At 34.9% G+C, this 142,647-nt stretch overlaps 8 protein-coding genes and 2 pseudogenes across 9 annotated transcripts; 5 read left to right on the top strand and 5 right to left on the bottom strand.

Annotated features, from left to right (window-relative positions):
* The first annotated feature begins 20,520 nt into the window (after positions 1–20,520).
* LOC125578068 lies at positions 20,521–22,891 on the top strand. The gene is made up of 8 exons (XM_048740355.1): positions 20,521–20,580; positions 20,645–20,932; positions 21,023–21,262; positions 21,398–21,709; positions 21,807–22,291; positions 22,378–22,471; positions 22,547–22,562; positions 22,617–22,891. The coding sequence occupies exons 1-8, from the start codon at positions 20,521–20,523 to the stop codon at positions 22,889–22,891; spliced, it is 1,770 nt and encodes a 589-aa protein (XP_048596312.1).
* Positions 22,892–33,193: 10,302 nt separating this feature from the next.
* Positions 33,194–34,197, bottom strand: LOC125578264 (BOI-related E3 ubiquitin-protein ligase 1-like). Its single transcript, XM_048740634.1, has one exon. The coding sequence runs from the start codon at positions 34,122–34,124 to the stop codon at positions 33,282–33,284; it is 843 nt and encodes a 280-aa protein (XP_048596591.1). The 5' UTR covers positions 34,125–34,197; the 3' UTR covers positions 33,194–33,281.
* Positions 34,198–39,810: 5,613 nt separating this feature from the next.
* LOC125578067 lies at positions 39,811–41,331 on the top strand. The gene has a single exon (XM_048740354.1). It carries the CDS (start codon positions 39,811–39,813, stop codon positions 41,329–41,331), a length of 1,521 nt encoding a protein of 506 aa, XP_048596311.1.
* Positions 41,332–81,012: 39,681 nt separating this feature from the next.
* On the top strand, positions 81,013–82,967 carry LOC125578263 (protein PHLOEM PROTEIN 2-LIKE A6-like). Its single transcript, XM_048740633.1, has 3 exons — positions 81,013–81,746; positions 82,194–82,505; positions 82,577–82,967. The coding sequence occupies exons 1-3, from the start codon at positions 81,271–81,273 to the stop codon at positions 82,965–82,967; spliced, it is 1,179 nt and encodes a 392-aa protein (XP_048596590.1). The 5' UTR covers positions 81,013–81,270.
* A 7,466-nt stretch (positions 82,968–90,433) lies between these two features.
* Positions 90,434–94,152, top strand: LOC125578066. Its single transcript, XM_048740353.1, has 7 exons — positions 90,434–90,465; positions 90,556–92,218; positions 92,311–92,936; positions 93,012–93,296; positions 93,390–93,441; positions 93,553–93,623; positions 93,729–94,152. Exons 1-7 carry the CDS (start codon positions 90,434–90,436, stop codon positions 94,150–94,152), a joined length of 3,153 nt encoding a protein of 1,050 aa, XP_048596310.1.
* Positions 94,153–108,449: 14,297 nt separating this feature from the next.
* On the bottom strand, positions 108,450–112,400 carry LOC125578262 (annotated as a pseudogene).
* Positions 112,401–112,665: 265 nt separating this feature from the next.
* On the bottom strand, positions 112,666–125,004 carry LOC106425181 (annotated as a pseudogene).
* Positions 125,005–125,060: 56 nt separating this feature from the next.
* Positions 125,061–129,594, top strand: LOC106366683 (2-oxoglutarate dehydrogenase, mitochondrial). Its single transcript, XM_013806344.3, has 8 exons — positions 125,061–125,292; positions 125,441–127,261; positions 127,339–127,671; positions 127,758–128,004; positions 128,507–128,635; positions 128,701–128,916; positions 128,985–129,108; positions 129,183–129,594. Exons 2-8 carry the CDS (start codon positions 125,481–125,483, stop codon positions 129,410–129,412), a joined length of 3,060 nt encoding a protein of 1,019 aa, XP_013661798.2. The 5' UTR covers positions 125,061–125,292; positions 125,441–125,480; the 3' UTR covers positions 129,413–129,594.
* Positions 129,595–132,418: 2,824 nt separating this feature from the next.
* LOC125578261 (cysteine-rich receptor-like protein kinase 41) lies at positions 132,419–135,333 on the bottom strand. Of its 2 annotated transcripts, none has more exons than XM_048740631.1 (7): positions 134,433–135,333; positions 134,152–134,289; positions 133,924–134,057; positions 133,632–133,842; positions 133,317–133,560; positions 133,087–133,237; positions 132,419–132,981 (listed from the first exon to the last, which is right to left on the bottom strand). In XM_048740631.1, exons 1-7 carry the CDS (start codon positions 135,253–135,255, stop codon positions 132,682–132,684), a joined length of 2,001 nt encoding a protein of 666 aa, XP_048596588.1. In that variant the 5' UTR covers positions 135,256–135,333; the 3' UTR covers positions 132,419–132,681. The 2 variants fall into 2 exon arrangements, with proteins under 2 accessions (XP_048596588.1, XP_048596587.1); XM_048740630.1 differs by having other exon boundaries at positions 134,152–134,298; positions 134,433–135,332.
* A 700-nt stretch (positions 135,334–136,033) lies between these two features.
* LOC106364361 (F-box/FBD/LRR-repeat protein At2g26030) lies at positions 136,034–138,453 on the bottom strand. The gene is made up of 3 exons (XM_013803952.3): positions 137,205–138,453; positions 136,922–137,059; positions 136,034–136,844 (listed from the first exon to the last, which is right to left on the bottom strand). The coding sequence occupies exons 1-3, from the start codon at positions 138,099–138,101 to the stop codon at positions 136,455–136,457; spliced, it is 1,425 nt and encodes a 474-aa protein (XP_013659406.2). The 5' UTR covers positions 138,102–138,453; the 3' UTR covers positions 136,034–136,454.
* Between the last annotated feature and the right edge of the window lie 4,194 nt (positions 138,454–142,647).

Raw genomic sequence — 142,647 nt, 5'->3', positions numbered from 1 at the left:
GATGCTCACACCATCTCTCCAAGCCCGACCTTTACGTCAGCACTCAAAGCATAACGCAAGCTCACGAACCTTCCCCCCCCCCCCTCCCCCTCCCCCCACTGGAGTACATCTTGTATCTATGTTCCCTTGGATTGTTTGGACGATTTGGTTAACTAAGAATCAAAGAATTTTCGAGAAAAGGAAATTTGATGAAAAAGAGACACTAAAAAGAAAATTTACGACGCTTAGGAATGGCAAGAGGCACAACAGGAGATCCCACAACCATCAGTGCAACAGACGACACCAAAGCAGCGGATGACGGCAACTATCCTCATTAACACAGATGCAGCGTGGAAGGAGGATACAAAAACTGCAGGATTAGCATGGATCTTCTACGACAACACCGGGAAGCAGCTTCAACAAGGAAGTACTACAGAGGAGTGGGTGAATTCACCACTTACTTCAGAGGCGCTAGCTATCAGGGAGGCTCTCTCTCAAGCAAAAGCGCAAGGCTACAACAAAATCGAACTCAGATCAGATGCCCAGGTTCTAATCTGGGCTATCAATGCACGAGATCATCTCAATGGACTTTTTAGAATTCTTCAGGACATCCACAACTTAACTTGTCATCTCTCCACCTTTTTTCGCATATCTCTCGCAAAGACAATGTTGCAGCCGACAATCTCGCTAAGAGGACACTGTCAGATTTCTTTATCGCCATGAAATTTATGTTGGTTTTAATTAATTTTTCTTTATTGGTTTGGGTATGTACAACTCATTATTTATTCCAATCCAAACCCTTTTAACTCAGTTCACTAAATTCATTCACCCACTAATCCATTTGCATATTCATTTTTCTATCCATTAAAACTTATGATTTCTTTTTAGCAAAAAAAGTCATATGATTTCGATTGTGCTGGATTAGCCCAATAGTTTTTGTCCATTTTAATACCTCAAGATCCAACTTATTTTAGAAATAAAATCTATATCTGTTGATGATTAGTCTTAATTAACCTTATTTGAAAGAATAAATAAATACTACTTACATTTTGATCAATATTATCTTTTACTTTCATTATTTTTTTTTAGTTGAACTAATCAAACTCCAGTCAAGTGTTATATTTAGCTGTCCTATAAAAATAAATTGTGTATATGTATGAATACCATTTATGAATATGTTCTTATTTGTACTAAAACTAAATCATGAAAGATTTGATTGGTATAATATATTTTGGTGATATTCTTTTACCTCCATGAGAAATATATTTTTGTTTACCCATACAATTTTTTTTGTAAATCAAAAACCTCTTAAAATAGTTTTTTTTTATTAACAAACATCGATGGGGTAGATTGGTTAGGCAGAAGATAACTTTGTATCTTTAGTTTTTATCTAAAGCCTTTAAAAGTACCAATCATTCTTTCAGTCAATTTACAGCTACAAAATAAAAAGTGATTGTAGAATTCTTATTTACTAAAACAATATTGGAAAAATTGCCAAAAGAGAACAAAAAAACAAAGTTATTGTCCCTTTGGTATAAAACCAATTTTTTTTATTTTTTCTCTTTTTTACCCGTTGTATTTCTGAAAACTAATGAAATAATAATTTTGTGAATCAAAAAAACTATTGAAAATATAAACAATTAATAAAACATCCATATACACAAGCTGATAATTTTCTTTTGTTCAAAAACTTGGTAAATAAGATTTTTAAAATACTTTCTACTAAAAGTAGAATGTGTCTTCTACGAAAAATGGTATAGTAGAAAATAATTTCTAAGATAAACACGTTCATCTACTTCTTTTAGAACGTCAATTTTACTACTTACTAAATTTCTAAAAAAGAAGAATGTGCATTCTACTAATCGTAAAGGTATCCACTTTCCTCCTGAATGCATCTTCTACTTTTATAAAGTATTCTAAATTTCGGGGAATATGTTTTCTATAATGTACTCTTACGTCTACTCAAAGTAGAAAGTGTATTCAGAATTTTTATCATTCTTTTAAACTTTTAGAAGTCGCCTTCTACGGATAAGAATACCTAATTTTTTGCGAAAATTAATGAAATTTCAGTTAAGAAAATATTCTAAAAATCTCCTAAAAATATTCTAACTTCCTACAACGTGTTATGGTCGATTTTACTTGAAATTTTTTTAAAAAAAATGATTCTCCCTTTTCTTCTTCATCAACCTATGGTTTTTCCATAGTTTTTCTTTTGATTCTTCTCACAAACTCTTGTTCTCTATGATGCATATCTATACCCTTTTTTCTTTTTTGTTTTCAATTGCTTTGTTTTTTTTCGTTTTTTCCATTAACTTTTTTTTAAAATTCAAATTAAGTTTTAAATTGTGTTTAATTAGATTAAATATAAGGTTAGTTTTGGAATTATGAGAAAAATTATACTATTGAAACAACTTCACGTTGGTTTTATACCAAAGGGATAACAACCTTGTTTTTTTGTTTTTTTTAGCAATTTTCCCAACAATATTTTATGTGTTGTACGAAAATATACAGTTACATCAGATACATCTACAGCAAAAATAATATAAATTTTTTTTTTAAATTACATCCCAACCAATCACTTCCGATTAAGCCATCCTCAATGGAAATATTTCAAGTAACTTTTAATATTAAAAAAACGTAGTAAAAATGTGCATTATTTCTCAAAGACTCTGAACACAACTGGTCATTTGCTATTGGTTCTGGTTTATTATAAATTAAATTTATATTTAAAATTAACTTATCTTTAAAATATTGATACCATCTGTTTCAACTTGTTTGATACTTAAACATGTTTTATTAAAAATTAAGTGATATTCTCTTTATTCTAGATAAAAATTAATATAGTTTAACATTTGTAATCAATTACATAATATTGTATTCATTGATTTATTTAGTTTCATTCAATATTAATATGTAATAAAGATAAAATTTTATGAAATTGGTATTTTTGATCTTTATGCATTGAACTTACACCAATAAAATAAAGCAAAGGGAGTATTATGTTTGTGAGAAACTATGAATAGTCTCTTAACCGATTAAGATGCCCCAACATATTTTTGTCACTGGAAAAAAAACTTTAACAAATTGTCAACGTGTAACATTTCTTTAATAGTTTTTTTTTTTGGTAGGATGCAGGAGACAATGTCTCCTACTATTTATTCAAAATAGAAAACCCAATCACAGGCAGACTTGCCTAGTTCTCGACACTTCTTTAAATAGTTATAACATTCATCATAACATCTATTAATAATTCGTATTAATTATTATGTAAGAAACGTCACAAAATTATCTAACTTGTGTGCCGGCCCGGTTATTATCACGACCAGAAGCTCAAACCAAACTTATGGGGGCCGTTTACAGATATATATATATATATATATTATAATAATATGCAAAGCAAAAAAGTCGAATATATGACATGTAAACAAAATTTTCGGTGACCATTACCACAAAGCTACAAAGGGATAATGAAATTCAAGGCGGGAAGCTCAGGCTTCTAAAGCTTGGTATCAGGACCTGTACTGACTATCCTTGCCTCCCACCTACCCCCTTTCAAATAATTCAACATATAACTGTGACCGCACGCGTTAAACGACTTGGGTAAAGGCAAGATCCGTATAACTCCATATTACGTACGTGAGAAAGAATATTGCAATTACACCAAATCCAAAACATAAACAATCGTTTTTTCACCTTCGTGTCATTCTTCTTCCGTAATAAGATGAAACCTATTCAACGTCACCGAAACTCAGGTATGGGAATAGCATGCTAATTTTTCCTATATAAGCTTAAGTCGTAAGAAAGCAAAATAGAACTCAAGAGTGCAAAACATCTGAAGAAGACAAAAACAAATAGAAGTTTCTAAAACAAATATAATTGCGGTTCCGGCAACAACACTCATCAAGCTCTTTTTATTTGCACTATTCACCGTATCTCCGGCGATGTCAACGCGTCTGATGAATCTGAAGCCGAGTCAACAAACCCATGCGTCAACAAGGCTAAAGCATTACCTCTAAAAATCATATCGATCATCGCCATCCTTTTGACAAGCATGATAGGCGTCTCAGCTCCTCTCTTCAGCCGAGATGTTCCTTTTCTCCATCCAGACGAAAACATTTTCACGAGTGTTAAGGCTTTTGCGTCAGGAATCATCTTGGGAACAAGCAGGGGCGAAGCCAGAAGTTTAATATTATGGGTGCATTTTAATAAAAAGAAGCATTAAGGGGAATCGAACATGAAAAACTATGGGTGCATGCCTTAATTTTTACCACATAAGCTAACAAATTTCAGTTGTTTTAGGCTTAACTGTTTAAATCTTATAATTTATGTGGGGGCACGTGCACCCGTTATGATCAACGTGTCTTCGCCCCTGGGAACAAGCAGCTCCGGATCTGGGACAGCCGGATGAAACACTGGCCTCCGCCTCCAAAATTTTTGGAGAGATTTTACATAGTTAAGGCCTCCAAATTATGAAATATTTTTTTAATAAAGTTTTTTACAAAATGTTTCAGACCTCTGAAATCTCAGATCCGTCCATGGGAACAAGTTTCATGCATTTTTTACCTGACTCCTTCCAGATGTTGTCGTCAGAATGTTTAGAGGATGACCCGTGGCAAAAGTTCCCATTCACGGGATTTGTCACCAGGCCCGGCCCTGAAATATTTTAGGCCGGAAGCCCAAAATCTATAAAAATAAAAAAATGTGGATGATAGCACTTACGCTTATCGAACCCGTCACCTCTCCTTGTATTTGATAGCCATTAACCAACTACGCTACAAGAGATTTTGTGCAAAAAAATGGCCGATAATTTACTTATTGTGAAAAAGGCCGGAAGCACATGCTTCCATGGCTTCCCCTCAAGGCCGCTACTGTTTGTCGCTATCTTGTCGGCACTAGTCACTCTGCCATAATGGCTACTAGCTTCTACAGTAGCAAGACCGGTAGTGAAATTGTGCCTGCTGCTGGTAACGGTGATCAGGAGAGAGCGAATCCGATAATAGCTCATGGTCATAGCCACGGTCACGGAGTTACATTAACTACTAAAGATGATAGTGACTCACAGTTATTGGGGTACTGAGAAATGGTTAGTACACCACTTAAACGTACCTTTTTAAAATGCTCTAAGTTATAAATAATTAAATTAAGCATTTCATTTCCATATGTTTGTGCAAACACATATCGACAGGTTTTGGAGCTTGGAACTATAGTTCACTCTGTGGTCATTGCACTATCTCTAGGTGCAACAAATGACACATGCACCATTAAAGGTTTAGACCTCTTTTGTTGCAAATCTTTTTTTTTTTGGTCTAAATGTTAAGTGTTGCAAATCTTTGTTTTCACCAAATGTTTGAAGGCATTGGTCTTGGTGGCTGCATCCTCCAGGTAATCTGGAAGCTACATATTTATTGAGTTTTGATACAATACATATTTATAGAAGTACAAATGGAATTGAGATAATGGTTTAATTACTCATGTAAATCCATTATGTCTTTTAGATATAGCACATGTTTATACTGACAAAATATTGTATATTGTGACTAGGCGGGATATACAACTGTGAAAATGTGACAACCCGTCCCGTGGAAACTACCTGCCCCGTGGGCCCCAGGCTCACAGCGCTACAGCGCACCGACCTCAACCCCACTATTATGAGTTTTTACTAACTCCATAATTAGGTTGTTGGTGAGCTTCGAACCCAAAACTTCATCCTTTAACAGCATTCCCAAAGGACAAGCCAAACCAAGTTTTTGTTTCCAAACTAGTACTCAAAACTCAAAGTCACAAAAATAGGTTTCATTAAAGAGGTAAATATACACGTATATCCCTTGAGTTAATTAATCCAAACCTTAGAGTTTAGAATTAAAGAGTGGGGTTTTGGAATTAGGGTTTAAAATTTTTTAAAAAAAAAAAGAAATACTAAAAAATTTAAAATAAAAATTTAAAAACAGTTTCAAAAAGTATTTTTGAATTATAAAAAAAAATTTCAAAAAAAATAAAAAAACAATTTCGAAAAAAAAAATTTCAAAAAAAAGTTATAAAAAATTCTAATCTGAAAACATATAATCTGAAACTATATAAAAAAAAATTTTCATTTTTTTATTTTTATTTTATTTATTTTTGTTTGTTTATTTAATTTTAAACTAAGGGTATTAGGGATATTTTACCCTTCAATGAATGTCATTTTTGTGACTTTCTCCTTCTAGTGTCATTTTTGAGACAAAAACTCAAAATGTGCTATTATTGACAATTGCCCATAAAACAAGCTTGAAAGATTATCCCCCACACATTATTTGAAAAGTGATTTGCCATATAATAACTTTCACAAAAAAATTCGACATGACTATTAAAATTGATGATATGGCTTATGACTAAATATGACATGAAAAATTATATCTAATATTAATGTATATATTTGATAAAAAAAATTAAGAATATGGTAGTAAAACATACAATACCATTAAAATAAATATATTCAAATATGACACTACAAATTTGAAATATTATTTAATAATACTCTTTATAATTATACAATTTTTATTATGTAAATTTTATACAATTGTTTAAAAACTTATTAACTTTTAATCGTAAAATTATTAGTTTCTTTTATATCTACATATTTTATAAATAATGTCTAATCTTTTTTGATAATTATATAATTTTATATCAATTTTATTAATCTTATATAAGTTGATATAATATATTTAACCAAAAGGAATAGATGTAAAAATGTATAAGATTATAATTTTAAATATATGCCTATATTAATAAATATAATTTTACATAAACAAAATTATTTTTATCTTAATTTTATGTTTAACTAAATAAAATTTTATATTAAAATATTAGTAAGAAAATAATAAAATATACAATATTAATAAAATTAATTTTAAATTTAGTTTAAATTAAAAAAAATTATACTACACTGACGCAGGAAAATACCCAGTTACCTATGGAAACATCTCCTATATATTAAAGGAGAAACACTTTTAGAATTTACCTTAAAACTTTATTGGCAGGAATATAACGTGGTGATATGGTTTCACGAGAAACTTTTATTTAGTAAAATGCTTAGGTGTCATGCAGAAAACGTTTCTCACCAAAACTGTGGATTTAATGCATTCACACTAACATTCCTTTAAAAGAATTTCATACCATCTATATTTTTCTCGGCGAACATTTTTACGTGATAAACCTTCAACTTCAAGTTCGATTACTTAATTTATCAATCCTCTCAATATAATCATAGCATCAATAAAGCTTTCTTATTCCTCTATACGTTTATGTTAAAAACGGTAATCCATCTGATCTATCGCCATTAAGTCGATAGATCCGTAGAGACGACAAAGCGATAAAACTTTAGTACGATGCCAAGTGTTAATGAAAGAATCCTTTTCTCCATACCTTCTTTCATGAATTTAGCAGAGCACTCACATTATTGAGAACCGCCTCTCTTTACTGAAAGATGACGTTGAAAATCAATTTCTAGATAAATGTGTCGTATTCGGTTTTGTTACTGCTCGATGAAGTGATCTCTGTTTCGAGGAGACTGAATCACTATAAATCGTCTCGGCTTGGTGTATTAGTCTTCTCGAGCAAGCAATATAAACATCCGAGTGTCACTACTTTCGCCGCCATGAGAGCTCTGTATTAGACAACCTTGAAGCTGAGAAGAAACTTCCAGGAACGAACCACCACCAAGTCTCACGTGCTGGTCGCATCTGGAACAACCTTTACAATTTAGAAGGTCAAATAACTTTCAATTTTTTTTATTATGCAACAATGTCTTCTAAATTTAAAGTACATATACCTTTTTATTTCACACAATTATTGTTTTGTTTATAATATGTTATTGATCTATATTTTTTTCGATTTTATGTGTTAAACCCCTAAGTCCATAACTACTACAACGTGATAGGCAAAATATAAAAAAAAAGTTATTTTCTAAAGTTTATTCTCAAACTTGCAAACATCATACATTAAATTTTATATTGTGAACCCATTATAAAAAGTCTTTGGCTTCACATGATAACAATAATACATTTAGGGTTTGAATGAAACACAGTACAAATGCAGAATAATTGCAGTACCTTTTTGATGCAGATTGGACTGTATTTTATTTGCCATTCATCTTTTTATAGGCAGGTAAAAAATATATATTAAAATAATACATATTGGACAATTGATCTGTATAACTAATGGTCTGTATATATTCGGGTCCATTATATACGAGGGTCGCGTATAGTTTTTAATTATGAAAATGAGTCGGCCTAAGTTTTTATTGGGCATTTGCTTACCTATAGGAGAGATAAATAATTTATGACCTTTTTAGCCTTTCGACCCAATAACTTATACTTTGCAACCCACATAACTTAACCCACACCGACATCTCCACGCAACCCAAAAACTTTCCCGCACGTGCGAAACTCGGCGATCAGACTCGGTGGTTTAATTTTTTTTTTTCATCCCGTCGGCAAAGGTGAAATGCTTTTGTACCTAGGTAAATCCGTGTATTTTTACCGCTCAACCGACAAGATACGGTTGAGGTGTACGACCATAAACGGTGTACACCTTATACTTGTACATATATAATCAGGACGATAAAATTGTAGCTTAAATAATATTAAACAACAGTTTAACAAAACACAGATGCATATAATTACCAGTAAATAAAATATGATCAGTTATTGCTGAGGTAATACTTCAAACATAATAATCTAGATTTTGTGATAAACAAGTTTCATGTAAACTGTCTGTCCTACTCCGTCCGCCATACTATGTTGTGAAGCAGGAGTAAAGGTGTTTGCCAGTGAGGTTGATAATTGAAACAGTGTGATTTTAATTATGAAGTAAATGTTCCACCAATACTTTTAACCTAACAACCTTGTACAGATATTTTAAATCTCGCGCTCTGAAAAAGGTTTCAAAGGTTGGTGAAAAATTAATTTTAACATTTAACTCATTGCCTTCTTAGTGGAATTCCTCTATTTAATAGAATCAGTCTTATATCAACTCAATACACCAAAAAAACCTTCCCATTCTCTATAATAGTATAGCAAATTGATGCATCACTCGGAATGGTTATCAAGAAGGCTATGTCTTCTCAAACTCCTGATTTGTCAAGACGGCTATGTCTTGACAAATCTAATTGATACTTCTGATGATATATACACGGCTATGTCTTCTGAAACTCCTGATTTGTCAACTGTCACTTCTTTAACTGATCATGTAAGAGAGCACTAGAGCATCAACTTACATCTCAATCTCTAAACATGAATATACATGTTTGTTGTGACATGTATCTAATTGTTTACTGATGTTTTAGATATCTCAAGCAAGCTGACAGAGACTGTAAATCATTCTTCGATGAAAGCTCCAAGAAAGGAGATCAACCAAGTCCGGTTTCAGTTCTAGAAGCTTCTTATGATGATAATGTGTCATCGAGTTTTGAATGCTTTGAGAATGTTAGCGCTGATCTAAAAGATAGTCAATCAATGCTTGTCAGTTTACTGATTTCGTTTGTTCTTTTAAAATTAAAAATTTTTGCGATCTTCTTCCCCTAGGAACTATAATACATACACACGGCTAGTTGCTAAAGGAGGTTTATGAGGGTTTGTAAATCTAGTAGTTATTTATATTGGTTATATTATTTGTAAGTTTTTATAAATTATCTACTAATTGCATCTAAAATGAAAATCTTTCAATTATAAAAACAGTAACAGCATGACACTAACAAACATGACACTAACAAACATGACAATAACAACATAAGACACTTACAACATAAACACTAACAACATGATGAACTTGCAATCTTAAATAAGTCTGACTAGTTATCCGATGAGGATGCACCATCATCACCACCCAGTGGTGTACGTTTTCCAAACTCAGTTTTGTAGACCCTCAACATACACTCATAATGTGGTTTGAAATGTGGAGGCAACAACATAAGACACTAACAACATGATGAACTTGCAATCTTGAATAAGTCTGACTAGTTACTCGATGAGGATGCACCATCATCACCACCCAGTGGTGTACGTTTTCTAAACTCAGTTTTGTAGACCCTCAACATACACTCATAATGTGGTTTGAAATGTGGAGGTAACAACACAAGACACTAACAACATAAGACACTAACAATATGATGAACTTGCAATCTTAAATAAGTCTGACTAGTTACCCGATGAGGATGCACCATCATCACCACCCAGTGGTGAACATTTTCCATGCTCAGTTTTGTAGACCCTCAACATACATTCATAATGTGGTTTGAAATGTGGAGGTAAACAAATGATGTGCTCCGTGAGGTGATCTACTCTTGCCGATAAATATCTTCTTTGCTCGAGATATACCCGATGTTGACATTGACCGATAGATTTGAGTTTTTCCTGCAATTCTGATACAATAGCATTCGCTGCGAAGGAGTATGAAAACGTTTTTTTCTTGATAGCAGCGATTTCTTGAATCGTCAAGGTTGATGAGTTTTTAATTAGGCAAGTAGAAGCAGTTGAAGCATCTTTTGGATTGAACTCACAGACGGCTAAAAGGGTCCAAGGTTTGAAGGATAAAGATAGTGGAGCGGCTGTAGATGGGGTTAATCCGGCTTCGGGTAATATGCTACAACAAGAGAAGCAAAAGAGTTGTGCACTAGGAACATTAGTGGAGAATGAAAATAAAAAGCAGGCTCACGTTGAAGCAGCTGAAGATGCCGTTTGTGGGGTTAATCCGGATAATATCCATCAATAAAACTATACGCTATAAGAGAAGGAAAAGAGGGCTAACGTTGAAGCAGTGTCGGAAGAAAACAAAAGAGATCACGTTGAAGATGAAGATAAAGATAAAGATGAAGATGAAGATGACGAGGACTATGTTGATAATGAAGATGAATATGAAGATGAAGACAATAATGATCCTGAAGATGAAGCTGAAAATGAAGGTGACGGTGACGGTGAAAATGAAGAAAGATGACGTTGGAAATGAAGATGAAGATGAAGATGACTAGGACTATGATTATAATGGCCGGCATGAGTTTGTTGGAAGGGATTGTGAGAGAGACGAAGATGATGATTTTGATGGATGTCCACCAAAAGGAGGGCGTGGTGGACGGTCTGGTCGTAGCGGTTATGAGCGTTCTATGGTCACCAAAGTTAGAGGTCATGGGTCTGGAAGAGGCCAACAGTCAAGGGCTACAGGTGGATCTTTGTCAGGTAAACAGTGTTGCAATATGAGACATTACGAAGACAACACAGACAACCTAAGGGATTTCGTATGTACCTCATGAATCGTTGACTTTTCGTACACCGAAGATTCTGATATCTGCGGAAGCGTCGATGTTGTTAATGTAACTCCACCTAAAGATAGAAACCAACAAAACCACGTCGATGATTCTGTTGATCGTCGTTTCACCTAATCGTCTTCTGAAACTGTAAGGTGTGCACTGACCTTTGCAACCGGGATCGATGATGTTGGCAATGTTGTTTTGGTTACACCACCACAACAAAACGAGACGCGCAGCCACATGATCGAAGATGATGATGAGTATATAATCAGGACGATAAAATTGTAGCTTAAATAATATTAAACAACAGTTTAACAAAACACAGATGCATATAATTACCAGTAAATAAAATATGATCAGTTATTGCTGAGGTAATACTTCAAACATAATAATCTAGATTTTGTGATAAACAAGTTTCATGTAAACTGTCTGTCCTACTCCGTCCGCCATACTATGTTGTGAAGCAGGAGTAAAGGTGTTTGCCAGTGAGGTTGATAATTGAAACAGTGTGATTTTAATTATGAAGTAAATGTTCCACCAATACTTTTAACCTAACAACCTTGTATAGATATTTTAAATCTCGCGCTCTGAAAAAGGTTTCAAAGGTTGGTGAAAAATTAATTTTAACATTTAACTTATTGTCTTCTTAGTGGAATTCCTCTATTTAATAGAATCAGTCTTATATCAACTCAATACACCAAAAAAACCTTCCCATTCTCTATAATAGTATAGCAAATTGATGCATCACTCGGAATGGTTATCAAGAAGGCTATGTCTTCTCAAACTCCTGATTTGTCAAGACGGCTATGTCTTGACAAATCTAATTGATACTTCTGATGATATATACACGGCTATGTCTTCTGAAACTTCTGATTTGTCAACTGTCACTTCTTTAACTCATCATGTAAGAGAGCACTAGAGCATCAACTTACATCTCAATCTCTAAACATGAATATACATGTTTGTTGTGACATGTATCTAATTGTTTACTGATGTTTTAGATATCTCAAGCAAGCCGACAGAGACTGTAAATCATTCTTCGATGAAAGCTCCAAGAAAGGAGATCAACCAAGTACGGTTTCAGTTCTAGAAGCTTCTTATGATGATAATGTGTCATCGAGTTTTGAATGCTTTGAGAATGTTAGCGCTGATCTAAAAGATAGTCAATCAATGCTTGTCAGTTTACTGATTTCGTTTGTTCATTTTAAAATTAAAAATTTTTGCGATCTTCTTCCCCTAGGAACTATACTACATACACACGGCTAGATGCTAAAGGAGGTTTATGAGGGTTTGTAAATCTAGTAGTTATTTATATTGGTTATATTATTTGTAAGTTTTTATAAATTATCTACTAATTGCATCTAAAATGAAAATCTTTCAATTATAAAAACAGTAACAGCATGACACTAACAAACATGACACTAACAAACATGACAATAACAACATAAGACACTAACAACATAAACACTAACAACATGATGAACTTGCAATCTTAAATAAGTTTGACTAGTTATCCGATGAGGATGCACCATCATCACCACCCAGTGGTGTACGTTTTCCAAACTCAGTTTTGTAGACCCTCAACATACACTCATAATGTGGTTTGAAATGTGGAGGCAACAACATAAGACACTAACAACATAAGACACTAACAACATGATGAACTTGCAATCTTGAATAAGTCTGACTAGTTACTCGATGAGGATGCACCATCATCACCACCCAGTGGTGTACGTTTTCTAAACTCAGTTTTGTAGACCCTCAACATACACTCATAATGTGGTTTGAAATGTGGAGGTAACAACACAAGACACTAACAACATAAGACACTAACAATATGATGAACTTGCAATCTTAAATAAGTCTGACTAGTTACCCGATGAGGATGCACCATCATCACCACCCAGTGGTGAACATTTTCCATGCTCAGTTTTGTAGACCCTCAACATACATTCATAATGTGGTTTGAAATGTGGAGGTAAACAAATGATGTGCTCCGTGAGGTGATCTACTCTTGCCGATAAATATCTTCTTTGCTCGAGATATACCCGATGTTGACATTGACCGATAGATTTGAGTTTTTCCTGCAATTCTGATACAATAGCATTCGCTGCGAAGGAGTATGAAAACGTCTTTTTCTTGATAGCAGCGATTTCTTGAATCGTCAAGGTTGATGAGTTTTTAATTAGGCAAGTAGAAGCAGTTGAAGCATCTTTTGGATTGAACTCACAGACGGCTGAAGGGGTGCAAGATTCGAAGGATAAAGATAGTGGAGCGGCTGTAGATGGAGTTAATCCAGGTTCGGGTAATATGCTATAACAAGAGAAGCAAAAGGGTTGTGCACTAGGAACAGTAGTGGAGAATGAAAGTAAAAAACGGGCTCACGTTGAAGCAGCTGAAGATGTTGTTTGTGGGGGTAATCTGGATAATATGCTTCAACAAAACTATACGCTACAAGAAAATGAAAAGAGGGCTAATGTTGAAGCAGTTTCGGAAGAAAACAAAAGAGATCACGTTGAAGATGAGATGAAGATGAAGATGACGAGGACTATGTTAATAATGAAGATGAATATGAAGATGAAGATGATGATGATGTTGGAGAGGAAGATGAAAATGACGGTGACGGTGGCGGTGGAAATGAAGATAAAGATGAAGGCTATGTCTTGACAAATCTAATTGATCCTTCTGATGATATCATGACGGCTATGTCTTCTGAAACTCCTGATTTGTCAATTGTCACTTCTTTAACTGATCTTGTAAATGAGCACTGGAGCATCAACTTACATCTCAATCTCTAAACATGAATATGAATGTTTGTTGTGACATGTATCTAATTGTTTACTGATGTTCTAGATATCTCAAGCATGCCGACTGAGACTGTAAATCATTCTTCAATGAAAGCTCCAAGGAAGGAGATAAACCAAGTCCAGTTTTAGTTCTAGAAGCTTCTTATGATGATAAAGTGTCATCGAATTCTAAATGCTTCAAGAATGTTAGCGCTGATCTAAAAGATAGTCAATCAATGCTTGTCAGTTTACTTATTTCGTTTGTTCATTTTAAAATTAGAAATTTATGAGATTTTCTTCCCCCATGAACTATACTACACTCACACGGCTAGTTGCTAAAGGAGGTTTATAATGGTTTATATATCTAGTAGTTATTTATATTTGTTTTGTAATTTGTAAGTTTTTATAAATTATCTACTAATTGCATCTAAAATGAAAGTCATTCAATTATAAAAACAGTAACAGCATGACACTAACAAACATGACACTAATAAACATGACAATAACAACATACGACACTAACAACAAAAGACACTAACAACATGATAAACTTGCAATCTTAAATAAGTCTGACTAGTTACCCGATGAGGATGCACCATCATCACCATCCAGTGGTGTACGTTTTCCAAGCTCAGTTTTGTAGACCCTCAACATACACTCATAATGTAGTTTAAAATGTGGAGGTAACAACATAAGACACTAACAACATGATGAACTTGTAATCTTGAATAAGTCTGACTAGTTACCCGATGAGGATACACCATCATCACCACCCAGCGGTGTATGTTTTCCAAACTCAGTTTTGTAGACCCTCAACATACACTCATAATGTGATTTGAAATGTGGAGGTAACAACATAAGACACTAACAACATAAGACACTAACAACATGATGAACTTGCAATCTTAAATAAGTCTGACTATTTACCCGATGAGGATGCACCATCATCACCACCCAGTGGTGTACGTTTTCCAAGTTTAGTTTTGTAGACCCTCAACATACACTCATAATGTGGTTTGAAATGTGGAGGTAAACAAATGATGTGCTCCGTGAGGTGGTCTACTCTTGTCGATAAATATCTTCTTTGCTCGAGATATACCCGACATTGAACTTCACCGATAGATTTGAGCTTTTCCTGCAATTCTGATACCCTATCATTCGCTGCAAAGGAGTATGGAAACGTCTTTTTCTTGATAGCAGCGATTTCTTGTCGTCAAGGTTGATGAGTTTTTAATTAGGCAAGTAGAAGCAGTTGAAGCATCTTTTGGATTGAACTCACAGACGGCTAAAAGGGTCCAAGGTTTGAAGGATAAAGATAGTGGAGCGGCTGTAGATGGGGTTAATCCGGCTTCGGGTAATATGCTACAACAAGAGAAGCAAAAGAGTTGTGCACTAGGAACATTAGTGGAGAATGAAAATAAAAAGCAGGCTCACGTTGAAGCAGCTGAAGATGCCGTTTGTGGGGTTAATCCGGATAATATGCATCAATAAAACTATACGCTATAAGAGAAGGAAAAGAGGGCTAACGTTGAAGCAGTGTCGGAAGAAAACAAAAGAGATCACGTTGAAGATGAAGATAAAGATAAAGATGAAGATGAAGATGACGAGGACTATGTTGATAATGAAGATGAATATAAAGATGAAGACAATAATGATCCTGAAGATGAAGCTGAAAATGAAGGTGACGGTGACGGTGAAAATGAAGAAAGATGACGTTGGAAATGAAGATGAAGATGAAGATGACTAGGACTATGATTATAATGGCTGGCATGAGTTTGTTGGAAGGGATTGTGAGAGAGACGAAGATGATGATTTTGATGGATGTCCACCAAAAGGAGGGCGTGGTGGACGGTCTGGTCGTAGCGGTTATGAGCGTTCTATGGTCACCAAAGTTAGAGGTCATGGGTCTGGAAGAGGCCAACAGTCAAGGGCTACAGGTGGATCTTTGTCAGGTAAACAGTGTTGCAATATGAGACATTACGAAGACAACACAGACAACCTAAGGGATTTCGTATGTACCTCATGAATCGTTGACTTTTCGTACACCGAAGATTCTGATATCTGCGGAAGCGTCGATGTTGTTAATGTAACTCCACCTAAAGATAGAAACCAACAAAACCACGTCGATGATTCTGTTGATCGTCGTTTCACCTAATCGTCTTCTGAAACTGTAAGGTGTGCACTGACCTTTGCAACCGGGATCGATGATGTTGGCAATGTTGTTTTGGTTACACCACCACAACAAAACGAGAAACGCAGCCACATGATCGAAGATGATGATGAGTATTTTGATCCTACTCTTACCAACGCTACACAAGTTCATGGTAGAGAAGCAACGAAGACAGGAACCCTTTCATGTGCTCACAATGATGAAACACCTTCTGGTGAAAGTGATCATATTGTTCTTGTTACACCCCAGAAACAATATAACAAACACAACCGAGTAATCGAAGCTGATGATGAGTTTGTTAGTCATCTTTTTACCCAAACTATAGATTTTGAGGGTGGCGAAGTATGCATCCCAAGAAAACATTTTCCATCCACCTCTGTAACTGTTAGTTGTACACAGTCGGATGAAACATATACATGTGCAAGTGTTGATCTTGGTCAAGCTAATACACCAGAAAAGCACAACACACACAGCCGTGTGATCGAAGATGAGGACCTGTTTGTGGATCCTCCTGTAAGAATAAGTTCACAAGTTCAAAGTGGAGAGGCTTTCATGAAAGGGATACAAGTTTCAGAAATGTATGGATATAATGATGTAGTTCATGTGTTTAATGATATGGAAGGAAACGGGTTCCAGCCGCAGGATATCGACTTCAGCAAGGAGGACTCGGATATATTTGTTGGAAGGCAGTTTAAGGACAAAGCGCAGTTTAAGTTGACGATGTCGATCTATGCAATCGCGGAGGTGTGCAGGTTCAAGTTCAGGCATTGCAAACGCTACGTCACGGCTAAATGCGTTGATAATATGTGCTAAGCAAATGGGTGATTCTCCTACGTATTTTGTGAAGAAGGCAAGTTTGGGACATCAATGCACATCTGATATGCGAGGGCCATACAAAAAACATGGAACATCTAGAGTTCTTGCTGCTCTTCTGCGCTCGAAATACGAAAGACTTCACTGTGGACCTCATGCTATGGAACAGCCGAAAGTACTGAGAATGGAATTCAACTATACATGCACGTACTGGAAAGCTTGGAAAGCTAAGGAATTAGCAATTGCGCCTGCCCAAAGAATAGAGGAAATGTCTTATAAGATGCTACCATAGTACTTGCACGTACTGAAATTAGCAAATCCTGGAAAAATCACAGATATTAAAACCAAACTTGATTTAGAAGGAAAATCGAGGTTCATTTATGCATTCATGTCACTGAATGATTGTATCGATGGGTAGAAGCATTTGCGTAAGGTCCTTGTGGTGGATGGCACCCACATGTTTTGAAAATACAAAGGGGTATTGCTTAGTGCTAGCGGGCAAGACGCAAACTGCCGCGTATTCCTATTGCTTTCGCAGTAATGGATAGCGAGAACTCAGATTCTTGGAAGTGGTTCTTCGAAAGGTTGTCAACAATTGTAGAAGATAGTTTGTGAATTAACAATAATTTCCGACAGATGTGCCGCTATATTTGCAGCTAAAGATAAATGGTATCCATCTACACACCATGGTATTTGTCTTGAACACCTTAAGCGTAACGTGGGCGATAAGTATAAAGGAATGGATCATAAGCAAATGGTGCCCAGGGCAGCATAAGCTTTCAAAGTTTCTGAATTTCAAAAGATCTATGACCTTATAAAGCTCACGGATTGGAGATGTTAGGATTACTTGGAGAAAATCGACAAAAAGTTATGGACACGTTCACATTTCGAAGAAATTAGGTTTAACTTGATGACTTCAAATATAGCTGGATCGTTGAATAAGGCGCTGCTGCGAGCGCGTGATAGCTCTATAATGGCACTGCTGTAGTTTATACGACGGATGTTGACTAGATGGTTGAAGTGCAGGCGCTACGATATTAGTAAAAGGCAGGAAAATATTCCAAAGAAAATTAATGAAATAGTGGTCGAACAGCTAGTGTTGTCAACTGGCCTTCTTGTTTTGCCCTGTTCTACTAGGCAGTTTGAAGTTACACACAAGCCAACCAAATACAAATTTGTTGTTGATTTAGAGAAACAAACTTGCTCCTGCCTTGAATTCCAGATTCTTGGGTTGCCATGCCGACACGCTATCGCCACTGCTTCTTTTCGGAAGATGGAGTACGCCTTGTTTGTTTCACAATACCATGTCAAAGATACTTGGTCTGAAATAGTTAAGGGTATCATACTACCGGTTCCAAATCCATAAGATATCAATATTCCCGCAGATATACTAAAGGTCGACATTTATCCACCAAAGACGAAAAGAACGAAGGAAATGTCAGACACTAAAAGAAAACTTGGAACTTCCGATTATGCAGTAAAACCTTTGTTTATACCTTGCCTATTGAAATGCATTGAACGCTTTCATTTCTAACTACTTTTTTCATTTATAGGAGGGCTCGAGGAAAAGAAGAAACCGGCTTTAGAGTAAATGTTCAGCCGCAATTTCGTGGGGTAAAATCCCGGAGCAAACAGCCTTCTAGGGAATTTTGTGGATGAGCCGCCATCAACGGCATCAACCGGTGGAGATGTCAGTGCCGTGGAATCCATGAAGGAGGGCGTTTTATCGTCGTCGGAGTCAGAAACTACAGAACGAGATGATTTCGTATTTAGTAAAAAGGAACCCAATATCAAGGACAGTTTAACGGAGTCGCAAACTAATGTTCAGAAAAAGCAACTGCATTCCAGTGATGACATGCATAATTTAAGGCGAGGACAGAGTGAGTCGCAAACTAATGTCTGAATAGCATTTTAAAAATAAACTGTAAAGTAATAACATCAAAAGGAACCTGGGTACCGCTTCGTCTTCTTAGATCGGGAGACGGGTTTAGCTTTCGGTGTGTTTGCTCGATGGCGCCGGAAGATCCTGCGGCGTTCGATTGTGATACCATCAGAGCTGAAAGCTGCTCTCACTCGTCACGAGAGCTAAGAAGAGGGCCTGCTACACATAAATCGGAGCTGTAAGCTGTTCTTACTCGTCACGAGAGCTAAGAACAAAAAAACTTTTCATTTCTACTTTCAGGTGAGACGGATAATTTGATGGAGAGAGAAAGAGTGAGAGGAGAAGAAAGCTGTTTAATTACCGCGGTGGTTTGCGGATGAGAATTAACTGCAGAGAAGTTTTGGGATTCGCGCTGGTCTGTCTCACGTGTAAAGAAGAGAGTGGCAATGTCGTTATTTATCAGCTAGAGAATGGGTTGAGAATTCTTTGCAACATAACTTGTATAGGGTCGCAAAGGGTCGCGACCCAAATGCCCAATAAAAACTATCTCAGACCCAAAATCCAAATTCATAACTTCTACGCGACCTACTTTTCTAATAAATCCGTATATATTCTGCATGATCTGCTATTAATATTTCATCTGCATTTTTTCTATCAGCATCTCATTTGAAGCCTAATTAGTTCTATCTAACTATTCCTTAAAATATATCTTATGTTATACATAATCATAATATATAATTTTAATATGAATATAAATACTTTATTCCGGATAAAATGCGGATTACTATCCAGTAAACATTAAAACTGATTAAAAAAAGTGTATGGAATAAGAATTTATAACGTCTTTTGGACGCAAACATAAAAAAAAAAAAGGGAAATTACTTAGAATAACACACATTTTATGAGTAATGACTAGAATAACATACCAAAACAAAGAAAGAAGAAAAAAGTGAGTTAATGTCCAAAATACCCAATCAAGAAATATATTTAAACATAATATAACTTTTTAATACAGAAAATGAAAGACTCTAGATAAAGTAGAAGCTTTGGTTGAACAAAAAAGGTAAAAAAAAAAAACATTTTCTTCCCCACGACACTTTCTCTTTCCCGTGACCCTCCTCCCCAAGAACCCTAAATCCCCAAATTGTGTAATCCTCAAAATTTCGATTCACTTTCTTATTAAGATGATTCCTCATCGATTGGGTCATGTCGACACTCTACTCTACCACTAAAAGCCTTCGATTCCTCATCCACTCGGCCGACGAACCCTAAATCCCCTTTCTAAAGTTCAAAGTTTCGTCGAAGGTCGTAGCTTTATTTACGTTTTCTCAGTTGTTTCTTTAGATACAACCTCATCTCCTCTTGGAGCTATTCAATTGACCAAGAAATCGTGGCATCAAGGTTTAGTCTCTTTCTTAGTTTTTTGGGTTTTTTTTAATTGGATTTCTGGAAATATAAAACTTGTGTGTCCCTTACTTCATTGTTCATTATTTACAGAGATATGACTACATCAAGCACCCACAAAAAATATCCAGAAAGACTTTATGAAGAGGGAAAATGTCCACTGCAATATCGATCAATGAATCATAACTGTCACTTTGCTGGTTTGCAGATGGTGGAGGAATCTGTTGGTTTGGATGCGTGGGAATCCATTAAGGCATCTTCTGTTGGAGTTATTATAAGGTTGAAAGAGATGGATTATACATGGTCAGCCCAAGTCGTTCACCATTTGAAAGAGAGTCCTAGACGCAGAAGCTTTTGAAAGATATCCTTGGGGGCGTGTCGGATTTTCCAGCCTCGTTAATTCAGTTAAGCTTGTTTCATATGAAGGAAAGAAGAAATATACACTTCGTGGATGTGTTCATGCTCTTCTCATCTGGGTGTATGAATCAATACCTGGCATTGGGCATGAATATGGGAACCATATTGAGGGTAACCAAGTTCCTCTTCTCTCTTGGTCTGCATCCCGTCCCCGTATACAGTGGGATTTGTTTTATAAAAAAGAGAAAAAAGCTCACCAGAAGGTAGTTTCTTACATTATTGTTAACTCTTATTAAAAGATATCACTTGTAAATGTATTCATACTAATGTTTTTTACATGACTTGATTGGTAGGTGCGTGTCAGACATCTCATTGTTAAGGCAGAATCGGACATATATCCTCAATGGGATGATGACAAGGTTGATGATGATCTTCATAACTTGATTTTAGAGATTCTACATGACCAGCTTGATGATAAGTACTGGAGCTTGAAGGCAACTAATGAACCAGTAGCAATCAAAAAGCAAAGGAATTTAGTGACTGAAGAAGATCATTGCATGAAGAAAAAAAATCCAGCAAAGAGGAAAATCACAGTGAGTATGCTTGATTGTTTACTTGTAAGATTGTTTACTTGTATGTATTGATTAGTCTAGTTTGTGAAGCCGTGCTGAAAGTACTTTATTTTTTACTTGAGTTTATTGTTGAGTTCGTTTACTGTTTTATGGCAGGACTGTGGATCCAGCCTTAACTCAGGTGGAGATGATGGATTCAGGCATGATCTAATGGAAGCAGTGAAGACATTGACTGCAACGGTTCAAAATGTGGACACAGTTGTTGCTGAGAAGGTGTTGACTACATTAGACACAAAGATTGAAGCAAAAGTAAATGCAAGAGTTGCTCAAGCCGAGCAGGTACTTGGCTGTCAAATCTTAGCATTACAAGAACAAGTTGCTAAAATTACAGAGCAGATGCAAGAAACTGCCCCCAAAAATGATGGACACATTGTAAACCAAGAAGATGAAGTCAACAGCAATGACCCGGTTAGTCTTTTGCTTCACTTATGAGTATGTCTATTTTAGGTTAAAGTAACTTTAGATTCGAAATTAACTTGAAATTGGTTTTGACATACTCAAATAGTCATGGATGGTCCAAGACAAGACACCATTTGATGTAGATGCGGCAGTGCAGTGTGTGGTTAGAAAGAAAGCCAAGAAATCCGAGGTCAAGCTAACGTCTCCTATTCTACTTGACACTGTTGGAGGGAAGGTTACTAAAAAAAATCAAGTAAAAGAACCTGCTGGAGGTTTGATAAACGTTAAGAAGGAGAAGAATGCAGTTCCACAGCTTAGAGATTCTGCTGAAACATGGTCTGATTTAGAAGATAAGCAAAAATATGACATCCTAGGTACCACGTTAGACCAGTTAGCGGCATCACTTTTAGAAGGACCTTTGCATAAACGCAAGCCACAACTGACTAAGACTCAAGTGTATCCATATGTTGGTAACTCAACTGTGAAGAGGATCATAACAGGCGATTCTGAGAGTATAGCCGACTGTGATCCCTTAACTAAAGTTGAGGAGGCAAAATTTCAGAAGCTAATGGATTATCTACGAAGTATTGCGTAAGTGTAATGAGTAACATGTCTTATTTTTTTTTTCATAATTCAAACTGTTAGACTAACTTGAGCTTGTTTTTCATTCATTTCAGTGGTGATAACGATGTAGACACTCACTTCTACATGAAGCTAATAACGCCAAGAAAACTCTGGAAAACAGATGAGTGTGGGTGGCTAACAGATTCTGTAAGTTTTTCATTTTTTTCTTGTATCAACATGATTCCGAGTAGCTAACATACACTCTATTTTTTTGGTTGACAGCATATGGCATCTACTTGTATGTATTGATTAGTCTAGTTTGTGAAGCCGTGCTGAAAGTACTTTATCACAGATCTTCTAGAAGAGTGTCGTCCTTTCACGAAGATGATTCCGTTATTGCTGAATGAAATGGTTCCAGAAAGAAAGAAGAGTTCACAACAGTTCAGGATTTCAAGACATAAAAGTGTGCCTAAGAATGAAGCCCCTGGGGATTGTGGTGTTTACGCTCTGAAGTATATAGAGTGTAAGGCAGTTGGCTGTGGTTTTGAAGGACTTTCTGACCAGTGCATTCCGGCAATGCGTATTAAGTTAGCTGCTGAGATCTATGATGAGGTCTCGGGTCTGTAGTATTTTCATGTTTTCGGATTAGTTATCTACTTACTGCCTTGAAGTTGTGTAATTTCATTATGAATTTTAGTAGAAATCGTTGGAATCAAGCGGACTCATATCTGCAGACATCGTTGCCCATCTTGCCTTTGCTTATTATGAGTACAACAGGACAAAGGACACACTGTATAACCAGAAAAAAAATTGTGTAACTAGAAACAAGAAACAAGCATGTCAAATTGTCACCAGAAACAAGAAACAAGTCCAAATCGAAACAAAAAAAAAACAAAAGATTCAAACTGTCTAACCAGAAACAAGTACAAATCGAAACAAGAAACAAAAAAAAAACATAAGACTCAAACTGTCTAAAGAACAGGACATGTTTTGCAATTGTGACCAACATGATTACAAATAGAACATTTATGCTCTTTTCTTGGGCGTTTCTTATTAACATGAAAGAATCTATTGTCAAAAACAAGACATCGTTACTTGGAGAAGAAAGAACTAACTACGGCTAAACCTAGGTTTTCATAACTGTTCCGGTTAGTGGTCGAATTTTTTGGTTTAATTAGTAACCCAGAATTGATCTAAATCTAATTAGTAAACCGATTTTCGCGAATAAGTCTGCTATAACATATAACTCCTTCAAAGTCTGCCATAACGTATGTTAAAGTCTGCCATCACATAAAAGTTACTTTTGTTAGTTTATAAGTCTGCAGCTTAGCATACATAAAATATAAGTCTGCGATCCCATGAACACAAAAATCTGCCAAATTATAAAAAATATGTGAGAAAAATATGTGTGCGATTATGAAAGTCTTTGAAATATTATAAAGCTGCCATCAAAAGACAAAAATCTGCTATAAAAACCTGCCATTTAAAAACAAATTTGCTATTGAAATTAAATCTACCATAATGTGTGGTAGACTTTTTCAGAAAGTCTTTAACGATATAAAATCTGCCACAATAAGTTTGTTGAAAAATATTAATCTGTCAAGTACTAATAAAACTGCCATTACATGTCGCAGAGTTTTAATAGTAGACTTATTTATATATTTCGAAAATATTTATTTTCTGTAAATTTTTTTTTTGTAAATTTTTTTTTTGTTAACAAAGAAAACAAAGACATTCTGGACATAAAAATAGTCTAGTAATTAAAAAAAAAGTATGTTATTCTAGTCATTACTCATAAAATGTGTGTTATTTTAGTAATCTTCCCAAAAAAAAAAGGTGAATTTACACAGAATGGCGTTCTGATATGCAATTTAAATGTAGTACATATATTTGAATTCACTTATTTTATTATCTGATCCAGTCGTATCAATAATGATTAGGTCTTTTGTCTATATGCATTGCACAAGATACGACTCCAATTTTAAAAGTTTACATGACAAATAATAATGATTTCGAATTGTAAATGTCGTTGAAGGTATCAAATTCAGACTACTGCTTTTATTAGTTGGGGATAGCGAGATTTGATTCGTGTTAGAAAATGAATATATTTACGTTTTTGTATGTTAAACATCACTGGACAATTTCATTATTGGTGATTGGGACATATATACACATTACATTTTAGAAAGTAGCAATTTAAAGGATTAACATCATAAGTTTCTCATTATAAAAACAGTGTTCAAATTGGTATCATCAGGAGGAGAAATTAAATTCGCTGTGCATAACTCGATTTATATTAACAATAGAAGCCGGAGATTATATCATATGGGTTCCTCGACATTTTAATCAAGCAGCTGGTGGATTAGCAAAAGTATTTTCAGTTTATCCATCTTTTATATAGTTTTATGTTCCTTTTTCTTGTATCAGTTTTACATGACGACCATACAGTCTTGATTTAATGGACGTTGGATGATGTTAAACATAAAACAAAAGAAATATTAAAAACGTTATAGTTTTGAAAGATTCTGGCAATTTATAAGAAACGTTAGTCCAGGGGTGGATCTAGAATAACTTTTAGTCGGGGGCACTTTCATAAATTTTAAATTAATTGGGGGCACATGTGTAAAATTTGAACTCATTTCTTACAGAAAATTAAGATTCTGAGCTATTACCTATGAAAAATTAAGTTTTAGTAGGGGGCACGTGACCCCGTTGGTCGTCACCTCCGTCCACCCCTGAACGTTACATACACTTGTTATGTTATAGATTTTAATGTCAAATTTATGAAATTTTAAAACAAGTATTTTAATACTTTTAAGTATAAAAATATATTATCAAAAATGGAAAATAATCTCTAACCAAATATGATGCTCATATTCTTATTTAGAACTAGGGTCGGCCCGCCCTACGGGCGGAATATTAGTTAATTTGATATTCACTAAATGCTCGAGTTGAAATTTGTTTTAAGATTCAAGAATTTGGTTATCTGTTATGTCTTACTTATTAGTATGCGGTGGTATAGTTGTTTTTCGATTATTATTGCTTTGGTATTGTATCAAATTAACTAACTGTCCAACTCATAATTATAGATGTACAAATGTGGACTTGTGATAAAGTTTGATGACAATACTGTTTTTTTTTTAATTCTTATTCATAGTGGAGTGTGCATGTGTCAGAAAGAGGTCTATAACAACTTTTATGTTTTTTTGTATGGATTTTAAATATATATTGTTTTGTATAATGCTCTACAACATTTGCTTGTAGACTAAAAAAATTATTTTCTATATTTTTAAAAGAGAAAATATTTAGTCTAGAATATAACATGGACATATGTATTTGACTATATATAGAAGTTGGGTGTTATTTTAAAATGACATATGTATAGAGATTTTTCAACCATTACTTCACTGGCACAAAATATTTATAACTGTAAATACCTTCTTTTAAAAGCAAAACTAATAAAAGCGTGTACAACAAATGTATTTTGATATATATTATATGCATCAAGTTATAAAGGTTGGAACATTGCAAAACTGTTTGGAGCAAAGTTTTTAACTTCACGATCTTCATCTTGACGTCAGTTCAGTGTCGGCCATGGCCACAAGCAGAAGAAGCATGGGCTTTCAGCTGACACGATAATAAGTATTTTCGCGGACACATATTTATAAAAAGTGACTTTAGCCTAGTGGTTCTAAGAGAAATTACCAGTGCTAGAAGTGCTGGGTTCAATTACCCTTAACTTCATTCATTTATTTTGGCCCTAAATATAAAATGGGACACGTGTCACTCATAGAACGCACGAATTGATGACATGGCTTCACGGAAGAGAGGCGAACATTTCTTTATATATATATACTAGGATTTCTTTATATATATATACTAGGTTAAGACCCGTGCCTTGCACGGAATGAACATTATATATATAAATTATTTTATATATTATATGTTTATAACATATTATAAAATAATAAATATATATTAAATAATTAAAAAGTTATTATCTACTACTTATATAATTAAATTGGTGCGAACATATAAATAAATTTTATAAATCTAAAAAATATTTTTTTTATTTGATAAGATATATAATTAAATTTAAATGATAGTAACATATATATGGTATATTTTAATATTAATATTTATTAAATGATGCTTTTTGCTCATTTTTTTGTCGTTTGTATCTGTTATAGCAATGTCTAAATTAGTGATAACAAAATTTTCACTGTGGGATTAATGGTTTAAGTAATTTATAATATTTTAAAAAATTAAGTTGTCAATATTTTTTCAAAATTTTTAACAAAAAATGTTCAAAGTAAATTTCAAAATTAAGATATTTATGTATTTTTATATTGCATATAGTTTAATTTAAAATGATACATATATTTATATATATTTTATTTTTGATACTTATTAAATGAGACTTTCAACTTATATTATTTTTTAATTATTTGTATCATGTCATAACAAAAAATTTTAACAGTTTTAGTAATTTATACTCGTTTTTAAAAATTCAAAATATAATATATATAATTTTTTTTTAATTTTTATTATATGGTTACTATGATTGTTTAATTTATTTTAATAGCTTAAAATTAAACAAATATATATATTATAATACACACTTATTTTTATGAAATCTTTATTATTCAAAATCATTAATTGTCATATATACTTTAGCCACATTAGGCAATTCCGTAATCTTATTTAAGAAAATAATGAAGCACATTAATAATGTATTTATTATGGTTTAATAAAAAATTTATTATATATTTAGATGGACCAACCTATTTTTCTAAGGATTCTAAGAATCATTCTAGTAATAACACATGGCTACAAAAAATGTTGCAATGTTTCTCAAATAATATATAGGAGATATATAGATTCATCAATGAAATATATGAAAAATCAAATACAAAATACTGAAAAATCAATATTATTAGGGTGTTTCTGTATAGGTACCAATATTTTTTTTTTGGTAAAAATGTTATAATAAATAATCAAATTTTGTTAAGAACAACATTAATAGTTAGGTAAATTTGTATAGGTACCAATATACATACACTAACTAGAAAAATCCTTAATGCCATTTTGAGTGAAAGTTAAATCCCAAAGCTTTTAAATGTAAACAATCCGTAACCAGAAGTGAATCAAACAAAGATATTTCAGGAATACTATTCAACTAAATTCGATTTAAATTACTTAATAACTTCCTGAAACTAAGAGCAATATATGTTTTTTTCCTATTTTTGTTATATGTAAATGCAATTGATTGGCCAGAGAATAAGTAAAGGGCCAAGGACCACCGGTCCACCGCACATGTTTTGGAAAGACTTCAAAATTTCGTTTCCCAATTCAATTATTGTGTCGTCTTTTGCAACTTTCATCTTTGGCTTCCATTGAAGTTTCCAGGAAAATAAGCATAGATATTTTCTAATATCAATAATAATGACGATAATAATATCAACAAATATCCCTATAGCACACGATGGGACGTGCTTTCAAGTTCAAAACCAAACCGATAAAGACGATTTCAGAAACGAATTCTGTTTAGAATAAACCAAACCAGCAAGGGCATCTCTAATAAAATACTATTTGATCCGCGCAACTGTGTTCAGTGTTTTTTCAAATTGAATTGGTGAAGTTGTAAACTATGTTGGATGCGTAATTCGGTATTGCATGATGAAACAATTAAATTGATATATTAGATAAGTAACTTGTAACTTGATAATTTTATACAAAGCAAAAAATTTTCTAATGTTTTTGTTTATATAATATATTCAGTTTGTTTTTAATATATGACGTTTTAGAGTTTTTTCACTGCAAATCAGATGATATTTTCAATTTTTAAGGCAAGTTTATTAATTTTTCTTTTTATATCTTTTATATTCTCCAGTTAGTATTTTTATTTGTTGAATTATGATTAAGTGAATAGTTAATGATTTTTTTGGTTACATAAAATAGAAAATTATATTTTTTCTTTAATTTCTCTGAACAAATCAAATTTAAAAGTAAAAAAATGGAAATAGTGTCATTTAGTTGATTATATATATATATATATATATATATATATATATATATATATATATATATATATATATATATATATATATATATATATATTAGTACATTTATATTTTTGTATACATTTCTTTAACAGATAAAATATGCTATATTTTCTCTATTATATAGATTAAATTTATTTTATATTTTAAATTATTTTTTAATTTAGATTTATCGTTTGAACAGCATTCTAGAGAATAGTATTAAATATATTATTAAATATATTTAAATTTAGTTATATAATTATAAATGAATTATAATATATGTTTTAGAATGATATAAATTTGATAAAAAAATGTTAATAATATTAAAGAACAGTCACTTGTTGTGATACTTTTTTGATATCATCAAAATAATAACATTAATCATATGTTATGGTTGCGTAACATAATACTAAAAATAATATACACAATCATATGTATCTATAATCATATGTTATGACTGCATAACATATGAATTTGTTTTGTTAATGACCTGACCTACAAAATAGTTAATGACTTACAAAATAATTATATATGTTATTAATAATTATTAGATTAATAGGTTAAAATATTTTTTATAAATCAGTTGGTATAATTAATTATATTTAATTTATTGGTCTTGAATACATATTTTTGAATTTAGCATATTGTTGATTTTATTAAGATATTAATAAGATATATTTGTGATTATATTTAAGTGTGACGATTTTTTAAGAGATTGTCCAAAATGAAATCTCATACATGAAAGAAGTCATGATTTTTATTTTAATAAATAAGATTTTTAAATTTAGCGTGTATTAACAGTAAACAAATTTGAGTTTCTCTATAAAAATAGTATATTGTTGATGTTATTAAGATATTAATAAGATATATTTGTGGTTATATTTACATGTGATGATTTTAAAAAAATATTATCTAAAATGAAATATCACACATGAAATAAGTTATGATTTCCGTTTTAATAGAAAATCCAATTTTTATTATTTGAGGAGTATTGATAAAAAAATAACTTTGGCTTCATGTGTTTATTACATGTGTGTCATTTCCTAAGTGTCATGACCATATGCTTTCTCACCTCATTTTTTTAAAAGTCCTTTCTCAACTAGACTAATTACAAACAAATACCAATGGTCATTACATTATAATATAAGATTTTTGATCAACATTACATTACATTCGGATTAAAAAAAACCGAATATTTAAATAAGGCAACATTTAATTACCATTCAAAGAGAGACTTTATTGTTTGTTCGAAAACTTGGAATTGATTTATTTAAATAAGCCAATAAAATATACGCGTGTCTATAATCCTTTACGGTTGAGTAAATAATTGGTTCTTTAAACTTCTTTATAATCTGTTCTTTACGGTTTGAATTGGTTCTTTTAGCTTGATACGCGATTTGTAAGAAAATATCATAACCAGTATTGCAGTTCATATCTAATCCTGCAACAAGTTAACCATGTTTTCATAATGTTTTGAAAAACTAATATGAGCTTCAAATCGTTTTATGATCTTTTAGATTCAACTCAACGAAAATAATGGATTATTCCCAAAACTTAATGCTTCAAATTTTAAATGAAACACAATTGATTTGATCACGGGATCAAATATATTATACAAAAAATAAATGAGAATGTTAGCGTACTCAAGGAAACAAAATTCTTAGAATTGAAATACTTTCTATATCACGGATTTAACGAATTCCAAATTGTCCATCTTTCATTTACACTTACCTTAATCGACCGGAGAATATTTGTGAAATTAAGTTTGCGTGACCAGAACTTCATTTTGTTACCTATTTGATCATATGTATATTTTGCTAATATTTTTCATCTTCCATTTTTCATTTTCTTTTGTTTTCTGATACATTGTTTCTTTTATATTTTATTATACTATTGCTTATGTTTCATTTAATCTTATATTTATAATTTATCTTTATGCAAACAAATATATAATTTAATTTTAAAGTCCATCGCATATAAATTTATATTGACATACTAAAATTCTTAGCTATAACATGTACTTTCTTACATATATTTTTCTTATTATGACTTTAATTTTTATTATGTCTACATATTAAAAGTTATAATACTTTTAAATCTACTCGTTCTGCGCAGGGCGCAGGTTATCACCTAGTATATATTGTTAATGTTGTTTCAAGAAATCCACTCGTTTTTTTAAACAAGCTTTCTTTTTTTACTGTGATTCCACTATTCAATTCTACACATTTCTTTATTTTCACGTGCATACAACGTTAAGAATTACAAAACATGATACACATTCTAGATTTCAAATTTTTATTTACAACTTATGGCGAATCACTCCGTTGTGTAACCTTGCATGCAGTGTTAAACTGTTAATTTGCTAAGCGTGTCATTATCCGGTTGGTAAGTTCGACTATAAAATTACGAGAATTGCATCATTCTGCGATTTGAACAAGATATCCGGTGGCGGTAACTTAAAATATTATTAATTTTAAAATACACTTTACTAAAAATAAGATCCCACTGATTAAAAAAGTATATTACTTCCATTTTTTCTGGAGTATATAATAATTTTTGTTAGTTTTTTATTTGTGGAGTACATAACCCCAACCGGCTATTCTGTGGATTCTAAAAGTGCAATGTTAAATTATCTGGTGGTCAATAGGAATCAAATTGTGAATTCACTGTATTGGGGTTATCCCTCAAGTGCTACTATCAAAGCATGTTGGTTAAATTTTTTAAAGATTTTTAATAAACATACTATTAGTTAATAGTAACACGATAGGAGAATGGGGAATGATAGATTCTCTCTCTTCTCTCTCTTAAAACCTTGAGAGTGAGAGAGAGTCGTGGTGGTTCCCTAGTCGGCGATATCCTTTCGACGATGTAGTTTCCTGGCAAGAAGACTTTGTCTCTGGTATACGGTGGTCCCCTTGATACTGTGTAGCAGGCTTTGGACTCTGGTGGTTTGCGCTCTCCTTGATAGAACCATCCGGCGTGGATGATTTTGATCTCGGTTGGAGATTGATGTTGTGATGTGAAGATCATGGGGTATGGGGTTTGGTTCGGCGTGTTCTGTTTTTCAGGTTCTTTTTGGTTAGCCGCTTGATGCTAACTAATTGATTACGTTTGGTGGTCTGAGTTTGGATGAGATCTCGGTTCCAATCGATTGATGCTCTTTGAAACTCAGGCTATGTGGTTTGCTGCTGAATCTCCTAAACCTCCAATACAGTAGTTGGAGGTGGTTTTTTAGTGGTTGTGGTTGAGGTCCCGGTGGATTCCGGTGGTCAAGTGCATTGTTTGGTCTGGTGGTGACTATTAAGTCGGAGAAGATGGTGGAGGATGGTGTGACGCGGGGGTGACGCTGGTGTGGTACGGTGTTTCGGTGCATCGTCGATTCGGTCTCCGGCGTAGAATCTCGAAGTGGCGAAAGCGGTGGAAGAGAAATGACGCGTGTTCTGAGGTACATACACGTGTTCCACCTGTGCTGATCTCTTTACGCGTGTGTTTGTTTGGTTTGATATGTGTTAGACTGCCCTATTGTTTTTGGGGTTTGTGTTTGTTTTTTGTTTTTTGTATGGTTTTTGTTTGGGCTTTAACCTTTTAGACTTTGGTCTATTAATATAATCGGATGGCAAAAAAAAAAAAGTTAATAGTGACAGATTTCGAATATCAAACAAAATTCACTTCTATTGGTTAGAATCATAAGATATGATTTAACTGAAGTTGTATTCATTTATAATTGATTAAACGTTATATTTTTTTTAGATACGGTTGTATGGATGATTTTTCTCTGAACAAAAAAAGTCTTTGGAAACGGATAAAGAGTAATATACTTAGAGCACCATTATCCCTGTTGCTTATGGGTGTTGCTTAGGTTAATTGTGATTAAAAATAAATGGAAATTACATATTAATAGCGGCAACGTTGCTTAATTAGGGGAAGAAAGCGACGACGCTTATGGGACACGCGTCCACCTTTCACGGTTTCTTCTCTCTCTCTTCTCTCTTTCTGTCTCGGCTTGAAAAAAAAATCAGAGAGTTGCTATTGATCTCTCCGGCTTCGTTCTTCACCTCTCTTCGCGATGAATCAGTCGGCGACGTGTATCGACTCTGCGCCTTTCTTTCGCCTCTCCGCCTCCGCCTCCTTTTCGCCTTTCCGCTTCTCCGCCTCTCTTGCGCCTCTCCTCTCCGTCTGTCTTTCACGAGATAACGTCGACGATGAAGCACTGGGCGTCTCTCTCGGTTGATCTTCTCGACGGACCTCGCTCGGTGTGTCTCTCCTCAAATCGAAAGGTAAACATCACGGACCTCTCTCGGTGTAGTTCAATCATGTATGCCTTTGATTTTGATTATTCTTGTTCTGTAGCTAAAACTCATTTCTGAGTTAATGTCTAATTAGTATAAGTAAGTGTTCTGTTTTACTTGCTGTCTTTGTTGGAGTTAATGTGTTTCTTAATTTTCATGTAGTTAATGTACTTGTCTCAGCTTGTTCTATGATTGTGGAAGGCTCTGCTTCACGTGGAATTTTTTATACATGTATGATAATGTTTTCTATGATTGTGCAGGTGGAGCTTCACGTGAAGTTAACAGAGACGAGGAGTGGTTGTCTTCTATCACGGCAGGGTCAGTAGTCAGGAGGAGTAGTATGTTGTTGTTTTCAGTTAAAAAATTTTTAAATTTTTTTTAAGATTCCTAATATAAGCAACTTGCAATGGAGGAGGAAAATTATCAAGTTGCTTAGTTAAGTTGCTTACTAAAAAAAATTCTTAAAAACCAATATTATATAATTAAGCAACCCATAATCAGTTGTTGGGATAATGGTGCTCTTACGTACAAATGAAGAAATTACTAACGGTTGTACAAAGCTTTAAGCAAATAAATCAATTCCATAATTAAATATCCCAAAAAATTATAATAGTATTACTTTTACTATGCTATTAAATCCTTCACTAAAAAGAAAATTAAAAAATTAAAAATGGGTCATGAGTCTCATGACATGTTAACATGAACACTAGCATTCATGACCGTATCGCATACAGGGCACGCCTGTAACAGAGCCGATCCACAAACTGTACACAAACACAAGTGACGGCAAGGCAGCACCAACACACTAGCCGTCCTTTCACCGCACCGTTTACATCCTCCTGTCCCCGCCGTGAAATCATTACCATCAGCACCGTCGCAGCTTCCGCAGCTCGATACAGCATCCTCTTCTACCGGAGGATGAAAAACATCTCCGCCGGTTGCTGCGGTCGCCGGTAACTCGTCGACCTGAGCGAGAACATGTTCAAGATTTGACCGGAGAGTTTTAGCTGTAGCTTCATTGGTCTGAGCAAGGTCACGCAAGATCTGATTCTCGACGTAGAGACTCTTCACTCGCTCTTGCAAAACATAGTTTAGTTTCCCCATTCGGACAATCTCGTCGTCTCTCTGTTTAAGCTTTTTGACAATCACGGACTGAACCGCTGACACTAAGGACAACGTTTGCGTTCTCTGCCTCTCTTCTAACTCCAATCTGAGCGTTTGCGTTTGCTGAGCGACGAACAGATCGATATCTGTTTGTTGCTGCTGGATTTGAGAAACGAGTTGTGCCTCAATTAGAGACTGCGGCGGGACAAACGCAACGGACCTACGTTTCCGAGCTGTCATTAGAGCTTCGGAGTCAAACGCATAATCTCTCTGTCGTTTTAACATCACTGGAGATTGGTTGAAATGATATTTATTGAAGCTTGGTGCGGTTTGAATCAGATCTATGGCGCGAGACTGCATGTATTGTAACTGCCGGTCTCCCAGTGTCACCGGAAAATCGTCGGCGATGATTTGGTTGTTCATGTTAAGAGATGTAGTTGAGAGAGGGTTGTGGCTACGATAACAAAGGAAGATGGTTTTATATAATGAGGAGAGAGACATTAAAAGGTCAAAATATTTAAATAAAGAAATTTGTTCATATTATTTTGTTTTAGAAACAGAATAATTTATGGTTTACAACTTTACATTATTAAATTATCCCTTATATATTAATTGAGAAACACTACAATATTATTTTGTATACACGTGTCACCATGAGAATGAAATTCAGAATTCTTAGAAAAATTGGTTGGTTCATATTCACTTATAATATATTTTTATTAAACTAATTATTAAATTGATAAATAGTATACAAAATAATATTCTTGCACTCTCTTTAAATAAAAGCTACAGAATTGCCTAATATGATGAACGTATATATGACAATCAATGATTATGAATAATAAATATTTGATAATAATTTTGTATCTTAGCTTTTTTTTGTTTAATTTTATATCATTAAAAGATATTAAACAACACATTAATCATATAATTAAAAAAAAAATTTCTTATATGTTATATTTTGAATTTTAAAACGACTATAAATGACTAAAAACGTTAAATATGTCATAGTAAAATTTTGTGTCACATTAAAATTTTGTGATCAATGGTTTAATTTGTTTTGGTAATAACAAGATACAAATGACCATAAATCGTATGAATATGAAGTCTCATTTACTAGACATTCATATTATATATTAATATAGTTTAAAATTAACTATATAACATATGAAAATACTTAAATATAACAATTTCTAAATTTGTATTGAAAAAGTATTGAAACCTTAATATTTTTAATTTTGAAATTTGCATTAAAAAATCGTATATTAGAAGTTTTGTGTTATCATATGAGTATGAATTCTCAATAATAAATATTTATATTAAAATATACTATATATCTATATCTATGTCATTGAAATTTAGTTAAAAATCATATAAAATAAATAAAATGATTATTTTAATTAATTTACCAAAAAAAGTATCGTAAATAAACAAAATATATTGTTTTGATTTATATTTTTACTTTAATTTAATTATATACATAATACATAAATAAATACAAATAAATAATAATAGATGAACATTAGTTTTATATATAGCCATCATTCCGCGCAGATCTTAAAGTAGTTTATTAGTATAATCAGAACAAGCACCAGCACACATATGACCATATATATCTTTTTTGATTGACTTGACTTGTAGTGTTATGGACTTATCGTGTGTCCATAGAATATATATGTATATTTTCTTTGTCAATAATGTTCCAACAAAAAAAGTGTTACCGTAGTTACGAGAAGAGAAATTGCACACAATAACTCAACAAAAAACCAAAATTAACAAACTAACCAAAATCACACTCTCTTTCTTCTTTTTTCTTCCTATATCTCTCTAACAACCTCTCTTTAAAAAGCTAATTTTAATTTTTGTTTTGGTTATTTCACAAATAACCCCTTATGAGAAGACTTTTTTTTTTCTTTACTCAAATTTGAAATATGATATGTTCCCGTGTGTAGTATCTTATGCAGAAATGTAAATGTAATTTTCAATCTTGTTATTTTCTAGGGCATAACATAAGGAAAATAAATCTGCCTAATTTAAAGATTTTGTTTCAGTTTTGATTTGACTAGACGAAAATTAGGAATCATTAAGCAAAAATAGTTAAGAAAAAAATTAAAACGCATCTTGCAGAAAATAAAAGAATGATTTATTTTACTAACCAAATATTTGAACAATGATATGATTGGTTAGTGTCCATCATTTCAGAATCTTAAGGGGTACTTCCGTAAATTTCCTGTGTTTCCTTTTTAATTAACTCTGTGAATGAAACAGTAGACAACAAATAATAAGGTCAGAGGCTGGCACGTTGCAAATGCTACACGTGTTAGTTCCTCTCACGCTTGTCACGTCATGCATTACTGAACTGTATATAATATAAATTTTGTTCTTTACTTTTATTTTCTTTCTTCTCAGTCACTCAATTGTAGTTTTTCTTTCTATATACAAGACGCAATACATAAGTTTTTTTTTTTGCCATCTACGATTTTATTAAGGGACTAAGCCTAAAAAAAACCAACATACGTTCATAAACTCCAAAACAAAAAAGTCAAACTAAAGAAAACATTGGGCCTAACCCAACCTGTTAACCGATCGGCGCCACCTCACTCGACGCGTCACGAAAACGCGCATAGACGTCCACGTGTTGAAACACACCCCTTCCAGAGACACGCGTCATCCGGTCACTACACCGTGGCCGAAACCGAGAAGACCTCACCGGAGAAAACGAAACCACCAGTAGTTTCGCCGGAATTCGCCGGAGTTTGAAATCACCTCACCCATATTTTTCGCATGGACTCTTTCCAACGGAGAGTATCATCAAGACTATCCCGAGATCTCATCTAGAGCCATCGAAACTTCCACTAAACGGATTTAAGAACCGCATCCAACTCTTCCTCCTTCACTGCTTGACCCTTCGATGGTGAGCTTTCATTAATCCATAACCAAACCAAACGAGAAACTGCTCAGACCGAACGGCCTTCCATCAGTTCAAGTTATGAAACCGAAACGATAAGATCAAAAATCACTAGAAAGATAGTCAATCGACATCAATCGAATCAAAACTGAGAGATCCGAGAGTCAATTGAACAAAGAAGCACAAGAGGCCTTGATCGGACGAAACCGGGAAAAGGACCCGAAGTATGCCGGAGAAAGCGAAGCTATCGCTTTCCGGAAACAAAAGCCGGCGAAGAAGAACTGAAGAAACTTCTTTTTCCCAGAGTCAACAGCCCGATAAACGGGAAAAGTAAACCATAGAGGATCCGACAAACCAAAACAGAGCTTTCTTTCTCCTCTGTGTAAGATTTTAGAGAGGGAACAGAGCTGAGAGAGAAACTCAAATATTATTGCTGTAGACGCAATACATAGGTTTGAATTCATTAATACTTTTGAACGATATCTAAAACATTAATTAAAAGTAGAAACATCGAACGATATACACATGGTTTGTTCGATAATTCAATAAAATAGTTTTTTTTTTAAACTCATGGTTTTTCGGATTTATACTTTTTAAACTAGTATTTATACTTTTAAATAGTGGATAGTTTTAAATAGCCTTACTCCGAGAAAACGGATAATGGTTCAAAACTTCAAATCTAGAACACAAAGGCAAATCTTCTAAATAACTCTTTTTTTAATCCCCAAATAGTATTTAATTTTTAAAGTAATTAAAATAGATTTTATTAATAAATGAAAATTTTATCTTCATTAATAATTAATTAACTAATTATTATAAATATATAAATAAATATTAAAAATTAGAAAATAAAAAACGATTTTCTTTACAAATTTTTTTTCAAAATATTTTTGTTTCAAAAATAAAATTAAGACATTTTTATAAAAGCATTTTATCCTAACAAAAGTTTAGGAAAACTTTTTTGAGTATGTATAATATTATTTCCTAAATTTGAGTTCAGGAAAATTTTCATGAACATGAACATGTAGGATATTTTTCTGAATTTATAAAATAAACTCCCAATTTAAGAATGCTTTAATAAATGTATAAATAGATTTCTTAAATTTAACTTGTAGGTCAATTTAAGAAGTTCTTCCTAAATATGTGTTATTTTCTTAAATTTAATTTATATGAATATTTAGAAAACATTACTCAATATATAATTGAAAATATAGAAAGATTTTTTTAACTATGTATAATATTTTTTTTAATAAAATTTAGATATCAAATTTATGAAGTTCTTCCAACAATGTTAGGAAGATATTATCAATATATAAGAATATCTTATTAAATAGGCATACAATTAAAATTTAATAAGATATTCATAAGTATATATTCACAATTATCTTATTAAATCCAAATTTAAGAATGTATTTAAATACACATTTGTTATAAAAAAAATATGAAGATGTTATACATATTTCTAATATCTTTCTAAATTTTACGAAGATATTATATTTAACATGAAGATATACATATTTAAGAAGGTCTATCTAAACTCAAATTTAAAAATATATAAATGTAATGCTCTGATTATCCACGGATAATAGACCTCTCATGCCTGCTTATTTGGCATTTGTATTCTATTCTGTGCGACGTATGATGCATTAGTTGTTATGAGCTTCAAAAATTTTGTTTATTGACCATACAATAACCATATGAATTTTCTCCGCATGTGGCATTACTCACACGATATCACGAATTATTTTCTGATAAGTAACACCTCCTTCCATTACTCTAGCTCAAGTATGTTTAACTATGAAGTTCTTTTTTTGATGTATCAAGTGCACTTTAATGACTTAAATATTCAAATCAATTATCTTTTTTTTTTAACATATACCACAAACCAAGATGTTATAATTCACTCTCTTTCAAAGAATACAACGTTTCCGTTGCGTTCCATGATCATAATCCGTGTTAGTATGAGTCCTCATAGGACCCCACACTCGTCTGGATTCGCTTAAGGTGCCACTTATAACTCTCTGTCCATCCATGGCTAATGGATCTTCCACATCCATTCACTCGGGATGTGGTTACATTCCGTGCAATGAACGGTGCGTTAATTTTTTGGAGATTCGATTGTCTTGTTTACTAACCCTTTAATCACCACATGATATTTCTCAGTGTTTTGGTTTCACTCGCACGATATCACCAATCATTGCTCGATAGATCACTCATCCTTCTATTACTTCTGCTCTGACATGTTTAATTTTGTTTTTCTTAAATGTGTGTCTAAAAAAGAAAGTACACTTTGGTGACATAAATAATCAAATCAATTTCCTTAAATCATTTAACATATACCACAAACCGAAATGTTATAATAACATACATAATCATGAAGGTCTTACTTTATTTTATTTAAAGAAAAACTGTTTACAACTTTTTTTTGGAAAATTTCATTTTAAAAAAGAATTATTCAATTTTTTTATTTTTTTGAAGTATAACTATAAAATAAGAATATAATTATTATTTACATCTGTAATGAAACTTATCAAGAGAGAAATGCCATTTATAAGATTTAAAATAAGAGTAAAACGTCATACAAATTTTATGCTATTTGGAAATTCAACAGAAAAGTAATTTTTATCAAGATAATTTTTTTTATTTTTCACATATTAAGAAATATATTCAAATGTAACTAAATTTAGCTTTTTTTTTGGTAGGAAACTGGGAGAAAAGGACTCCCAGTATTTATTTAATAAAAAACTTCAGACTACAAACGAACTTGTCGAGGCCGTAGAGGTCCATCCACATCTTCTCTCAAAAGACTAAAAACATCCAAAGGTGCAGTATCTAATCTATGAAACCCAAACGGAAAAGAAAAAGCAAGGTGAGTCAAACCATCAGCCAAGTGATTTGCTTCCCTATACACGTGAAGAATTCGGACTAACCAGTCCCTTGTTAAAAAGCCATGGCACAGCCGTACCAGAAAAGACAGCGGGTGAGTCTCACCAATTCCCATTGTAAGGAACTCCACCACCATCTTAGAATCCACCTCCACCAGGAAAGACAGCGGGTGAGTGGAAACCTTGACGATTTCAACATTTTATTGTCTTCTGTACTTGGGTGAAGGACTAGAACGTGCAGTTCTCTGGAGAGATGACGGCTAGGGTTTTGGGAGGCGATTTTCGTACGTTGAGTGAGGGAGGACAGGACGCAACTATGGAGGATATCGGTGGGAAGGAGAGGCCGCCGGGGGATCCACCGGATGTTCCTGGATCATGGGTGAGGAAAGTAGTAGGAAGCAGTGAAGGAGGGATGCCCGTACCAGAGGAAGTTGTTGATGAGAGATTTGTGGAGTCGAGATTGAGTTTGGAGTTCCCGAACGGGGAAGATGGAGAACCGGTGATAACAATAGGAGAGGAAGTGTTGACAGCAATGAATAGCTTGTGGAAGAGGTGCATGATTGTTAGGGTTTTGGGAAGAAATGTTCCAATTCTGAGCCTGAGACGTAAACTTATAGAATTATGGAAGCCTAAAGGGTCGATGTTTGTGATGGATCTCCCAAGACACTATTTTATGGTACGTTTTGAGTTAGAGGAAGAGTACATGGCTGCATTATCAGGAGGTCCATGGAGGGCGTTTGGTAGTTACCTTATGGTGCAAGCATGGTCTCCTGAGTTTGATCCGTTGAAGGATGAGATCGTTACGACGCCAGTTTGGGTTCGATTATCTCATATTCCAGTGAACTTCTACCATAAGACGATATTGATGGGCATAGCTAAGGGGCTAGGACGACCAATCAAAGTGGACTTGACAACCTTGAAATTCGAGAGAGCTCGTTATGCGAGAATCTGTGTAGAGGTGAATTTGAATAAGCCTTTAAAGGGGTCAGTGATGGTAAATGGTGAGAGGTACTACGTCTCATATGAGGGAATCTCTGCTATTTGCTCAATGTGTGGTATGTTTGGACATCTTGTCCACGCATGTCCAAAGAATGTTACGGAGCGAGCTCTTGCCCCGGTGCCTAGTCCTACTATGACGCATGCTGGGCCGGAATTCATGGGAAGGGAGACAGAGTTTACGCAGGTGAGACAGGCGAGGAGGAAGCCTGAGCAATCAAGAACTGTAGGGGGCTCGATGCGACGTCAGGAGGAGCGGAGTGTGGGGGGAAGGAGAACACGGGAAGTACGTAAGGAGGGAGTGTTGGAGGAAATTAGCGTGTCAAATCGGTTTGGAGGTTTGGAGGATGAGGGGGAGAAGGAGGAGCTTGCGGAGGTTGGTGTGAGAAAGGAAGGAAATAAAGAAAATGAGAACACCGGGAACCTTAACTGGGAAGGTCCGAGTAGGGTGCATGAGAAGACTATGACGTTTGTAGCAAATGAGAAGGAAGAGAACCAGGCCTCAATTCGATTGGGACCTAAAGTAAAGAAAGCAAGTAATATGAGAAGTACACAGTCCCAAAAGCCCAAATCAAAACTGATTGGGCCTACACGTGGACTGGTATACGGTCCAACTACAGAAGGGATCGACATGTCTGCTAGTGGAAAGAGACTGAGAGTAGAGAAAGAGAGTATCGGCCGACCGGGTGGAGTCTTCACCGGAGTTAGTGACGTAGAAGGGAAGGAGAGGAATCCCGACCAGGCTGAGGAGCAGAGGAGTATGCAGGTGCAAAATGCACAGATGGAGACCCCCCGATTGCTACATCAGATTCCTGTGTGGAGCAAGTGGGAGAGGCGTTGACGGGTACGGGGGCATAACGATTTGCCCCGGTGATTCTAGGTGTAGATTATAGAAATCTGATGAAGTGCATTTTTTGGAATTGCCGGGGAGCAAATAAACCCCAATTCCGTCGATCGATCCGATATATGGTGAAGAAATTTAATACTGATATACTTGCAGTATTTGAAACGCACGCTAGTGGAGCAGCTGCGCGTAGAATTTGTCAGAGATTGGGGTTTGAGAACTCTTTTAGAGTGGATGCGTGTGGCCAGAGCGGTGGTATGTGGCTTTTATGGAGATCGGAAGTAGGAGAGCTGGAGATTGTTAAGTCTTCTGATCAGTTTATCTATGCTCGAGTAGGAACTGGGACAGAGGTGATCAATTTGATTGTCGTGTATGCTGCTCCTACGCCGAGTCGTCGAAGTGGTCTATGGACTGCCTTGGGAGAGGTGATTCAAAATGTTGATGGGCCGGTGTTCGTTGGGGGTGATTTCAATACTATTGTGAGATTGGATGAGAGAAGCGGTGGGAATGGGAGACTATCTGAAGATTCACTAATATTTGGAGATTGGATAAATGAGATGTCGCTCATTGATATGGGTTTTAGTGGAAACCAGTATACATGGAAGAGGGGGAAGACAGAAAGTACCTTCGTCGCCAAGAGATTGGATAGAGTTTTATGTTGTGCTCAGTCGAGGCTGAAGTGGCAAGAGGCAAAAGTATCACATCTACCGTTCTTGGCCTCGGATCATGCCCCGTTGTATCTACAACTCACGCCAGAGACCAAAGGGAATGCATGTCGACGCCCTTTCCGGTTTGAGGCAGCATGGCTACAGCATAGTGAGTTCAAAGAGTTGTTGCTAGCCTCGTGGAATCGGGAGATCGACACCAGAGAGGCGCTAGAGCGGCTGGGAGTAAAACTGAAACAATGGAATAAGGAGGTTTTTGGGAATGTTCAAAAGAAGAAGGAGTCCTTGGTTTCGCAGATTACGAAAGTTCAACAACAAATTGATCTGCAACAAACAGAAGAGCTATTGGTAAAAGAAGGTGAGCTTCTGAAGGAGTTTGAAATAGTTCTGGAACAGGAAGAACTTATTTGGTTTCAGAAATCACGGGAGAAATGGGTTGCTCACGGGGATAGAAATACCAAATTTTTCCATATGTCAACGATCATTAGGAGAAGGAGGAATAAAGTGGAGATGCTAAAGAATGATGAGAACAAGTGGATTTCGGAGGCTCGAGAGCTTGAGGAGCTTGCGGTTAGCTATTTTAAAAAGCTATACTCGTTGGAAGACGTGGAGACTGAGCCCCATGACCTACCTATGAGGGGATTTGTGCGTATTACTAGCCAAGAACATACGGTTTTGAATAAGAGATTCTCTGCAGAGGAAGTGGAGAAGGCGATTAGAGATATGGGAAGTTTCAAGGCGCCAGGACCAGATGGTTTCCAACCAGTCTTCTATCAAAGATGTTGGGAAACAGTAGGTGACTCTGTGGTTAGGTTTGTTCTTAATTTCTTTGAGACTGGGACATTACCGGAAGGAACAAATGATGCTATAGTTGTCTTGATTCCGAAAATACTCAAACCAGAGAGCATTACTCAGTTTCGCCCGATCAGTCTCTGTAATGTGCTGTTTAAAGTGATAACAAAAGCTATGGTCGGGAGGTTGAAGGGTATCATGAATAAGTTGATTGGTCCTGCTCAGTCTAGTTTCATCCCGGGCAGGCTTAGTGCTGATAACATTGTCATAGTCCAAGAAGCTGTTCACTCTATGAGAAGAAAGAAAGGGCGAAAGGGTTGGATGATCCTTAAACTGGATCTGGAGAAAGCGTATGATAGACTGCGCTGGGATTTCCTAGAGAACACACTAAGGGCAGCTGGTCTATCAGCAGACTGGGTTGGGAGAATAATGGAATGCGTTGCTGGTCCAGAAATGAGTATTCTGTGGAATGGTGAGAAATCAGAATCATTTAAGCCATCGAGAGGGCTTCGACAAGGAGATCCCCTGTCACCGTATCTCTTCGTACTATGTATGGAGAGGCTCTGCCATCTGATAGATGAAGCAGTAGTGGAGAAGAAGTGGAAGCCTATTAGCCTGTCGAGAGGAGGGCCGAAACTCTCACATATTTGTTTTGCAGATGATTTAATTCTGTTTGCGGAAGCATCTGTGGTGCAAGTACGAGTGATAAGAAGAGTGTTGGAAACGTTTTGTAGAGCTTCTGGGCAGAAAGTGAGTCTCCCAAAGTCCAAAATATTTTTCTCTAGCAATGTCTCGAGAGAAAGAGGAGAACACATTAGTCGGGAGAGTGGCATTGCGTCGACAAGGGAGCTGGGGAAGTATTTGGGAATGCCGATCTTACAAAAGAGAATAAATAAGGATACTTTTGAGGAGGTCCTGGAGAAAGTGGCTTCAAGACTATCAGGCTGGAAAAAACAAACTTTAAGCCTCGCAGGAAGGGTTACTCTAACTAAGGCGGTCTTATCATCAATACCGGTACATCAGATGAGCACAATCTGTCTGCCAGCCAGTACTCTTGATAAGCTAGATAGTCTGTCAAGAAGTTTTGTGTGGGGAAGTGGTCAGCATCTGGTCTCCTGGGATAAAATTTGCAAGCCTAAAGCTGATGGGGGGCTTGGGATCAGAGTGTCGAGAGACATGAACAAGGCATTGATTGCCAAAGTAGGATGGCGCCTGTTACATGATGACAAGAGTCTATGGGCCAAAGTTTTGAGAGGCAAGTACGTAGTAGGTGACATTCAGGATCCAACGTGGAGAGTGGTGGGGAAGACTGCCTCGTCTACTTGGAGAAGCGTGGTACTGGGGATCAGGGAAGTAGTGGTGAAGGGGCATGTTTGGGTTATTGGTAATGGAAGGAGAATCAAATTTTGGACTGACAGGTGGTTGTCGGGTCAAGTACTTTCAGAGGCCGCGATCATCGATCTTCCAGAAGGTTTTGAGAATATAACTGTGAGAGAGTTATGGGTGGATGGTGGGGGATGGGACCTTACCAGAATTGCCCCCTTTATCAGCGAGGAGACAAGGCAGGAGCTCGCGGCAGTGGTGGTTGACACTATTACAGGAGCGCAGGACCGGTTGGGTTGGAGAGAGACACCGAATGGAGAATTCTCAGTGAGAACTGCGTACAATTTGATCACACGAGATGATGCTCCACGGCCACAAATGGGAAGCTTCTTTAAAAGAATGTGGCGTGTGGTGGCGCCTGAGAGAGTAAAAATGTTCCTCTGGCTTGTTGGAAAACAGGCAATAATGACGAACGCAGAGCGATTTCGACGTCATCTAAGTGGAACGGATGTTTGCCAGATTTGCAAAGGAGGAATCGAAACCATCTTGCACGTGCTTAGAGACTGTCCTGCGATGTCAGGAATTTGGGACCGTCTCGTCCCGACTAGGAAGAGACAAGCTTTCTTTTCAATGTCATTGTTTGAGTGGTTTTATCTGAATCTAAGTGATACGCAAGAGGGTAGCGGAGTTCCCTGGTCTACGACGTTTTCTTTAGCTGTTTGGTGGGGGTGGAAATGGAGATGTGGAAATGTGTTTGGTGATAACCGACTTTGGAAAGATAGAGTTAAGTTCTTACGGAACTTGGCGACAGAAGTGATGGCAGCAAAGGATGCGGAGAGCAGGAAGTGGGACAGAGGTGATCGAACTGAAATCATGATAGGTTGGACGACACCCCGTGTGGGATGGATGAAGCTGAATACGGATGGGGCCTCTCATGGTAACCCGGGACTGGCAACTGCAGGGGGTGTTTTGAGAAATGGTGATGGTGAGTGGTGTGGTGGATTCGTACTTAACATAGGGAGGTGCTCTGCTCCTTTGGCAGAGCTGTGGGGCGTTTATTATGTAACTAAATTTAGCTTGGCTTGAAGTGTCGTCAACTAGAATATAACTGTATGACACAAATAGAGAAATATTTTAGCGAGAAACCTATTCTTCTTCCTTCAGCTGTTAAAGTTACCAATCAGGTGAAAAAGTTTTGATATTTTAAATTGGTTTTATTTAAAAAGTGTTATATTTTTTTTCCTCATGGCTTTTGAAGAGAATAATGCTTAAGCCAGATCTATTTTTTTCTTTTTTGAAAATAATTTGTTTACTCTACTACTTTACTCTCAGTTACACCACTTTTGTTATTCTCAATTATGTTAGCAGGTGACAATCACACCCTATGTATATATTAAACTATTTTATTCTTCAATTAAACACTATTTAAACAGTATAAAATAATTTAATTTCGGACAAACATTAAAAAAAGAAAAGTCACAGTAAACGATGAAATTTAGAAGATAAAATGTTATTAATTTATTTTAATGTACACTTATACGTTTGATAGATAAGCTGTTTTTAGTATTTATAATCGGTATTCAATTATTTATTTTATTTATAACTAAGCTAAGATAAACCTATATTTATATTTATTATATTTTGTATTGATATAAAACAATTTCGTAAACTAAAAAAATATTACATATTCATTTTGTTTCCAGTTGACAAAAAAGTTCATATTGTTTCATAACAATTATGGAACTTTTGGTTAAAAAAAAGTCGATGCCACGTTTTGGTGTGAACCTCTGTTTTGTTTTACTATTTTGGTGAAACGAAAAAGAACTTTCTTTTCATGCTTTGCTGGAAAAGATTTGTCGTTCTCTCTTTTTCTTTTTTTCAAATAACCATAAATAAATCAAAGTAATCGTGTAATAAAATACTGAGAATTATCCGATAATGTTTCAACAGTACGAAAAATAGATTTAAAATTAAATGTTGGTGTTTCAAAAAAAAAAAAAATTAGATGTTGGGATAAATAGGTGGACGACGGGAGAAAGGTCTATCTTATGTCCGTGTCCCTGTCTACTAATGTCTTTTAGTCCCTGTTAGATATACATAAGCTGAATCTATGTATCAAAGGCTCTTCTTTCTATATATATATATATATATATATATATACTAGGTGATTTTTCTGTGCTTATGCACGATATAAATATTTTTAAAGTAAATATATAATAAAAATTGATTGTTATTTAGTTTTAATTTTAAATTAATTATAATTTATATACATTATTTATATTAATAATATTGTATTACTTTAATTATACATATATTTTATATATATTATATCTAATCGGTTTTGTTGTTTTTACACTTCGATCTAGTTATTATTTGCACTACAAGAAAACACAAGTTTTACGAGGGCAGCTTTCCTCGTGACTTCGTCGTAAAAGCAGTGTTACGAGAATTAGCGAGGAAACCCGTTTCGTCGTTATACGTTTGTCGTAACGCATATATCCTCGCTAATTCGTCGTAACATAGCGAGGAAATAATTTCGTCGTAAAAGCAAAGAGGAATATTTCGTCGTAAAGACCACGTAAAGCTTCCACGTAAGGACGTCGCTAAATTTCCTCGTAAATACCACGAAAGACGTTCCTCGTAAAACCCACGTAAATAACTCGAAAGTAAATACTCGTAAAGTAAACGTAAATACCTTGATAGCTTTCCTCGTAAAGACCACGTGAACTTTCCACGTCATTTCCTTGTAAACAATTCCTCGTAAAAACCTCGTTAAGCTTCCACGTAAAGAAGTCGCAAAATTAGCTACGAATTTACTTCGTTTCGTTATTTTACAGAAATATAAAAAATTATAATTAAAAAATAATTTAAATAATTTAAATTATTAATAAAATTAAAATTCTAAAAAAATCAAAACCAAAATATTTTATATATAAATAAGTTTTGAATTCATAATACAAGAACCGAAATTAAAAAGAACTAAGGGTCGTGAATCGCCCGATAGAATTCATCACTCCTCGCCGTTACATCCGCCTCGGTATGTGTGTCGGATGTTGACTCGCCTGGAATAGGATTTCGTTGTCGCATGGTCATCGGGGGAGGAGGAACCGATGGTCCTCTAGAAGAAGGAGACCCAAAGACTCTCTGAGTGTACTGAGTCTCGGGGACAGTCTCTTGTCCCGAAGAACCGGGAGCTGATGAAGACGACGGGTCTAAACGATTACCCGGCTCACCGAACATCTCTCTGTAATGGGCAGTAAGTCTACCTTTTCGTACCTGAGAAAAAAATTTAATTTTTTAAATTTTCGTCAACAGTAAATTTTCCAACATTATCCACCTAATCAACACTAAATAACATAAGATCCGTAAACTTATCTAAATTCCCTATACTAACCACCTAATCTACCTAAACTAACCAAATTAGAGAGGAATTAGAGAGGCTTACCATTGCAACGAAACATGGAGGAAGTGGAGAGGAAGTAGAGAGGAAAGAAAGAGTGAGCGCTCGGGGTGTATATATAAGATTACATTCCATCGCAAATTCCTCGTAATTTTACGACGAATTACAGAGGCCCGTGTTTTTTTTACGACGAAACAGCGAGAGATTACAAAGGCCTGCGTTTTATTATACGAGGAAGTTACGAGGAATTACAAAGGCCCGTGTTTTTTAGGTACGAGGACGTTACGACGATTTGGCTTACGTGGAATTACCGAGGAAAGCTTCCCTATAAATATACCCGTAACTCTCCATCTCAACCCACACCCAAACTCCCAAATCACACCCTATCTCACATCATACTCTCAAATCCAATCCTATTCAAATTATAAAAATTTGAGAAAAAAGGAAGAGAAGATGATATTAGAATTTATGTTGGTGAGACTTAAGTAATATAATTGCTGGAAGTCTTGCCACATGTAAATCCAGTATATTTCTTCTTTTTCTTTTTTTTTTCTAGTTTTTACAGTACGAGGTGTTTACGACGATTTTGGTTACGTGGTATTTACGACGAATTTGTCCTACGTGGTATTTACGACGAATCTCTCCTACGTGGAATAAACGAGGAATTTGTCCTACGTGGTATTTACGACGAATTTGTCCTACGTGGTATTTACGACGAATCTCTCCTACGTGGAATAAACGAGGAATTCGTCGTAAGTTCGACGTCAACATACGAGGAATTAACGAGTATTCCGTTTAAATCCCTAAAATCCGAAACCCCAAACCCCATATTCCTTATCTTCTACTTCATATATTCCAAACCCTATCTTTATTTTCATTCCAAACCACAATTCCCTATCTTCTAATTCATATATTCCAAACCACAATTCTCGCTTTTACTTATTCATAAAACAAACTCCCACATTTTCTTATTCACAAAACAAACTCCCACATTACCTTATTCATAAAACAAACTCTCACATTACCTTATTCATAAAACAAACTACACAAAATCGAGTATATTTCTTCTTTTTCTTTTTTTTTCTAGTTTTTACAGTACGAGGTGTTTACGACGATTTTGGTTACGTGGTTTTTACGACGATTCCGTCCTACGTGGAATTAAAGTGGGCCGCGTTCATCATTTATTTTACGTGGTATTTACGACGAATCTTTCCTACGTGGTATTTACGACGAATTTGTCCTACGTGGTATTTACGACGAATCTCTCCTACGTGGAATAAACGAGGAATTCGTCGTAAGTTCGACGTCAACATACGAGGAATTAACGAGTATTCCGTTTAAATCCCTAAAATCCGAAACCTCAAACCCCATATTCCTTATCTTCTACTTCATATATTTCAAACCCTATCTTTATTTTCATTCCAAACCACAATTCCTTATCTTCTAATTCATATATTCCAAACCACTATTCCCACTTTTACTTATTCATAAAACAAACTCCCACATTTTCTTATTCACAAAACAAACTCCCACATTACCTTATTCATAAAACAAACTCTCACATTACCTTATTCATAAAACAAACTACACAAAATCGAAAATACATCAATCGGATTCATCGACATTCTCGTCATCACTAGAAATGTCTTCATTTTCATTAAACTCGTCTTCAACAGCTTCGTCTGTGGCATCATCGGTAAGATCTTCGTACTCGTGATTATGCGGATCAATGAGAAGGATGTCATCAATTTCTTGTTCAGGTTCCTCGACTTCATTTATCTGTTCTTCTTGCAATGGTGGTTCTTCTCCACTGATGATTCGTCCTCGAGGTGTTACTTTGATCACTACTAACCAATTTATACTCGAATCTCTCATCCGAGAGTATGGAAGGAAGCTAACTTGGTCTGCTTGTGAAGCTAAGATGAAAGGCTCGAATTTGTTGTACCGTCGTCCACCGTTGACATCAACTACACCGAATTTGTTAGACCGAACACCTCTGTTGACGATGGGGTCGAACCATTCACATTTGAGGAGGACGCATTTCAGCTTCAGTATCCCTGGAAATTCGACTTCAATAATCTCCGTGTGTCACTTACAAAGTTGGTGGATTCAAAATTAATTAGGTGCAAAAAAAAACGTGTGTCACTTACAAAGTTGGTGGATTTAAAATTTCCTCGCTAAATCCAAGTAAATAGTTTCCTCGTAAATAAGACGCGAAGTTTACGTCCACTTTACGAGGAACGTACGTGAAACATGATATCATCGTTATTTCCTCGTAAATGACACGTCACATTACATCGACTTTACGACGAACGGTTTTTGTCGTTAGTTTACGAGGAAATAACGATGATACCGTTATTCACGTAAAATCCTCGTAAAGTTGACGTAAACTTACGAGGGTTTTTTTTCCTCGTTAATATTCCTCGTTAAGCTTGAGTTTTCTTGTAGTGTTGGGTAAATTGGATTTTACAATTGAAATTATGTGGTTGTTTTCTTGGACATGTATATATATTATGAAGATTTTGTATAACTTATGATATATTGTGCTTACAATGAAATAAAAAATAAACTAAAGTATCTTATTTCAAATTACATAAATTAATATAAAGATAATATTCTGAAGTCTCATGTATATATATATATATATATAATTATATTGTGACAATTAGTTAATATTTTATTTTTAATTATTAATGTGTTTTGAGTCATCATGTAATTTATATGTATAAAATAAATAGATTCTTATTATAAAACTACTATTTTTTTATTGTAGTTAGATCTTTGATTTTGATTATAAGTTGGATGAGTCGAGTCATTCATGTTGTGAGTATATTGAGTTACATATATTGTTTCAAATTCAAAATTAAGTATAATTACTTTTTATTATAATTAAGTCAAATGAAATCAATTTTATTTATCATTTAAATGTGCATTTATTTTCATAATATTTATCAAACTATATGTTGATGTTTTTAAAAAATATATATTAAAATAAAGCGATGATCAATAAGAAGTACATGCATAAGTAGTTGATACATTTTTGGAAGTTCATGAAGACATATCAATATTTTCAATAATTAATCTTTTTTTTATAAATTCTAAATAACTTTATGCCTCTGATTTATTGAATGTAAACTGAAATTTGTTTTACATAATTTTAAAATGATAATTCAGATTTGCTTTGGTATTTTGGTTATGTATTAAGTTTCACAAACATAAAAACATAAAATTCTAAAGCAAATTTAATATTAAGAAAACAAATAACTTTAATAATGATAAAATATAGTATATCTATCTCATTAAACTATTTTGTAACTATTTGATCAAATGATGTTTATTTTAAAAATTTATTTTTAGGTTTTAATATCTCTTATAAGTAAGCAGTAAACAAAATTATGATTGTATTTAAAAAATAATATTATATAAGTAAAATATACTTTATCGTTATTTTTTGTGTAACTGAAAGATTTTAAAGTCAACTAAATATATGAAAAATAAATAAAATATTTCAATAATACTAATTATAATATTTCTATTACTTTGAATTTTTTTGTATTGTTTAAAATTATGTTCTAAAAGAAATAATATATCTTTTTCTAATATCGAGATTATCAGTGTAAATTGTTTTTAGAAATCACATTATATACAAATTTAAAATTTTCATCTAAGAAAATATAAATATAAAGAAAGTATATTTTATGTTAATTAAAAATACTTTTAAATGTAATATTACTATTTTGTGAATTTTCTCTTTTTATGAAATCATATTTATATATACATATATTTTCGTTTTTCAATTCGTTTTTTTTAACTTTAGAAATGTTTTCCTTTTTTTATTATATGTATATGTTGTTTTGGAAAATTTTAAAAAGGAAACTAAATAAAATAAATAGATAATAGTATATTAAGTGTAAGATTTTTAGTCCATTAAAAATAACAGTGTTATCAATCATCGTGAGAGTTAACGTGAGAGCGACACATAGAAAACGGACTTTTCAAATAATATTACAGATATATATATATATATATATATATATATATATAGACGAATACATATAATCATGTGTCAGCAAGAAAAAAATATAATTAAATTTTTGAAAAAATCTTGCAGCCGTCGGTGTGTAAAAGTAAGGAAAAGATTTAAATTTCGAGCCTTATAAATAGATACTACCATTTTAGGTAAAGGTAAGCTGATATATTTAGGGGTTTACGGTTTGGGGATTCTAAATTCGCTTTTAGAAGTAAGATATAGTTTCAAGGTCCGGGACTAGAGTTTAGGATTTACTTACACAAACTATATTCTTTATATACTAGAGTTTAGGATTTACTTACAAACTGTATATTCTTTATATATTAATATATAAACTATTATTCAATTTTGATACAAGATTAATAATATTTCATCTATGAGAGCATATCTGAAATTAGAAATGACGCTCAAATTTCAGAATCGTAAGACAAGAAAACATTGTATAATAGAATTTCTCGCGGAAGACTAAAAACAAATTTTAGCTTAAGATCTCAAACCCTAACGCTTAGTTGTTCTACATATGAGATAAATGTAATGACACAGTCAGTGTTTCTACAGAATATATATATATATATACATGGGGGGACCCAGGTGCAGAGAGGGTGTGGCATGTGTTACATGCTACATATATAATATAAGTCTCTAGTCACGTGAACAAACACATTATCGTGTATCTCTTATGGTTCTAACGATTAAATGGTGCCAAACCCTCTTTCAGTTCGAACCTACCAAGAGTTTTTTCAAAATTTGTTTCTACACTTTTAATCACCTTTCTCTTTTTCTTTCATTTTGCTACTGACAATTATTTTATTTTCTTTCACAATTGTTTTCTTTTCTTTCCTTTCTCTAATGTAACTTTTTACAAAATAAAAATATAATTTATTTAAATTTTAGTCTAAAAGTTATTTTACTAATATTTTCAGTACTTAGAATAAAATAAATAAAGAAACTAAAATGAGTAAATAATTTTTTTGTAATAAAATATTATGCTCTATTTATAATTTTATAATATTACTTAAAATGGAATATTAAAATTATAAAATTATTTATTTCTTTTAATATGATCTATTTTCTGAAATTTATAAATGTAATCTTTTAGTGATTAATGTATTTAAAAATATATTTTATGAAATAAATTATATTTGATATTTTAATAAATACACACACACACATATATGTATATATATATATATATATATAAATTATGCCACATGTTAAACTAACTTCTGGTTCCGCCCCTATATATATATATATATATATATATACCAATTTTGGTTCATGTTCGATTTCAGAGTAACAAATAACAAAATCATCTTTGCAACCAACTTCATTCTGAATAAATGTAGTGGGGAGAAGAGAAGTTGAAGAGAGGAGGTTGAAGCACTGTAATGAAGTTGTGGGAGAATATGAAAAAAGAGAGTGGTTAGGAGTGTCATACACTATGTATGATCATTAATTATAACCATCAGCAAAAATAAAACTAAACTCGTTATTCATGCTATTAGACTAAGTTTTATATTTGATAAATTTGAAATATACTTGATTTTTCTAGTACTTATCAAAATCTGTTATATAATCCTGAATTCATACACATATTAACTTTTCTGTCTATACAAAACAAAACCGACTGTTTGTATTTTGCAATATACAACCTACTCAAAAAGTTCAATACAATCTAGATATGATTTAATGCGTATTTTGATTTACATTTACATATAAATTCTACTAGTAATCGACATATATAGTTACAGATTAGGGGGATGATTGGTAAGTGCTGTATTTTTTGCTGTAGACTTTAATCTGTAGATTTATTTGCTGTAGCTTTCTTTGCTGTAGATTTCTAAAGCATTAATTTTTTGCTCTGAAAATAAAGCTCTCTACAGCCATATTTTGATTTTGTAGAGATTTTTTTTGTTGTGAGTTTTTTAAGAAAAGCAGAGCTCGATTGGTTGACATATATAGTTGTAGACTAAATTTTGGCAGTCCAGAGCATCTACAGCCCCAACCAATCATCCTCTAAGATTATTAGGGGAACTAGTAAGTTTTTAAGTGCTTTCTACAGCTCTTTTAATATTTACATTAATTTACTAATCATGATTTAGTAAAATAATTTAAATGTAGAGCCCAAAAGTTCAAATAAATAGCATATTGGCTTTAGAAATCAACTTTTCATATATCTATGATGTAAATCTACAGAAACAATATCGACAGTTAAAACAAAATCTTTTTACAGCTTACAACTCTAAAGAAATAAAACTAAAACCACACTCTACCAACCAAGTCTTATATATAGGTTAGTCCTTGTGTCAATATCCGAGCTAATGGCATACCCACTACATTTATGAGCGCATTTCCGTGTCTAAGTTGTAGTTTCATCTATATACTGATAATTGGTAAGTTGATTATTGAATAAAAGTGTAGACAAGAACAAGACAACGAGTACTAGAGCCGTTTCCAAGATCATTCTTTCACCCTTTGTATTTGCGAAAACGCGCCCACAAGATAATAATTATGATGACAGTGAATTGTCTTTAACAAATTGTTGTTCTTTTTATTATGAATTATAATGTCAGTATTTTAAAATTTAGGTTCCTTCACATCGTGGATGAGTTGCTCATCACATTTCTCAGCTCGTTGTCTTTTTCAATATTTAATGTTTTTCTTTTCTTTTGTGATTTTGCAAAAAAAAAATAATAGAAAAAATATTCACGGGACACTTTCACGCCCCTTAAACACATGTATATGTTTAGGTACCATTTTTCTGTCCTTTTTCACTATTTAATGTTTTTGGATATTACAAATTTTCATGTATATAGAAAAGACAGAGATTGATGGAACAAATCTGAATTGTTGAAATAATCAAATTGGTCCCCGTCGCCATCCACTTCTGCACAAACTTTTTAGGTCATTGATCCTAAAGCACAGTAAAAGGAAATAATAAAGAATTCAAAATGATTAAAGAAATTCAAAATAAAGAAAGTTATGGGAACAGTGATCCCCACTAAGATAATGTGTCCGAGACTTGCTAGCATTGTCTAAATTCCCTAAAGCACTGGCAAAATAAAGATACTCACCTGTATATATACATAGTAATCTGTATAATACTCCTTTTGTTTTCTAATTTTCATTGTAAATTTTCTGTTTCAAATACAGCTTTTGAAGATTTTTTTGTTTCAAATTACATGACATTTTATATTTTCACATTGTAAAATCTTTACATTTTTTTAATTTTTAATAAAGCTAACAATAACGTTTTGAAGATTTTTTTGTTTAAAATTACATGACATTTTTTATTTTAATGTAAAATTTATTAATTTTTATGCTATATGACTTTATATTCTGGAGTTTAACTTTTATTGGTTAAAATGTAGTTAGAATTAATGATACTTTTGTTTAGAAGATGTCTAAAAATAAATATTTTTAATCTGTACATAAAATTTTGAAGTGTGAAGAAAAAAACGGATGAAGTATATAATAAGAAAACCAAAATTGGTGGAAAATCATAAATGGAGATGCCATCAGAAAAGGTGGCATATATGAAGATTGATGGATTCTCCGTATTCCACCACCGTCTGTCTTTTATATACTAGTACAGTATATAATAAGTTTTACTCAATTGGCTAGGCATTTCGCCTTGGGTAAGTTTTTTTTTTTTTAATGCTTTCAAAAAACCATTTTCTGGAGTTTATACCACTAGACTAAAGTAGTTTTTTTTTGCTATATAGTTTTATTATATGCCAGATTACACTAATCTACACATGACTGATTAAAAAGTTGCTATATATATATATTCATTTTAGATATTTTTTCATTTTATATCCAATAGGTGTTTCAAACAAAATAATAGAAAACAACTTTTCATCCACCAAAAGAAAAAAAGCTTTAGACTACAACAGGTTAATATTAGATATACTATTTTTTTTCTTCAAAAAAACTTGATATTAGATGCTATGCGATATGGGATTGTGGAATGGGCTGATTTGTAGAATAACCATAAAAATGGGGAAAATTAGATTTATAGTAAGAAGGTAAAGAGAGATAGAAAGAGAAAAGAAAGAGAGAGCGGGGGTTGTGGTTATTTAGTGAATTGTAATTTTTTGTTTATATTTGGCCTAATTTTCCTTGTGGAATATGACTAAAAATAGTTGATATCAACTCGTTCTTGCAGTTTTTTTGTTGTTTTATAGTGTGAAGAAGGGTTGATAGATAGATGCTGTAGTTTTAGATTTTTTGTTTTAAGATTTAAGCTGTAGATTTGCGGTTTTAGCTTTAAATTTTATTGATGTAGGTTTATTTCAAAGTTTTAAAAGCACTAAATCTAAAGGTGTAAAAAAATTGATTTCTAAAGCCATTATATTTTCTTTTAAAGATTTTGGACTCTAGCTTTAGTTTTTATTAATAAAGCTTGATTGCTTTGATTTTATTGCTCTAGAAAGAATTATGGATGTGTAGAGCACTCACAGCCAACACCAATCACCGTGCTAGAGCATATATCACCTCCATTGTGTATGATTGCCATAAAATAAATATATGCTCTAGCACGGTGATTGGTGTTAGCTGTGAGTGTTCTATAAAGCCATAATTCTTTCTAAAACAATAAAATCAAAGAAATCAAATTTTATTAATAAAAACTAAAGTTAGAGTCCAAAATCTTTAAAAAGAAATATAATGGCTTTAGACATCAATTTTTTTTCAGCTTTAGGTTTAGTGCTTTTAAAACTTTGAAATAAACCTATAGCAATAAAATTTAAAGTTAAAGACATAAAATCTACGGTTTAAATTTTAAAGGAAAAAATCAAAAGCTATATATATATTGTGTATGATTGCCATAAAACAATGTCGGAAGACAGAATAATGGGATATAATTATGTATAATATAATCACCAAATAATCAAAGCATCTTCTTAAATTAATCAAGATATTACAATCTAGGTAGTAATCTAGAGTTTCCACTCACTGTGTAATATACGATAAAATGTATATAAAATTAGTGTCTTAGTTGGAGAACGGAGAGCATATTAGGTATGATTTTGTGCTCTTTTAGAAACACATGCAAAACAATAAAAATAATATAATTAGTGGAGACTGATCAGAACTTAAGGGTAGTTTGTCTGTATGATTGTGTCAGCATAATGTTTAATTAGTTACTTATTCAAAGGACCTGTAAAACTTAATCATATGACCAAATTGTCATTAATTTCTGTAGGTTATTATATTTTATTAGGAGAAAGGGAAGGATATGGATAGCTTAGATATAAATATAATTAATCATCACATTTACTTTTTTTTTTTTTGTCGACAATTAATCATCACATTCACATGCCACCATTAACGAATGACAACGAAAACACGAAGACAGAGGAACTTGATCACCACACGCACGCATTGTTAGAGTTGTACACTTGTACTTACTAATAAATTATAAGAGTTTGCTCGTTCATATGCATCAAATTAGGATCTCCAAAAAAAATCGTGTTTAAGTATCTTATAATTTCTTGCTTTTCTTGAGATTGAAGATAGACTCGTTTTCAGAACCTGATACCTTAATTTATATTTTATATAATTTAAAAACTTTTAAAGTGTTGAACAATAAAAGCTAACCAAATTGAAAACTAATTGAGGTTGCATCAACATTATTATTGAACAAGTGTAGAGCTTTTAGTCTAAAATGTGTAAAGCATATATTCTGCTTCCAAAATCGATATCTCGTAAGAGCGTAATATGGGATAGAGACAGGGGCAAATGTAGAAAGTTTTTTTAGTGGGTGCATAATTAATGTAAAATAAAATATATGATATAGAAGATCAAACTTGAGTCATCAAGGGGGTGCACAAAGAGGACATTAACCATCTTTTCTAGCTGAATCTTTGTGTTTTCACATACAAATTTTTTTATTGTCATAAAACTATGGGTGCATGTGCCCCCATTGTTATTGCCCTGGCTTCGCCACTGGATAGAGACATAATTGGTGGTAAACTCTTAAAACAGTTCATTTACAAAAAAGAAAAAAACACTTAAACAGTTTAGTACATATGTATATAGCTAAGAAGATATGCAAATTTAAAAAACAAATATAAATGAAAAAGTTTCTCATTCTAGATGACTACTAGAAATGGGTTGACAAAAAAAAAAGATGCCTACTATGAATCAAATATAGTTAATACTTAATAGTCCCAAATACAAAAACGTACTTCTGATTTGTATATTATTCCTCTTTTAACTCTTTTATACTAGTGCTTTCTTTTTTCTCAAAACCCATGATAGATCATCTCAGGCTAGGGGCTACGCATAGATCAAATCAAAGACAACCTTAGATCAACTATTACTAAGGCTTCGAATAGTACGCAGAACGAAATAACGCAGATCAAACATAAAAATCATGCAGAACAAATGCATATCAAACAGCAAATACAAAACAAATACAGATCTAACTATTTAAATTAATTATTGAATCATCATTATATTTAATATTAATAAGTAAAAAATGTTAACTAAATATCTAAAATTAAAATTTCTTATATATAATATATATATATATATTATTTGTTATATGTTAATTATTATCAAATAAAAATAAAGCTAACTATATAAATATATAAGTATTAAATATTTTAATTATGAAGTTATAAATTTTAAAAGATACAAAATAACATGCATATGTAAGTAAATATATGTAAACAAAATATAAATATATTTCTATAATAATTGTGAAGGTATAAAATCTTAGAAGATACAAAATAACATGCATATGTAAGTAGAATATATAAACTAACTATAAATATATTTCTGTATATATAAAATTATTATATGTTTTTGTTGTGAAGCTATAAAATTTAGAAGCTACATTAAAATTAGATATCTAAATTATAAATTCTTAAGTATAAATAGTAAAATATAAATTACCTAATAATATATTTAAATTCATTTAACTAAGCTATATAAAATAAAAATTTATAACCAACTATTAATTAATTTTAAATATTATTTTGTTAGCAAGAAAAAAAATTAAATAAACTATAATATATTTTTTTTCTATCAATGGAAATGTAATATATGATTTATTGTCAACATTTGATTTATTATATAGCCACGTGTTAGTGGTTTAGTGGCAAGCGGAAGGGCCACACTTTAGTGTCTTACCCGACAGGTGTATGGTTTGAAGCGCGGCTGCTGGTGGATTTGTGGTGATTATTTTGAGGGACCTTTGGACCCAATACAGAAAAGCCCATGTCCAAGCTGCATGCGGCCACTAGTGGATTAACATGGGGTGATTACAAGCCCCCATGGATGCCTTCCCCGGCAAGCTATGCCAAGATTTTTGGTGGATGGTCATTAGGCGCTAGTCGGATCTCTCTCGGAGCATCCGGATACCATGGTCATAAAAAAAAAGATTTATTGTAACATGTATGACTATTTATTGTAAACATTTTTTTGATATACTATTTATTGTCAACATAATATATAAAATTATGAATATGTTAAATATATAATTTATGTAAATGTATCTATAAATGTATTTATAATTTTATAAGCTAAATTCCTTTTAAAAAAAATTATATCATAAAATGAAAATATTAATCTTATTTTCAAAGATTTGATGGTTTGAAAATTAATAGCATGAATTAATAAAGTAAATTCTTATCAATATCCAATAAAAAAAAATCATTAGTCATCTGCATAATTTCCAGCTCTTTTTTTTACCTTAATGCAGATCAAAAGTTTAATGGATAAAATCAATCTGCATGCAGATATTTACTTTTATATAAATTTATTTTTGTCCTGCAATAAAGTAGCTGAATGGTAAAAATATGCAGTACAATCTGCAATGTAATTGTTCTGCAATTATTCTACATCTGATATGTATGTCCATTCAAAGGCTAAGTCCATAGACAAAAGTCATCTGCATACAGTTTCACAAGAACCAAGCTCATATACCAAGCATTGGTAGAGATGAAACACACATCGTTCAAGTAACAACTAAACAAGAGTATAATCTAATAGCTCATTTGATTTTTTTTGTAGACCATGATTCTTATAAACAAGGAAAGGTGAAGACGAAGCTGGAGCAAGATGACATGAATTTTAAGGCTCTCGGATCTAAAACTCATTCTCAAAAACTCATATGAAACACAAAAAAACAAAGACAGTTACTTCAAAAATAGAGAACAACGACAAGAAAAAAGAAAAAGAAGAGATGGGTTTGGTCGAAGAGCTCCAGCACGAAGAGATGAAAGAGCTCGAGGTCGAAACCAGTGCTCGAGGATGAAACTTGGGTGACGAAGCTCAAAGAGAGAGCGGCTGTGTCTAATTAGGGTTAGGTTTTTCTGTAAATAGTGAAATTGTTGAAAGGTAACTATGTAATTTATGTTTCTGACCGCATAACTTTGACCATGCTAATTTTATCAGCGTTCAAAATTGATTGATGCTAGATGCAGCGTTATGCCGAAACGTTCGGATGCAAGTAGATGCGTCTACCAAACAAACAAAAATATAGCTGTAGCCATAGGTAGCTGCGTCGGCCAAACAAACAGCCCTATTACCTCTTAATTTATTTTTATTTTTAGTTATTGTAATTCTTTTAATTTAAAAATTTTTTATTGTAAGAATTAGAAAAAAAAAGAATCAATGATAATTGTACGTCCCCCTATGGCTACTGAAGGCATGATTAACCCCGGTTTTTTAGCCGGTGTTCTTAACTCATGATTTGACATTTTTTTGTTTTTTGTTTTTTTTTTATATATTTCGGATAAGAGATGGCTCTTATATCTCTTATTTAAGAGATAATTTTTAGTTTTTCTTAGTTAAAATCTAAAAAAATTTAAGAACCCAGTTAAGAGACGGGGTTAAGCATGGTCCATCTCATCTTTTAGTTTCTCCACCTGTATAAATTTTCTTTTTCGCCCTCTGTCTGTGCCAAGTCCTCGAGACAAAAGTCTAAAGATTGAACTTAAAACCCACCGTTATAAAGACTATAAAAATAAGAAATCAAGCCCATTATAGTAGATAGAAGGACCCACCGTTTAATGAAAGTATCTTAATGTTCACATCTGTCAACCTTTTTTTATACTAGGATTTTCTTCTGACTTGTTTCAGGTTTCTGTCAGTTTTTTTTTTAACGAAAAACTATTTTATTACTCAAACTTGAAACAGTCTGGATAACCAAACCGAAATATAACAACTAACAAAATGAAGATCTCTATAGAACGATTTTGCCGTCCTAGCTAAAAAATCAAAAGTTCGATTTTACTCTCGTAAGATATGAGTAATCTTGAAATATGGGAATCATTCTGTCAGTTTATTTTGAATCTTTGTACATAGTTGTTTTAATTTCTTTTTTACAAATATACCATCTATGCATTAACTCTTTTTTTTTATTTGCTTAAATCTATACATTAACTCGGTTTTGGTTTCAAGTCGTAGTCTGTTTAATTGTTAAATTTATTACTCTGAAGCCTTAAGCTTTCGAAAAGAAGTGTCTAGTTTAATGTTTATACTTTTTAGGTTTAGAATTTGGAGTTTAGATTATTTTTCTAACTGAAAACAGACTACAGCACCAAGTGAATGATTTTCAATAGTTTAATTTTTAAAATATAGTTTAATCCGTTAGGTTAAAGTTTAGTAATTACCTCCCCACCAATCTGAGTAGAATGATTTATAGCACACCATAAGTGTTTAACGACCGGATTCAGATCCAGTTCCCAATAGTATAAAGTATACTATTATTCATAAAGTTGAAACACTATCATGATTTACTTAATTGTTTGCATATATACCTTGTCATGATTCGGACGGAAAAATACCAGTGTGCTAATCTTGAATATAATCTGCTTTAAATAATGCTCAAATGAGCACTGTTAACAATCACTATTAGTCATGAGAGACAATCGGGAAGCTTCTCCACGTACTTAGACTAATCACTAATACCAATCAACACCACTTTATGAATTTGTGGAGACTATACATATGTTACCTGTCTGTTTGCTTAATTTCCAAATTCAGATAATGTTGGCAAACATTGTATTATACCGAACAAGTCAACTTTTATATTAATTTGCATATGCGATATTAGTTACTAATTTATAAGAAATTAAGCAAAAAGATAATTATAAACCACCAAATAATCACATATGTTGTTGCCATTTTTTTTTTTGAATGTTTCAGTCGCAAAATAATATCAATAGTTTTTTAGAGTTTTTCTTTAAAAAATAAAGATACCATTTCCAATTAAGCCTCGAGTAAAGATTTTTTTTCTTAGAGTTGATCAAAACAAAACATTGAATATGTTCAAGCAGCCCAAATCAAATGGCAATCTTAGGCGGCTATTATAAGTTATTTAATCCAGTTAAGAATTCTAAGATAATTAGCTAGATGTCAAAATCAATATGAGCCAGCAAAATGCTAATCTGTAGACACGTACAGTTTAATATGATCCGTCAAGATGCATGCACGCATATAAAATAGATAACAAAGGGGTTTACCAATAATATAATCTTAAACAAATACAGGGGATAATGATCTATTCGATATAAGTGTAAACGTCTTGTCATTTACCCCGACAAGTGTAGAAGTAATTTTGTGTGTTTTGGGGGTTTTACTTTGTTTTTTTTTTTTGATATCCGTAAGAGATTCCAAACGGTAAATCCAGACTAATCCCCACGAAGTCTTCCATTCGGGCACGTACGGTTATAAGCGGAAAAATGGCCAAGGCAACTCGAACCCAGGACAAGCACTTCAGCTGGAGTTCCATCACTTTGTTTTGTTTAGTGGATTTTGAAAATAAAAATAATTCTGTTTAAGTGTTAGTGAGTGAAAAAATTAAGTTTATGGGCAGACCCGTGCCTGCTAAAGGAAAATTTAAACTTTGGTTTAAAGCATACTTTCATATTTAAAATTTAAAGGACCTACTTATAAAATAAAAATATGATTGTATATTGTTTGTTGGTATTTTTTTTAATAGCTTTTCTACTTGATCTAGCTACTAATATTTTAGGACTTCTTGTTTTACAACTATAACTTAATTTTAAAATTAATTTACCAAATATATCTATAAAATTATTTATTAATTTGTTTTTATTTACTGTTTCTTTGTATGTTATTATTTATCTCGTATAAAGTAATGATTTTGATAGAAAATATATTATTAAACCTATATCACTATTAATATCATTAGATTTATGTTGTCTTTGTCTATTATTCTTTATCGAGTCAGATTAGTTAAGGGTTATTTGAGGAAGTCATCCAAAGAAAATACTCGGTTTGTGGAAAGAAAAGAAGAAGACAATACTCGGTTTTGACCGGAGATAATAATAAGAGATAAATTCAAATTTCGGAGACAAATTGTGATCTGTTTTAGCAAACCATGTTGACAACTTATAGAACTAGGCAAAGTTTAGCAGCTGAAGTCTTCTTTGTGTTACTCAAAACCGAACATCACTATTTCATTAACTTAAAAAACGGAGGTATGATCATAATATACCACTAGAATTTTATTGACGAATGAATGAAACATGTTTCCAAAACAGAGTTGTTAGTCGATAAATCTAGATTTCCAAATGAGGAAGCAAAGACTTACAGCTACAACAAAAAGAAATGTAGTCTACACCCTAGCCACACCGTTCTCTCTCATGGTGATTTTTGGAAAGATTTCCGGTGAACTCTAGCCGCGCTGTTTTCGCCGCTTAAACTAGTCGACGTCTGCTCCCTCGCCCTGGTAAGTTAAATGTCTTCAGCTTCTTCCGCTCCGTCGCTAAAAAATAACCACTTTTACATATTTTTTTTCAGATCTGAGCCGGCAACTTCTGAAGAACGGTGCTTCTCGTCCAAATCTTTGCTTCCTGTCAGTCTCACGGCTTCTACTCTAGCCGGCAAAGGAACAGTACTTCATCTCTCTATGTCTTCTCTTATTTAACTGATAACCTAACTAGTTGACTTATCTCAATATGCATGTAACCTCTCTCTTAGTTTGTTATCTAACCTATTAGTTTTTCTCGAATCCATTTTCTGCTTCCGGTCAGTCTACTTTAAGGTAGACATCATTGTTGATATGTAGACATTTGTTTTTGAATTGTTGTCTACTGTTGGCTTCATTTTTGAATTATAGACTTTTTTTGTGTAGACTTCATTTTGAATTGTAGACTTCTCTTGTAAATTTCATTTTGAATTGTAGGCTTCTCATGTAGACTTTGTTATTCGTTTGCAGACTTCTTTTGTATAATTCTTTGTTTGTGCTTTTTTGCTGCAGGTTTCAAAATGGATAAGCTTGATTTATCACAGAGGCTGTATATTCTAGGGAAGGAATCTTTTCTGAGTAAAAGCATTGCCTACTACAGCGATGAAAGCAAGGTCTTCCCTGATCTTAAAGAAGCACTCGAGGCAGATGGATGGGAGGAGCTTAAGAACTCGAGATTAGGAGTGTTCTTAAAGTTCCACAAAATGAAGTTTGGTTGGGCTTCAAGGCTGGTGCACTATATACTGTAGTTTCAGCTTGAGTGCAAGAAGAAGTATGAGTTGTGGAGTCTTGTAGGTGTTCAACCGGTAAGGTTTTCTCTGCATGAACTTAACGAGATAACTGGCCTAAACTGCGAGTATCTGAATAATCTCGAGAATCTGTTGGTTGAGGTAACAGATGACATGAAAGCATTTTGGGGGCAGAGGGGAGTGAATTTCGACCGGAGGCCATGTATTGATGAATTAAAGTAAACACATGAATATTATTCCAAATGAAAGAAGGATGAGCCATCCACATATACCTTTATTAACCACATATATATATATATATATACTGAGTATTTTATTCTATATCACCGAAATAGTATAGGATGATAACCTCACCTACAACCCTTAAATACTAAACATATCCCAACCCCAATTTTTAATCCCACGCCAATCCATAAATACTAAACCCTACACTTAAATCAGTAAATCTAGACCCAAATATAAACCATAAAACCAAATATAAACCAAAAATCCAAATAGAATTGAACAAAATAAATAACATAGTACATATTATTGAAACTATGAAATGTCTATGATTGCATTGAGAGAAGTTAATGATGACTTCAACCATACCTCTTTTCCTTCTAAATATTAAACCCTAAACTTTAATCACTAAACCCTTACCCAAATAAAATGGAACAAAATAAATAACATAATACATATTGGTGAAAATATGAAATGTCTATGATTGCATGGAAGGTGGTAATGATTTCCCCAATGTCAACCTCGATCGTACATAAACTAAACCCTATCAATTAATCACTAAACCCTACACGGAAATATAAACCCTAATCCAATGTCAATTTCAATCTTCCATAAACTAAACCCTAGCCACTAATCTTTAAACCCTACATGAAAATATAAACTCTAATCCAATGTCAACTCCAATCTTTCATAAACTAAACTCAAATTTTGAAATGTCAGTAAGATGCATTTCCATTTTACATGAGAATATAAAATAGAAAAGGTGACAAACGATATAGTACAGTACATATTGTTCAAAATTTGAAGTGTCCATGATTGCAGGAAATGAAGTAATGCTTACACCAAATTCATATTAACTATAGCGAAAGAAATGAAGATTGACAACATTAGAGAAAAGAGGGAAGAAACAACATCATATGAATATCACTCCATTCAACATCACTTTGTATTTTGTTTTATTTGATGTCATAATAAATTCTAGAAAAATTTCTAAGATAGCCATTTTTAAGTTTTTGTCACAAAAATAGCTCACAAAGAAGAAAATGACTAAAATAGAACATGAAACAAACAATGAACAAGATTGAACTCTCTTTTTCAAGCATCGAAAAAATTATAAGATAGTAAATAGTACATTATATATTGGAGTAATAAACATGGTAAATAAGAGAAGAGCCAAATTTAAAGGAAAGACAATATGTTCCATTTCATATAGTACACAAATACACTCCTTGTTCATCTCATACCTTGTCTTTGAACCCGAGATCGGAACTTACAGGTTTTCATGTTTCGTCTTCACTCAATGACAAATATCAGATTGAGAAGGATGCACGGAGCTGTAACGCCGTCGGCCGGGGTGATGCTCCTAGCCCGTGTGATGTGGAGGCGAATCGGCCCGGGTGATGCTCCTCGCCACCTCGGCTGTAACTGCAGTGGCAAGCTTGTGGTTTCAGAAGAAGAGAAGGTTAGGATTTTGGGAGAAGTTTTTTTATCACAAAATACTCCCAAAACTCAGACAGTGGTGACGATGTCGATCTTATCTGTGAATGGAAGCTCCAACTCATCCATGAAAAATCTGACGAACAAAAGCAGAAGGCCAAATTAATGGTAAGTAGTGTATGCTTATAAAACAAAATATGCAGTGAACAAAATAGCAGTGTTACAGAGCAAAAGATAATATGTAATATTTTACACAATTTAGTTGTTTTCGGTAGTATAGTAAAGAAACGTACACGAAATGGAAAAGAAATTATGTATACTTATACTACGATACTTAATGACGACTAGCTGCATGGAATCGAACGATGGGACAACTACAAGATAATATGGCCACCTTTACCGTAACGAATTATTTTTAGGTGCATGATCTTGGGACAAGGTAGAGAAAAAAAACAAACTCCGGATTCTTAGGCGGTACTACCCGTTGGAGTTTCAAGGATACCAGTGTCTTGCTTTGATAAATATTCACAGGCAAGAAACAAATGTAACTTGTTGCATTCTGGTCCCCAACATCTAGATGCTGAATCCCGCGATGATCAACAGCTGTGACGATCCACTCCGTTATCTGAGAGAGATTTACAAAAGAGTTTTATAGTTATCATAGTTGATCTTTGATGTAGCGTACATCTCCTATTCGTGTTTGGTTTTCTTTATGGTTTTCCTTTTCTTTCAAAGTTCCTTTTCTTAGTTAGTTTTGTTTTCCTATCTTGTTTAGTATTATAAGTCTCATATACGAGCTTATAAATAGGGAGCTTTACTTATTGTTTTAGACACGACTTTTACATTGATTATAAATAAAACTAGAGCTTTGTGTTAAAACAACTCTTAAACCTTACTTCTGGGCATTCTCTGAGAATTCAACAGACTTAAGAAGGCATAGTTAACGGGCATTCTCAGAATTCAACGTTATCTTTGCATTATCGGCTACTAACGGATACTTCCGCTCCGTCATTTGGTATCAGAGACCTTTTATTACGATTCTATTCGTGATTATCGATCTTCGGCTTCAATGGCACCTCGTCCAAACGAATGGACACAGATGCAACAGTTCCTGGAAGACTTTCAGGAAAATTTTCAAGATAATATGAGAAGAACAATGGCTGAAGCAATTCAGACCGGAGTCCAGGCAGGAGTACAAGCAGCTTTCGCCGCCAATGCGGCAAACGCAGCTCAAGCAGCTCCACGCCAACGTCAAAACCGCCACCATAATCCTATTTTCGAAGAACACCACGACGATTCTGATGATGATAATCCGTTCGAAAACAACGACAACGACGACAACCCTAATCACGATCGTGCGCAACGACGTAGGAATGAAAACGGAAATCGATGGACGTCGGGTATCAAGATGGAAATTCCAGAGTTTCATGGAGGTTCTCAACCAGAAGATCTACTTGATTGGTTTGTTGCGGTCGATGAGTTCCTCGAATTCAAAGATGTACCAACCAACAAACAAGTACCTTATGTGACAACTCGATTCCGCGGTCACGCCGCATCTTGGTGGAATCAATTAAAAATATCACGCACTAGCCGTGGTAAAGAGAAGATTGTCTCATGGGATAAACTTAAGAAACACTTACGCAAAACGTTCATTCCATATAACTTTGAGCGTCTGCTGTTTCAAAAGTTCCACAACATTCGCCAAGGCACGCGTTCTGTGGACGACTACGCGAACGAGTTTTATCAGATGCTGACTCGTGTGGACATTCAAGACTCAGAAGATCAGCTTGTAGCTCGCTTTATCGCAGGTCTACGGCAACAATTGCAGACCATGTTACACCAGTTTGATCCTTCGTCCGTGGCAGAAGCTAGACAACGAGCATTGTTGGTAGAGCAACAAACAAAATTCACGACAAATTCATGGACCGGAAACAATCGGCAGCGCAACAATACGACCACCGATGACAACAAAACAACCGCAGGGACGGAATCAGGAACACGCGGAAATAATCGTACAACAGAAGCCGCTACAAACGCCCCTGATACACGCCCTCCAGCACGCACTAGCGCGTTACGATGTTTCACATGTGGGGAAAACGGCCATCGACAAACCGCTTGTCCCAATAACGGTCGTAGAGGTTTATTAGCGAATGACAGAGAAATCATCGGTGAGCCTATTTACGATACGGACGATGATCAAAACAATGATGTTGAAGAAGAACAGGTTCAGGGAGATACGGGCACTTTCCTCATGATTCGGCGAAATTGTTTCGCTCCTAAGACTGACGAAGCCGTACAACGAACCGCACTGTTTAGCTCGACCTGTACAGTCAAAGGGAAGATATGTCGCTTTGTTATTGATTCGGGATGTTCGGCTAATGTAGTGTCCGAGGAAGCAGTACGCAAGCTTTCTCTAACAAGGGAAGCACACCCACATCCTTATCGACTTTTATGGATGCAAACAGGCTCCGAGGTCTACGTCTCTCATCGCACATTGATTTCACTGTCCATTGGTACTTTCTACAAAGATACCATGTACTGCGATATTGCTCCAATGGATGTCTCTCACATCATTCTCGGGAGACCCTGGCAGTACGACAGGGAAGTAGTTCACAATGGCAAGTTAAACACACACTCCTTTATGTTCCAAGGACGAAAGATCACCTTACTTCCGTCCCCGGAGACAGATCCAGCGATCGTCAAACCCACACAGCAAAACTCAGGACAGCAAAACTTACTGATCATCTCCAAAGCCCAGTTTGAGCAAGAATTACGAGCAACATCTCCTTTCTATGCTCTGGTCATCCGCGCTCCGTCAACACCACAACAACTATCTTGGCCGCCGGCCTTTGGTCCACTTTTAGATGAGTTCTTGGATCTTTTCCCGGATGAGCTTCCATCAGGACTTCCACCACTCCGTGATATTCAACATCACATAGACCTCCAACCAAATTCGACATTACCAAATCGTGCGCATTACCGAATGAGCCCCGAGGAACACGAGGAACTCCGCAGACAGGTGGAAGAACTATTAGTTAAAGGCTACGTCCGCGAAAGCTTAAGTCCGTGTGCCGTACCAGCACTCCTTATACCAAAAAAAGACCGTTCATGGCGTATGTGCGTTGATAGCCGGGCGATAAACAAAATTACTACTCGCTATAGGTTCCCAATTCCTCGTCTGGATGATCTCCTTGATCAAATCGGAAAAGCCTCAATTTTTTCGAAACTTGATCTCAAAAGCGGGTATCATCAAATTCGTATTCGTCCTGGGGATGAGTGGAAAACTGCCTTCAAAACTAGGGAAGGCCTTTTTGAATGGCTTGTCATGCCGTTCGGATTATCTAATGCTCCTAGCACGTTCATGAGAGTTATGAACCAAGCCCTCCGACCCTTTATTGGACGATTTGTCGTCGTATACTTCGACGATATATTGATATTCAGTACATGCTTGGAGGATCACTTAGTTCACCTACGCAATGTTCTCCTTGCGTTACGAAAAGAAAAGCTTTATATAGCCAAACAAAAATGTGAGTTTGGGACGTCTAGCGTGCTCTTCTTGGGCTATGTCGTCTCCGCTGCAGGTCTGCAAGTCGACCCGGACAAAGTTGCGGCTGTTGCTACCTGGCCGACACCTACAACGATCACAGAAGTCCGTAGTTTCCATGGTCTAGCCTCCTTCTATCGACGCTTCATACATAACTTTAGTACCATCATGTCGCCCATTACAGACTGTATGAAGGGTACTTCGTTCTCTTGGACGGACGACGCAGCCACAGCGTTTTCCCTTATCAAGTCCAAACTCACAACAGCACCGATTCTTGTTTTACCGGACTTTGAGGCGCCTTTCGAGCTACACTGCGATGCTTCTAAGTTAGGGGTAGGGGCCGTTTTAAGCCAGAATGGTCGGCCTGTGGCATTCTATAGTGAGAAGTTAGCGGGGGCGCGCAGCCGCTACAGTACTTACGATGTCGAGTTCTATGCAATTGTTCAGGCCATTAAGCATTGGCGGCATTATCTGGCTCATAAAGAATTTGTTCTTTTTACAGACCATGTTGCTCTGAAGTATTTGGACACGCAAGACAAAGTCTCGTCCCGCCATGCGTCCTGGATAGCTTATCTCCAACAATTTACCTTCGTTATTAAGCATCAATCCGGCAAACTTAATAAGGTAGCCGATGCTCTTAGTCGAAGACACAGTTTAGTCGCTACTCTTCGCGTCTCGGTTCCAGGGTTCGAATGCCTCGCCGAGCTATATCCGACCGATGTTTTTTTCTCTTCAATATGGCGTGACCTTGCAGCTGAGGTTCCGTGTGAGTATTTTCTGCTCGATGGATTCATCTTCAAAGATAATCGGCTTTGTGTACCGGCTAGCAGCTTGCGCCTACAGATTATTAAAGAACTTCACGGAGAAGGACATGTTGGCCGCGACCGCACGTTGAAATTGGTCACAGATTCTTACTTCTGGCCGACACTGAGGCGTGACGTCGAAAGGTTTATCGCACGTTGTACTACGTGCCAAAAAGGGAAGGGTCATGCGACCAACGCTGGCCTTTATTTGCCCTTGCCAATTCCGACGCAGCCATGGAGTGATATTAGCATGGATTTTGTCCTTGGGCTTCCTCGAACTCAACGAGGGAATGATTCGATCTTTGTTGTTGTTGATCGTTTTTCGAAAATGGCACACTTCATCCCTTGTAAGAAGACAACGGATGCAGTTCAAGTGGCACAATTGTTCTTTCGCGAGATATTTCGACTTCATGGGCTTCCGATATCAATCGTTTCTGATAGAGATTCGCGGTTCATAAGTCACTTTTGGAGATCTCTGTGGAAGCTTCTCAAGACTAGTCTAAATATGAGTTCAGCTTACCATCCCCAATCGGACGGTCAAACGGAGGTTGTCAACAGGTCCTTGGGTAATATGTTGCGCTGTCTGGTTGGCGAGAATATACGTTCGTGGGACACTATCTTGTGTCAAGCGGAGTTCGCTCATAATCATGCACATAACCGCACTCTTGGGTTTTGTCCTTTTAAAGTGGTCTATGGCTTAGTACCTCGCGGTCCCTTGGCCTTGACGAACCTTCCAACGGCGGGTGAATTTCATGGCCGTGCTGTTGACCTGGTGGACGAACTGACCCATCTGCATACTCTCGCACACGATAACCTGGTGGTAAGTTCAGCAAAGTATAAAGCAGCTGCAGATAAACATCGCCGCGAAGTCCATTTTCATGTTGGCGAGTTTGTGTGGGCTGTCCTGATCAAAGAACGGTTTCAGACTGGCCAGTATAATAAACTCAAGCCTAGAAAGATTGGTCCTGTCGAGATTGTTGAAAAGGTTAATGCCAATGCATACCGCCTTGCCTTGCCTCCTCATGTTCAAACGGCTGATGTCTTCAACGTAAAGCATTTATTCAAATTCGAGCCTGACGATGACACTCTGTCCGGATTCGTGGACGAATCTCTCGTAGGGGGGGGAGACCTGATGTAGCGTACATCTCCTATTCGTGTTTGGTTTTCTTTATGGTTTTCCTTTTTCTTTCAAAGTTCCTTTTCTTAGTTAGTTTTGTTTTCCTATCTTGTTTAGTATTATAAGTCTCATATACGAGCTTATAAATAGGGAGCTTTACTTATTGTTTTAGACACGACTTTTACATTGATTATAAATAAAACTAGAGCTTTGTGTTAAAACAACTCTTAAACCTTACTTCTGGGCATTCTCTGAGAATTCAACAGACTTAAGAAGGCATAGTTAACGGGCATTCTCAGAATTCAACGTTATCTTTGCATTATCGGCTACTAACGGATACTTCCGCTCTGTCAATCTTGAACTTGTGCAGGCGCGTCTGACGGTTCAAGAAAGCTGTTACCGAAGTTGTTAGTGGCAACTTTGGAGAAACAATCCAAGTCATTGAAGTGTAAATCAAGTCCTGGAACATCAAGCCAGAGATTTCTCCATCTAGTTGATAGAACGCTTATCTTAATAGAATATCTGGTTGGAAGCCATAAGAGTATCTGAGTTATCAAACAATCCAGCAGTGCGCTTATTCTATCGTACGTACCCCATCACGAGACAAAACCCTAAATTTTATTAAAGAAACAACACAAATTAAAAGTTCTGATCAAATAATATGCCATGAGTTTTCTCAATTCACCCAACTTTTTAGGGTTTCAGGTTGATAAGAAACAGATTTTACATGAAAAATATCGAGAAGGGATTTCAGAAACCTACAGTCGATTCTATTGGTTTTTGGAGAAATTTGAGAAGGACAAAAAGATGGTAAACACAACTAGAACGCAAATTTGCTTTGTGAACGTTTATGCGAAAAAATCTTACGAACAAATAAACCGAATCAGACCGATTTGAAATCAAACCAGCGTTTAATTTAAACCAAACAATTTTTATGAAATAAAAATGAATTCAATCAAATACTATTTTATTACACACTTTGTCATTAAAACTAAAATTATTCTTACGATCTTCTCCAAATGTAATATCAGGTCAACAATGTGCAAGTACATCAGACAACAAATAAGATGTCTATAATTAAGCTTGAACATCGACACGTTCTCCACCTTTATCTTTGGAATATTTGATAGAAGGATCCACTAAACCCGTTTCAACAAGTAAATCCAGGGCATACTTTCGTTGACATAATCCCTTCAGAAGATCGAAATCGTGCCAATTGAACCAGCATACCCAAGATTTGGTGAGCTTGTTAAGTGACGTTTATATACCTATTAACTGTGATTGTAACTTCCAAAACTGTTTACTTTTACCCGGATATAATGAAATAGGTGTTGGAGTCAACATATCATACAAACTCATGAAAACCAACGAGCCGCTCGGATCCTTCAATGTTTAAATAGAATCACTTCGAACGAAAGATATCATATTAGAACTTGACAATATTATATATGGACTTTTTGACACTAAAGGAGACTTTGAGTTTGAGCGTTTAATATAGAATGTTCCGGACTAGGTATGTGCATTTTATCCGGATCCGAAAATTCGAACTGGAAGCGACCTGAAAATAATTAGTCTGAAACGAAATCGAGAATTTACAAATACCTAGTTAGGTCAAAATTCCTCTATTCGAAAGAACCGAAACCAAAAAGAACCGATTCAAATATATTCAGTCCCAAAAGAACTAATCTGAAGAGATCAGATCCGATAAGTACTGAGTTATAGCCGACGAAAAATGAATATCCAAAACTATGACTTTGTGTGTTCTGTTTTCTATTTTTTAGTTTATGATTTAGTTGTAATATATTTTTGTTTGTAATATTTATTATTAAATTTATAACATATTAAAGTAATATTAAATTTTAAGTGATAAATTTAGAGTTTAAAAATATTCCATTTTAGTTATTAATAATTTATTTTGGTTATTTGCAAAATTTTAGAAGATATGATTAATTTCCGCTAAATTTGATAAAATTTGAGTATTTTGAATTTTTCCCAATTTTAAATACATGAATCTGATCCATTTGCTATAGATCCGAAAATTACAAGTATCTAGTTAGATTTAAATGTCTAAGATTCAAAAAATTTCGAACACCTAGATCCGAAAATTACAAGTATCTAGTTATTTCTAAATGTTTAAGATCTAAAAACCCAAATCCGAAAACAACCAATCCGGATCATATCCGAATGCCTAGGATCTAGTCCAGACTAAGTTCGAGATTTATGCCATATATGTGTATCTCTCCTAATCTGCATGAGAGCTCCACGTAACAGATTTCTAAATAGATCTCGAAAATGCAATTTTGATTTATTTGTATTTAAAAAACATCGTCATCATCACCAACGTACATAACATAATATAATGATAATAATAATATGACATAGTCTTAAATCATCAAACTGGGAAGGATTTACAAAATCCAAACATCTACACCTCGCCGATGAACAAAAGGGTCATGGTAGGAGGCACGGTATGCACTCTACTTACGACGGCCCTATAATTCTTGGTCTTACCATTGCTATCCTTCGCCGAGATGACCAGGTCGTACCTTCCGCCACCTACGAGAGGTAGAACGCTAGCCTGGACGACCTCGTAGACAATATCGGGTCTCCCCTTAATGGAAACTACAAAATCGGCAACCTCAGTGACGAGCTTATCAGATACGGGGATTCGATCAGGAGATTGGCCTTCCAGGGCGGAGACTGTAGACATTTCTAAACTAAGAAAGATTCTAACTTTATTGAAATGAAAGATAGCTCATTGAGCTTTATTATGAAAATAGAGAAAAGAAAAAGCTTTAGTTTTGTCACCAAGAACACAAGAAGTTAAAATAGATATTTCATTAAGTGAAGGAGAGACTGCTATAATGGCAGCCAAAGTTACATTCATCAAAGCACATAACAACATATATATGAATCTTGAAACCCAGTTACATGGGTTTCAAAAGCTTCTAATGGATCATAAATTTGGGCTTTAGTTTGGGCTTCAATAGAGACCAGTGAGAGAAGTACGAAAGAGAGACAAATCAACGACTTCATCATTTTTGTTGTTGTTTTAATCTTTTTCTTTAGGGTCTTAATACATATCCTCGCTTTTGAGGCTTTTATATCGGAAAAACTTGTAGATTTGGTTTGGTCTGCTTTGGAATTAAGTAGTCCTCCATCTAACGTGGTAATGAGTTCGTTGTAAAGATTTCACAAACTTAAGATACGATGCACGTTAATATAAAAGTTGATCACCTATCAAAAAATTGTGCCGTCACGTTAAATATTTTACAACTGATGCTTACTCATTGCACTAGAGTCTCTGCAATATTAAATACATACAGGAAACCTGCGGTTTGTATTTTCTTGAAATTTTAATGTTTGTAGGTTTTTTCCCAGGAAACGTACATTAGGTTGATTAAACAACAGCTTTCCTAAAGAAACGAAATAATGTTTTTATTTTTTATTTTTATTAAGTAAAATAACATCTATAGTTCAACAAAAGTTCTTGTATCTTTTTTCTGAGTTTTTACTTAATAATGTTTAAATGATATATTCATGAAAAGATTTCAAAATTTTATATTAAAAAGAAAAAAAAAAAGACAAAAGTAATTAATTTGCTACAGCTTTCCTAAAGAAGCGAAATCAAAACTTTAAAAAATAATGCTGCTACACCCAATAACTCATCTTTTATTAGTTTTGGGTTGTGAGTGTTTTAAAAAAAGTTAGAGCATGATTGGTTTAAGTTTTTGGCTGTAAAGAAAATTTTGCTTGTAGAAGTATTTTCCATAGCTTTTGTAAAAAAATTTTGCTCCCGATGCATGAATACTTCTAACTATATTTTGGGTAGCTGACAAAAGAAAAACTATATTTCGAGTCTAATTATTTCTTAATTTTTTTTATTAATATTAAAAATACTAAATTAAGTTTATTAAATTAAAGGGTAATTGCACTGGATATACACAATTGAAACATTATTTAGCTAACTAAACAATGCACTGTTGATAAAATAATAATCCCCAACTTTACCCTTATGGAGGTATTTCTCTCTTCTATTTGCCAGTCGGCCAGGTCAATGGTGCGTTTGACCTCCATGAAAGTTCTTAGCTCTGGTGGCTCGTCCGTTGTACGGTGGCGCTTCCTGTTAGAGGGCGACGGGAAGGCTGTCAGAAACCGCTTGTCAGTCATCGGGGCGGGGCTCGTCGCCGATTGTCGGGACTAATTTGGTGACGCGGATCTCCTCGAGGGATGGCGGTTCTTTTTGGGTTGTTTTTCGCCGAGCCGGAGCTTTCCTTCACCGTTCTGAGAATGGAGAAGTAACAGTGTCTCGGACTGGTGCGGTGACGGATCTTGCGCAGACGGCGGTGTTAGGGTTTCAGAGTTGGTACCATCGTGTATTCAGCATGTTGGGGCCGTGGAGCGCTTCTGGGTTGCTTGATTGACAGTGATGGTGTCAGATTTTGCGCGACCTTGGACACCTCGCCATGAGAGTCCCAGAACCAGAACCGGATCGATAGTCGCCGGTGTTCACAGAGGAGGAAGCAAGCTTCCTTTGCCTTCTTTCTTTTGCCTTTCACTCTCTCTGTTTTGCTGTTTGTTAGCTGTTGTTTTTTAGTCATCTTGATGCTTGTAACCTAACATGTCGTTTCCTTATCAGTTCACCAGAATTGTAGCTCCGATATGCCTTTTTGGAGATGAAAATTAATATATATTTATTTAAAAAAAAAGTTCCTTGAATACAACGGGACTTGTGAGTAATTTTGCCTATACATCTCTCTCCAACTACCTAATTATTTTTTGTTTTGCATGAAATCCTAATAAACTTCTCTTTCATGTATTTCCAGCCAAATTGGCCTATATTAAATGGATGTGCCTTCCGTTGACCAAGACGTCTACGTATTCTGAGTTGGGCTTTCTCTTCATAGCGGAAGATCACTGAAATAAAGAGAAAATCACATAAAAATCTTTAAAGTGGCATTCGCATACATTTTAAACCTTTAACCCGATATTTATATCACAAAAAACACTCAATTTGATTTACTTGTTCACTAAGTTAAAAAAATGACTGAAACTATTTATTCACAGATAAAAAATGATGATATGTCAGTTTCTAATAAATTCCAAAATTTCAAAATATATTATTAAAATAAATAAAATCATAAAATAAAAAAAGTAGAAAATAAATAATCCTTACAAAAGTTCAACCTTAAAAAATAATATTATTTAAAACAAAAATATTAAAATATTTTTTATAAATTATCTGAAATTAAAAAATCGATTTAAAAAAAATTCAAGTAAAAGTGTTGAACTTATAATACTCAAAAAGAAAAAAAAAAGTAAAACCTTGAGGACATTTCAATTTTTTTTTAAATTCAAGTAATAATAAATTTTAAATTTATTATAAATTGTTACTTGAATTTTTTAAGACGATAAAATTTCTTCAGCTTTGAATTTTTTTGTTTTGAGTATTATAAGTCAACAATTATACTTGATTTTTTTCAAAAAAATTCAAATTTTCAGACAATTTATAAAACTTATTAGAATGTTTTTAGTTTAAAAAAAAAACTCTTTTTAAAAAAAGAAGATTTTTTGAAGAATTATTTATTTTCTCATTTTTATTTAAATAATTTTTTTATTAATTTATTATTTTTTAATTTATTTGAAACTCACACATCATCAGTTTTTACTTGTAAATGAACCATTCGAATCACCTTTTTTACTTGATGAATAAGTAAGCCAAATTTAACGTTTTTTGTGATAAATATGTCAAGTTGAATGTTTAAATGCTAGTCAAAAAAGTTCAAGGTTTACAGTATCTGGGAGAGTTACTTTAAGCGTTTTTTTTTTATTTTCCCTTAAATAAATACTTAGAACCTAAAACAACACAATTGTTTTTCTTAAAGGATTTGATTCCAAATCAATCCTTACAAAAAAAAAGTAAATCAGAAGAAAAAATATGATTTGTTTTACCTTGAATATAAAAGTTATATCCAGTTCTCAACTACAAAATTGACAAAAATCTTAGGCAGTTACAACTTTTTCTTTTTTTTTCCTTTTCCGGTTCAACATGAGATGAAAGTATTGGTCAGCATTTGGAAGTTACTTAGAAGATACTATGCTTTTAAAAAGTTTCACCAACTCAGATATCGTTCATGTACCTATGACGGTAAACATAAAGGCGGATCGTTTGGCACACAGTGCTCGGAACCAGCCGTCTTTCGTTATACACATGGATCCATGCTGAGTTGTCGTCTTAGTTTACAGAGTCTACATGAGTTTGCGAATGTTTGCTGTCAAAAAAAAAAGTAATGGCAAATAATAAAGAGTGGAGAAAATCTTTGAGAAAAATAGTTATAGATTAATCAATCTTTGGTAAGGGTTTTCGTTTAAGATTGTTGGCTGTAGAGATATTGGCAGTTAAAAATGTTGGTATTATTTTAAATATTGAAAAAGTAAATTAATAATCAAAATCATAAAAACAGTAAATAATATTTTATTTTTATTATAAATATAAAATTATGCAAATAATAAAGAAAAACATATATGAAACCAAAACTTATGCAATATGGATTTTAAAATAACAAAAAAAATAGCAATGATAAAATTATCATATAAAGTTTTTAATATAATTAATATAAAGTAGAGTTAATAGTTTAGTTATTGTGGGGATAAAAAAATGTATCTTTTACAATAAGAATAAAAGAAAAATCTATTTTTGCTTGTAAATCCATATGAACGAGGATTTAAGCATTTCATTGAAAAAGAAGAGAGAGAAATAGAAAATGGATTTGCTTAGAGAATTTTAATTATTTTTAGAGTTTTATGTTTTGAATGTCATAAACTATTTCAGTTTAATCTCCTTTTTTAATTTAATTTCATATAATATTATACTAATTATTTTATTATAATTAAATATTTATGTGCCACAGCCTAAATAAGTTTTTAGATCGGCCCCTGGCTAGAACCACGCCGCAAAGTCAGACTTCACACACAGAAGCAGAAACCTCGAAGGCTGAGACAAAGCGACTTTAGATTCTGTTTAATCCTACAAATTCCTGACCCCAGACGAAACCTAAACTCCACGACTCAAAACAATGATCGTTAAGAACATGACTATCGGGGTCTCTTACGTGGGTATTTAGATGTAATTATGATTAAAAATAAAAGGAAAAAATGATTTACCTTAAGCGACGTCTCTTAATTGAGCACCAAAAAAAGACGGTTCTTCTTGGACACGCGTCACCGTGATGGAGGAGAAACCGAGGGGAGAAGCAAATCGGCGGTGGCTCTTGTGATATACATGATGGATCGAAGCTAAGAAGAAGAAACTTTGAGATGGCAAGAGGCATCAGGAACAGAGAGAATCGCTTCTGGGGAATTGATTCTTAACGAACGACGATGGCGTTGTCCGCTTTGAATCAGCTCTATCTTGCCCTCGCGGATAAACCTGAGCACACCTTTTAGTTATAAGTATGACAGTGCGGCCCTCGCTGCTCAGGTATTGTGAACTTTTTTGCTCTATTTGCTTAATAACCAGATTCGTAGCTCGCAAATGAAATCAAAGAACTAAGTATGATTAATTCAGTTACCACATTCAACGGAGATTCAAACAATAGTGGTATAGGGTCATACCTCTTTATATGTATCTGCCTAAGTTTATCTTCTCAGGTTAGTTAGTTGTTGTTTGGTATGGTCCTGAACTATTAAAAAGTTAGCATTTGTTTGACAGATTGGTCTGGCCATGTCTCCACTGAGCAACACGGATGATCCCTCGGTCTCATTGTTTCCCTCTACACGGATGATCCCTGGTAAACAATGTTTGATTAAGAGATTAGCATTGGAGCACAAAAGTGTTGGTGTCTTTTAACTAAATTCTTAACTAACATTTAATACTTAAAAAGTCATTAAGAGACTTTTATGGGGTTCTAGGGTTAATGATGTTCTTTAGAAGTATCTTATTGTGTAAAATAAATTTCAACTATAATAGATAACGATAAAGTATGCAGTGGCATACTGTGTCCCTTGAATCTGGTCTCCCCGCGTTCCAGAGCTCAATTCTCCATTAATGTGAACATGTCCACTTCTCGATATTGGTATTTCTTAATTTTTAGGCATGTTGAAATTATGAATTCGACACTTGGGTCTTTAACAATTGGATTATAATATGAGGACGGACTTTGAGGGACTAAGACACATGCAACCAATCAAAATATCAAACAACTGGCATGAAAAAAATCATATTAATTTCTAAAGCATGTGAAAACCGAGTATTTTTACTCCACAGTGGCCAATTATAAGTAACGTAGTTGTGGAAGCGTTTGAAGTTTTGTCCATATTTAAATTCTGATTTTTTTCAACATGAAATGATTATCTATCTTATTAAAACTCAAGTACAAAATTGGAGTGTTTGGAAACTTGAATAGGACTATTAAAAAAATTTAGAGTGTTTGGAAACATAAATTGTAGTTTTTTTAAAAAAAAATTAATTTTGTTTGGAAACAAGGATAGTAGTATTAAGAAAAAAAAAGTAATGGGCTTATGTTTTTAAGAAAAATTAAAAGTCCATCATATTATAAAAAACTATCTATCTCGGCGAGATTTAAAATATACGAAAACGGGTCAATCTAATCGCCTAAAACTTTTTCTTTTCTGAACTAACCATAAAACAAAATTTAAACTTTATACACATATTTCAAATCAAAATAATAATTTAAAGTTAATTTATATCAAAAATTGATTAAAAACTAATACATATATTCAAAAATGGATTTTTACTAAACTATTTTTCAATAACCATTATACAAAAATGTTGTCAATATATATATAATAAAAATACAATACAAAGCCCAATTTGAAATACCAACTCAAATTATCGTTTTTATATTTCCTATTAAGTTTTATAAATATAATATATGTAATTATTTATATGATGGTACGTATAAAATACTATTAATTATATGATTACTTATATGATGGTACGTATAAAATATAATTAATTATATGATGACAGTATACGATATATAATAATGAATAGGGATGAGATTTCGGGCACCCATACGGGTTTGGTTCTGATCGGTTTGTGTTTCGGGTTTTCGGAGTCAAAGATTTAAGCCCTGTTAGGATGTTTCTAAATTTTGGTTTGAGTTTGATTCGGATCTTTGCGGGTTTGGTTCGCGTTTGGATAATCCATTTAAATTATTTTTAAAGTTTTAAATCATTATCTATTTTAAATTTCTCAAAATCTATAAATAAAATAATATATTACCTATAAATTTGAATAACATATGTCAGAATACCTAAGCTTAACATATCAATTGGTTTGATTTAAAATTTTGGATACGGAATCAATAATTATTTTAAGTATTTTTGGTGATTTGAGTATACTTTAACTATTGCAGATATTTACTTTTGACTATCTATATATATATTTTCAAGTATTTAAACCAATTTAAAAGTATCATTCTTAATGTTTTATATACGTTAAATCTAAAAATAATTAATATATATATAAGTATATAAATCTATTTTTAGATAAATTCGGGTACCCGAATACTTCGGTTCGGATCAGATTTGGTTCTCTAAATAACAAAATTTTGAATAATTCGAATATTTAATCAATTTATGTTTGGGTTTGGTACTATATTTTTGGATCGGTATCGGTTCTGTTCTTTGGATTCATTTTGTAAAACCTTAATAATTACATGAAAAACAAATATCAACATATTTTTCAAAATATACACCCGCGCGCCTGCGCGGGTCAAAATCTAGTATTTCATTATAACTCGGTATTGATGACAAAAATTTACCCATTACAAAACAAATAAAATAATTACCCATAACAAATGTTAAGTAAAATTAGTCTAGGTTTTAACCAAAAAAAAAAATCAGTCTTCCAAGAAATACTCGATTTTGACCGGGAGATGTCGACGTAGTTATAAGACCCATTCAAATTCCTAAGACAAGTTGTTAATCTTTTTTTTTTAGTTACATGTTGACAACTTAAATATTAACATTACATCGAGATTTCAATTATATTAGGACGTTGGGTTAGCCTTTTACGTTTACAGCACGTTGACAAAACACAAAAGGTCAAACAACAATCAACAAAAACTCTCCCTTTCCCTCAAAAAGAAAAAGCTCTTACATGGCTCCTTCTTCATCGGCGAAACCCCTAAAGGGGCCGCAAGTGTTCATCAGTTTCCGGGGCGAAGATGTGCGCAAACACTTCATAAGCTTTCTGGACCCTGCTTTGAGAAGAGCGAATATAAATGTCTTCATAGACGAGAATGAGTTATTGGGTGCAGACCTAGCGAGCCTGTTTACAAGGATAGAAGAGTCCGAGATCGCACTGGTAATCTTCTCAAAGAACTACGCCGATTCAGATTGGTGTTTGGATGAGCTCGCCAAGATGAAGGAACGTAAGGATCAAGGTCGTCTCAGAGTGATTCCCATCTTCTATAATCTATCTCCTTCCGTCGTGAAAGAACTTCGACAAGATTTTGGCGATAAGTTCAGGGATATGCAGCGCAAACATAAACACCAGCCAGAAAGAACTAAGAAATGGGAGGAAGCTTTAGTGTCTGTTCCTGACATAAAAGGCATGCCCCTGTCAGAACAAAGGTAAAACCTACTTCTTTTTTTTGTTGTTCTTGCATAACGGATAGTTCTAAACTTATACAGTTATACAAATAATCTTCATAGTTTAAAAGTTTACTCTGTATCACAAAAAAAAAGTGTTTTGTCACTTTTTCTTATCAAATAAAAGAATATTATTTTAAAATTCAAATATTGATAAATTAATATTGGTTAAATAAATATAATTATTAAGGATATAAATAAAATCTAATCAGTTTTGATTTATGTGAAGATTTGTCAAAATGATACTTTTCATGAAATGGAGTGAGTAGTATTCAAGTAGATACATCTAGAATCTTATGCTTTTCTATCTTGCAAGTTTCAAATTCTGATTTCAGTCAGAGAAGCAGATACATCTTTCTTGTAGGGCACGGAACCAAATGTCTTGAAAGAATAAGCTTGTTAATATATCTCACTTTTATTATATGACAGTGACAGAACTGATAACGAATTCATAAACTCATTAGTCGTTGAGATTCAGAGGTTGCTGGATCATATGGCTGTGAAAGGAACCCCGACAAGAGAAGAAAATCATCATGGAGGTTCCATGGTCCCTGCAAGGAAACTAGAAAAAGAAGCGAAACAACAACGAGTTTCTCTGGTTCCTGCAAAAAACTTAGATAGAGAAGTAACTCTTCAAGGAGGTTATATGGTCCCTTCCATAATTCCTGCAAGACAGCTACAGATCACTCATTGTGAGAATAGTCAAAAATGGGCTTGGAGTTTTATCAACGAAGCGCCAAAGTAAAAATCAGTTTTCCTCATTCTGAGATCACTCTAGTGCTTTCATTGATTGATGTAATTATTGTTTTCAGCTATGGAGAACTTGAAGTTGCCAAGATGATTAAAATTCATTGGCTAAAAATAGTAGGAACGTATGACGACACCAGCAATCTAACACCAGGAGCAAAGTATGAGGCGGTTTTTCTAGTGAAATTAGAAGATAACGCAATTGGATGGGAGCAACCAGTGACCTTGAAGCTAAAGGTGGAACAACACGATGGGAGCGACGACAATCGGGTGGATCGTAATGAGAGCCTCAAGGACTACATAGGCCACAACTGGGTGGATATTCTAGCCGGAGTTTTTGTGGTGCCGCCGAGAAACAAGCCGGCAAAGATCACTTTCACCATGTTCCAGCACGTGACTGATGATAAGAAAAGGGGTCTCGTCGTCAAAGGCGTTGCAATTCGTCCCACGAACTAATGCCGCACAAACTACAAAGCGAAGGAGATTGGATATCTTTATACTTGTCTTTTTTTTAATTATTCCAGTAAAATAAAATAGCATATCTTTCTACTTGTCTTTTTTTTTTAATTATTCCAGTAAAATAAAATAGCATGTCTTTTCAAGATATTCCTTTAATTAAGTAATATAACAAAATTAAAAACCAGAAGAAAAGTGTATAATAAAATGAACCAAAACCCAAATTGTACAACCCATATGTGTTAACAATACACATTACAAAGTATTTGGTCATATGTCTCTTACATATTATTTTTTTCACTTCTAATACGAGGTTTTTAAAACCAAAGAAGTACATTTCTTGAACATGAAATATCAAATGATGTGGTCATGGAAGTATTCATCGGCACAAGAATCAAGATCACGTAAAATTTTTGTTTCACACTATATAGTTAAAAGGGACTAACGAGTACTAGAACAAGTGAAAATAAATGGAGACTGGCTGGCTGAATGTATAGGTCTAAGACAAAGGTAGTTTCTTCATTTCCCATGCAGTGTACAAAAAGAGGTGGAATTCATTTTTACTATGTTACAATTTCCTTATTTGCGTTTTACATTTTTAGTTTTTTTTTTTTGAGTTTTGCATTTGATTATGAGGATTTCTGAAAGGTTCCGAAGTGATTTAGATGACTGGTGAAAATTTCTACGATATCACTTCATGGTGTCCCTTAAAATCATCTTAACCCTTCAATCACGTTAGTAATCCACTAATTCGTATAGGTGTTCTATATCTCCCCTGATAAATGTCGTTTTAACAGAGAGCGTTTGGGTCAAGTGGTTTGACCAATGGTTCATTAATGTTTTTACATCAAAAGTTTGGTTTTCATTTTTGGGAAAGGCGGAATTATGCGAATTAAAAAGAGAAAAGACTTATAAGAAATCTGCAGCATGGTGCAAGGAATACCGTCAAACATGAATTCCATAGGGTGGCTCAGGTGATGCAGTCAGACGTGAATTCTTGTACGGCATGTAGAATTGTCGGTTGTATAATCGTCTATAATACTTCTCATAGTTATAATAGCATAATTATCCAACGTTAAAAAAAACCCGAAAGCGTTTATTCTTAAGGTGTGCCGAATTTAAGTTACCCCGAATTTAAAATTTTGCGTGGGTAACAAGTAAATTATCTTGGGGTGCTAGTTGATGATGATCTATCAAATCATCTAGAGGAAGTTGTTATCGAGTTATATTAATTTATTTGAGGGAGTATACAACAACTAGAATTTAATCTGTATTCGTTGCTTCTTTCAATATTAAGATTGTCTGAGTATTTAAATTAACCTATTTAGAATTATAAAAATGGAATTCCCATAAGTCTTGTCATCTTTGATTTCAGTTGTTTGTTATGCATAGTGTTTTTTTTTTGGAAAAAAAAATTATTAGTAAGAAGAACCTTTATCGTTTGTGATGCATGACTTGATTCTGGTCTCACCGCGTTCGAGATCTCAGTTTTCACTTTTCAGTGATATGAAGTTATGAACAAGCCAATTATCTTTCACATTTCTATTTATTCACAAGAGATAATATGTGTTTCTACTCATTTTAGACCCCCTTATTAAACATTTACCATATATCATAAACAAGATTTTTCCATTCCGTAATTGTTCCTACTCCTCTATGCGCATGTTTACATAGAGATGTGTCAGAGTGACTGTCACTTGCTGAAAAATACATTCCCTAGACTTGACAATGCAGTTACCAAGAGATGTCTTTGATTTATATATTTTTTTAATGATTTTTCAGTTTTCTACTTTTCTCTTCTCTTCTCTTCTCCTTCACTCTAACTTTTTATTTCCTCTCGTAAACTCAATTTTTTCCAACTCTCTTTCTTTTTTTTCCATTGATTTTCTGTATTTTATAATCAATTTGTTTTTTTTTTATAAATCATGAGAATTGCTTTTTCAATCCTAATAATTTTTTTTTCTTGTGAATGTTCTAAAATAAAATTGTTCGTGTTTAAGAAGATGACTTGGTAATAATTTAATATCAAAAGAAAAACTGGAGAATTTCAAACTCATGACTATGTTTCTATAACGGTCATGAATACTATTCTATAACGGCTAAACAAAACATGTAACTGTTACATCGTTTGGTAGATGTTACATGATTTGGATACATGACTTGTTAGATGATACATTGTTTTGGGTAAATGATTTGTTAATTGTTACATTATTTATTACCAGGTACACAATTTGTTAGCTGCTTGGAAGTGACTTGTTAGATGATACATTGTTTTGGGTAATTGATTTGTTAGTTGTTACAATATTTATTATCAGGTACACGATTTGTTAGTTTGTTACATTATTTGTTATTAACGGCTAACTAACGATGTAGCATTAAATATATTTTGTACCATATGTGTTATTAACGTCTAACAAAGTATGTAGCGATACATATATTTTAATATTATATAGCATATTATTTTGATCATAACTCTATATGCAAATACCTTTTCACATTTATATATAATTGTATAAAGTATAACAATCAAAATAAGTCATACATTAATATATTAATAAATACTAAAGTATTGAATAAGAAAAAAAGTTGAGTGTTCAAAAAAATGTGATTACTTTTAAAAAAGTTGTAAAGAAAAAGCTGTCAAAACAACTGTTGATTCTGTTGTGTGTGTCAGTGGACCCAGCTGCGTGTGTCCGTGAACTTAGAGCACTTCCAATGGAGAATTTTAGACTAGAATCCTCAGCAACATAATATTAAAATATTTGGTAGAGCTCACATTTTGTTAAGGATTGGGTACTTAAAATCCTTAATTAAAGACTGATTGTTAGTGAATCCTTACACTATTCGCGGGTCCCACAACACGTGGCGACCCGCGATTGGTTCTATTTTTAATTTTTTTTTTAAACAGACAAAAATAATAATAATAATAAATTCTATAAAGTTTACCTATGATTCCGAGCCACCGAGAACACCATTGAAGGTGCTCTTAGCTCAGTCAGTGGGTGGGTCTGAAAAAAAGGGTAATTTTGTCTCTTCATTTCGTTTGAGGTAAACTTTGAGCCTCTACTATCACTTCGTTCCCACTATTCTATAACGGGCCTGCGTTTTGTATATTCACCTCATTGCCCCACAATTGCAAATTTGTATTCGACACTTGGGTTATATGATTAACCTATGGAAATACTTTAAGAATTGGGAAGTCTTCCACACTTCGATTATAATTTAGGGGAAGACTTTTGGGAAGTAGACCCATGCGGCCAATCAAACATACTAACGATTATTATTTATATAAATTATAGGTTAATAAAAATCGGGGTTTGTATCCAAATCCTATATATTAGTAGAGAAATATTTTAAAAAATTTAACCTGTACTTTGTAATAATTACAAAAAAGTCTTGATGAGTTGTCACTTAATTAAGATATCAATTAATCTTATGTGCAACTTAAGAATCAACTGAAAGAAATTTTGGTCCACAATCCAATTATTAAAAAACATTATATTAACCAAAATATAAGAAGTGTATATTATTTTCTTAAATAAAATTTACGTAATTACTTAATATGATTAACATATATATTGCAATTAATGATATGAATAATAAATATTTGATAATAATATTTGCATTCTTCATGACTTTAAATTTAAAAAATGTTAAAAATCCCTTTGGAATTTGTGCGATCAACGGCTTAATTGTTTAGCTATAACAAGATACAAATGATCATACAATCATATTAATATGAATTCTTATTTAGTATGTTAATTTTTTTGAAATTTGCATTCAAAGAGTATTGAGACCTTAATATTTTAATTTTAAAATTTGCTTCGAAAAATACTACATCGAAAATTTTGAGATTAATGGTTTAAATATTTTGTTACATCAAATATATAAATGTTAATAAAACCATATAAGTAGGAAGTCTCAATAATAAATATTTATATTAAAATATACTATATATTTATGTCAATATCTTTGAAATATAATTATATATCATATAAAATAAAGAAAATGATTATTTTGATTTATTGACCATAAATATATTGTAAATAACAAGAGTTTTTTTATTTTATTTATGTGATTAATATAATCTCCAATATATTAATTGAAAACAATTGATTACTGTAGCAAGTGTAAGATTTTATTATTTTATATTATTAAAACTGGAGTACCTTTTGATACTGTTTAAAAACATGAATAACAGTAAAAATAAGAATTGCTTGGAAGAATTATTTATAAATATGGATAGCAATATTTTTAGTATTTCCTTTTATTTACACATTTAGTCATTGCATTTATAATAAATTAAGTACTTCCTTTTTGTATTTACTTCTATTTACATATTATGCCACTGCAGTTAAAATCAATTTAAATTAATTAATTACAAATCCAAAGCTTATCAAACCAAATCGATATTCATATATTGATCATTATTAATATTGTACGAATACTAACTAAATCGCATGTATTAAAGAGAGATAATATTTTCCTATATTACAACAAATTGCATGAATTTATAAAATTTATAATATAATATAAATACAAATAAAAAAATTATTATCAAACATCTATATTATAAAATAATATATTGTAATATATATGTAAATTACAAAACATACAAATATACATGGGATTTTTTATAAATTCGGCGGTTTATGAGTTTACGTTGAACACAAGTTAAATCAAACATCCACGCCAGGCGCGGATCAAGTTTTAGTTAATATTATTTAAAAATCTTACAAGATATCGAAACAACTAAAATTTATTTAGAAGTTATTGAAATCACCTAGCGAGAACATGGGTTGCACGACAAATTTTCTTTCCTAACCCTAACTCCCTTTCTATTCGTCACAACACCGACAAAGAATATTTGAAAGTGTCGATTGACAAACTGAAATGATAGCGTTTTTTTTAAGTTCAGCTCATTGTTTTTCTAAAATGGGTCTAGAACAGTTTTTAATGATTAACTAAATAGGCCAAGTACATAGTAAAATGTGTTTTGGTTTAAATTTTTTTGCATACCCAAAATCAATATGAACCATTAGGGGTAGACATTTTACCCGATATCCGAAGCCGCACACGAACCCGATCCGAAAAACCAGAACCGAAATCCGAACTGAAGTAGCAAAATATATGAACGGGTATTGAATTAGGAGAGATTGGATATCCGAACCCGAACGGATAATATCCAAACCCGAATGAATATCCGAAGATAACCGAACATATGTATAATTAACCATATATTTATATCGATAATACATATACTTTAAGTTCATATGATATACATAGAATTACAGAGAAAATGATTTGCTATCACTTAAAATGCATGTCAAAAATTTTATTTCAAAAATTAACAAAAATTTATATCCAAAATTTAAAAACAATAACCAAATTAATGTATTTTTGAGTTTCAAAATGTTATGTCCAAATCTATTAACCATTCAATCTATTAAAAATTAAAATAGATTAGTTGAATGAAAGTTATATTTTTAGATACAAGAAATTTGAGAAATGAAAAATTTAATTTTTTTTTAAAATTTAAATATCTGAACCCGATCCGAAATAACCTAATCCGAACTAAAAATACCCGAACCCAACCCGAAGTACAGAAATACCCGAACGGGTTTTATACCTCTATACCAAAATACCCAAAAATCCGAAATACCTGATCCAAACCCAAACGGGTACAAGAACGCCCACCCCTATGAACCATCATCTTTTTCGTTTAAATTTTGTCACAATAAATATAGGGTTGGGAAAAAAAAACGAAAACCAAAAAACCGAACAAAGGCTGGTCCAAAGAATAGTACTGAACTTTAATCAAAATTGGTTAGATATCCGAATGAGTTCAAAATTTTGGTATCTAGAGAACCAAAACCGAACCCGATCCAAACTGAAATATTTTAGGTATCTAAATATATCCGAACAAGATTTAAATACTTAAATACATTAATTATTTTTAATTTAATATCTAAAAGAATATACAAAATATATAAGACGTTTCTAAGTTGGCCAAAATACTTAGAAATATATACAAATAGTTATAAGTACATGTTTAAAATAGGTAAACGATACTTATAATACCTAAAATACTTAAAATATCTATTTATTTTCTATCCAAATATTTAAGCTAAACCAAATTTTATTGGCATACTTTACTCGAAGTTATATGTTATATATTATTTATATTTTTAGATTTTGAAAAATTTAAAGTATATATAAACTTTAAATTTTGAAAAAAAAATTAAATAGGTTATCTTAACCGAACAAAACCGACAAAGATCCAAACCGAATAAAATCCACAAGAATTTGAATCGAACCAAATGGTACTCAAATGTCCACCTCTAATCAAATTTAAAAAAGGTTATTGATAAAAAAATGTATATTGTTTATAATATTTAAGTTCAATATTTTTTTAAAAAAATTCACCCAGCGCAGGGCGCAAATTATTAATAAGGAGACATTAAATATGTTTAATCTAGATATCGGTTTGGTTTTAGGTTCTTTTTTGTTTTTAATATCTGAAAATATAGTTATAATTCTAAATCAATATTTATTTTAGTTTGTTCGGTTTAAATTGTTGATGTTTTTGTTTTTTTCGGTGATAACCAAAAATTTATTATTTGTTTGGTTTCAGGTTATATGAATTTTCAATAGTCTTGATGTCGAATCAATGGTTTCATATTACTGTTTCTAAACAAATAATACTTAAAGAAAAGGAAAAAAATTATTAAGACAAATCACACTACAAAAAAAGTTGCTATTGATAGCACATGATTATAGCTCGTTTTACTGAACTGCTGTATTAGATGACTTAAAATTTTTATTATTATAGAACAGCGTTGCGTTAACGCTATGATAGAGTTTAAGTAAGCGGGAAAATAAAATTTGCTTTCCGCGATACACTTAGTGAAAATCCCTAATCTAATTACACTTCCCTCTCTCTCTATTCGTTGTTTCCCTCTAATATCTCTCCTTATCCCCTTTTTTCCCCTTTTTTCTATTGAACCCTAAAAACTCTAATCGATTTCCCTAAGAAATCTTCTCCGCCATCGCCACAACTCTTCGATTCAACTCCGATTCTCCATCTCGAAGGTATCGGAGGTTCACATTTCGACATCTCTGTCGATTTGAGCTCAAATCGTATCGAGGATTTCGTCTCCTTTTCATATTTCTTGGTTGCTTTGATTTGTTGTTTGCTTCGAGTTCGATTCATAGCCACATTATCTTAGGGTTGTTGTTTTGGATTTACAGTTTAGGGATTCCATTTGCTAAAATATATTTCCTCTCAAGTCTTCGATTTTGTATTGTACTGTAATTGATTCGCTGCGTTATTTGTAGAGTACTCTGTCTTATACTGATTTGTGTTTTGCTTTGAATAAAACGTATGTGTTATTTCCTCTGAATCTGAGGACACCTTAACAAAGACTTTATGTTACTAAAGGTTTACATTTAGGTTCGAACAGAGAATGGTTGACAAAACATGGGTGCATCTAAGCAGGTAATGTACTTCATTATATTTGTTAGGTTTTAGTTGTTGTGTAGATAGTTAACTTAGTTTAACTTTTTTGCTTTTCATTATGTATCGTAGAGTTGATCCTGGATACGAGAGAGGGGCTTTAAAGTTCGTACGTGATGTTGCTTCAGCTCTGGGAGGGATTGATATGATCGTATGTCCTTGCATTGACTGCCGAAATATAGATCGTCACTCAGGAAGTGTAGTAGTTGATCATCTGGTTACGAGGGGAATGGAGGAAGGTTATAAGATGAGGGCTGATTGGTATCTACATGGAGAACTGAACTCAGATATAGAAGGTGCAAGCAGAGCAAGTGAATGGAATGATGAGATCTTTGGGTTATACAGAGCTGCTGAGTGTTTCGATGAAGAGTTAGCTAACACGGGGGATTTATCTGATAAGGCAGAGGGAGACGACAAGAAAGAAGACGAGTTCTTGGCAAAGCTAGCTGATGCTGAAACACCCCTGTATCCGAGCTGTGTCAACCACATTAAGCTATCTGCCATTGTTTCCTTATTAAGAGTGAAGACTCAGAATGGGTGGTCTGACAAGAGCTTCAACGATCTGCTTGAGACATTGCCGGAGATGTTACCAGAGGAAAATGTTCTTCACACATCACTGTATGATGTGAAGAAATTTTTGAAATCCTTTGACATGGGTTATGAGAAGATTCATGCATGTGTCAATGACTGCTGCTTATTCAGAAAGAGGTTCAAGAAGCTTGAGAAGTGTCCAAAATGTAAGGCTTCAAGATGGAAGACTAACATGCATACCGGTGAGAAGAAGAAAGGCGTCCCACAGAAAGTATTACGTTACTTTCCCATAATACCAAGACTGAAGAGACTGTTCCGCTCTGAGGAAATGGCCAAGAACTTGAGGTGGCACTTTAGCAACAAGAGCAGTGATGGAAAGCTTCGTCATCCTGTTGATTCAGTGACATGGGATCAGATGAATGCTAAATACCCTGCATTTGCAGCTGAAGAAAGGAACCTGCGGCTTGGACTTTCAACAGATGGATTCAATCCATTCAACATGAAGAATTCGATGTATAGTTGCTGGCCTGTTTTGGTGGTAAACTATAACTTGCCACCTGACTTATACATGAAGAAGGAGAACATCATGCTTTCACTGTTGATTCCTGGTCCACACCAGCCGGGTAATAGTATAGATGTCTACTTAGAACCCCTCATTGACGATCTGAACAGTCTGTGGAACATTGGAGAGTTGACATACGACGCTCTGACTCGATCAACATTTACTCTTAAGGCGATGCTGCTCTGGACCATCAGTGATTTTCCAGCTTATCGGAATCTCGCAGGCTGCAAAGTAAAGGGTAAAATGGGGTGTCCGTTATGTGGGAAAAAGACAGATAGCATGTGGCTAAAGTTCAGCAGAAAACATGTCTACATGTGCCATAGAAAGGGTCTGCCACCAACTCATAGTTTCAGGGGTAAAAAGAAATGGTTTGACGGCAAAACTGAACAAGGAAGAAGGGGAAGAATACTAACTGGCCGTGACATTTCTCAGCATCTAAGAAATTTCAAGAATGAATTTGGAAATTTCAAAGGATCTGCAAGTAAGAGAAAAAGGCTACAGTGTTCTGATAATTTAGGCTCTGATAGTGAGGTTTTATCGAGTGAATCAGAGGAAGAGGAAGATGAAGAAGTACAAGTAGATGAAGATGAATTGTCTAGATGGAAGAAGAGGTCAATCTTCTTTAAGCTACCTTATTGGGAGGTAAGAAGGTTATCTCATTTGCTTAAATGGTTTTCTATTGTGATTGTCTTTTGTTTAACTTGAGCATTTTGTATTGTTTCTGTTATGAGTAGGAACTTCCGGTCAGGCACAACTTGGATGTAATGCATGTGGAGAGAAATGTAGCTGCCAGTTTAGTGTCAATGCTATTGCACTGTGGGAAATCAAAGGCTGGTCTTGCAGCTCGTAAAGATCTTGAGGAACTTGGTATTAGGCCAGAGTTACACCCTAAAATTCAGGGGAAACGCACATATCTTCCTCCAGCACCATGGTCTCTATCGAAGGCAGAGAAGAAGATCTTCTGCAGGCGTCTATTCGACTTCAAAGGGCCAAATGGCTATTGTTCAAACATATCAAGAGGTGTCTCATTAGATGACTACAAAGTGACAGGGTTGAAATCACATGACTACCATGTGTTAATGCAACAACTTCTGCCCATTGCACTTAAAGAGCTGTTACCTAAAGGACCGAGACTTGCAGTTTTTAGGTTATGTGCATTCTTCAATCTGTTGTGCCAAAGAGTGATTGACAAGGAGAAGCTTTTGGTTATGGAAGCTGAGATTGTCGAGACTCTCTGCTTGTTTGAAAGATTCTTTCCTCCAAGCTTCTTTGATATCATGCTCCATCTGACTGTCCATCTAGGAAGAGAGGCTCGGCTTGGTGGTCCAGTCCACTTTAGATGGATGTACCCATTTGAAAGGTACGTTAGATATATATGAGTAAGTTAAATTTAACCATTCTGTTGCTGAACTATATATATTGGCATTTGTTTCAGGTACATGAAAGTCCTTAAAGACTATGTCAGGAATCCTGCAAGACCAGAGGGGTGTATAGCTGAGTGTTATCTAGCTGAGGAATGTATCAGGTTTTGTAGTGACTTTTTGAAGAAGACAACAAATGTCCAAGAGAAAGTAGATAGAAACATAGAGTATGAGAACAATTCTATCTTAGAAGGTCGTCCAATATCCATAGGCACTTCAATTACTCTCAGTGAATCGGATATTGGTATTGCACATCTTGCTATCATCCAAAACATGGCTCTCGTCGATCCTTATGTTGAGTAAGTATACAATTACTCTTTCATTAAGTTGTTCATATTGGTCTGGTCAGTGTTCTGATTAATTTGTTTACCATTTGAAGTGAACATCTTCAGCATTTACAAGACACAGATGGAAGATGCCGGCGAGATGCCTCAACGTTATGGAGTATGCATACAAAGAATTTTGTAAGTTGGCTAAAAGAACAGGTACTGATTTGTATTCAAATACTCTTCTTATGTAACTGTATTGGTGTTTGACTAGTTTATTCTTTATCAGGTGCCTCTTGATTCTACTGAACATGATAAAACACTTAAGTGGATAGCTTATGGTCCAAGATGTTCTGCAAGGTCATATACATGATTCATAGTTAATGGGCAGAGGTTTCACACAACATCAGTTGATAGGAAAAGTCAGAACAGTGGGGTTTATTATGAGGCTACCGCTGTTTGTAGATCTAGTGCGAAAGATACATCACAAGTGGTCGACTTGGTATCTTACTACGGCAGAGTTACTTACTTCATTTTGGTGGATTATAATATCTTCTATGTTCCTCTTTTCCGGTGTCAGTGGGCTGTTAAGGGTAATGGCGTAAAGATGGAAGATGGGTTTACACTTGTTAACATGAATCATAATCAAGCGTCCTTTGCAAGTGGCCCGTATATACTAGCATCTCAAGCGAAGCAAGTGTTTTATTCAAGGGAGGATGAGTCTTCAAATTGGTACATTGTAATGAAAGTTCCTTCTAGAAGATATAGTAAGGAAGATATTCAAGAAGGAACTGCAGACATTGGGCTATTGCCATCAAATATTGACATGGATGCCGACATTGATGAAGCTGAGAATGCCAGAACAGATTGTGAAGGCATATATGTTTGAAACGTATCCTTATTAACTGTCTGTAATGTTAGCTTGATCATTATCCCTTTTTTTTTGTCTGTGATGTTAGCTTGGTCTTTGATTTGTTTGGTGTTCTCTGTGATGTTAGCTTGGTCTTTGATTTGTTTGGTGTTCTCTGTGATGTTAGCTTGATTGTTGTCTTTGTGGTTGTACTGAAACTGTAATGTTGTGTATGGAGTTAACTCTTTATTTCATATTTTGTTTCAGGTAAATTGAGATGGGACGTCCAAAGAGCAAAAAACGCGGGAGGAAACCAACAAACAAGAAACAAAAAAAAGATGATGAAGTAGAGTTCATTTGTACGCTAAAGGCAGGTGAAACATTAGAGGAACCAGTGCAACATGAAGAGAAAGAGCAGGAAAAAGAGCAAGAAGAAGAGGAGGAACAAGAGGAGGAAACCGAGCAAGAACAAGAGGAGGAAAAAGAGCAAGAAGAAGAGGAGGAAAACGAGCAAGAACAAGAGGAGGAAGAAGAGCAAGAGAAATAGAATGTTGAAGAGCCTGAAGGTGAGGTCGAACTAACTCAAGAGCCTGAAGTTTCCTGCTCGCGTAAGAGAAAGCGCGGGCCAACTATGATGCGAGACCTAGCTAAAGATCCAAATACAAGAGTACATGTGGATTTCACCTTCATGGGAGAACCTTATGGTCCTGGTTCAGTCAAGCTTTCCTCATATTTAGGCCCATTGGTAAGGGAACATGTCCCTGTAACACTTGAGAACTGGAGAAAACTCACTGATGAAGTAAAGACAGTGCTTTGGAAATCAGTCCAGGTAAGAGTTTGTATACAATGACAACGTCTTTGATTAAATTTAAACACGATACTGATAAATGCTTACTATGTGAATGCAGGCTAGGTTTGAAGTTGACGATGAGTACCAAAGGGTTGCAGTTCTAAAGCAGATGGGAGGTTTATGGAGATCATCCAAGTCACGCCTAGTTACCCAAATTAACGAAGCTGAGAATAACCAACAGAGGATGAATCTGAGACCTAAGAATGTAAATCCAACTGTGTGGCGCAAGTTTGTTAAGGAGAAAACTAGCCAAGAATTCAAGGTATGCTTTTCCAGTTAATTAAGATCAAACGTGACAAAGTAGATTACATATTAACAACCAAATGTTAGGTTCTGAGTGAAAGCTACAAGGAGAGAAGACGTAAACAGATTCCTCACACTTGTAGCCGAAAAGGAATGGTTAGACTAGCAGAAGAGATGGTAAGCATATATACTATCTTGTTGTTGTTTGATATTAAATGTGTAGAAAAGGCTATTGACATATAATTTTGGCACAGAAAAACAGTTCTGAAGACCCATCTGAAGTGTCAAGGCTTAAAGTCTGGGTGAAGTCACGTACCAAAAAAGATGGAACTCCTATCAACACCAATGCCGCTGAGAAGATTGTAAGTTTACACAATCATATGGTACAGTACTCGTAGAAGACAAACTTCTAATGTTTCTGGTTTTTCTTTTTATGTACAGCAAAAGGCAGCTGAGATTGTTAATGGTCCTACACATTCATCTGGTAAAAATCCAGATGAAGATACATTAATCCAATTGTTAGGACCTGATAATCCTGGTCGTATGAGAGCAATGGGCCGAAATATAACCAAGACGAAAATAGCTTGCTTCAATATGAAGCAAAAGACTATTTCTGAAATGCAAGAGAAACAAGTACACTTGCAGGCAATGGTTAATGAGTTGCAGGCTGAACTTGCCAAAGTGAAAAATCAGGTAAGACACTTATCCGTTAAGATATGAGGTAATAACAAAATAATAATAAGATGTATTGGGGTTTTTGTTACAGAGAGAGGACAATGAAGTGGGTGAAAACTCTGCTGCAAGAGTAAGTCATATATATGAGATCAATGATTATTTACTATGTTGACATTTTTATGTCCTTACCATTTAGCAGAGTGTGAACATGAGATCACATAAGAAGTGCCTGCTTATTGATTGGGCTGATGAAGATGGGAACGTTGGTGAAGGCTGTATCCTTCCTTCCGACCCAGATGATATAGTCAATGAGAGTCGGCTAGGCCTTAAGGTTGTTAAAGTCTTAGTTGATGCTGCTAATGAACCTGAAGCATTTCTCTGGAGACCTGCTCGTAACATGACCACAATTCAGGAAGCTGTTGGTCATATTATTGCATGACCTAAGAATAAAGTCGTTGAACTTGGTCTGGAGCTTGAACCAGAAGAGATTGCACCACTGGAAAAGGGATCAGCTTTTGCATTCTCTTACTTATGCATATGGAGAGAACTGTTGGCCTTTTATGTGATTATTTTCTGTATGTGTTTGACAGGGCTCGAGAACTAATTCGCTCAACAAATGCAAACTACTGGATTTGTCTGATGATGATGTAGTTGTTGGTGAAGGCCGTTGGCAGACACAAGAAGCAAAGGCATTGGTTAATGGACTTCCTCTCGGACCTAAAGCAGTGAAAGTCTTTCTCGATGTCGTACATGAAGAAGGGACGTATTTATGGAGGCCTACGATGGATCTGGCATACCTTGAGGACTGCGTACATTCTTTTATATCATGGCCTGCTCGGAAAGTTGTCTTTGACAACCCACCAAAAGCAACAAGACAACCATCTCCTACTCCAAACACAGCATCTTCAGTAGGAACCGCAAAATAAACAACCAAAAAAGCTGCATCTATAGATTCGAAGTCTCCTACTGCCATAAGTGTTAAAAAAGTTGCAATAGGAGCTAAAAGTTCAACTCCTACTACGAAGTCTCCAGCAGCTAATCAGGTAATATTTTTTGGTTTGTTTCTTTCAATAACCTGGTTATATATATTAATCTGAAGCTATAAACTGAATCAGAAATGCAAACTGATGGCTATTGGTGGGAAGAAACAAGTTGTGGCTGAAGGAAGAGTGCATTCAACAGACCCAAATCAAATGGTTGTTGGGGTCAAAAACGGTTACGACGGAATTACCATCCGAAAATCCTCAGAGATCGTATTTCCGAAAGAGTTAGTAAAAGAAGGGATATAATTTTTGTAAAAATAACCTATACGAGGTTATTTCTACGAAGAAGTATTCTTTGGGATTCAAACCAAACGATCGTCCCGCTCGGTCGAGCTCAGCCAAGCTCGGTCGCTACGTAGCGACCGAACGATCGTCCCGCTCGGTCGCTACGTAGCGACCGAGCTCGAGCCAAAGCTCGGTCGCTACGTAGCGACCGAGCGATCGTCCCGCTCGGTCGCTACGTAGCGACCAAGCTCGAGCCAAAGCTCGGTCGCTACGTAGCGACCGAGCGATCGTCCCGCTCGGTCGCTACGTAGCGACCAAGCTCGAGCCAAAGCTCGGTCGCTACGTAGCGACCGAGCGATCGTCCCGCTCGGTCGCTACGTAGCGACCGAGCGATCGTCCCGCTCGGTCGCTACGTAGCGACTGGGCTCGAGCCAAAGCTCGGTCGCTACGTAGCGACCGAGCGATCGTCCCGCTCGGTCGCTACGTAGCGACCGAGCTCGAGCCAAAGCTCGGTCGCTACGTAGCGACCGAGCGATCGTCCCGCTCGGTCGCTACGTAGCGACCGAGCGATCGTCCCGCTCGGTCGCTACGTAGCGACCGAGCTCGAGCCAAAGCTCGGTCGCTACGTAGCGACCGAGCGATCGTCCCGCTCGGTCGCTACGTAGCGACCGAGCTCGAGTCAAAGCTCGGTCGCTACGTAGCGACCGAGCGATCGTCCCGCTCGGTCGCTACGTAGCGACCGAGCTCGAGCCAAAGCTCGGTCGCTACGTAGCGACCGAGCGATCGTCCCGCTCGGTCGCTACGTAGCGACCGAGCTCAAGCCGAAGCTCGGTCGCTACGTAGCGACCGAGCACTCGTTTCGCTCGGTCGCTACATAGCGACCGGGCTCGAGCCAAAGTTCGGTCGCTGTGTAGCGATTGAACCTTTCCGAACATCGATACGACACCAGTCCTTGCATTCTCGTCAAACCTTCGAATGCTATCTCCCGAAGACCGTAGCAAGCTCAGTCTATGTTTCCCGCTATTCTAATTCATCGATCAAACTTCGCGGATTAGAAACCGCGGAAAACTCGTAGTAAACGTGTCGAGTCGGAAGACGGCCCAAAGGGACCTAAAACACGACTCGAGGCCCATCCTACGATTTTTCCTAACCAAAAGCCCGTGAACCACAGCATGGTTCACGCTTGGCCCGCGAGGAAGGATAAATGTCAAGTTTCCGCGGATAAATACGGAAGTTTTGAAGATAATTGTGAAGATCGGGAAAAATGGAATATCTCCATTTTTATGCTATGACGGCTTAAGGGCAGAAGAGTAAAAGCGTAAACCGACCTTGGAGCTAGTATATAAGGAGTCCTAGGCGAGGAGCAGGAGGAAAAACTTTTGAGAGCAAACTAAGCACTTAGAGCGATTTAGGCAACTTTCCGTTTTTGTTATTTCGAGCTGCGACTCAATTAGGTTTAGCCGTCTTAGGGTTGCTAGAACTAGGAATCTCGCCGACAGCTCTCGAGCCCAGGCTTATACCTTGTTGTAACGCTCATACGCAGATTCGGAATAAGATCTACTTTGCTCTCTTTTCGATTTCTTATTTTTATCGTTGTTATTCTCGTGTTCTGATTGCTTGACGTGTGGTAATTAACAGATATCCGGGTCCTCTGGGAAACTAGGGTTTTCTTAGTTTCCTTATTTAAACGGAAATCGACAGTGCGAATTTCGGTTCCCACAGTTGGCGCTAGAAGGAGGGGGACTTACGGATCAATCTAACCCGCAAAAGCCACACACAGTCAGACATGTCAACCAACGACGCGGATAACGTGCAAACTCCCCTTAACGGAGGCAGCGGCACCGATCTCCACACTCCGGTAGCGGACGTACTGCGGCCAACGCGCAAGCCAACGCCGCGACTCTCGAGGAGTTTAAAAAGATGTTCGCCACCTATGAAAAAAGGTCGGAAGAACAGGATAAGCTCGTGAATACCTTGACCAAACAGGTTGAAACCTTAACGGCAAGGACCCAAGCTATCCGTCCCCGCGGAACCACCAAAATCCGCGGGAAGAGGCTCGATTTCGCCACCCCACTCGATAGAGCAGGAGTCGCGCGGGAACGACCTTCCGGTCAAAACCCCAGCGAGAAGTCTCCCATCGAGAAGGGGAACTCTGAAAGTCTTCCGCTCCCTGCAAAGGACTCGGAAGCCGAACACATTGACCTGGATCCTAGCGATATCTCCAACGACAGCGACGAGGATGTCGACAGACATCCAAGAAGGACCAGAAGCCGATCCGCTCGGGAAGGCTCCCCGTTCGAAAAACCAATGACGGAAGAAGAAGAAGTCGCCTATTGGAACGAACAAGAGGAGCTGGCCGAAAGGCAAACCGAGCTCACTCGCAGTAAGCGCCGACAGGCTCGGAAATCCACTGACGAGACATCGGATATCCGCGATCTTCGCGACTACATCACCAAGACTGCGGCAGAAGTGAGAGCCGTAAAGTCTCAAATCCATCATGCTACTAGTGCTGCCCCCGAGATCGATCGACTGCTGGAAGGAGCTCGAAAGACCCCCTTTACCAGTCGCATTTCGGACATGAGGGTGTCCGATCCGGGAAAGATCAAAGTGCCAAAGTACGATGGTACGGCCGATCCAAAAGCGCACCTTCAGGCTTTCCACATCGCGATGGGAAGAGCAAGACTGAAGGACGGCGAAAAGGATGCCGGCTATTGCCGCCTGTTCGTCGAAAATCTTGAAGGAGCAGCGCTCGAATGGTTCGCACGCCTTCGTCGCAACACCATCGGGAGTTTTCGACAGCTCGCATCGGAATTCCTCAAACAGTACTCTGTATTCATAGACAGGGAAACCTCCGATGTTGATCTCTGGAGTCTCTCCCAGAGGGAAGACGAACCCCTCCGCGAGTTTATCAGCCGGTTCAAACTGATAATGTCCAGGGTCAGCGGGATAAGCGACAAAGTGGCCATCGACGCGCTGAGAAAGACGCTCTGGTACAAGTCGAAATTCAGAAAATGGATAACTCTCGACAAACCGCGAACGATCCAGGACGCCCTCCACAAAGCAACAGACTATATCATAGTGGAGGAAGAAACTAAAGTCTTATCGCAAAAACATAAGCCGGCAAGACCATCCTCGAAAGACGCAGATCCGAAGGGGAAAAAGAAGAACTCTCGTAACGACAAGTACGTCCATCACGAGGGGGAAGATCTCCAAGGGGCGCATAACTATGCGATCAGTTCGGATCAAGGCCGGACCACGGGCAACACATGGACTCGCAATCAAGGGTATGACGAGAACACCTTCTGCGAGTTCCACCAATCCCGAGGACACTCCACGACTAATTGCAAAGTCTTAGGAGCAAGACTGGCCGCGAAGCTGCTCGCTGGAGAGCTTTCGGAAGTAACTAGCGTCAAGGATCTCATCCTCGATTCTGATCGGCCTCCAAAGACGGACAGAAATCCGCCCGCCGAAAAATCTCCTCAACGAAACCAACCTGGGGATAAACGCGGTAGGAGGCCGGATGACAAAGGGAACGATAACAATCGTCGCAGAGTCAATATGATCATCGGAGGATCTCAATACTGCGGCGATACCGTGTCAGCCATCAAGGCTTACCAACGGAAGGCAGAATCAAGCGCAAAATGGCCTACATGGTCTCCTCCTCGAGACGGCCAAAATTGCTCGATCACCTTCACGGAGGAAGAAGCCGGCGGTATCGACCAACCTCACTGCGACCCGCTCGTCATAGATCTCGTCATACGAGATTTAGAAGTCGGAAGGGTACTCGTCGATACGGGAAGCACGGTCAACGTAATCTTCCGCGACACTCTCAATCGGATGAGTATCGAACTCGGAGAGGTAATTCCGACGCCAAAACCACTCACGGGTTTTTCAGGCGAAGTGTCGATGACTCTCGGGTCAATCCAATTGCCAGTCATGGCCAAGGAGATCACGAAAATCGTCGAATTCGCGGTAGTCGACCATCCCGCTATCTACAACGTGATCATGGGAACCCCATGGCTCAACGCCATGCAGGCAGTTCCGTCAACTTACCACCTGGGTCTCAAGTTCCCAACGCCGAGCGGAGTCGCGGCCATCTGGGGATGCCAAAAACAGTCGCGACTATGCTTCCTCGCGGAGCATAAGTTAAGGCAAATCACGGCTTCTGCAAACGGCAAACGCGCAAAGATAGATCGATCTTCGGCCAAAAGCACCCCACAAGGACGAAGTAAAATCGTCCGTCAACGCAAACGCGTCGGACGTCGAAGCTCGACATAAATCCAAAGCCCACGCGACAACTCAACCGGAACATCCGGAAAATAGCGTCGACCCAGCCACGATCGACACGGTCAAGACGGACATCGCAACAGCAACCGCCGAGTAAGAACACTCGCGGCATGAAACAGAACTACGAGATGGCTTGATCCTCGAAAGGGGTACGTAGGCAGCTTGTCAAAAGACAAGTTCAGCTATCCCCCTCTCTAAAAAGGGGGGGGAGTGGGTGCGTATACTCGTATACTCCCACAATCGCCATTATTGTAATCGAGTTTTTAGAAACAAAAAAACTTTTACAATATACACTGTCTTTTTATCGAAAACGCTTACGCTTCAGTTTACGCTCGTCTGCGGCCTCATCCGGCCCAAAAATCGTAAAGATTATCACCATTCAAACACGCATAATCCTCGAAAATAACTGCGAGACGTCGCAAAAAGTTAAAATTCGAGGACAATGCTAAACAAATTGTCCGAACGCGACCACCAAAAACCTTACACCCCGTTCGTCGATTGGCCCCGACGAACACGCCAGCCGTCTTAAACAAACGCAATCCGATCACTCTTTTGATCTTTAAAAACGTCCAGCACAAGGACAAAAGCGCGCTACAACAAAAATCCGAAATTTTGGTTTAGCACTTCCAGTTGATTCTGAGAAGATGCTCGATTCGTACCATACAAGTCATATAAGCCGAGAACATATCGCGGACTTTAAATCGGTGCGAGTCAGGAAGAAATCGCAACAGGAAAAACGATAGCCGGCTAGTCACCGCACAAACCTTAACCGAAAGTAAACCTAGGTCTTGCCCTAAACCCAACGCTCTGGTCTCAAACATCTCAAGGCATGATATCTAAAAGATACGAGATCATAAACCATGCCTCTCCGTTCGTGTCTCAATGTTCTCAGAATCGTAAAAACAGATAAATTTTACGAAAATCACGAACGAACCAACAGATTGAACGTCTAATTAGAACTACATACGAGACGACAACTCGTATTTACTTCAACCCTACTCGGGAAAAACTCGAAACGAAACATTTATCGTATAAATAAACCGCATAAAGCGGCAAGGGATTCAAAGCCACCAACGGCCAGTCCCCGAAATACAAATACGGTCATCTTGACCTAAACGAAATCCAAATTCAGAGGGCCATATTCGGCAAAAAACAAGGATAACTAATCCATCCCTCATAATCCAAAGTCGAAGTCCCCGGACAACGAAGCACCAAACGCATCCGCAGGACGATCCACTTCCTCGCCACCGCCGTGAAAATCGATCGGGACCTCCTCGGTATCAGGAGAAACCGGGATGGAATCCCAGAACCCTTGAATCCTCTCGTCGATCGGAGGGATAAGCGCCTCAGCGTGGGCACGGTCACTCATCCCACTCTTCATCAAGCTCATTTCCTCTTCAAACACATAGTCGTCGGCTTGCGTCCTCCAAAGACTTCCGACCGAACCACGGCACTCGCGAAAGTCGCCCACCGAGTTAAAGGCATTCTTAAGATTCCCGTACTCAATCTGGAACTGAGATGCGCGAGTCTTCATCACCTCGCCGATCTCTCTTTTGCCTTTCCTCTCCGATCTGCGAACAGCCCGCGCATGATCACGAGTAAGCTGTGCTTCCCGCTCCAGCATCTCGCCTTGTACACGGGCGAGATCCCGCTCCGCTTTCTCCGCCTTGAAACGGTAGACCATGGCTTCTCTATGACCCGCCTCGATGGCCGAGCCCAGCAAGCTCAGGCCCTGCAAAATCAATAGGCGTGTTAACAAATCCATACATGGGATAATCACTTAAAAATTCCCAAGAAAAAAACTAACCCCATTGATGATGCGAGACCCTTCCGCAACGACTCTCGGCCTCGCCGATTCTTTCGTAGGAGGAGGAGCATCGAAACCCGATGGCAGCCCAGCAAAGAAATCATCGAAGTCCGGAATGGGGGCTTCGCTCGAACCGCTTCCGTCGCCGTAAGCAAGGTTCGGATCCCATCCTGGAAGCATAGAGTCATCCATCGAAAACTCTATGTCGCCGAGATCGACGTCTTTTCCCTTCCAAGAGCTCGACTCCGGCGCGGCTGTCGGAGCTTCAACGGGACTCTGGCCGTCGGGTTCGGAATCACTTCCCGTATCCGCGTCCAAAGCTGGACCAGGTTGCACAAATTTCAGCGCCTTCCGAACCCTTCTCGGCGTGAAAGAAGTCCAGAAGAAGGGACCATTCCTGAGAAGATCCCTCACCGCGATAATATCCTCAGGGAACGGAGCAAGAGGATTGATGAAGGGACGATTGTTCGGCAACCTCCGGAACAGTGGAATGCAACTCTCTTCGACGGACGCAGCGTCCAAACGAACGAAGAAAAAGAACTTTTTCCACGAGTTGAAGTTCGAAATGAACTTCTTAACCACCGACATAAATTTCCGAGGGACAAACCTATGCTTATCCGTATCCTTGACAAGTTGAAGCCTCAAAAGCGCTTCGTAATGGTCGACGGAAAGGGAAAGGCCATGCTCATAGCTTAGGATCAAGATCCCAATAAGGTGCTGAATGGCAAGGGGTGTCAACTGACTTATCGCAACTTCAAAACGGTCCAACACTCGGACGAGAATTTCGGGTATGGGGAACCAGAGGCGACAACGCACTATGAACACCTCATAACAAGTAAAGTAACCCTCCGGGGGGTTGTTAGCACATTCCCCGCGACAGGGAACCCGGAACTCCACAACATCCGGGATGCGGTAGAACGACCGCATCGTCGCGAGAAACTCGTCAGTGGACCTACTTGCGTCCTTTCCCTCGACTCCGCGATGGACCAGGACCGGGAATGGCTTCTCCTTGGGAGGGATCAACGAGCCGTAATGAGCAACCCACCATGCCTCGTTCTCGGCAGGATGCACCGAGTGAGGCACGAACTCCGTCTTCGGAACGACGAGCTCTTCGTAAGGACTCGCGGACGAAGACCCTTTTTTCGCAATCTTTTTCTTGCTCGACATCTTTATACTTCTCTTAAGAGAATAGAGGAAAAGGGTAGAGAGAAAGATAGAAAGTTTTTGAAAGATCTTAGAGAAAAACAAATAAGTGAAAAAATTATGGAACAAGTTACCTCTCTTCTTATAAGACATGAGGATTTACTATTCAAGCTCGGACTTTCGTATATTAATTCCATCCATCACGCCTAACTTGCCAAACATGCCTAACCGCACGCTAGGATCCCCCATGCATGATCCTAACGGGCTGGGGGGCTAACTGTTGGGGTCAAAAACGGTTACGACGGAATTACCATCCGAAAATCCTCAGAGATCGTATTTCCGAAAGAGTTAGTAAAAGAAGGGATATAATTTTTGTAAAAATAACCTATACGAGGTTATTTCTACGAAGAAGTATTCTTTGGGATTCAAACCAAACGATCGTCCCGCTCGGTCGAGCTCAGCCAAGTTCGGTCGCTACGTAGCGACCGAACGATCGTCCCGCTCGGTCGCTACGTAGCGACCGAGCTCGAGCCAAAGCTCGGTCGCTACGTAGCGACCGAGCGATCGTCCCGCTCGGTCGCTACGTAGCGACCAAGCTCGAGCCAAAGCTCGGTCGCTACGTAGCGACCGAGCGATCGTCCAGCTCGGTCGCTACGTAGCGACCGAGCTCAGCCAAGCTCGGTCGCTACGTAGCGACCGAGCGATCGTCCCGCTCGGTCGCTACATAGCGACCGGGCTCGAGCCAAAGATCGGTCGCTGTATAGCGATTGAACCTTTCCGAACATCGATACGACACCAGTCCTTGCATTCTCGTCAAACCTTCGAATGCTATCTCCCGAAGACCGTAGCAAGCTCAGTCTATGTTTCCCGCTATTCTAATTCATCGATCAAACTTCGCGGATTGGAAATCGCGGAAAACTCGTGGTAAACGTGTCGAGTCGGAAGACGGCCCAAAGGGACCTAAAACACGACTCGAGGCCCATCCTACGATTTTTCCTAACCAAAAGCCCGTGAACCACAGCATGGTTCACGCTTGGCCCGCGAGGAAGGATAAATGTCAAGTTTCCGCGGATAAATACGGAAGTTTTGAAGATAATTGTGAAGATCGGGAAAAATGGAATATCTCCATTTTTATGCTATGACGGCTTAAGGGCAGAAGAGTAAAAGCGTAAACCGACCTTGGAGCTAGTATATAAGGAGTCCTAGGCGAGGAGCAGGAGGAAAAACTTTTGAGAGCAAATTAAGCACTTAGAGCGATTTAGGCAACTTTCCGTTTTTGTTATTTCGAGCTGCGACTCAATTAGGTTTAGCCGTCTTAGGGTTGCTAGAACTAGGAATCTCGCCGACAGCTCTCGAGCCCAGGCTTATACCTTGTTGTAACGCTCATACGCAGATTCGGAATAAGATCTACTTTGCTCTCTTTTCGATTTCTTATTTTTATCGTTGTTATTCTCGTGTTCTGATTGCTTGACGTGTGGTAATTAACAGATATCCGGGTCCTCTGGGAAACTAGGGTTTTCTTAGTTTCCTTATTTAAACGGAAATCGACAGTGCGAATTTCGGTTCCCACAATGGTCCATTTTGTACGCCTCGGTCCGAATGCAGCAAGAGTGTGGGTAGATGCAGTGACTGTGGATGATGCAGAAGTTTGGAGGAAATCAGATGAAATAGAGTGTTTGAAAGATGCTCATGGTTCATCCATCGCATGGCCAGTTGATAAATTGGTCATCTTTTAAGCTGTTGTAAGTGTAATGCTTTGTGTTTTGAACTTGGATATGTAACTACTTAACTGATGATATTTTGATTTCTTGCAGGCTGCAGGGGAATGAAGAACTTTGGTCCAGACTTAGCTAGCTAGTTTTAAGCTAGGTAATGAACTTATGTACTATCTTGTCTCTTAGGAATTTTTGGTGTGTTTTCAAACTTTATATGTTATCCCTTATGTCTACTGAATGGTTATGTTTGCTACGTAATGTATGAATGGTTATGTTTCTGTTATGAGTTCTATTTTGCTATTGAAAATGTGGAAATCTTACCAAATCATAGCTCTCAGATAAAATAACAATAGCAAAAAAAAAACAGTTGTAATCTCAAATCATAGCATTTAATATTTCCTACCAACAGAGGTATCATAACATATTACAAAGCAATAACAAGTTTTGGTATAGCACTTATCAACAGCTCTTATTAAAATATGCGTTTGCTATTGTAGAAGACCCTACCATGGCACAACATATGCATCGTAGAAAATTTGTAACATAAATAACTCGTGTTGTAGTTTCGTTACTAACAACATCTATTTATTACTATCTATACGCACATATCTTAGCGTCACTAAAAAATGCTATCGTTACTAGGGTACCTATGATGGCTGCCGTATACATAGCATTTATGATTTTGCTATCAAACCTCTAATATAGCATATTTCTCGCGCTAACAATGTACATATTTCTTGTAGTGTCATTTCACTACAATTTGGTCGATAGTTAAAGAAGCATTAAAAAAGAATATTTCAACTTCCAAGAGAATTAGATACTCCAGTTGTCGTGAATATTTAGTTATATATGTGTTCACGTCAATGTCCACATGTATGTGTATGTAAAGTATATAAAAGTGGTTGGTAAATATATTAAAATACTGTTAATCAATATTAAATGACATTTTTATTTAAAATAACACATGAAAGATCATGAATCAAATAAAAAATTTACGAATATTTTGCCTAGCCTATCTGTAAATAATAAAAATAATATATGTATAATTGGACTTGCAATTCATTATCCGTTTTAATTTTTCTTGATAGTGTGAATTTTATTGGAAACCTTACATGTGAGTTTTATATCTAGAACCAAAACTTAAAGTATATAGTATGAACACATTTATGTAGAGTTTGATTGAGAAACTCTCTATACTTAACACGTCAGCATGATCATTCTCAAGTTGCCGTTTTGTCTATCATGTGAACCCATTAATTACGATGTTTTTCCTTTAATAAAAAGGTATTAGTTTACATATGCATGTTGATCGACATCATAGACTGAAACTGATTCGATGTTTTTGTTCGCCAACTTCATACGTTATAAATTATTAAATGAGTCATCCAAAGACAATACTCGGTTTGTGGAAAAAAGAAGACAATAATCGGTTTTAACCGGTGAAAATGATAAAAGTTAAAAGATATATTCAAATTTCGAAGACAAGTTGTGATCTGTTTTAGTGAACCATGCATGTTGACAACTTATTAAACTAGGCAAAGTTTAGCAGCTGAACTGCTGAAGTCTTCTTTCGGTTACTCAAAACTCAACATCACTATTCCATTTACTTATTCCAAAAAAAGGAAGATAATATACCACTAGAATTTTATAGACGAATGAATAAAATTTCCAGTAGTAAGAACTTTTATCGTTTGTGATGCGTGTAATGACAGATTACATGACTTGATTCTGGTCTTACCGCGTTCGAGATCTCAGTTTTTAGTGATATGAAGTTATGAACAAGTCAATTATCTTTCATATTTCTAGTTATTCACAGTTGCATATTTTAATTCGACACTTGGGTTATATGATTAACCTATGGAAATACTTTATCAAATGGGAAGTCTTCCACACTTCGATTATAATTTAGGGGAAGACTTTTGGGAAGTAGACCCATGCGGCCAATCAAACGTAGTTACTACGAATATATATGATAGGCCACTGAAGGCGTATACGAGGAAGAGAAGAAGAGTGAAAGGGACTTTGGATGAGGAGTTAGCTCAAGAAGAGAATGATGCTGAGCTGGAGTTGGAGAGTGATGACGTGGAGAAGATTGTATAATTAGCTCACGAAGAAGTATAAATAGAAGAATGAGAACATAATTTTCTTTCATGCAATTTGCAATTGAAATTTGTCTGGCGCTATAAGTCAGTTACGATCGCGATGAGATCATACTTCTCTTTACAAACTGTAATCAACATTGGATTTACAGATTTATACAAATAGTACTTTGGAGTCCTATCAATTTATATAAATTATAGGTTAATAAAAGTCGTGTATGTATCCAAATACTACAGTATTGTTTTTACTTTTTTTCGAAACTTGTATTATTTTACTTCATATGCATGTTGATCGACATCATAGATTGATTCTTATCGGTGTATCTGTTCACCAACTACATGGTTATACAATTATTAAACTAGTAATCCAAAGACAATACTCGGTTTGACCGGAGATAATTATAAAGAGTTGAAAGATAAATTCAAATTTCGAAGACAAGTTGTGATCTGTTTTAGCAAACCATGTTGATAACTTTTTAAACTAGGCAAACTTTAGCATCTGTCTTCTTTGTGTTACTCAAAACCCAACTTCACTTTTCATTAACTTAAAAAACGGAGGTGTGATCATAATATACCACCAGAATTTCATAGACGAACGAATGAAACTTCTTTCCAAAACAGAATTGTTTAGTCGATAAGTTTTTCCTAATGAATAAGCAAAGACTTACAGCTTCAACAAAAAGAAATGTAGTAAGTCCAATTAAAGTTTTGTTTTGTTGTTTTTGTTAACATAGAATTTTGTGCAAGACAACAACCAAAAACGGAAACCCAACTAGCAAGTTACCAATTTTGAGAAAGTTCACATCAGGGGTACGACGCATAGGGGATATGAAGAGAGCAAATAGAAAAGTCGCTGTTAAAGCCCTGATAAAAACTTCTCCAATCCCTAATCTCCTTCTTCTTCTCAATCTTCGAGAGCTTGGTAGCAATCTTGTAACTTCTTTAACAATAGCAGCAACAAGAGCAAATTCGTTTCTGAACACATGAGTGAACGAAACTGATTGAGATGACTAAACACAAAGTCCTGCTATAAAACAAAAGAATTGATTATTTTTATTTTCTAATACCTGTGTCTTTCCAAGCTTAAGCCAATACTCCTTTTGGTACTAAAATTCAAAGCTTCCTCCCAACTCTGAACCATCATTGGCTCCATAGAAAACCTCTTCACTGAATCTGCAAAATGGATTCCAAACTCTCCTTGGAGTCTTCTCACTTCGTTTGTTTTCACATTGTAGAAGACGGGGATGACCACGAGTTTTCCTTCCTTTGTAAGCTCTTCCATCTTCACAAGCTCGTTCAAGCACCTATCTGATTCCGAGTACCTTTTTGAGAAGATTGCTAGCACGATATTCGACTTCTCTATACTCGTGAATACTTGTTGTTGTTCGTCCTCTTTTCCTCTACGGTTGTAGCTGTCCATGAGTACATTGATCCCTAATTCTCTCAAAGCCCACGCGAGATGTCTGATAAAGTTGTCGCCAAGCTCCTCTTTGCAGAAACTGACAAACACTTGAGGGAGACGTGATGGTAGTCGGTCCAGCTCTGCCACAAGAGGCTCAAATGATGATATGATGTCAGTTTGGGTTCGGTGATTTGTGGACTGACCTGAAACACACACACACACACACACAAAAAAACACAATTATGGATCTCACTACAACTTTTAAAAACTCAATCATACTTGACAAGCAAGCAACATACCACACATCTTATAAGTAACTTTCTATGTTGTTGGAATTGTTAGAATTTACCTCTTTTCTTGTTTGAAACATCGATTAGAACTTTCTTCACCTCCTTAACGATTGAATCGACCAACTCAGACTCATCCCTGGCATTAACCAGAGAGAAATTTTTAAAAAAATTTATAACCCCTAGAAGAGTTATGCTATAAAGAATTTGAAACCTTGTAACAGAATTTGTTCAAGCAACCCTGCTTTGATTGTATGCATATATTATTATTCCCTTATTTTTTTAACTTTACTAACCTTATTATTACAGAATTTGTTCAAGTGACCCTGCTTTGATTGTAGGCATATTTTGTTATTTTTTTTAACACTTTACTAACCTTTTAAGATTCATATTTTAGTTTTAGTTTGAGAAAAAAAATTACTAGCCATTCAAGATTTTTTAACAAAAAGATTTATTAAAATTCAAGGAAACTAGTGTTTTCAAGTCACACACAAACCAAAAATTCATAATATATAAGTTTTCAATAATTTTGTTTTTGCATAACTTGCTACTTTTATCAATGAAAATTAAAGAAAATGCTATTTTTATATAAAATAAAAATTCATACAAACTTTTGTTTATAAATATCATTTATACAATAAGGTGAAAAAAATATTTGTGTTTAACTCTACGAATAGATATACGTATTTTGTCAATAATTTATATTATTATTATTAACAATTTTTTGAGTTATTAGGGCATCTGCATTGAGGGTTCAATGCAGAAGTTCACACATTTCCCAAAAAAAAAATATTAAAATATTTTCATTTTTGTGAACTCAGCTCCTGCAGGTTCACTAGTATGAACCTGGTTCATCACTGTACCGCGGGCTCCATGCCACGTGGCGGTCCGAGATTGGTCCGCTTATTTTCTTTTTTATTTTTTATTTTTAAAAAATCAAACGAAAAAAATAAAAATAAATAAAAATTAAAAATTAAAGTTATAAACCCCCTCAAAGTTCACTGATACAGATGCTCTTAAGTTTCTTTTTGTAAAATCTATGCAAACAGTCAAGCCTAAATTAGGGCTGGGCAAATAAACCGAACCCGAAAATCCGAACCGAATCCGATCTGATAAAAATGAATCCGAACCGATCCGAACCCGACATAAATACCGAATAGATCCTGTTTTTTGGTATTTTGGGTTATGGGTATTATCCGAACCGAACCCGAACCTATTATGGATATCCGATAGAACCCGAAACATTTAAAATCACAAAAAGAACTTCTACCAAATATGATCTTAATTTTTAATATGTATCCAAAATACTTTAAGATATTATTGAACTTCTAAAATAATTATCTGTTACATGAAGGTTGATGGTGGAATGTGGCGGTTGATGCCTGAAGTTTTTAGATTTTGGTTTTGTTTTTATTGAATAATGTTTCTCATGTCATGAGAACTTATTTTTTGTTTTATGGTTTCATTTATATAGTTTTTTTTCTATCACTAACTATGTTTATCTTTCGCTTGATTTTAAATGATCACGTTTGATGTTTTTTTTATTTTTGAAATCGATTTTACTTATGTTTTGGCTATTAAAATATGTACAAATCATGTATTTTAAATCCGAAGAACCGATTTCGTTTATATTTTAGTTACAAAATAGGTACAAATCAGGTATTTTTAAACCAAAGAACCGATTGGGACCCGAACCCGAAAGTACAATGGATTTTTGAAGATTTACTAACCCCGACCCGAACCCGAACTGGTCCCGAACCGAACTTTTATATAACCCGAATGGGGTTGATTTTGATAAATCCGAAAAACTGAAACCCGAATGGATAAAACCGAAACCTGATTGGGACCCCGAATGCCCATGCCTAGCCTAAATCAATATTTAGAAGCAACTAGGAGTTAACATATTGGATAAAAGTTAACACTCTTGGTTCGCATAGTAGAAGTTTAAAAGGTTAGGGATTCATTTCCCATTGACAGAGGTCTACTCAAAATTTAGAAATACCTGTGTCCTTCCAAAGTCAAGCCAACCTTCTGGGGAATAGAGATCAAAGCTTCTTTCCATTTCTTGACTCTCTCAGGCTCGCTCCGATACTCTCTCTCCAGATTCCTGAAATTGTCACCGAAAGTTCCAACGAGCCTCTTACAGTTGGTAGCGTCCAATCTGTAAAAAATTGGAATCACAACGAGCTTGTCTTGGTCCATCTGCTCTTTCATCTTCACTAGTTCATCCAAGCACCAACTAGATTCAGTGTATCTTTCAGACAGGATCACAACAGCGACTCTGGATTCCTCGATCCTCCTGAAAAATTCTGTAGATCTCTACCTTTGACTTCTATTTCGTCTGTGAAGACGTTGATCTTTGCTTCTCTCATGGCTTTCACTACGAACCCGAGGAAGCTTTTCCGCAGCTCGTCTCCTCTGCAGTTGATGAAAACTTGGTGCTGCGGTGGGACTTCTTCACCGGACACCGTCATTGGAACCACTTCTTCAATAAGACGTCATTTCAAAAGTTAAATAAAGTCAACCATATGAAAATTGGAGAAAGGGTATCTCACATTATGTACAATTTGATTTTTTTTTTGTCAAACTTTATATTATTATGAAAAAGCATAATTAATATTCTGCTTTAAAACGTCCACAACCAGAATGGTCAAATAATAGATCACAATGCAAAGCAACTACAAGAGTTTCTAAAGCATAAAAATTATTATCTAGAGTAAAGAATCAAAACAGAAAAGCAATGACAAGAGTTTTTTAGTTCCCATACTGATGTTGCTCAGTTTCTCCCCAGCATTATCAACGGCATGTCGTCAAAGAAAACTTGACATTTTCGAGAACTTCTTATCAATATAAAAACGCCATTGTAGAAATCTATTTTCTGTTTAGTCAGATCAGAATCATTGAGACTGAGTTTCTTGAGGACTGCTGAATTCATAATAAAATAAGTCGCTAGTTTCATTCCAGGTCCCTCCCACATATTCAGTTTGTTAATCTCAACACGCTCCAAAGTCGATATTAAACACTGCGGCACCTTGGTGAGATCCATCTTCTGTTCTGGCTCCGTTGAAACAGAAAAGTCCTACAAATAAATAAAAAAATGCTCAATCATTACAATAGTTCCACAATGTAAAAATATAGGCTCAAGTTTGATTCTTACCAATACGAGGCTTTTCAGATTCGAGCAGCTTTCAAGAAAAACTGACAACAGTGGTAATGATGAGCTGGAGAATGCAGCCTGCAAATGAGATAGGTTATGGAATTTGGGAAACGGTCCTAGTTTAGAATAATGATAAAGGACCTGCAAGAAGAAAAACAAGGTTACAGGTGAGAATCTTTTCATATAAAAATAAATGTCAAAGTGTCACATAATATACCTCTAGAGTAGGCTGAGAGATGATCATATGTGTCACACTAGCAATACCAGTGAGAAACTCATGGATAATATCTCTCTTACTTAAAACCTCCGATAACAAAATTAGAGGCTTGATATTAAAGTCAGTATCAATGTCTATCTTGAGCAAGGAATTCAGATTCTTCACCACAATCCTATCACTAAAACTCATATACTTGAGTCTTGGAGCATCAATCTTGACCGAACCTTCGGTACCACTCCTTACCGGATGAAATGTTAAACAGAAGATCTTCAGAGTCTGAGACCTCACGCACAGAGTTTTCATCGAACCATACTGATATCTTACCAAATTAAGTTCTTTTTTTTTTTTTTTTGAATGAATGTTAAATTTTATTCATCAAAAAAGCCTTATTACATCCAGGTGCATACTATGTGTAAGAAAGGAACATATCTCTCCTACTTTCATACTCAAAACTCCAATGTGCAAAACTATTTATACTCTAGTTATAAACCAAAATTGTAATGCACCTTCCATACCCTTCACTCTTTTCATTTTCAACAAGCTCAACTTATTTCTTACTCCCTTGTCAATCATTTTCTTTAAAACTGGCATAGCCATCAATTTCTCACCATGCCTCACCTTATTACGTTCCCTCCACATTCCATACATTGCCGATTGCAGTGCATACCGCAAACAGAACAACTTATGCTTTCCCAGTGACCCATCCATAACCAGCCACATGATCTCGGACCAGTTTGTAGTATAGGAGCTCCTTAGAATGCCTCTAACAAGATAATCCCAAAGCTGCGAGGAGTATGTACACTCGAAAAATAGATGGTCTCGGGTTTCAATACCACTTTTGCAGAGAATACATGTAGCATCCACACTTGGGTTCCAGCTCAGAATTCTATCCATCGTGGATAATCTATTCAAATTGGCCAGCCACATCATGAAAGAGAACTTTGGCGTTGCTTGAGAAAACCATACTCCTCTCGCCCAACCTCTTCTTGCCATACTTTCTCTAAGCAACTGCCATGTTTCCTTAGTAGAGAATTGATGCTTGAACCCTGACACCCTCTGCCACAAACTTACATCCTCATCCTCACAAAGACCTTCCTTCAGATTATCCAGCTCCTGTTCGATTTCCATTAACAACCCCATGCGGTGCCTTCTTCTTCTTCGAGGACAGATAATTGCTTCTTCTATTGTCGCATCATTCCTTATACCCATATCAATTATCCCTCTTCTCCCAAGAAGATCAGAAAGAACTCCTTTCTCAGACCAGCTATCATACCAGAAGGAGGTGTGACGCCCATTACCAATCTTCTTACGATAGAAACTCCTAGCAATCTCTCTCAACTTCAGAAGCTTTCGCCACATCCAAGATCCCGATTGAGTTTTGATACTAACCTCCCAAAATGTTTTCTTCTTCAACAAATAGGCCTTCACCCATCTCCCCCATAAAGAATCACCAGCAAGCATTCTCCATATTATTTTCAAGCCATACACTCTGTTAATATCTTTTAAAGTTCTCAACCCCAAACCACCTTCCTCCTTGGGCCTACATACCTCCTTCCATGCCACCTTGGCTCCTGTTGATCTGAGATCAGGACCAGTCCAGAGGAAAGCCGAGCAGAGTTGCTCCACTTCCTTATTGCACTGACTCGGAAGACGGAATACAGCTGCCCAAAAATTGACAATACTCTTGATCACCGACTTGATTAACTGCAGTCTTCCAGCATGCATAAGAAAGAAACCTACAGGACCAGGTGTTGATTCTGCTTCTAATTTTTTCCAACAGAGGCATAAAGGCTTGTCTTCTCATAGCCTTTGTCATTAATGGGAGGCCTAGATATCTCACAGGAAGTTCCTCTTCTTTCAAAGGGAAATTAGTTAAAATTCTTCTTCTTTCATCCTGCGAAACCCCAGCCATATAGATTGTGGATTTCACAAGACTGATGCTTAAGCCCGACCACTGAGCAAATTCATCAAATACTGAGAGAGCACCTTCAACTGAATCTTTAGTTCCCTCCACAAACACCATCAAGTCGTCTGCAAAACAAAGATGAGTGAGAGATAGGGTCTTACATCTCGGATGAAAATTGAACTTCCTCTCAGCCACTGCCTTGTCCATCTTCAGAGATAAAACGTTCATACAAAGCACAAACAGGTATGGAGATAATGAGCAACCCTGCCTCAGACCTCTTGTACTTTGAAAATACCCTGCAAGGTCTCCATTTACTTGAACCGAAAAGGACGGAGTGGAGATACAAAGTTTTACCCAATGAATAAATTTCCCAGGAAACTCCATAGCTTCTAAACTCTCCAAAACAAAAGACCATTGTACTGAATCGAACGCCTTGGAAATATCAATCTTCATCACACTTCTAGGAGATATCAATTCCTTATGATAATCTTTAACCAGCTCAGACGCTAGAAGAACATTCTCCATGAGTAGTCTACCTTTAATAAAAGCTGACTGGTTCACAGTTACAATTCTGGGTAACAGCTCCTTCAATCTGTTTGCTAGTATCTTCGACACAACCTTATAAAGAACATTACAGCACGCAATCGGTCGAAAGTCCCTCATCTCCAACGAATTGATTTTCTTGGGAACCAAAGCAAGTATCGTTGAGTTAACACCCTTGGGCAAAAACCCATACCTGAATACAGATTGAATGGCTATCGTGAAGTCACCAGCTATAATAGACCAGGTGGCTTTGAAGAACTCGCTGGGAAATCCATCAGGGCCTGGAGACTTATTTGCCGGCATAGCAAACAGCACCTGTTTAATCTCCTCCGCAGTAACATCAGACTCAAGCAAAGTGCAATCCTCTGGAGAGCATCTGAAGTCAATCAAACTCTGAAGTTCTTCCTTTGATGTACCCTCAAACTCTGTAGGTTGAGAGTTTAAAAAATCTGCAAAGAATCTCTCTGCCTCATTCTTTATATCCAGATGACTCGTTGCAGTGCTCCCATCCAGGCATCTAACTTCACGAATTGTATTTTGAGCTTGTCGACTCTTAATTGCATTGTGGAAAGACTTATTATTCTGATCACCGACGTCAAGCCAATGCAGCTTTGCTCTTTGTTTGAGAAAATCTTCCTCGAGACTAGCCACATGCAACCACTTCTCATAAGCTTCTGCTTCTTCTCGGATATTCACACTACTTGGGAGGATAAGCGTGCTTTTCTGCTTTTCACACAGTATACTATAGGCTTCCTTCGATCTTTTAGATAAATTCCCCAGTTTCTCTCTGCCCAACTCACGGATTAGTGGCTTCAGATTCTTTAGCTTCTTAGAGAATCTGAATAATGCAGAAGTAGAATGGAACAGCACCTCCGTATTATCCCAATATGCCTTCACCGTTGGGAGAAACTCAGGAAGACTCCCAATGACATTTACATACTTAAAAGGCCTCCGAATCTTTTCAGTTGGCGCCAATATTTGAATCTTGCACCTCATGTGATCTGAACAACCACCAGGTTCAAATACTGAATATGCACTCGCGAATCTGTGAACTGCATTATCATTCATGAGAACCCGATCTAACTTCTTACAGATAAGTCCTTCTTGCCTCTTGTTGCACCAAGTGTAAAGAGGCCCTTGATACCCCCATATCTGAGAGATTGCAATGAAGTACCATTCTCTGAAAATCTCGCATACCACTCGGGACCCTACCCAAACTTGAGAACCCAGAGTTTTCTTCCCCATCCAAAATTTCATTAAAATCCCCCATTATCAGCCAAGCTCTATTACTGAAGCTAGGCGAGTTGTGGTGATAACAAAGATCCTCCCATAACTCTTTCCTCTCTTCAGCCAGATTCCTTGCATAAACAAAAGTGCAATACAAAGCTTCTTCTCCCTTAATCTCCACAGAACATGTAATTAACTGATCTGATTTGTACACTGGAGTCATACACACAGAATCTCTCCAGAGTATCCAAATCCTACCACCAGCACTACAATCATAATTCATCATCCAAGACCAATCTTTAAACTCCATCTTCAAAATCTTCTCCGCCTTATTTTCCTTAATTCGAGTCTCCAAAATACATCCAAATAACATCTCCTTATTACTAATCCACTTTTTAACCACGGAATGTTTCAAAAACTTATTAAATCCGCGCACATTCCAGAAAAAGCTCGCCATAGATTAGTGGTTGCGTCGAGAAGACCTTTTGCTCTTTGGATTTACCTCCTGAGCTTTTGTCTTCTGAACGCGTTTCTGCCCCTTTTGAGTTACAGCATTATCTCTCCCCCTTCCTTTCTGAGCTAGTATTTCATCCTCCAACAAATCATTTTCTCTCTCGCTTGCTTGATTCCGATCCTCTAACTCATCTTCTATGTACACCTGATCCTCCAGAGGTATTTCCCCTTCCTCCATATCAATAGATTTCTCCACTACTTCTAGCTCCTCATCCAGACTCAACACAGAGAATTTCGAAGCAGATATCTGAACTTCAGCATTATTCTGTAAGATTGTTGGTGTCGATCTTCCCCCTTTCCCTGGTGATACTAGAGACCAGCCCTTAACTCCATCCTTACTCAGACTTTCCTTCTCACCCTGCTCATTGATCTTGTCCCTTCCCTCACTGCTAGCCTCCTCCATATTATTTTTTGACAGACTAGACACCAATTGTTTTGGACTCGTATTTGCACTTCCCTGACCTCCAGCACCAGCCTTAGTATGCAGAGAACCGCCAGGATTCTTCTTATTTTCTCCATTCTTCACACACACTTTATCAGTGTGCCCCCACTTCTCACAAATGTTACATTTAGAAGGCAACCATGGGTAGTGGAATCCAACCGTAAACTCCTCCCCCTCCTTTGAAAAATCTATCTCCTTAGGCAAACTCTGAGTGACATCAACATGAACAAACACCTTAGCTTCCTCAAGGTTTGAACACGCTATAGTTTCTGGATGTAGTCTCTTCGGAAACCACACTGTACTAGTGATAAAGCTAAGCCCCTCCCATGAATACATGTGCAGTGGAACCTTTGTCAGATGCACCCACATCGGAATAGCTTTTTCCTCTTGTTTCTCTTCCTCTGTTTTTGGTGACCATTTAGTGACGATCATCGGGACACCAGCTATATTCCACATACCCCTCTTGAGAATTTTTTCCCGAGCCTTCAAACTAGAAACCTTGAATCGCATCGTCGTAGGATTTGCATCATAGACTTCCACCTTCATATTAACTTCGCCATAGCTCCAGATCTTGTTCACCACCATATGGACCTTAGCTATATGAGGAGCTAGATCCAGAAATTTCCCAATAATGAAATCATCCCACAGAGGAGTAGAATCTGTGATGACCTCATCTGGAATCTCCACCTTGTGTTTACCATCCTTTGTCGAAATCTCAACGTCATACTTCATCAGATTCTTCTTGTCTTTCACCTTCGAGACCCAGCTCTGATCGCCTTTCATCAAATCAAGCTTCACCCCTTGTTCCCCAGCCTTTACCCCTTCATTAACAGCCTTGGAAACCACCGGAACCGCAGATGAACCCGGCGGATTAGCCGAATCCATCGCAAGAAACTCTAGATTCGCAGTCGCTTTCGAAATCGCCTCAGAATCGCACTTTACCAAAACGCAGTCGTTTTTCGCATAATTAATTAAGTTCTTCAAGAACATGACAGCCTGAGATTAGCTTCTCCATAAATAAATGGCCACCTTTACCGTAACGAACTTTTTTTAGGTGCATGATCTATAGACATGGTAGAGAAAACACATACTCTGGATTCTTAGGCACTACTACGTGTTGGAGTTTCAAGGATACCAATGTCTTGCTGTTATATATACTCACAGGCAGCGAGGCAGGAAACAAATGTAACACTTTGCACTCTCGTCCTCAGCATCTAGATGCTGAATCCCGCGATGATCAACAGCTGTGATCCACTCCCTGATCTGAGAGGGATTTCCAAACGAGTTATAGTTATCATAGTTGATCTTGAACTTTTGCAGGCGCGTCTGATGGTTAACCTTCAGAAAGCAGTTACCGAAGTTGTTAGTGGCAACTTTGGAGAAACAATCCAAGTCATTGGAGTGTAAATCAAGTCCTGGAACATCAAGCCAGAGATTTCTCCATCTGGTTGATAGAACGCTTGTCTTAATAGAATCTCTGGTGGGAAGCCATAAGAGTATCTGAGTTATCAAACAATCCGGCAGTGCGCTTATTCTGTCATACCCCAGCACGAAACAAAACCCTAAATTTTATTTAAAAAATAACACATATTAAAAGTTTTGATCGAATAATATGACATGAGTATTCTCAATTCTCCCAAATTTTTAGGGTTCCAGACGATAAGAAACAGATTTTACATGAAAAGATCGAGAAGGGATTTGAAGAACTCAAAGTCAATTCTATTGGCTTCTAGAGCAAATTTGAGAAGGGCAATCTTTACAATTATTTGCGAAGTGATTTAACTTATTTGTCATGATCCCCCTATACATTAAAAAAGAAGTCACTTTAGTGATTTCTGATGACGTGTCGCTCATAGGTGAAGTTTCAAAAAAATTGTTATAATTTGATTGGTCGATTGTTTTTAATTTTTATTTATTTAATTTAGATCTAAAAATTAAGGTAAGTCTAAAAACATTAAACATCACTTGCCATATAATCTAAAGAATATTACAAATAACAATTTATAGCAATTAAATCTCGAAATTATAGAAAAGTTAATAATGTTATATTTTATTACTTTTAATATTTATAAACTATAAAATATAATGAACCAAATTTTCATATAAGATAATTATAATAGTTTTATATTCTACTTGATGAATTGTATTCGAATATAATTATATAATAACTATTTTAAATATTACAAAATCCAAACATGTTTATTAATATGATTTTTAAATTATTTATCGTTGTTTACAGAATAAATTTATCAGAATTGAAAATTATTTATATAATGTAATAAATTATTTATAAAATATAAATCCTACTATATATTGATTTAGAAGTCACATAAGTGATTTTTTATTACGTGTTGATCATAAATGAACTCTTCAAATTGTTATAATTTGATTGACCGATGATTTTTAATTTTATTATTATAATTACATCTAAAAGTATAGGATGATTCAACTACCACTTTCCAAATAATCTACATAATATTAGAAATAATTATTTATGGTAATTAATTGTTGAAACTATGAAAGAGTAATAATGCGATCAATTTTTTTTTCTATTTATAAATTACATAAAATAATACACAAAAGTGTTTATTTGAATTGATATAATGATTTTATATTCGTATAGAAAGAATTATATTTGTATATAAAGTATAATAATAACTATTAATGTTTAATAATTAAATGCATGCTTTATAAATCATTTAAAAAATTATAAATACATTTATAAAATTATAAATCCCCCTATACATTAAAAGAGAAGTCACTTTAGTGACTTCTGATGACGTGTCGCTCATAGGTGAAGTTTCAAAAAATTTGTTATAATTTGATTGGTCGATTGTTTTTAATTTTTATTTATTTAAATTATATCTAAAAATTAAGGTAAGTCTAAAAACATTTAACATCGCTTGCCATATAATCTAAAGAATATTACAAATAAGAATTTATGGCAACTAAATCTCAAACTTATAGAAAGATTAATAATGTTATATTTTATTACTTTTAATATTTATAAACTATAAAATATAATGAACAAATTTTATATAAGATAATTATAATAGTTTTATATTCTACTTAATGAATTGTATTTGAATATAATTATATAATAACTATTTTAAATATTACAAAATCCAAACATGTTTATTAATATAATTTTTAAATTATTTATCGTTGTTTACAGAATAAATTTATCAGAATTTTAAAATTATTTATACAATGTTATAAATTATTTATAAAAATATAAATTCTACTATATATTGATTTAGAAGTCACATAAGTGATTTTTTTATTACGTGTTGATCATAAATGAACTCTTCAAATTGTTATCATTTGATTGACCAATGATTTTTAATTTTATTTATTATAATTATATCTAAAAGGAAATGATAATTCAACTACCACTTTCCAAATAATCTACATAATATTATAAATAATAATTTATGGTAACTAATTGTTGAAACTATGAAAGAGTAATAATGCGATCAATTTTTTTATATATTTATAAATTACATAAAATAATACACAAAAGTGTTTATTAGAATTGATATAATGATTTTATATTCGTATAGAAAGAATTATATTTGTATATAAAGTATCATAATAACTATTAATGTCTAATAATTAAATGCATGCTTTATAAATCATTTATAAAATTATAAATACATTTATTAAAATAAGACGTTTTAAATTATTATAAGAGGTTATAAGTCACTTATAGAAGCTTATACATTAATTTATAAAATGTATTTTGAAAATTTATCCTCCTATTACAATATTTTGAATTTTTTTTCATTTTAATGGTAAAATTCCTCAACTATGTTTACTTATCGTAGAAACTCCTAAACTAAAGATTTACTGTTAGTAATAGTAATTATGACCTATCAGAGTTTAATTCATTAAATAAAATTAGTTTATGGGGTTTTTCGTTAAATACTTTGTTTGAGGGTTTTGCCCAAAACAAACTTAATTGGGGGGTTTAACGTTAAAATTCCTTATTCTTTTCTTATTATCTATTATTTAAATCCTTATTGTGGGATTTGTTTTATCAAAAATCAGTTGCAATCAACTGACGAGATATCTTATTTCCTAATATTATGCATTTAATATTTAAATATATATATATATATATATATAAATAACAAGATTGAGTTACCAAAATTATGTATATATTATAATCAGAATAGTTTTAAAAAATTATTATAAGATATTCTATCTCATAGCTGAATTAAAATTTATTAGAGGATATTATATCTCATATCTTCTCTTGAAAACTAGGTCATTTAGAAGCTTAAACTAATTTGCTATATAAATATCGCGTCACCCCCATTAGTTTCTGATGTTTTAAGATTAGTGTTAAATGTGATCGTTTTCTAAACGTTCTAATGAATTCTTTGTTCATATGAACATAGTATAAATATCAATATGTAACATCAAATCTTTTATATTAACCATATACATGTAACATAAGTATTATATAGTTGTAAATATAATATCAATTTAATATTAATGTTAATACCCGCACATGCGTGCGGGCGGTCCACCTAGTTTTAAGTAATTTTGCTCATTTGTCATGTTTTAATTAGGTTTACGCTGAGTTACTAATTTATAAATAGTTTTATTAGTAGTTTTTAGCTGAGTCAATAATTTATTAATTTAAATAATACAACTATAAAATATGTAATTAGATATATAATTATTTTAATTTTGCTTATTTGTCATATTTTTATTAGGTTTTAGCTTAGTCATTAATTTATTATTAATTTTTAGCTGTGGTCATTAATTTATTAATTTAAATGATATAACTATACATTTTGTAACTAGATATATAATTATTTTATTTTTTTTCTTATTTGTCATGTTTTATTAGGTTTTAGCTATTCATTAATTTATTATTAGTTTTTAACTTAGTCATTAATTTATTAATTTAAATAATACAACTATTTCAAGATTTTTAATTATATACATTTTTTAAAAATTGTAACTTTGACGAGTTATGATCAATTCTTATTATTCTATTTTAAAATCATATTTGTTACTGGATAATTGTAAACCATATTCGTTACTAAATGTGTAACATAATCTATCTTTTAATATAGTTTATAGCTTAATGATAGTCTAGATAATGTGTAAGTGATATTTATCTTAGTCTAGGTCGTATTATAGTTGTAGTAGTATGTAAATGCTAATACATAGAATTATGATGCCGACTTTATCTTAGGATCCATTTTAATAATCTATTATTATAATTTACCGACTCTATGCTATGATTGTATATATTCTCATCATACATTTGATGGGAAATACACACAAAGTTTACAAAATTTCATCTTTAAATAATATGAAACATTTCAAACGTTGTCTTTTGGAAAAAGAAACATGTTTCACTTTTTCTTATTGGAGATATTGAGTCGACTAAATATTGCTATAAATAAGAGTAAACGTGTTGATACTTTAGAATCATGAAAAAATCAAAATTTGTTTCAACTGAATTGGTGTTGGTTGATATCATCGTAAATATTAATTTATTTCATTATTGATTCACATTAATTATACGATGTGGTGTTAGTCAATTATTTTGAAATTTATTTTTTTAGGGAACAAGGGACTCATGCTTCTACTGATAAATGTTCTTTTGGTGACTTGTCTTTTGGTAATTTCCGATCTAAGTTATGTCAATAAGATTATTTTATTCTGCATAATTTCACTTCTGGTGATTAGACCATAAAATATAAAACGCCTCCTCTGCTTTTTAAGATAAATTTCTATAGAACAACCAAAATCATACCTTGTGATGTTTTTTCAAAAGAGTTAAAAAATAATTATTTCATGGAATTTAAAGAAATATTGGGACGTCAATATGAAAATGAATGTTTAGTCAGTGAATTTTCTATATCATATTTTGTTTTTATTGATGTATTCAATTTATGATATGTTTGTTCACAAGTTGTTCTTTCTAATGTTTTGTGTGTTTAGATATTATTGGCGAAGTTGTGAATGTTGAACCTTTAAAATATATCATTGCAACAGGCAAATGTTTAACTAAGTTAGAATTAATTACTATTTGTGACACAATGTAAATTTTATTCAGAGTTTAATTTAATATTGTTTAGTTTTTATGACATGACGCTTATTTAAATTTTTAATATTTAGTGATACATGTTTAACATACACATTCTTGGTATGCAAACCAAGTATCATATTTCTTTAAACCAATCCTGAAAATTACAGTGATGTATTATTGAGTTTTATTCAAGTTCTTTACATAGCTCTACATGACCAATAACTGTACTACTAAATTAAAGATCTCTTCCTTCATATTGAGTACGCTTACACTTAAGCTAAAATTTTTAAAACTAGACTTTTTATTATTAAAAAAAAACTTGGGATTCAATTTCCAGATAAAAGAATCATGTATAAACAATAAAAAAAATATTTTCACACAGTAAGCAATTGAAATTTGGTTAATAAAGACCAAAAACACACACAAATTATTTATATCTAATTAAATACATTAGCATGAACAAATATAATAGTAAAAAATATTAAGAATATATATTAGTTCGCACAAAGTGCGAGTCCACACCTAGTAAGATACACAACCAGAGAGCAAATTTGCTTTACGAAGGTTTAAAACAAATAACAATTAAGCACAAATAAACCGAATCAGTTGACTAAAAGGAAAAAAAAAACGAATCAAAACCGATTTGAAATCAAACCAATGTTTAATTTAAACCGACAAATTTAAATTTTTTATAAAATAAAAATATTGAAGCTTTTCAAAAACCCAAGCGACAGAGAGGTAGGAGGCTGATTGAGAAACACACGTGGAAACAGGCAATTGCATAGTGGTGTTGCACTTAGCACTGCCCATGTGTGGGAAGGGCATTTACGTAGTAAAGTGGAAGTGTGAGGACAAATGGTTCGGCACCGTCGGGTCTATTTCATAGACTTCCGAGAAATGAGTTGGAAGCTGCATCTGTTTCTAGAAGCTGAACCTTGGGGACTGTCAAAGGTTTTCCGAGAAAACTGGACTTTTGACAAATAGACGAACGGCGTTTCATACGGAATCGGACCCATTCCGCATCTCCTAGCCAGTAGCCACCCTCCAAAGTCCATCCATTTATTTAATAATAATAATATATTCGCCTAATAAAATCCATTTTTTAGCAGAAATAAATATTCAGTAAATCACATTCAACCTTCTTCTTCTTCTTCTTCTCACTTTATGGTATTTATTTGACATATCTTCCACAGAAAAATCAACACACCATATATCTTTATTACCGTAAAAGTTCGCATTTGCAATAAATATAATCAAATTCCATTACAATAAAATTAAAAACCCTCCCTCTCTTCCTCCTCATTGTTACATTTCTTTGGTTCGGTCTTCTCCTCCGCCTCCAGGTAACTCTCTCCCTTCCTCATGAATCATTCTTAATCAAACACTACAGATCTATCGAATCTCGCCTCATCTTGATTTCTCGAATATGATTCTCATTAAAAAGAAAAAGACTTCTCTTTTATTCGTTCTTTCCTGATTCTCTATTCGTAGGTATTGAAAGTTGAAAGCTTTTGGTGGTGATCTGGTGAAAATGGTGTGGTTTCGAGCCGGCTCGAATGTGACAAAGCTTGCCGTACGGAGGATCCTGAATCAGGGCACTTCATACGCCACAAGAACACGCTCCCTCCCTTCTCAAACCCGTTCCTTCCACTCATCTCTCTACAGACCAAACCCACAGAGCACCACCGCCCCTATCCCCCGAGCCGTCCCCCTCTCCAAACTAACAGACAGCTTCTTAGATGGCACCAGCAGCGTCTACCTCGAGGAGCTCCAAAGAGCCTGGGAATCCGATCCCACCAGCGTCGACGAGTCCTGGGACAATTTCTTTCGTAACTTCGTCGGTCAAGCCGCGACCTCGCCAGGCATCTCCGGCCAAACTATCCAAGAGAGTATGAATCTCTTGCTGCTCGTCAGAGCCTATCAGGTCAACGGCCACATGAAAGCCAACTTGGATCCCTTAGGTCTCGAACAACGAGAGATTCCCGAGGATCTTGACTTGGCTCTATACGGATTCACAGAGGCTGATCTCGACAGAGAGTTCTTCTTGGGAGTCTGGCAGATGTCCGGGTTCATGTCCGAGAACCGTCCCGTGCAGACGCTCCGCTCCATTTTGGCGAGGCTCCAGCAGGCTTACTGTGGGAGTATAGGTTTCGAGTATATGCACATTGCGGATCGGGATAAATGTAACTGGCTTAGAGAAAAGATCGAGACGCCCACTCCCTGGAGATACAACAGGGAGCGGCGCGAGGTGATTCTCGACAGGCTGGCCTGGAGCACTCAGTTTGAGAATTTCTTAGCTACCAAGTGGACCACTGCTAAGAGATTCGGGCTGGAAGGTGGAGAGTCGCTGATCCCGGGGATGAAGGAGATGTTCGACAGGGCGGCGGATCTCGGCGTCGAGAGCATTGTTATCGGAATGTCTCACAGAGGGAGGTTGAACGTTTTGGGTAATGTCGTTAGGAAGCCGTTACGTCAGATCTTCAGCGAGTTCAGCGGCGGGATAAGGCCGGTTGATGAAGTTGGATACACCGGAACGGGTGATGTTAAGTACCACTTGGGTACCTCTTATGATAGGCCCACGAGAGGTGGGAAGAAGATCCATCTCTCGTTGGTTGCAAACCCGAGTCATCTAGAAGCTGCAGATTCAGTTGTTGTGGGTAAAACAAGAGCGAAGCAGTACTACTCCAAGGACATGGACAGGACCAAGAACTTGGGGATTTTGATCCACGGAGACGGTAGTTTCGCTGGACAAGGAGTGGTTTACGAGACGCTTCATCTTAGCGCTCTCCCTAACTACACCACTGGTGGTACTATCCACATTGTGGTGAACAACCAAGTGGCGTTCACCACGGATCCGAGAGCTGGGAGATCTTCTCAGTACTGTACCGATGTCGCCAAGGCCTTGAGTGCCCCCATCTTCCATGTGAATGGTGACGATGTTGAAGCTGTTGTGCACGCCTGTGAGCTTGCTGCTGAGTGGCGTCAGACGTTTCATTCCGACGTTGTGGTTGATTTGGTTTGTTACAGGAGGTTTGGGCATAATGAGATTGATGAACCGTCTTTCACTCAGCCGAAAATGTACAAGGTGATCAAGAACCATCCCTCGACGCTTCAGATATACCACAAGAAGCTCTTGGAGTGCGGCGAGATATCGCAGCAGGATATTGACAGGATACAGGAGAAGGTTAACACTATTCTCAGTGAAGAGTTTGTTGCTAGTAAAGATTATCTGTCTAAGAAGCGTGATTGGCTTTCGACCAATTGGGCTGGGTTCAAGTCTCCTGAGCAGATCTCTCGTGTTAGAAACACAGGGTGAGTAGAGTTTTGTCCTTTTCTTTTCTTTTCTTGAATTCTCTATTGGCACTTAAACTCTTACACTCTTTTTGCAGCGTGAAGCCAGAGATACTTAAGACTGTTGGCAAGGCGATTTCGTCGCTTCCTGAAAACTTCAAGCCTCACAGAGCGGTGAAGAAAGTTTATGAACAGCGTGCTCAGATGATTGAAACGGGAGAAGGTATTGACTGGGCGCTTGCGGAAGCTCTTGCTTTAGCTACATTAGTTGTGGAAGGCAACCATGTTCGTTTAAGTGGTCAAGATGTGGAAAGAGGAACCTTCAGTCATCGTCATTCTGTGCTTCATGACCAGGAAACTGGAGAAGAGTATTGTCCTCTGGACCATCTCGTCATGAATCAGGATCCTGAGATGTTCACTGTCAGCAACAGGTACTTTTCCTTCTCCTCAGTGATAGTCATGCTCAAATCTTGTTGTAAAAGATGTGCTAAGACGTTTTTGCGTTGTTGTTATGCAGTTCTCTTTCAGAGTTTGGAGTCCTTGGGTTTGAGTTGGGTTACTCAATGGAAAGCCCAAACTCGTTGGTGCTATGGGAAGCTCAGTTTGGAGACTTTGCCAATGGAGCTCAGGTGATATTTGATCAGTTCATCAGCAGTGGAGAAGCCAAGTGGCTGCGTCAAACCGGGCTTGTTGTGCTACTTCCCCATGGATATGATGGTCAGGGCCCTGAACATTCAAGTGCCAGGCTGGAACGTTACCTTCAGGTAAACTCCATCCAAATTTCTTTTTTCACCGTCTTGTGATTGCCATATTGAATAGATAAATTTTTGTATGGTTCTAAAAATCAGTCTAGCCGGCCTAGCCATTTATATGACTCCAATCGGTTTAAATTGTTCTAAATCTATTAAAATCAGTTTAAATCGATATAAATTAGTCTCACTTTGTTAAATCAAGCAACAAAGTGAGTACAAATCCATAAATTTGTCTAATTTATTTTGTTTTGTATAACTAGTTTTGATAATTCATTAAAATAATTTTATGATTAAATTTAAAATCTAAAGTATCTTATATAAATGTAAAATGTATATAAAATAAATCAATAATTCGTTAATGCCGAGGCTGAATAATTGTCCTAGTCGCTAATCTTCTACAAAATGTGTCTACCAATTTCTTGAACATTTTTACATTTTTTCAGTTCACTTGGTCTTAATCAGCTCCTGATTTTCTTTTTTGGTTCTAATGAATTCCCATGGTCTTGTATTACAGATGAGTGATGACAACCCCTATGTCATACCAGACATGGAACCTACAATGAGAAAGCAAATCCAAGAATGCAATTGGCAGATTGTCAATGCCACCACTCCTGCCAACTATTTTCATGTTCTGCGTCGACAGGTAAGAGCTATTTCAAAGTGTTGTTTCCATTTTACAATGTCTCAATGTTATTACACACCATGCAGATACACAGAGACTTCCGCAAGCCTCTGATTGTAATGGCACCAAAGAACTTGCTCCGTCACAAGGACTGCAAATCAAACCTCTCAGAGTTTGATGATGTCCAAGGCCACCCAGGTTTTGACAAGCAAGGAACTAGGTTCAAGAGATTGATCAAGGATCAGAACGATCACTCTGATCTTGAAGAAGGCATCAGAAGATTGGTACTCTGCTCTGGAAAGGTATGCAACCTTTGTTCATATTAAAGTGATGAGTCAAAGACAGTAGAATCATTCTTGGTTTTTTGCAGGTTTATTACGAGCTTGATGATGAGAGGAAGAAGGTTGGGGCAAGTGATGTTGCTATTTGTAGAGTGGAACAGCTTTGTCCTTTCCCATATGATCTCATTCAGCGAGAGCTCAAGAGATATCCAAGTAAGCATTTGGGTTTATAGTTTGGTCTGCAACATCTAGTGTTACTAATTGGTTTTTGGTTTGTTATGAAAAAGATGCGGAGATAGTTTGGTGCCAAGAAGAGGCGATGAACATGGGAGCATTCAGCTACATAACTCCAAGGCTGTGGACAGCAATGAGAAGCTTAGGCAGAGGAGATATGGAAGACATTAAGTACGTTGGTCGTGGACCTTCTGCTGCTACTGCCACTGGTTTCTACACTTTCCATGTCAAAGAGCAAGCTGAGCTCGTCCAGAAAGCCATCGGGAAGGAACCCATCAGCTGAAAAAATCTTCATTTTTAAGCTGAACTTTGAATAAGAAGTTTCGGTGAACAATGTGATACACAACACTGACAAAGTCTTGTCTTTGCATTTTTTTTGGCCCCGTTGATTTTTTTGAGCCTGTCTTGTGTTGCAGGTTTTATACACATCATCTCATTTTTAATAAAACTTTTTGTTTTTCTTCATTTTTTTGTTATATGGTTCATCTTTTGCTATTCTCTTAAACTTCTTTTTGAAGACTCTCAATTTTCGATCTTCAACTGTAACCCGAAACCACTGCAGAATTTGATCTCAAAGACGTAGGTAGATTTGTTCATGTCGTCAACCTCCTAAATTCCTCTACCAAACCCTCTTAAGAAAACGAAGTCGTTATATACGTTTAGACAACTAAGTTAGAACAACTAAACTCAAATCCTATTCTCTTTAATGTGGCCCCTATATCTTAACAGATACTACACTCGTATATCATACGATGATAATTGATACATGTGATATGAAATATACTAATATCATATACTTTATATCATCAAAAATGTAAAATAATAAATCGAGTGTACCTTTTGATAATGCATCAGTGCAAAATGATAAGTAGTTAATTATAGCTGTTTGTATGTGTAACTCGTTTAGCAAAGACACCCAACAAATATTATGAATAATGTGATATATAACCATACTGAATTAGGCAATGTAAAAGATTATCCACATAGTCTATAAAATGCTCCTTAATTGCAACTGAAATTTTAATAGAAACAAATGATTTTCACAAGAATGTTCAATAAAACAATGTTCAAAACTCATCAGAAGCTGCATAACTAATAACATTCAAAGACATCAATGTCTTTCTCACATAAACATACTTAGCATGAAATCTTTGCTTGGTTGTGATGTAGATAATCAAATATATCTACTTGCTTTGGCTGTGATAAGAAATAGTCTACACATCTGCAATTTGCCAATTTTTCTAAAACAAATCACAATATAAATTTGGTATGATGTAATTATAAGAATTTATGTAGTTTGTAAAGTTTGGTAAAAAATAAAATTTCTGAAAGATGTATCAAAGACGCAGAAAAAGGTTAAGAGTGTATATGAGGAAACTCAATACTAGGAGTCCTATACCAAAGTCAACCCTTTTTGGAACTCTTCGAACTCGGTAGTCTTTGTCTATCAAACTTTGACGTAACATGTGTCTAAATTTAAAAGAAATTATAACTAGACATTGAAAGGTATCGATATCATTGGATTCATATTTAGACATTGAACGTTATTGCACAAATAAAAGACATTGAACGTTATCCATCTACTAATGCATATAATATATTTTAATTATTGATACTAAAACACAGGAAATTTTAATACTAGTTTTATTTATTAAATAATTTTATTTTTAATTTTACAGCAATAAGTATGAAAATTTTAAAATTTAAGAGACAAAATTTTTATAAGTTGTAAGGAACCACGAATAATTCTTTTATAAAAATGATGATTTTTATAATAAAACTAGGTGTTTTGTCCGCATATGCTGGCACAATTCTTTTATGGATACTTATTAATAAATGTCATATTAGTTTAAAGATAAAATAAATTGAAATAAAATATTAAATTTATACTATTTATGAATCTTTCAAATTTTTTAATTTTTATTGATTTAAAAATTAGTTTGGATAACAACATTAATATTTTATATTTTAAAATATGTTCTTATTTTTAACCAGTTTTTATTATATTAATTTATAAAAATTATCTAATTAAATAAACAAATAGATAATTGTTAATATAAAAAGATGTTATTAAACCAAATTCTTGCAATTACCAAAAGCTACAAAATCTCAAAATAAATCAAAAAGCACAAGTCAATCTATATTTTATATATTAGATTAATCAAAGTAAATAAAAATATAGATATATGTATAATTATATTTTAAAATATGTTCCATAATAACCAAAGAAACACTCAAACAGACCAACCATGTTGACAAACAAAACATTAATACATAATATATAAGATTAGAACACTTCCTATCTATTATCATTTTCATTTATAAATGCTATGATAGAGAAAAATAAGCTATAGTCAATCAATATATTTTTATTTTAAAATAAAGTTAATATTTTGCTATAAAATATTATTTCTTTATTAGAAAATCACAATTTGTTATTTTCAAATGATTTTTAACTTTCAAACTTTGATAATTATAATTAAAACAAATCATTTTGGAAAATACAGTTTTCATTAAAAAATAGTATTACATTTTCTTTACATAATATTTTTTAAAGAAATGTTAATATAAACAAAGTTATAATTCTGTGAAACTCTTGAAAAAAATAAATGTATTTATAGTTAATTTTAAAATTTTATAAATATAAGTTACTTGTTGTACTAGTGTGGTTTATGGAGTCAATATGAATCTCTTGAAGTTGATGACAAAAAAAAAATTACTTGTTGTAAATAAAAAAACATAATATTTTGAAAGTCTTCTCTTATGGAGGAAGATATTTTCAAAAAGATGATTTCATTCACAAAATAAATACATTGAATTATCTTTTCTATCTTCAAACTCGTTTTTAATTTTTTTTGAGATAATTTTATTATATTAATTTATAATTAATAATGAATTATATAATTATTCATTAAATATATCAAAAATTTTATCAATCTAATTAAAATTATTTGTTAAAACTATGACTCAGCCTAAAATCATGGAGAACATGATAAATAAACAAAATTCATTTCTCAAATAATATTATAGATAGATGACATAAAATACCGCAAACACGTTCTATTTAAAAACAACAATACAAATTCAGATTTTAAAAATCACACACTTAAGGGTTAGGAAGAGCTGATAAAAGTATATTAGGGTTCTAATTTTTTACTTTGAGAATCTCTTATAACAATAAAATTTATGCTGCTTTTCAAAATCTAAAATTTTGTAGTTGTCTATTTTAAACAAAAAATAAAATGCCATTTTAAAAGTATATTTGAATGAAGAAAAGAAGATTGTGAAATAAGAAAAAAGATTAAAAATAAGATAACGTAAACATGTGAATGTGATTGTACTAACATAAATGAGAGCATTTATATATGTGTTAGAGTCGATGAAACAATTACACGAGTTATGCGGTCAAAGCAAGGATTTGAATCTTCACCACAAAGGCAGACAGCGAATATCAATTGAGACCACAAGCTTAAACAAATCTTTTGGTCAGCAATTGATATCAAGAATACTTTTCCGAAGTTGACTTTCTTAGTTCTTGTCTTTACATACTAATTAACGAGGGTCTACCTTTGTGATTGTAACACTATTCAAAGTCATCGTCGGTGGAGAACCACTTGTTGATTCTCCATCTCCTGGGTAGAAACCAGGTTGTGAGGGTCTCAGTAAAGTAAAAGAACTTGCATTGAGCATTAACACAACAGAAGCCATTGTTGGTCTACTCTCTGCCTTCTCCTGAACACACAACAAACCAATGTGAATGCATTTCATGATTTCGTCACTTAGACCTCTTGTCTGAATCAGACTTGGATCCACAATGTTTAACACTCTCCCTTCTCTCCAGTTTTTCCATACCTATTCAAATATTAACCAAAATAAGAGTTCAAACTAAGTTAGAGTCTAGAACTAGAATATCTCAAATTCACTCTTAGTCAGAAAACTCTGTTTTCATCCACTTACATAGCTAAGGAGGAACAATGAGCTTTTATCTTCAGGAGACCAATTATTTCTCTTGCCTGTAATGATCTCAAGAACTAGTACACCAAAGCTAAACACGTCAGTTTTCACTGAGAATTTCCCATTCATCGCGTATTCTGGAGCCATATAACCACTGCAGCAACAATATAAAATTCATTAATTTTCTTATAGAACTGATAGAAGTTAAATGGTTTTATTCCTAGGCAACTTACTAGGTTCCTGCCACTCTGCTTGTAAACCTAGTCTGACATGGTTGGTCTGTATCAAACAACTTAGCCATTCCAAAATCCGAGATTTTCGGATACATTGCGTCGTCCAATAGAACATTGCTTGCTTTAAGATCTCTATGAATTACTTTGAAACGGGAATCTTCATGGAGATAAAGAAGACCTCGAGCAACACCTGCGATTATCTTATAACGTGTTTCCCACTCTAATACCATTCTCCTATCGTTATCTGAGAAATAAAACAATTTGGATCAGTCACTATATGTAACAAGTAGAGCTAGAGATTATATCAAAATGTACCAAATATGAAATGGTCAAGGCTTGTGTTCTTGAATAAGTCATAGATGAGTAGTCTTTCTTGTCCCTCAAGGCAGAAACCTATAAGCCTAACAAGATTTCGATGATGAAGTTTTGCAACTAACGAGACTTCGTTTATGAACTCATTGTCTCCTTGTCCTGATTTCATTGACAGTCTTTTCACAGCTATCTCTTCTCCAGAATCAAGAACACCCTAATGATCATTAAGACAGATACAAATCATAAACAAATGTAATATAAAGATGATCACATAAGACACACTCAATCTAGTCACCTTGTAAACTACACCGAAGCCACCTTCTCCAAGCTGATTGCCAGGAGAGAAGTCATCAGTTGCTAATCGGATGGTATCAAAGTCGAGTCGCAATACGTTTTCATCTATAATCTGATTCTCTACAACATCTTTGCCTGATCCAAAAGCAGCAAAAACATACAAAGGTCAAAACTCACAAGAAAAAATAGTTTTGAGCTCAATATTAAATTTTTTAACTAAAAGTTTCACCTTCATGTCTTTGTTTTTCCTTTCTTTGCTTCCTTTTCAATATGAAGTAAAGGCAGACAACAAATATGGCAAAACCAACAACAGAGCCAACAGTGGCGAGTATAATAACTGTTTTGTCTACTCCTTGCGACCAGTTATCTAAGAGACCTGCCATAAACAGAAAAATAATTGGAGATCAAAAAAGTTAAATAATTTTTGTAAGGAAAACAGAGTACTCTGTTTTTGTTTTTGTTTTTGTTTTTTTATTTATGTTTATGCAAAACAGGTTAATCTGTGTTTACCTGGTTCTTGGTCTGATGGTGGATCAAGCTCATACTCATACTCATGAAGGAAGAATCTCAAGTTGGTCTGAATCTGAAAACTACAGCTGGGACAAAACCATCTGAGCCCTGTTCTCCCTTTTGTGGCGTTTGCGAAACCAAAGATGAGACAATCGTTACAATCTTTCTCAGACAAATCCGGCGTGCACATCACGGCACCAAAGAATGTCGAGGAGTTAGGACCAGGACCACTTCCTTGAACATACTTCCTCTTAGATCCACCTGCTGCAGCACGTTTTCTGAATCCGTTCAGCAACTCGATCTGTAGCCGAGCGAACTCGTCCCTATCACCCGTTGATTTGTTCGGGTTTAGTGCCTCGAACACAGGATTCGTTTCGAGTACTCCGAAAATGGGTTTGTCCGAGTAACGAAACATACAATTCGTGGACCTCCAGTAACCTTCTCTATGTTGTGGAGAGGTGCTTGTTGTTAGATTTAGTGCGGCTTGAAAGATGCAGGAACGACAATCCACTGACAGGACTACTCTGTTGCAGACTCCGATGGCTTCTACTCGATCTTGATCCGAGATGTCTCCGACCGAGAGGTTGTAGAAGTTGTAGGTGTTGGCATGTAGATTAGGGATTGAAGCGACAAGACTGTTAAGGTTTTTGGAGAAGGTGCTTTGTGGGGATGGAGATGAAGAATGTGAAGGGAAGTCCCAGACAGAACCGTTTACGTTGACGACAGGTTCTTCTGCCAAGCTGAGAAATGGTAAGAACAAAAAGAAGAAGAAGAAGAAGATGAACAGGTCTTGTGGTCGATTAGAAGAACAAGAACCTGCCATGACAAAAGTGGATTCTGAATGTTTTAGTTTTCTCAATGTGTTTTAACGAATTAAATGAAACACGCAAGTCTCTGACTGAAAAGTTAAATAATTGAAAAGCCAAAAGTCTTCGAAAAAATCTTTTAAATTTGACGGTGACGTGTCGTTGATTGTGTCAAAGGAGGTGGTAGCTTGTACATATCAAGGTTAATATCAACAATTTGACTTTGAAATATATTTTTATGAATTTCATTTATTTATTTATTTTGAGTTAGATCAAATTGGGCAATTGGTACTGCATATTGATAGTCATCAAGATAGAACTAGGCCCTAATTCAAACTGAACTCTAGACCATAAACCTTAACACTACACATGAATCCAAACTCAAGAAGATATGTGCTAAACTGATCAAACCAGGTCTGAAGTGATTGTCCGTATAATGATTTATGTAGAAGACATACATGATTAGGCCAAGAAGAACATTCTTGACTCCAAAGCAATCAAAGAAAGAAACAATAAAGAATTCATGAGAAGAATTACTGAACTAAACAATGAGATGAAATCATATGAAGATGATATGTTAGGTGTCAAAAGTGATCCTTACATTGGTGTAATTGATCAAACGAAGGAGCTACAATAACCAGGTTTACAAGAGTTGTTAAACGCATTAAAATGCAAGAAAGGAGGTTTGAAGACATAGAACCACAGTTCACTGGGAGCATTCTATCAAAGGTTTAATAAACAAATTCACAAGAGTCGAGGAACCAACCAAAACTCTAAGGATTTTGTGGGTGAAGGAAGAAAGCCAAGATGGTGAAACTATTGCAATAAGGATGATCATTAAGAAGCATTATGCTACTATAAAGAAATGAAATCCAACAATGATCACAAATAAAATGTTTGTGGAGAAGTTAGACATATCTTTAGAAATGCAGAAAGAAAAGAAAAGAAACCATCAAGCTTACATTCATGAAGAAGAAGCTAGCTAAGAACTTAACAAGGAAGAATTATCGTTTTGGCAACTCACATACCAACAGTTCAAAGCACATGGATAGTTGACCAACAGATCACATAGTCAAAAAAAAAGAAAGATTGTTCTCAGATTTGGATAAGTCAGTTCTTACTCCACTCAAAACAACTAACAGAGAAAAAAAAAATCACGAGTATGAGAAAATGCAATATCATTTTGGAAAACAAGTAAGTACTGGGAAATGTCTAATTAGCATATAAGTTGTAGAAAAGGTGTATCGGATTCAGAGTGCAATAAACCCATGAAGATATTGCATCTGCTAGACCCTTTTCTGATTGTAAGAAGCTCCTTGGCGATATCCGAGATTTGGTTGGTTGCAGGAGAGAGAATCAAAATGAGCTTCTTGAGGACTATTGAATTGACAAGAATATACCTAGCTACATTCATCAAAGGTTCCTTTTTCTGTTTCATTATTTTCTTTTTCGTCCTCGTTTCTTCTCCTGTAAATTCTCTAATCTCAACACACTCGAGGGTCGATAGTAAGCACCGAGGCACAATTGAACCTTCATGTTTTTCCACGTTTAGATGGTTCAAATACATTATGCACTGCCAAAAAGACGAGGGCAAATACACTACGCACTGCCAAAAAGACAAGGACAAATCAGGTGCACTTCCACAATTTGTAAGCCAAAATCATAAGTTTGAACTAGAATTACCAGTGTGAGGTGTTTTAGATTCGGGAAACTCTCAAGAAAATCGGGTAACATGTGTTCTAAGCGGGCAATGCGAGACACTTCTAAACGATATAAGTTGTTAAACATGGGAATATTGGATCCCAGGTAACGATAAAGAACCTGCCGGAACAAGAAAAAAATAACGGTTTCAGGTCACAACTTTTTTTTTGTCAGAAGCCCATAAAGAACTAAACTAAATTTTTGTCAGTGTAAGAATAATCCGAAGACTAATTATTATATATGCATCAAGAGTAGGTGTGCATACCTCCAGAGTAAGCTGAGAGACGATCATATGCCTTACGCAAGAAATACCATTGAGAAAATCACGGATAGTATCTTTCTTCATTTCCAAATTAGTGTTACGTCCAACATTGAATATGGAATCAATGTCGACCATAAACAAAGATCTTAGATTCTTCACCACGATTCTTTCAGACTTTTGATCTCCTAACTTCATATATTTGAGTCCCGGAGCATCAATCTCCAGCGCGAACTCCCTACTATGGATTCTACTCCAGCGGTTAGACCTTACACTAAACCTCTTAAGACTCTTAGATCTCACACGAAGAGCCAGTACGTTATCATCAGACGACCTGAACACTGTTAGATCTTCAAGAACCGGACAGCCTGAGATGAGCTTCTCCATGAATGAAGGATCCTTACCACTGTACGTAACTTTTTCAAGATGCATGTTCTTCAGACAAGGTAGAGAAACAACAAAGTCGGGATTAGACATCCCTACTTCTACAAGCTTTAAAGACACCAATGTCTTGCTCTTATAAATGTCTAGAGGCATGAACTCTTTGAAAGACATATACCTAACAAATGTGTAAACCACATCTAAATGCTGAGCTCCTCGATTTATAGCTGTGGCGATCCACTCTCTGATTCCAAAGGGATCATGACCCTTGGACGTGTCATACGTTATCTTGAACTTTCGCAGGCGTGCATCGCTGTTAAATTCCAGAAATCTTTTAATGAAGCTAGTGATTGTATTAGCATTGCTAGAAAGGAATTTAATGTCTAGCCCTGGAACATCAAGCCATAGGTTTCTCCACCGGGTCGATAAAACGCTTGTCTTAACAGAATCCATGGTCGGAAGCCATAAGAGTATCTCAGTTATCAAACAATCCGGCAGGGCACTGATTCTATCGCAACCCATCAAAAGACTCAACTAAATTCTAGCGTTATAGCCGGTCTCGCAAGTATGTTTGACCTAGACAAAACCTTAAAAAGTTGGTTGTTTGTAGATTCTAAAGTAGATTTTAGTTTTTGGTAAATTATATTTTTTTTTGTAACACTATCAATTGGAGATTTTTTAAGAAAACAATATTTTCATCCTTTTACTATTTACTAGGATAAGATTTTTGCCTTGCACGGAATAAAATTAGTATTAGATAGTCAATTTCAAATAATTGTACATTACATATAATTAGTAACTTGATAAATATAAATATTGCATAATATTATTATATTGTATATTTTTGAAGCTAATATATAATATATTATAATGTATATTTTTGGTGCTAAAAATGCTATGCGCGGGTGAGTTTGTGGTGTTAATAAAAATATAATATATTATATTGTATATTTTTGTGTATATATTAAAATTGGATTACACATTAGTTTGTAATTGTCAAATATTATATGTATTATGTAAACATAAAACAAACCGAATATACTTATTCATTTTGATAATTTTAAAATAATTGAACTATATGATAATATTAACCATTTAGTTTGAAAATAATGACAGTGTGTTGGATAACTTGGATTATTCATGTGATCTGACCATTACTAAAAAGGTTTAAAAGTTTTAAGGGAAAAATATTTAGACCTGTTTGTTGCTTAATCTTCGACGGCCAACAATTTGCCAATCACTTGGTCATTAACCCATATGTAATTAATATCCCCTATATATTAAAAGAGAAGTCACTTTAATGATTTCTGCTGACATGAGATTAATATAGAGCTTCTCAGAAAAATTATTATATCTATTGGTCGATTTTTTTGAATTTTATTTTTCATTTATTTTAATCAATCGCTTATATAGACAAGCCCAAAACTATTGTCGATTTCGTTAAGCCCATATATAGCTAGGGGATAATAATTATCGATTTAGTTTAGCCTTGGGTATCCGTTCGGGTTCGGGTCGGGTATTTCGGATTTTTCGGGTATTTCGGTATAGAGGTGTAGAACCCGTTCGGGTATTTTTGTACTTCGGGTCGGGTTCGGGTATTTTTAGTTCGGATTCGGTTATTTCGGATCTGGTTCGGATATTTAGATTTTGAAAAAAAAATTAAAATTTTCATTTCTCAAGTTTCTTATATTTAAAAATATAACTTTCAGTTAACTAATTTTTTATTTTTAATAGATTGAATAGTTAATAGATTTGGACATAACATTTTAAAACTAAAAAGACATTAATTTAGTTATTTTTTTTTAAATTTCGGATGTAACTTTTTGTTAATTTTTGAAATAAAAAACTTGACATGCATTTTAAGTGAGTAGCAAATCATTTTTTTTCGTAATTGTATGTATATCATATGAACTTAAAGTATGTGTAGTATCAATATAAATATTTTATATAAAATGAGAGATGTAAACTAGAAATATAAGGTTAATTTTACATATGTTCAGTTATCTTCGGATATCCATTCGGGTTCGGATATTATCCGTTCGGGTTCGGGTATCCAATCTCTCCTTATTCAATACCCGTTCGGGTATTTTGCTACTTCGGTTCGGATTTCAGTTCGGGTTTTTTGGATCGGGTTCGGGTGCCACTTCGGATATCGGGTAAAGTGCTCACCCCTACTAATTAGGTTGTTTGTTTTTAATAACTTACATTTCTAATATAGATTACTTGCGCAAGTTGAAATCATTAAATATGCAAATAACTTATTTACAAAATTTGTTTTTAATAACTTACCTTTCTAATATAGATTACTTGCGCAAGTTGAAATCATTAAATATGCAAATCACTTGTTCACAATATGGATTACTTGCACAAGTTGAAATCATTAAATTTTATCGATTTAGTTTACCCTTGAGCAAGATTTAGAATTAAGAAAAATATTAAAAACTTTCCTTATTATTCAAACGGTAAACTTGCGCATGTTGATATCATATTTATAACATTGCTTACAAAATATTTTAATGTTTCTAATTAGGTTGTTTGTTTTTAATAACTTACCTTTCTAATATGGATTACTTGCGCAAGTAAAAATCATATCATATGCAAATCATTTTTTTAACAATACACATTTAATATCCTTCTTTAAACGATTTTATTATTTATTGTGCAAAATATTGTGTGTCTTTAAACGACTGTATATATATAGGAGACACCCAAGATCTTAAAATACAAACATTCTCTTTTCATTCTTTAAAGTATTATTCACAAATTTCTCCTCTCATAATATTAAGGTATTACGACGATGCTGCTTGTGTGCTAAGAAAAATGTGTTTAGACGCAAAGGCTCCTCATCTTTAGAACCCTGAACTCAACTCTTTGTGTCTTGTCTCCAAAAAGCATGTCTGGTCTATCTTTTCCATGTGTTGAATACTGATAACGACAATATGGTCTTCCTTTTTTTTATATGTAGACCAGGTCGTGAGAGTGATAGTGATCCAGAAAACCTTGATTGATCATGCTGAGAAGCTTCGTCAAGTTAAAGCAGTTCTCGAAGAGGTTCTTTAGTACTTTTTCTCTTTTTCTTGAATATTGTCCGGGTAAAGTATTACATAGTATCATTTAGTAATACTATCTTATATCATTTTTTGTTGATTATACTATCTTATAAGTAAGCTAGCATTATGCATTTTTTATTTAATTCATGAGATCATTTTCTCACAGCAGAGAACCTTTTGGAATGACGCAGGGAAAAAATTTCTCAGGGATATACAGGAAGGTTCAACTGAAGCCGCTGAAGTGGGATGGTGAAGGCGAAGAAGAAAGACCTGTAGAGGCCCTTATGATTCTTAAATACAGCGGTGATCTAACTCACGCTGGTAGAAAACAGGTGTTTACATACTCTACCATTTAATTTGCCATTGTTATATATATATATGTTTAACATCACTTGCCATATAATCTAACGAATATTACAAATAACAATTTATGGAAACTATTCTCGAAATTATTGAAAGACTAATAATGTTTTATTTATTACTTTTGATATGTATAACCTATAAAATAAAATGAACGAAATTTTATATAAAATAATTATAATAGTTTTATCCTCTACTTGATGAATTGTGTTCGAATATAATTATATAATAACTATTTTAAATATTACAAAATCCAAAAATGTTTATTAATATTATTTTTAAATTATTTATCGTTGTTTAAAGAATAAATTTATCATAATTTTAAAATAATTTATAAAATGCTTACAAAATACAAGGCAAAGTTGCACTTTCAAGAGTTAAGTCGAGATCTGGATTAAAAATCCTAATAACTCGTAAAGAAGGGAAGCCGAAGACAAAAAAATTGAATGTTGTCTACAAACAAATTTTTCAGAATATTCCATAGTCACAGTACGTAATTTTAATCTACTTTTTTCAAATACAAATTTTAAAATATATAAATTGTTACAATTATTTATTTTTTGTATTTGTCATATGGGTTGAGATAAGTTAGGAGACCGATGACGGTATGTCAATTTAATATTATTTCATGTTCAATAAAATTTAGAAATTTATAAATCTATCAAATAATGTTAACCCGTCAAATTGCTTACAAAATTTATTTAATTTTTTGCAGGTTTCTAATTGAATTTGCTTTCTTTATCGAGAAATTTACTTCATAATTTATATTATTTATGGATAATATTTTGATTTTTTTATATTTTCTTTTAATATGTCTACATAAATATTTGTTTATTATTTATGGAAAAATAATATTATTCACCTAAATAAAGAATTACGACACATATACAATACAATTCTAATTAATGATAATATAAAATATGTTACTTCTAAAACTATACACTATTTATTCCATTTTTTTAATGAAAGTATCTTCTTAATCACACAAAATATTTTGTGATGTTGCAATTATACATACACACAATATCTGCCTCTTCATACTGACGTTACTGTGTTCCCTCTCGTCCATCTCAAATATTGACTACCAGCTTTTTTCCATGACTGATGAATTCTCCCAAAAACGGTGGTATTATGTTGTAAAATCTGTTACTTCTAAAAACTATATAATATTTATTCCATATTTTAAATTTTCTTATGCCCGGTCACCTAGTTTGCCATATAAATGTGATTCACAAAGAAGCAATGTTAATATGAATTATATTTAGAGTTATTCTTGGGTTCACCCCCTAAGGTGAATCTCTAGGTTCACCAACCAATAGGATTTCATTATTTTAAATTTGATATCTTTTAAAAAAGGAAACAAAATATTGTCAAATTATATTATGTTTTTAAAATATAAAGGTAAAAAAAATAGTTGTTACAAAAGAAAAGATTTTTTTTAAAAAATATTGTTAACGTCGTCAGTAAAACACTAAACCCTAAATCATAATCCCTAAACCCTAAATTCGAAACCCTAAACCCTTGGGTAAATCCTAAACTCTTGGGTAAACCCTAAACACTTGGATAAATCATAAACTCTAAATCAAAAACACTAAAATCCTAAAACCTTGAGTGTTTTAGTGTTTAGTATTTTTGATTTAGAGTTTATGATTTACCCA

The sequence above is a fragment of the Brassica napus genome, chromosome A9 (genome assembly GCF_020379485.1).
Source record: "Brassica napus cultivar Da-Ae chromosome A9, Da-Ae, whole genome shotgun sequence".
NCBI lineage: Eukaryota > Viridiplantae > Streptophyta > Magnoliopsida > Brassicales > Brassicaceae > Brassica > Brassica napus.
This window is presented reverse-complemented; position numbering and strand designations above follow the sequence as displayed.

Excerpts from the sequence above, each read along its gene's own strand:
- LOC125578261 (XM_048740630.1), bottom strand. The coding sequence starts at position 135,255 with ATGGCAGGTTCTTGTTCTTCTAATCGACCACAAGACCTGTTCATCTTC. Across the intron at positions 133,843-133,923 it reads GCTTCGGTGTAGTTTACAAG|GGTGTTCTTGATTCTGGAGA; the intron begins GTGACTAGATTG and ends AATGATCATTAG. Across the intron at positions 132,982-133,086 it reads CATTGTTCCTCCTTAGCTAT|GTATGGAAAAACTGGAGAGA; the intron begins GTAAGTGGATGA and ends ATATTTGAATAG.
- LOC106366683 (XM_013806344.3), top strand. The coding sequence starts at position 125,481 with ATGGTGTGGTTTCGAGCCGGCTCGAATGTGACAAAGCTTGCCGTACGG. Across the intron at positions 128,636-128,700 it reads TTCATGTTCTGCGTCGACAG|ATACACAGAGACTTCCGCAA; the intron begins GTAAGAGCTATT and ends CACACCATGCAG. Across the intron at positions 129,109-129,182 it reads AGAGCTCAAGAGATATCCAA|ATGCGGAGATAGTTTGGTGC; the intron begins GTAAGCATTTGG and ends GTTATGAAAAAG.
- LOC106364361 (XM_013803952.3), bottom strand. The coding sequence starts at position 138,101 with ATGGGTTGCGATAGAATCAGTGCCCTGCCGGATTGTTTGATAACTGAG. Across the intron at positions 137,060-137,204 it reads TCTCTCAGCTTACTCTGGAG|GTTCTTTATCGTTACCTGGG; the intron begins GTATGCACACCT and ends TTGTTCCGGCAG. Across the intron at positions 136,845-136,921 it reads ATCTAAAACACCTCACACTG|TGCGTAGTGTATTTGCCCTC; the intron begins GTAATTCTAGTT and ends TCTTTTTGGCAG.
- LOC125578263 (XM_048740633.1), top strand. The coding sequence starts at position 81,271 with ATGGCTCCTTCTTCATCGGCGAAACCCCTAAAGGGGCCGCAAGTGTTC. Across the intron at positions 81,747-82,193 it reads ATGCCCCTGTCAGAACAAAG|TGACAGAACTGATAACGAAT; the intron begins GTAAAACCTACT and ends ATTATATGACAG. Across the intron at positions 82,506-82,576 it reads TTTATCAACGAAGCGCCAAA|CTATGGAGAACTTGAAGTTG; the intron begins GTAAAAATCAGT and ends TATTGTTTTCAG.
- LOC125578068 (XM_048740355.1), top strand. The coding sequence starts at position 20,521 with ATGGTGGAGGAATCTGTTGGTTTGGATGCGTGGGAATCCATTAAGGCA. Across the intron at positions 20,581-20,644 it reads TTAAGGCATCTTCTGTTGGA|AGAGTCCTAGACGCAGAAGC; the intron begins GTTATTATAAGG and ends ACCATTTGAAAG. Across the intron at positions 22,292-22,377 it reads GATTATCTACGAAGTATTGC|TGGTGATAACGATGTAGACA; the intron begins GTAAGTGTAATG and ends CATTCATTTCAG.
- LOC125578264 (XM_048740634.1), bottom strand. The coding sequence starts at position 34,124 with ATGAACAACCAAATCATCGCCGACGATTTTCCGGTGACACTGGGAGAC.
- LOC125578066 (XM_048740353.1), top strand. The coding sequence starts at position 90,434 with ATGGTTGACAAAACATGGGTGCATCTAAGCAG. Across the intron at positions 93,297-93,389 it reads CTCGTCGATCCTTATGTTGA|CATTTACAAGACACAGATGG; the intron begins GTAAGTATACAA and ends GAACATCTTCAG. Across the intron at positions 93,442-93,552 it reads AGATGCCTCAACGTTATGGA|GTGCCTCTTGATTCTACTGA; the intron begins GTATGCATACAA and ends ATTCTTTATCAG.
- LOC125578067 (XM_048740354.1), top strand. The coding sequence starts at position 39,811 with ATGGAGGATATCGGTGGGAAGGAGAGGCCGCCGGGGGATCCACCGGAT.